General features: G+C 39.0%; 3 protein-coding genes across 4 annotated transcripts in view; all 3 read right to left on the bottom strand.

The window, feature by feature from the left end:
• Positions 1 to 5401, bottom strand: part of LOC307135120 (NLR family CARD domain-containing protein 3-like) — a 108434-nt gene extending 103033 nt beyond the window's left edge. For both annotated transcript variants that reach the window (XM_079831311.1, XM_079831313.1), the window contains exon 1: positions 5290 to 5401. The gene's annotated coding sequence lies outside the window, so the exon portion shown is untranslated. The remainder of the gene's footprint in view (positions 1 to 5289) is intronic.
• Positions 5402 to 24708: 19307 nt separating this feature from the next.
• On the bottom strand, positions 24709 to 63609 carry LOC307135118 (uncharacterized protein). The gene is made up of 10 exons (XM_079831309.1): positions 63498 to 63609; positions 57065 to 57930; positions 53495 to 55441; positions 43286 to 43459; positions 43007 to 43180; positions 42728 to 42901; positions 41062 to 41235; positions 35314 to 35487; positions 35184 to 35230; positions 24709 to 25517 (listed from the first exon to the last, which is right to left on the bottom strand). The coding sequence occupies exons 2-10, from the start codon at positions 57907 to 57909 to the stop codon at positions 24991 to 24993; spliced, it is 4236 nt and encodes a 1411-aa protein (XP_079687435.1). The 5' UTR covers positions 57910 to 57930; positions 63498 to 63609; the 3' UTR covers positions 24709 to 24990.
• A 33879-nt stretch (positions 63610 to 97488) lies between these two features.
• LOC307134796 (stonustoxin subunit alpha-like) overlaps positions 97489 to 105000 on the bottom strand; it is a gene marked incomplete at both ends in the record, with an annotated part of 13059 nt that continues 5547 nt past the window's right edge. The window contains 4 exons of the mRNA XM_079830793.1: positions 97489 to 97534; positions 98786 to 98982; positions 99073 to 99214; positions 100186 to 100245. Coding sequence (XP_079686919.1) covers positions 97489 to 97534; positions 98786 to 98982; positions 99073 to 99214; positions 100186 to 100245 — 445 coding nt within the window. The remainder of the gene's footprint in view (positions 97535 to 98785; positions 98983 to 99072; positions 99215 to 100185; positions 100246 to 105000) is intronic.

Raw genomic sequence — 105000 nt, 5'->3', positions numbered from 1 at the left:
CTAAACCTACCCATCACACACACACACACACACACACACACACACACACACACACTGCCCCTGCCCCTAAACCTACCCATCACACACGCACACACACACACACACACACACACACACACACACACACACACACACACACTGCCCCTGCCCCTAAACCTACCCATCACACACACACACACACACACACACACACTGCCCCTGCCCCTAAACCTACCCATCACACACACACACACACACACACACACACACACACACACACACACACACACTGCCCCTGCCCCTAAACCTACCCATCACACACACACACACACACATACTGCCCCTGCCCCTAAACCTACCCATCACACACACACACTGCCCCTAAACCTACCCATCACACACACACACACACACACACACATCACAGGAGACTGTGCAGTTCACTTTCTGTGAAAAAAACCTTGTTCTGTGTGATTTATAAGCATTTTGAAAAGTGAGGACATGGAGAACGTCCTCATATTTCACCCTCTTTTTGTAATACCCATGTCATTATACACATTTGTGTCCTGATATTTCACAAAAACATGCCCACACACACATTAACTCACTTTACACACACACTAACACACACACTTTACACATACACATTAACACACTTTACACACACATTAACACACTTTACACAGACATATTAATACATTTTACACGCGCACACACACACACTAGGGCTGTCAACGAATATTCTAAATTCGAATATATATTCGAATAGTTTTTAAAAAACGAATTTAGAAGGTGAAAATTAATATTCGAATAAATAAAAAAATGTGGGGAAAAAAACGCCCGCGGTAGTAGAGGCGTGGCTGTCTGCTTTGCGAGTGAAGCCTTGTGTACTTTGGCCCGTCTCCGCCGCGCGAGCCTCCGCTGACTGCGCGCGCTCCTCCCCAAACGGACGAGGTGTTTATATTTGACGCGCTCGCTGTTGTGCTTTTCTTTGAAGCGACAGATGGCGACTCGGAGTAATTGTTCTTTAAACTATCAGGAAAAGCGTCGAGAAAAAGTGGGCTAATGTACACAGGTGACGATATTTATTTTAGCACACTTCACCGAAAACCACACTACAAAAGAATCATGTAAAACAGATCAAAATAAACCTTGATATTACTTGTGACATGAGAACAAAATGTATGTAGAAATGTAACGTTAACTTATACAACTCAATTTATGATATCTAAATGTTTCCTAATTTCACTAAACACTTTAGTGAGTTTTCACTTAGTGTCGTGAACTTTTCTTTATTAAATGGGCTTGTTTATGCTTTTGTAGGCTCGTTTTGTAAATATAAGCAACTACTTTGTATGTGCAAACTGGACCAGCCTTACTTTGCATCGCCCGCCACAAGCTTCTCTGTCTGCAACACGACAAGAGGCCATAACGGAGAAATTAATTTAGTTGATTTGTAAGGACATGAGAGCGATCAGTGTCGTGGATGGGGCGGCTTCAGGGAGTTCTGTCAAACAATGGAACCGAGGTACTGACTGAAGAGATATTGCATGAATAAAGGATAAATGCACTGCTTCCACTGGTTTGATTATTTTCCGTTTCATGTCAAGGAAAAGTTCCATGTTTAGCACAGCACAGCTCGCTCGGAGCGTTCAATAATATGCTGTAAAACTTATATTAATATTTGTTTCAATCACTGAATGAAGCCTGCTATATTTGGGACAAGAGTCGCGACCTTAAATTGCTTGCACAAAACTCTTGATCAGCCTCAAAATGTGTTTGTTCATTTAAACCGTTTTAAGCAGAGAGAGTGAGCGAGAGAGAGTGAGGTCTGCGGTCTTTAGCCATTAGTTGATTTACTTGTTTTTGTGTAGGTAATACGTTGTCAAATATGTTTAAACTTAAATAGACTACCTATATAAGTAGTTATGTGTCTTTGTATTCATTTGTCCTGTTATTGACGTAATGCGCGTCATTGATAAAATGCGCAACCAGATGTTCGAATAGTTCGAATATTAGTGCTTTTTTTAGAGGGAATATTCGAGCGTCATTTTTGAACAATTTTGACAGCCCTAACACACACACACTAACACACATTAACACACTTCACACACTTTACACACACACCCACATTAACACACTTTACACACATTAACACACTTTATACACACACACAAACACACTTTATACATACGCATTACACACTTTACACTCACGCATTAACACACTTTATACACACACACACACACACACACACATTAACACACTTTACACATACGCATTAACACACTTTACACACACACCAAAACACTTTACACACACACACACACACACACACACACATCAACACACTTTACACACACACATTAACACACTTTACACACACACACACACACACACACACACTAACACACACACACACACCAACACACTTTACACACACACATCAACACACTTTACACACACACATCAACACACTTTACACACACACACATTAACACACTTTACACACACACACACACACACACACACACACACACACACACATTAACACACACATTAACACACTTTACACATACGCATTAACACACTTTACATACACACACACACACACACACACACACATCAACACACTTTACACACACACACACATTAACACACACACACACTTTACACACACACACACACACACACACACACACACACATTAACACACTTTACACACATACACACATACACACTAACACACTTTACACACAGACACACACATTAACACACTTTACTCACACACACATTAACAAACTTTGCACACAGACACACACATTAACATACTTTACACACACACACATAAACATACTTTACACACACACATTAACACACTTTACTCACACACACATTAACATACTTTGCACACAGACACACACATTAACATACTTTACACACACACATTAACACACTTTACTCACACACACATTAACATACTTTGCACACAGACACACACATTAACATACTTTACACACACACACACACACACACACACTTTACTCACACACACATTAACATACTTTGCACACAGACACACACATTAACATACTTTACACACACACACACACACACACACACACTTTACACACACACACACACTAACATACTTTACACACACACACACATTAACACACTTTACACACAGAGACACACATTAACACACATTAACACACTTTACACACCCACACATTAACATACTTTACACACACACACACACACACACACACACATTAACACACTTTACACACAAACACACTTTACACATACGCATTAACACACTTTACACACACACACACACACACACACACACATTCACACACTTTACACACACACACACACACACACACACACACACACACACACACACACACACACACACACACACACACACACACACACACACACACACACATTAACACACTTTACACACAGAGACACACATTAACACACTTTACACACACACACATTAACATACTTTACACACACACACACACACACACACACACACACACACACACACACACACACACACACACACACACACACACATCCACACAAATTAAAGTTTGTTCTGCTCATGCAAGAATAAAGCTGAGACTGCACCTGAGACTGCACCACACCTGTCCTATTTCATTTAAATGTTCATATTTCCTCCTTTGAATATTTCAGATGGTAAAGAATCTGTAGATGAATCTGAACTGAAGCAGAAACACTAGAACTGATCTCATTAGGAAATCAAATTGGCAAAGAGGAACTATTCCGAAATACTAAGGAACCAGTTCTATTCCAACGACTCCTCATCAGTGTGGAAAGGTCTGAAAACCATCACCAACTACAAGTCACCATCCCCCAGCACTGTGGTGAATCAACAACTGGCAGACGAACTGAACGAGTTCTATTGCAGGCTTGAAAAAAACACCATTAACACCTCCAACAACCCCCCTCTCCCCCACTCCTCCACTTCAGATCAGTGAAGATGATGTGCGCCAGGTCTTCAGGAAGAACAAAAGGAAAAAAGCACCAGGCCCAGATGGTGTAACACCAGCCTGTCTGAAAACCTGTGCTGATCAGCTGGCCCCCATCTTTTCACAGATCTTCAATAGATCTCTGGAGTTGTGTGAGGTTCCCTCCTGCTTCAAACAATCCACCATCATCCCCGTTCCAAAGAACTCAAGACAACAGGACTTAATGACTACAGACCTGTGGCGCTAACGTCTGTGACCTGAAGTGGGACATTCACATTGCCTCCATTGGGGAAAAAGGCCCAACAGAGGTTGTACTTCCTCCGCCAACTGAGGAAGTTCAATCTGCCACAGGAACTGCTGAAACAGTTTTATTCTGCCATCAATGAATCCATCCTATGCACTTCAATTACCGTCTGGTACAGCTCAGTAACCAGATCTGACCTCAGGAGACTACAGAGGGTAGTGCGGTCTGCTGAGCGAATCACTGGTACAACCCTCTCCAAGATCTGGACTTATCCAGAGTATGTAAAAGGGCTGGCAAAATCACTCTGGACCGCTCTCATCCAGCACACTCCCTCTGTTCCAACTGTTGCCATCCGATCGACGCTTCAGAGCCCTCAGACAATCCATCTCATGAACACTTCACAATAAACGAGAAACTCACACATATACACACACACACACACACACACACACACACACACACACACACAGAATTGTACATTCCTTTTATTCACTTATTTTTAACACACTTATTTACATTTCTAATTTAAACCTAAAATACGTGTACATAGTATGTTGCTTCTATAATTTATTTTTAATTTGTATATTGGGTCTATGCTATTTTGCACATTGTCTGTATATTTGTATATTGTTATTTTTTATTTTTATTATCTGTGTCTTGTCACTGTCATTCTGTGCACTGTGGAGCTTCTGTCACTAAAAAAAATTCCTAGTATGTGAAAACATTCTGATCTCATTATAATCTCTGTCAGAGGCAGAAACTGCTTACACTGGTTTTACAAGTCAGGCCAGTTTTTTCTTCAAGACTGCTCATAACATTTAAGTTTGTTTCATAAAAAGGTGGATTGTCATCATATGAATCCGAGAAGTAAGAAGTGATAGTTGATCTAGTTATTAAAACACAGTCTTCATTGAGCGGCTCTGTTTATAAACTCACTTTACGACACAACTCCCTAAAATGGCCGTTAAACTGTAAAGATTGAGTTTAATATGATCACACACAGAAAACACTGCACAATAATATGACATGATATCAGAAGCTGATGAATGAACTTACCGTAATGTGATATTTATGGCCGTTTTTAACTCCTGGAAATGAGACTTTACATCTCGTCAGAATCGAGTCTTTCCTCTCGGTTTGGACTCTCAGGTGTTTCCTCAGAACGCGCATGCGCAGGAGGACTCAGGTGTCAACAACACATAAACCCCGCCCATCTCTCTTCTTCTGCTCTTAGTGTTCAGTCGCTCGTTAAATGTGTTTAGCGCCTCCTCCTGTACTGGAGATGTCCTTCATTATTTATATTCACTGCACTTCCAGTTTAGTTATCATCAGAGGTGTCAAAAGTATTCGCATTCATTACTCAAGTAGAAGTATAGATAGTAGGGTTTAAAAATACTTTTGTAGAAGTTGAAGTATCAACTCAAGTAAAAGTGTAAAAGTACTGGTTTCAAAACTACTTAAAGTATAAAAGTAAAAGTAATGTAAGGGGAAAAAATGCCATTAAAGGGGTAGTTCACCCAAAAATGAAAATTCTGTCATAATTTACTCACCCTCAAGTACTTCCAACCGGTATGAGTTTCTATGTTCTGAAGATATTTTGAAGAATATTTGTAACCAAGCAGATAGAGCAACCATTGACTGCCATAGAAGGGGAAAAATGCTATGGCAGTCAATGGTTGCTCTATCTGCTTGGTTACAAACATTCTTCAAAATATCTTCAGAACAAAGAAACTCATACAGGTTTGGAACAACTTGAGGGTGAGTAAATGACGACAGAATTTTCATTTTTGGGTGAAGTATCCCTTTAAGGACAAAATATTAGGCCGCGCCACAGTGTATACCCCACCTCCTCAAAAAAAAAAAAAATTCTAAAGGCCATAATGACTATAATGTTATATTAAAAAGTTAATGTTGAAATGTTTTAGATGTATAGGCTACCTGTTTCAGCTGCATATATTCCCATTGAAAATTAACGCATTTTAGGACAATGCAAATACATTAAAGAACCATATGTGTACTGAGCAAAAAATCTAAATTCAGAGACATGTTATCAATAACCATTATTTGAATGTGTGATCAGTGTGGCCAGATTGGGTCGACAATTTCCAGCCCAAAAACTCACCAAATGTACATTTATATGCAAAAAATGGTTATTGATAACATGCCTCTGAATTTTGACTTTTTGCACCTTTACAATACTTATAAGCAACTAGTCACTCCAAGAAAAACCCCAAAACTTTAACTGCCAAAATAATGTGATATTATTATTTTATTGCCATACCAATCAATGTTGATAAGTTACCATTTTATCTCCTTAAAACATAACATTGATGATAAAAAAAATCTATTTCCCAGTAAAACGGATCAAATATGACTTTATGTCCAAGTAGAAACTGTCAAAACAGCATTCCCTCAGAAAAACACAATTTATGTGCAAAAAGTGCCCAATATAGAGATTGGAAAAATTTATGTAATAAACAGGCATTTCACACGTTAATGCTCACACCACTTTCAAAATGCGTAATTCATTGATACTGTACAATAATCCGCCAACAAAAAATAACAATGCGTTTACCATTGTGTTGCACTTTGCGTTCACAAAACTACAGTATGTCTTTCGTGAAGTACATGGCACACGCACAGTCAGAACGGATTAATGGTTGATTTAAACCTCTTTCAACAGCTGTTGGGGTTGAGTTGCAGATGTCCTAAGTGTGTGTATATATAATGATGGACTGGAGTCATGGTTATATTTATAAAGAGTCTTCGAGTCACAGGTGTAATTCACATTTGAGAGTTGAGTCACTCTCCCACTCTTTACTGTAGATACAACTTACTGTATATTTATGCCACTGGCATAGCGATCACTGGAATATACAGCTACGAGTCATCGCGCTGAAAACCCGGCTAAAGCTCGTCTGCCTGCTGATCGCTGATTGGCTGAAAGTGTTAGGCAACATGGTGTGTGATTTGTGCAGGTGCAGGCGTGATTGATCGCGTACAACCCAATAGGGTGTCGGAATGGTTTGAGTTTATCCTTCTCATCCAACCACAATCAAATTCACTCCATCCGGATGGCACGATTTATCTGGATAGTTTTTTTTTTAAGACAAGCCGGAATAGAAAAATGCCGAAATGGAATAGGAGTAACGAGGCTATTATTAAAATCTAAGGAGTAGAAATTACAGATAATTGCTTGAAAATGTAAGGAGTAGAAGTATAAAGTAGGCTGAAAAATAATTGCTCCAGTAAAGTATAGATACTCAAAATTCCTACTTAAGTAAGGTAACGAAGTATTTGTACTTCGTTACTTGACACCTCTGGTTATCATTTGTTTCACTGTAATTCTTTATAAATTTATGTTTTTGTCATTAATATACACTCCATATTTCTTTACATTTCCCTCACAATTATCTGTATTTGTTTTATTAATGAAAAATAGTGTATTACAGCCTCTGATGTCTTTTGTTTCTATTTATGAATGTTTATCTATATTGAATTTAATTTCTCCTATTTAAAGAGGAATCTCTATTCTGTCGTTCATTTGATGGTGTTTGGTATTAACATCTGAATGTTTAGTGATTTTAAGTCACATCTGCTAAATGAATGAATGTATTAAAGCTTTCTGTCCTTTTCCTCCATGTTAGGATTCTTGTGTTTGTTCACATTGCTGAGAGAAATCAATAACATGAACACAATATCATTTCTTTATCGCAGGTCAACAACAAACTGAACTGAACACGAGCCGAGAACTAGTGATGGAGAAACGGAGCTTTTCCAAACTCCGAATCAACTGAACCGATTCACTGACTAAATGATTCACTCTTGTGAAGCGCTCGAGACACGCTGGCGACCCCTGCTGGTCAAAACTGTGCCACTGCAATGAGAACTCAGACCAAACATGTGTGATGAGACTCTTTATAACACAACTTTATTACATTACATATAATCCACTATTAAATATGAGGTGTGTGTATAATTTCTGCTCTTTTATTCATTTGTAGAGCTTGTTGTGTGTGTTTTAGGCCGGGATGGGAAGCGATTCACTTTCACTTTTCCTTTTGGAACCCATGAACCAGTGTCTATATGTTTTTAAAGCTTTATAAATGTGTAGACATCATTTTAATAATAACTTTAATGCCATATTTAATAGTTTCTCATTGACCTGAAGCTCTGCATAAAAAGCCCTACAATTGAATCAAATAACATATTATACAGACACTTCATATTTAATGGTGTCAGATGATTTGTTAATGGCCTTTAATAGATTCGAGGTTTAATATTACATTTTTAATTGGTTTGTAAAAGGTGTTTTTCTGCATGTTTGGGCTCAGTTTCCACTGCATTTCCACTGTTTGACCAGCAGGGGTTCTCAAAGAGTCTCGAGCGCTTCAGTGAATCATTTAGTGAATCAGTTGTTCAATTGAACAGTTTGGGGGAATCACTCCTTCAGGATGATTGTAAAGTCCCAGCAGGCACAGCTGCCTCCATCACCTCCATCTGTGTTGTTTCAGTCACTCTTTACTGGATTCTCTACATTTCCCCCCTTCAGCTTTATGAAGACACCATCTCTCTATATAGCCTGTGCTTTTATCCACACTTGTGTGTTTCCTCTGGGACTACACACTTCTATTATTATACATTCACATTCATTTGGGACATTTACCCTTCTATATGCTAATCTTTAATGAATGAACATCCTCCAGCTTGTGTTGTAATTCTGGCACATCTAACATCACTATAAGCTGCTCACCAAAGTCCAAGTGCGCTCTTAACCATGTTTCTGGAGCACAAATAATATGGGCTATATCATCCAGATCTGCTAGAACTTTCTTCAACTTATTGGCTATTAAACTTCTGTCGTTCCATTGGAGGAAATGAAACGCCATGACAAAGCCAATCAGCTCCAGACAAACCATCATCATTGGTGTTCAGCATCTCATGAATAATTTCAGCTGTAATATCTTGAATCCCCAATAACTCTGTTGCTGCTTCTACAATGGTCTTGCTTTTATACTCGACAGCTCTCGAGGACAACATCGTCCTCCTGTGGACATCAGATCATCTTTAGGGGACAACTTCTAGTTCGTCTCACTCCTTCCCCTTCGGAAAAACTCAATCCTTGTTTTTTAAGGTCCCTCTCTGAGAATCCCCAGAGTTCTTCATCATCATCTCTTCCTTGAATATCTCCAGCCGCTGCTGATGCTGAATCTCATCAGTTGTTGAGCGGTAGGATAACACACTTTAAGTTGAGATGTGTGTAACTGGTGAATCTTCTCCTGGCTCTTCCTGTCCCTCCTGATAGTTTAAAGGGCCCGTCCTACGCTCAGCTCCATAGAGACCCTGCCATTCTGGAGCCAGTTTAGCAGAAATGTTTTCCTCTGCTTTTGAGAGCGGGTGTGAACGCATCCAAACTCTGGCGTTCGTTCTGAAGGAAAGTTCTCTTCTTCTACTGTCATAATGTGGCTTTTGTCTGAGGCGAGCTGGTGGAGATCCTTTAATTCCTGAAGTTGAGCAGCATTGCTATATGTTGGAGAATCTGGAGAAATGTCCTGGGACTGTAACACTACATCCAATGGAGCTCTGAGAGGTGTAACCCGGAGATTCTGGACCAGCTGAATTCAGCCCAAACCAAACTCATGAAGGGCTTTTCCTACATCTGCACACTTTTACTTTTATAAACGGGGACGATCTTTGAATAATGTTTCGGTCGTCACATGAAATATGATAATATGAGAGTTTTGAAGTGCTGGAGAAAGATGTGTAGAGCTATTTCTGCCACAATCCCATGGTTACAGTCAGTGTTCCTGCATTAAATCCATGGGGAATGTTGCTGATTTGAGCACTTAAAGCCTTTTATAACTGGTCCATTCTCAATGTTTGTCCTGGTTTCCCCGTCAGAGCTGTTTGATCTGTGGTTTAGCTCAGAGAATCTGCAGTGCCGAATCTGATGCTTCCTCTAGACCTCCATCGTCCCGAAGGCAATGGGTTTTCTGAAGGGGGTTTGGGTTAAACGGCTGAAATAAGGTCTGTGGTGAACACAAGCTCAAGACACTTTCACGTTTTATTCTCCAGCATAAGCACATCAGTATTAGCCCACTCATGATCTTCTGAAGCTGCTGCGTGTCTTGAGAAAGGCGTTTGCTAACGAGTGTCTAATGGGACGCCAGAGGCAGGCGAGGAGAGGAAACGTCTTCAGCCCAAAAGGGAAACTCAGGGGCTTTTACAGCCTCATTCTGCTCATAATTGTGCTCTTATAAACTATTCTCACTCAAACGCTCTGGGGAAATGTGGAGATCAAAACTGAAAGAGTTGTGGGAAGCTCAGTGATGGTGACGCTGAAGTCATGTGACCGTGGTGTCGCTCGTTTATAGCCTAGCTTTAGCTTTAGCTTCTGCGACTGCATTTAGGCTTCAGAATTCATAAAGTTGTGTTATAATTATCTTGATGGACAAAATGTGCAAGAGTCACAAACTTGTGTTGATCCCAGAGCCTGTTTTTAGCGCTGATCCAAACGCCTGAGGGGAAATCCTATTGGCTAATTCATACTGGCAGGAGCTTTTGGAGGATCCTCATTGGCTGCTGCCGAGCCACTCCATAGCAACCAAACAGAGCACCCTAGCAACCGTTTAACAAGACCTGTATCTCTGCATCAGAGTGTTGTGTAAAGATGGGGGTCGGATCTTTGACTCATGCTAGCAAACTGGACTTTCAACATGCTAGACATGCTAGCAGTGAATAGCTACATGCTAATGGCGATTAGCTAAGGGTTAAAACATGAGAAACACAAGTAAAACTGTTAGCATCATGCTAGCTAAATACTAATCGTGTTAACATCATGCTAGCAGAATGCTAATCATGTTAGCATTAATGCTAGCAACATGCTAATTGTGTTCTGGTCTTGCTAAAAAAATGCTAGCAACATGGTAATTGTGTTAGCATTAATGCTAGCAACATGCTAATTGTGTTCACATCTTGCTAAAAACATGCTAGCAACATGGTTATCGTTTTAGTATTATCCTAGAAAAATGTGAATTGTGTTAGCATCATGTTAGCAGCATGTTAATTGTGTTTTAGCATTAATGCTAGAAACATGCTAATTGTGTTCACGTCTTGCTAAAAAAATCCTAGCAAAATGGTAATTGTGTTAGCATTAATGCTAGCAACATGCTAATTGTGTTCACATCTTGCTAAAAACATGCTAGCAACATGGTTATCGTTTTAGTATTATCCTAGAAAAATGTGAATTGTGTTAGCATCATGTTAGCAGCATGTTAATTGTGTTTTGGCATTAATGCTAGAAACATGCTAATTGTGTTCACGTCTTGCTAAAAAAATCCTAGCAAAATGGTAATTGTGTTAGCATTAATGCTAGCAACATGCTAATTGTGTTTACATCTTGCTAAAAACATGCTAGCAACATGGTTATCGTGTTAGCAATAATGCTAGCAAACATGCTAATTGTGTTCAAATCTTGCTAAAAACATGCTAGCAACATGGTAATTGTGTTAGCATTATCCTAGCAAAATGTGAATTGTGTTAGCATCATGCTAGCAGAATGTTAATTGTGTTAGCATTAAAGCTAGAAACATGCTAATTGTGTTCACATCTTGCTAAAAAAATGCTAGCAACATGGTAATTGTGTTAACATTAATGCTAGAAACATGCTAATTGTGTTTACATCTTGCTAAAAACATGCTAGCAACATGGTAATTTAGTTAACATAATGCTAGCAAATGGCTATTTATGTTAGCATTATGTTTACAACAATGCTAATCATGTTTGCATCATGCTAACAAACATGTCAATAATGTTAGCATTATGTTAACAAAATGTTAATTGTGTTAGCATCTTGTTGAAAACATATACTGGCAACACAGTAAGGATGTTACCATTATGGTAGCAACATGCTAATTGAGGAAGCATAATGCTACCAATATGTTAATCATGCTAGTATCTTGTTAAATTTTTTTTACCAAAAATGGTGATTGTGTTATTATAATTTCAACATGTTAATCGTGTTAGCATAATGTTAAAAACATGCTAACAAAAAAGCTAATTGGGTTAGCATATTACTAAAAAGATGCTAGCATTCTAATTGAGTAAGCTTCAACGACAACAACACGCTAATCATGCTAACATCTTGTTAAACAAATGTTAGTAAAAATGGTTATTTTGTTATCATAATGCTAACAACATGTTAATCGTGTTAACATCATGCTACCAAACTGCTAATTGTGTTATTATTTTGCTAAAAAATGCTAACAACAATGTAATTGGGTTAGCATTATGCTAGCAGTATGTTAATCGTATTAGCATTATGCTAGCAAAAAGCTAATCATGTTAACATCTTAAAAAATGTTAGTAACATGGTAATTGTGTTAGCATTATGGTAGCAACATGCTAATTGAGTAAGCATAATGCCACCAACATGCTAATCATGCTAGCATCTTGTTAAAAATATTAGCAAAAATGGTGATTGTGTTATTATAGTTTCAACATGTTAATTGTGTTAGCATAATGTTAACAACCTGCAAATTGTGTTATCATATTGTTAAAAACATGCTAACAACAAGCTAATTGTGTTACCATATAACTAAAAAAATGCTAGCAGCATGCTAATTGAGTAAGCATCATGCTACCAACATGCTAATCATGCTAGCATCTTGTTAAACAAATGTTAGCAAAAAAAATTATTTTGTTATCATAATGCTAGCAACATGTTAATCGTGTTAGCATCATGCTAGCAACCTGCTAATTGTGTTAACTTATTGCTAAAAAAAATTTAGCATCAAGCAAATTTTGTTAGCATATTATTAAAAAGATGCTAGCAGCATGCTAATTGAGTAAGCATCATGTTACCAACATGCTAATCATGCTAGAATCTTGTTAAACAAATGTTACCAACATGCTAATTGAGTTAGCATCATGCTTCATCATCATTTATTTGTAAGGACCTTCAGCTTAAAGTGTGGTGGAAAATGAAGGTTTTTGCTGCAAACACTGGAAGATGTGAAATCCCGAACTATTTCCCCAAACGTCAGTTCCAGTGAGTCCTAGTGACCATTACAGTTGATTGAGCACAAGTGGGAAACGAATGCTGCCGTTCTCCAGACCAGAGCAATGCATGAGAGCCTGTAGTTGCTCCTGACAGTGAACCAACATGACTTTAGCTGTGGAGCTGACAGGATTCCAGCACAGACGGTGTTTGGCACACACACTGAACCTCACGCCACAGAGCCTTAAAGCTAGCGCTGTAGCTCGACTGCTAGCGCAGATTCAGAGGATTTCTGTGTTCTTCCACAGGAGCAGCACAGCAGCGGGAGCACTGAAGAGGAACCAGACCATGCTGGACCTTCCACAGCTCAAGTTGAGGACAGATGTTGCAGTCCGGTGGACCAGCGCATATGAGATGCTCTCCCGTTTCTTCCAGCAGCATCTGCCATCTGTGCTGACCTCTGACCTCCTGAGGTCAGCTGTTCACTGTCATTACTGACACTACTGAAGGGCCTTCAACAAGATTACACTCATGATTTCAGCTCATTTGTTGATGTGTTGCTGATGTGTTCTGTCCTGTTATTCAAGGTTTAAGAAATGTTCATCTTATTTTCAACTGAAATTATTCAATTCATCTTTTAGTTAATGTTGCTCTGCTGTTTCTAAAGGTGAGAAAGAGAGTCTCTGACATCTGCACCTCGACTGAGATGGAAATCTCAAATGCTGAAGAGGTCAAGCCCTCAAGCCTGTGCTGGTGGAAACAAATGTCCTGTGTGAGGAGAAGAGCCAACAGTTTCTATCATTGCTCCGCTTCACACACAACTGTTGAGTGACATGAGCAGCACTGCTAAAGACTCAAAGAGATGAAGATCTACCAAGAGCTCTCAGAGAGATATAATTCTTCAGAGGAGAAGAGCAACCTCTACATCTCATCAGCCTTAGACCCTCGGTTTAAATCTCTGCCCTTCCCATCACCAGAGGACACGCATCAGACATCTACCAAAGTGTGTCAAAGGCGGATCTTAAGGGAAAGTCCTTTATTAATCCTCTAAATGTTCAGCTCAAGTTTTATACTTCAAACCCATTAATGTGATTAATGTGTCCATGCCTACAGAAAATAAATTGCCCAGTTGTAATATGTGCCTTAAGTTGATTTACAGAAAAGTTTTAGAGGAGGAAATCTGTGCTTGCTGATCCGCTTGGACAGACGCTCAACAGCAGTAGCACCAGTACGTCCACACCTTCAGCTGCTCCAGAGCTGGGTCTGGAAGAGAAACATGCATGTGTGACTCTCACCTTAATCTACTGGGAATGCTTTTGCATTAAAGATAAACCAGCTCTAAGCGCTGAAATGTGTCCATGCTTACAGAAAATAAGTTGCCCAGTTGTAATATGTGCCTTAAGTTGATTTACAGTGGACAGAAACTCTTGTTAGAAAGCACTGCAGTGTGTTCATGTTTACAGAATAGTTCATTGCACCCTTTGGTACTGAAATGTGGCCATATTTTGTTATATAAGGTTTTATACCTGGTGTTTTTCTTTTACCATCACTATTTTTAGTAATGTATGCATTTCACAATTTCTTTTCAGCAATAAATCTGTAGTTTGAGGGGTTTTGTTAAATGTAATTTGCACAAATGTGAGATGTTGCTGCTATGACTGATAAGTTAGAGATGTGAGCTTTCTTTACTACACATGATTTAGTCACAAACTGTTCTCTCTGGCAAATAATCATTGTTCAAGCTTATGGCTGTTTGTCAGCTGTGTGTGCACTTCTGCACTTATTGTACATTGTTGCTGTTCTATAAAATAGATTTACTGTTAATAAATGAAATACATCATGTGCACCAATATACACCAATATGACCTTTCAAGAGGCTCTGTCTGCCTATGATAGCAAGAGGCCTGTGTGAGAGATTTGATCAAAGCCAGCCAATTTTCCCCTGCTGCGTTCTAGAGACTTGTCCTCCTAATATGCTGTGGTGGGGCCCTTAGATGACCAGCACGTGAAGTTTGGGATCCCTCGGGGCCCGAGCGGGGGCAAAGGACACGCACAACCTATACCATTCATTTTCATAGGCTGTTCGTGTACATTGAACGGAAAGGTACGATCGTCTCCGAGACTGACATATGTGTCTCGTCTCGGGCCCCTGGGGCGGTGCCCAGAGTTCTGTGTCCCACGGGACTATTTTCGTGCTTAATTGGCCTAATTGGAAAAGCCGGGGTCAAAAGGTCAGGCACATTAATGCAATGCACACCATCTTGGGACATGAAACGAGGGTCAACTGGAACACGGGGAAGATTCTTCAGTGGGGCGAATTCTTTGTGGGTAAAAAGTCGTGGTGGTCGAGTCATCGGTCTGCACTGGCTGCCAATAGCCGCTCGCATCAAATTCAAGGCACTAGTGCTCGCCTTCAGAGCAACCACTGGCTCTGCACCAATATACCTAAACTCACTCGTTCAGACTTACACACCCTCTAGATTAGATTAGATTAGATTCAACTTTATTGTCATTACACAAGAACAAGTACAAGGCAACGAAATGCAGTTTAGGTCTAACCAGAAGTGCAATAGCAGCAAGTGCAGGATATACAATGGATGCGTAAGTGCAGGACATGGATATGTACTGAATATGTATAAATATGTATAAATAGAGAGACGTTATTACTATAAACAGAACTGAATTTACAGGTGAATATGTACAGTGAATAAATATACAGATGGCTATTAATATAAACAGAATTTACAGGTGAATATGTACTATGAATACAATATACAGATGGCTATTACTATAAACAGAATTTTACAGATAGAGGTATACAATAATATGTTAGGCTAATATGAGGAATAGCAGTGGATTAGGGTAGTGCAATAAATTATGGACAGAGCTATCGGAAAAAAAAAGTGTAAAGTGCAGTGGAAAGTGGTTGCATATTACATTTAGAAGTACAGTGCAAAAATGCAAATGTAAACATTGGTACTATAAATACAGTCGGCAGTGCAAATGAGCATAATCCAGTTAAGATATGGCAGTGCAAGATGCATATGTAAACAGTTGTTACTGTGATAAACAGTCGGTAGTGCAAATAACAAAGTGAAGGAAGATGTAGGAGGTAGGAGAGTTATCAGTTTATGAGGGAAGTGGATCAACGGGGGTTTGAGTTCAGTAAAGAGACAGCTCTGGGGAAAAAACTGTTCTTAAGTCTGCTGGTCCTGGTCCGGTGGATCCTGAAACGCCTGCCGGAGGGCAGGAGAGAAAACAGTCTGTGGGCTGGGTGAGAGGAGTCCTTGAGGATGCTGGAGCTCGATGCAGGTAGCGTTTCCTCTGGATGTGCTCGATGGCAGGCAGTGGAGTTCCTGTGATGCACTGGGCAGTTTTCATCACCCGCTGCAGTGCCTTGCGCTCCGCAACAGAGCAGCTCCCATACCACACTGCCACACAGTTGGTCAGGATGCTTTCTATTGCGCATGCTTTCTCCAGGAGCTTACATTCTGCCAGTGAACGACGCCTTGAGGTGCCATCACAAAGAGGCATGAAATCTCTCTCACAGACCTTTTCCTGGACCGCCCCCACCTGGTGGAATGACCTGCCTTTCTCAATTCGTGCGGCCGAGTCTGTGGCCATTTTCAAAAAACATCTAAAGACACATCTCTTCCAGCAGCACCTGACCAATCAAGAATAGCACTTATCATTCTATTCATTTTCTGTCTGTCTAATTTATTTAAAAAATTAAAAAAAACTGTCCTGTGTGTTCTGTGCTAGATTAACTGAGACTTGTTACAGCACTTGCATACTGTTGCCCTTGACTGTTCTAGTTGCTTCTTTTGGTCTCATTTGTAAGTCGCTTTGGATAAAAGCGTCTGCTAAAGGACTAAATGTAAATGTGATATAGCTGTGCTGATATTGATATAGCTGTGCTGATATTATTCTCAGTCCAGTATAATCCGACTGATGCTGTGCTGATATTGATATTGCTGTGCTGATATTATTCTCAGTCCAGTATAATCAGACTGAAGCTGTGCTGATATTGATATTGCTGTGCTGATATTATTCTCAGTCCAGTATAATCAGACTGAAGCTGTGCTGATATTGATATTACTGTGCTGATATTATTCTCAGTCCAGTATAATCAGACTGATGCTGTGCTGATATTGATGTTGCTGTGCTGATATTATTCTCAGTCCAGTATAATCAGACTGATGCTGTGCTGATATTGATATTGCTGTGCTGATATTATTCTCAGTCCAGTATAATCAGACTGAAGCTGTGCTGATATTGATATTACTGTGCTGATATTATTCTCAGTCCAGTATAATCAGACTGATGCTGTGCTGATATTGATGTTGCTGTGCTGATATTATTCTCAGTCCAGTATAATCAGACTGATGCTGTGCTGATATTGATATTGCTGTGCTGATATTATTCTCAGTCCAGTATAATCTGCTGCTGTGCTGATATGGAGAGGCTCAGTGTCTCACACCTGTGCTGCTGCATCACACTGTCCTGCGGCTGAGCCTTGTTCTCCAGCGCTCTCTGGTACACCATCTCAGCCTGGGACAGCTGCCCTCTCTTCTCAAACTGATGAGCCCAGTCTATATACAGCGCCGCCGCCTGCGTCCCCACGCCTCGGCCGTGAAGATGGCTGTACACCTCCATCGGGTCGCTGTAGAAATTGGCCTGGACAGAGAGAGGCAGGTGTGTGTTCATCTCACAGAGCCAGATCCTGCCTTCAGAAGAGTGTGTGTGAGAGAGCAAGAGTGCACCTACACATCTGACGCAGTGAGCGACGTATCGCGGGTCGTTGTGGTACCGCTCATCTTGAAGGAAGGTCTGAACGATGCGCTCCAGCACCACAGACAAACCCTTCCTCTCCTCCACTGACAGCTTTCTCTCCAGAAACTGAACAAACCTGCCACACACCAGCCATGAGTGACAGACAGAGAGGGGATCATTACATCAGAGCTATAATAAAGACATTAATACGGTGGCCGAGACAGCTCAACGCGCTGCAAATGAAGAAAACACATGCAAATAGAAAAAACATCTTCAGTTTGAAAACACATGTGCTGCAAAAGTCCACAACACATGCAAATAGAGAAACGGATCTACACTGGAGTGTCGTGAAGGATTCGGGAAGCCTATGTGTCTTAGATGAAAGGTTTATTACATCCATAATCAGTGGGGTGAGTAAATCTTTAAATTCCTTATAGAATTCAGGTGGGAAACCATCTTCTCCTGGGGATTTATTAGATTGAAGTGAATTGAGGGCTTTTATTATTTCTACCTGCGTGAAGGGGAGGTCCAAATTTATTTTATCTTCTTCACTAATTTTTTGTAGTTCGATTCTAGATAGAAAATTGTCTATATGGGTCAAATCTTTAGGTAACTCTGACTTGTACAAATTTGAATAAAAGTGTTTAAATGTATCATTAATTTCTGTTGGACTATACGAGATCGATCCTGTTTCAGTTTGAATAGCATTAATATTTCTAGCGTTTTCCTCTGCTTTCAGTTGCCAGGATAATACTTTATGTGCTTTCTCTCCCAATTCATAATACCTCTGCCTAGTTCTTAAAATGGCTCTTTCAATTTTGTAAGTGTCTAATGTGTTGTATTGGAGTTTTTTCTGAACTAAGGATTGATATGTGTCAGAAGAACCATTTCTTTGATAATCTTTTTCTAGGAGTAAGATTTATTTTTCTAATTTGTCAATATCTTCTGTGTGTTGCTTTTTCAGACCTTTTGTAAAGGAGATTATTTGCCCTCTCAGATAGGCTTTCAACGTATCCCATAAAATAAAGCTGTCAGGGGAGGAAGCACAGTTTATTTCACAAAACAATTTAATCTGGTCTCTTATGAATGTGCAAAAATCAGTTCTTTGAAGGAGAGTGGGATTAAGGCGCCACCTATATGGTGTTTTGGGTTTATCTGTGAACAAAATGGACAAAGTCAGTGGTGAATGATCCGATAACGTTCTTGATAAATATTCAGAGTCTAATACTCTATGGAATAATTGGGTGGATATTAAGAATAAATTGATTCTAGTATGAGATTTATGAGGGCAAGAATAAAAGGAATAATCCCGGGTTTGAGGGTGCATCCGCCTCCAAATGTCAATTAAATTTAGATCTTTCATAAATGTTTGAGTGGTCTTGGCTGCTTTTGAGTTTGAGATGGCCTTTGTTGATTTGTCCATTATAGGATCTAAGCAAAAGTTGAAGTCCCCTCCTATAAGTATGTTTTGTTGTCCCCCCGCAGCCTTTAGAAACATATTTTGAATGAATAATTCATCATCATAATTAGGTGCATATAAATTTAGGAGTGACCATTGTTCTGAGAATATTCTACAATTAACAAAAACATAGCGTCCTGTGGAGTCAATATCAGTATCAAGTATTTCCAAAGGTGTATTTTTATTTATTAAAATGGCTACTCCTCTGGCTCTTGAATTGAATGAAGATGACACTACCTGCCCCACCCATTCTCTCTTTAATTTTTTATGTTCCTGCGCAGTGAGGTGAGTTTCTTGTAGGAAAACTAAATCTACTTTTAACTTTTTAAGATATGTCAAAACCCTTTTGCTTTTAATCGGCCCATTCAATCCTTTCACATTAAAACTGACAAATTTCAATACTCTATCCATTATGTTCTTTTCTATTTATGAGCTTTATTCGACCTCTCACAATATTACCATAAGCAGAGAAAATGTAAGCTTGTAAGCAACAAATAAATGGAGCACCCAAACAAAAAAGAAAACTACCCAAAAACGAACTAGAACCCCCTAGTGCCATCTTCAAAAAATGTGGCACACCTCCCTTCATCTATAAAGGTCTTGTATCCGTGAACAACTAATCTATCTTATATCTAAAGTCTTCTGCCCCCCAGGGGCTCTCCGCTATATAATATAGAATATTATATAAAACACTCTAACGTAGAACTGACTATAATAAGGTAACCCTTCAAGAAGGTTAACATAGAACAATGTCATAAAATTGTGGTGTCTTACAGTTTGTACAATGGCTAAGGTTAAGAAGGTGCATCAGGTCACTTATTTGCTCTTCTCTTCAGTTTTCAAGTGTTCTCTCTCACAAAGGCTGCCGCTTCTGTTGGCGTTTTAAATGTTTTCTTTTTCCCATCTGAGAGCGTTACCCTCAGGGTAGCAGGATAAAGCAGCGCAAACTGAATACCTTTGGACTTCAGCTCTTTCTTTACCCGATCATATTCCTTTCGGCGCTTCACCAAGTTGGCACTTAGATCGGGAAAAAACATCACCGGCGAGTTCTCATACAATATGGGGCCGTTGCTTTCCCTAGATAATTTTGCTGCCGTACGGAGTATCTTCTCTCGATCTTGGTATTTCAGTAGGCGTATCAACACAGCCCTGGGTCTTCCCTCCGCAGGTGGTCTTGGCGCGAGCGTTCGATGTGCTCGCTCTATTATTAGCGGCGCGGGAAAGTGTTCTTGACCCAATATCGTCGGAAGCCAATTGGCGAAAAAAGTGACCGGGTCACTCCCCTCACAGCCTTCACGCACGTTAAGAACGCGGATATTATTACGTCTGCTGTAGTTCTCAAGTGACTCAACTTTCTCCATCAAATATTCATTGTCCTTAGTCAACTTGATCACTCGCGAATCCAGTTCGGCTACCTGATCCTCCGCTGCCCCGATGCGATCTTCCGCTTCAGTGGCGCGTGATGTCAGATTATCAAGCATAGACTTTAACCCCGATATGGATTCGTTAATCTCTGCCGTTTTGGTATCCAGCTTGTTGGAAAGGGCCAGGTTCCCACTTCGTATCTCTTGAAGTATAAGAGAGTCCCCAGTAGGCTGTGCTTGTCCGTGCGCCATCTTGCCGATGCTAGCTTCTTGTTGTTGGTCTTCCTTCTCGCGCGAAGAAGTATGTGCACTCGTCGAGTTAGTTTGCTTATTTCTAGATCTCAGAGCCATTACGCGGTAGATCAATCAGAGTAAAAGAATAGTCTTTCTTTTTTTTTTGAAGGGTTAAGAGTGTTTTAAGAATAAAGACTCGGAGAGCATCCAGGAACACGTCCTTCTAGCTCGGCTGCATCACGTGACCTCCTTTTTAAACATTTCAATAATTTTCTCACGTATTTGTTGGCAAACTGGCGATCCTCGGCCCATCTTTGCTCCTAAAGGATTAGACCTTTCTTGGATGCTGCTTCTGTACCAAATCATAATTAAAATCACCTGTTGACATCACCTGTTTCAAATCACATCATTATTTAACCATTTTGCCTCATTACTAGCCCTAAATTGCTCCTGTCCCAACATTTTTTGAAATGTGTTGCAGGTCTGAATGACAGGAAAGGATGCATATTTACAAATGACATGAAGTTGACCAGACAAAACATGAAATATGTTGTGTTCATATTGTCTGCAATGAAATACAAGTCAAAGTAAATTTAGAAATCACTTCTTTTTTCTTTTTTTTGCGTTTTCCATACTGTCCCAACTTTTTCTGATTTGGGGTTGTAGTTAATAACAATTTAGTTAATTTTAGTGGCTTTTAAGTTCATTTTGATGGCAATTTTGTTAATTTTGGTGGCTTTTATTAGTTAATAACAATTTAGTTAATTTTGGTGGCTTTTAAGTTCATTTTGGTAACAATTTTGTTCATTTTAGTGGCAATTTAATAAATTTTGGTGTCTTAAGTTCATTTTGTTATCAATTTTGTTAATTTGAACACTGAAATGCAAACACTGTTAATGTTCAGCCTCATGTTGGACGCATGACTTTCTAATGTACACAGAGAATCTGAGATCAGTGTTGATCCATGAAACTGCAGCACGTCTGAAGCTTTCAAGCTTCAAGAAAAACACAAAAGCACTGAGTGGAACACACACATGATGCATTTTCTGTTAACCAATGAGACTGGAGTTTGAGTTCAACTCAAGAGCCGGTCCGATTCATGAACAGATCAATCAGAACTGAATCAAATGATTTCAAACGAATCAATCAAGCATTGCTGCAGCTCTCACGATCGTGCCAAAGAGAGCTCGACAACAAAACATTCAGTAAATATGGGTCTGATTCTCACACACAGCATCATGTGACTTCAGAAGAGTTGGAGTAAAGTGCATACATGACTACTGGATATGCATATGGCCCGTTATGATAAGAAACGTTTGACAAGAAGCTTGATCAAAATCACTAATGAAATCAAAAGCCTGGTAAAATAAGCCCACGGGCCTCATGAAGTGTTCTGGTGCGGCTGTACCTTGGCCTGTGGCTGAAGCGCTTCTCTCTGTCGAGGGTTCTGATTGACCAGCTGTGAGCTCTGCAGCGGCTGCCGCACAGGATCTGAGAGATGAAGAGGCAGAAGTGTGAGGATTACGGCTCGTGGTACAGCGGTGTAGAGATGTGTAGAGTTACTGTACCTGATGCTGCAGTCGGAGCGCTCATCCGGCCCTGGAAGAGCCTGCAAACACATCACGATGCTGCATTATTCACCACTTCCTGTGATTGTAATCTGTGTCGTTACATTTCTACCGCCTCTACGCATTCAATGTTTGATTTTGTGTTGAATTAAATTATGACCGAACACATGCGTTGAAAACGCTCCCAAAGTGGATACATTTTTGTTGTTGCGTTGTAGTGAGGACTGTGAAAACGAGGGCATTTTAAAACGATGACGCATGTTTAGTCATGTGTGTTTAATGTTCATTGGTTAAAAGGGTCATGAGTTGAGAAATCAACTTTCCCTTGAGCTTTTGATATATAAAAGGCCATGGTAATATCAGAATATGGATATGGAGAGGCTCAGTGTCTCTCACCTGTGCTGCTGCATCACACTGTCCTGCGGCTGAGCCTTGTTCTCCAGCGCTCTCTGGTACACCATCTCAGCCTGGGACAGCTGCCCTCTCTTCTCAAACTGATGAGCCCAGTCTATATACAGCGCCGCCGCCTGCGTCCCCACGCCTCGGCCGTGAAGATGGCTGTACACCTCCATCGGGTCGCTGGAGAAATTGGCCTGGACAGAGAGAGGCAGGTGTGTGTTCATCTCACAGAGCCAGATCCTGCCTTCAGAAGAGTGTGTGTGAGAGAGCAAGAGTGCACCTACACATCTGACGCAGTGAGCGACGTATCGCGGGTCGTTGTGGTACCGCTCATCTTGAAGGAAGGTCTGAACGATGCGCTCCAGCACCACAGACAAACCCTTCCTCTCCTCCACTGACAGCTTGCTCTCCAGAAACTGAACAAACCTGCCACACACCAGCCATGAGTGACAGACAGAGAGGGGATCATTTCATCACAGCTATAATAAAGACATTAAAGATGTTCTTACTTATCCCAGGGGTCTAACGGGTCATCTCCAGCATAGCTGCGCACGCTCAGCTCAAACGCCCTGCAGTGATGAAGAGATCATCAGTGTTATTCACTTCACCGGTCATAATGTTACGCCTGATCGGTGTAAAGTGTCATTTATTCATCTGGAGTGTGTGTGTGTGTGAACAGCTGATCTACACTGGAGTGTGTGTGTGTGTGTGTGTGTGAACAGCTGATCTACACTGGAGTGTGTGTGTGTGTGAACAGCTGATCTACACTGGAGTGTGTGTGTGTGTGTGTGTGTGTGTGTGTGTGTGTGTGTGTGTGTGTGTGTGTGTGTGTGTGTGTGTGTGTGTGTGTGTGTGTGTGTGTGAACAGCTGATCTACACTGGAGGAATATTTCACTGTTTTACTGGAGTTATGATCAGATTCATGAGCACAAGAGACTCAAAGACTGTCATAGATGTATGAAAATGTATTAAAACACACAAGCCCAGAGAAGGGAGGCTCACAGTTGTGTTATCTAGAACAAAACATCATGATATTGTCCCATATTAATAACTGAACTGAATCATAAACATCATCAGGACGAACACACACTCTCGGTCAGATGCTAACACGCTACTCACTGAAAATAAGAATTAATGTCCATCGTTTCTTCTTGTTGAACACAGAAAGTCCGTGGGGGAATGTTTACGGTTAAACGAGACTCATTTAAAACACGTTAATAACAATATTAATCGCTAATATTTCCGTTAAATAGCCCCGCTCTGCTAACTGTATCACTGCAACAACGACATGTTTTCAAATGTACCGCTTAGCCAATCATTAGCCTTCATGTGGCTCAACAGCCAATCAGAGTCCGACTCAACAACGCGTCACGTTTACTCGGTGGCTCCGCCCTCTCTATGGCTCTGGGTGGCGCTGGGCGGAGCTTACATGAATATTCATGAGTTTCCTGTTTGGCGTTAAAGACACTGAAAATATGAACACGTGCTCTCCGGATCATCACAGAAACTGTTTCGAGATTTCCAGCTTCACATCCGACAGTAAATACATCAATAAATAAATAAATAAATAAATAAATAAAGAGAGACTCAGTGATTCTGAGAGAATTAATTCTGCTGATCTCATCACATTCATGATTATTCATACTGTCATCAGTTCACATCAATCATTCATAAACCACTTCATGGTTAAATCAATCAGTCCTTTATTACATCTCATCATCAGTTTACAATATACATATTACAGCAATCTGATAATATATCAATATTATTACAGCCTTATTACAGATTCAGAGCAGTGTGTGTGTGTGTGTGTGTGTGTGTGATGAATCTAGATTCATAACTGCAACATAATGGAGGGAAAAAAAATAAAACTGTAATTAAGTGAGATTTGAGTCTGTGTGCATGTGGACGTTAGAAAGAGGATTTACAAGTCTGTGTGTGTGTGTGTGTGTGTGTGTGTGTTTATTTAATCTGACACAGAGACACTGAAGAATAAACCCTAAATCCAGCACAGAGGGGTTCAGTGAATGTGGTGTAGAATGTGTGTAAGTGTGTGAGTGTGTGTGTGTCAGAGACGCTGTAGAAGGACAGAGTGCCGGCCGACACGTCCACACACACTCCTGCTCTCTGAGAGGATGAACTGATGGCAGGGAGATCAGTGCTGTTCTTATTGTGCCAGACAGAGAAACTGTTATCATAGCAGATCAGACTCCAGGATTTGTCATTGTATCCAAACTCACAGTCACTCTCTCCTTTCCTGCTGATTCCTTTATATGTCACTGATATACCAGCACATCCGCTCCACTCAGCCTCCCAGTAACAGCGTCCAGTCAGACTCTCTCCACACACAACCTGACGAACATCATCAAATCTCTCTGGATGATCAGGATACGGCTGATCCTCTCTCACACACTTCACCTTCCTGTTCCCCTCAGACAGAACGAGACGAGTGTGTGTTGTGTTTGGATCCAGTGTGAGATCACAGGCGTCTGAACACAAGAAGAGAGAAACATCTAGAACAACAGACACTAGACGAGTGTGTGTGTGTGTGTATGTGTGAGAGTGAGTGAGAGAGAGAGTGTGTGTGTGTGTGAGAGAGAGAGAGAGAGAGAGAGAGAGAGAGAGAGAGAGAGTGAGTGAGTGAGTGTGTGTGTGTGTGTGTGTGTGTGTGTGTGTGTGTGTGTGTGTGTGTGTGTGTGTGTGTGTGTGTGTGTGAGTGTGAGTGTGAGTGTGTGTGTGTGTGTGTGTGTGTGTGTGAGTGTGAGTGTGTGTGTGAGTGTGTGTGTGTGTGTGTGTGTGAGTGTGTGTGTGTGTGTGTGTCTGGATCCAGTGTGAGATCACAGACCCCTGAACACAAGAAGAGAGAAACATCTAGAACAACAGTCACTAGACGAGTGTGTGTGTGTGTGTGTGTGTGTGTGTGTGTGTGTGTGTGTGTGTGTGTGTGTGTGTGTGTGTGTGTGTGTGTGTGTGTGTGTGTGTGTGTGTGTGTGTGTGTGTGTGTGTGTGTGAGAGTGAGGGATAGTTAACGGAAATATTAGCGATTAATATTGTTATTAACGTGTTTTAAATGAGTCTCGTTTAGCAGGGCTGGCGACTCTCATTGGCCCTCATTTATCAATCTTGTGTAGAAACGGGCGTATATGTTGGCGTAAGATTATGCTTACACTCCTCTCACCGCCTGATTTATGAAGCTGTGCGCATCTCTGAAATCCAGGTGTACGCAAAACCTGCCCTTGATAAATGCAGCGGCTGAAAACGATCGTCATTAGAATAACACGCCCCTATATATTCAAGTCTCCGCCTCCCCCACGCCCTCATTTTACGCCATGGACACACAGAAGACGGCAAAGAAGCGAAACTTCTCTGACGTGGAGATCGAGACCATCACCAGGGAAGTGGAAAAAAAACTAAATTGTTTTATTTGGGAGTTTAAAGAGTGGGATTAAAGGCGCCCACAAAAAGGTGTACGGTGGAAATCCAGTTTAAAGCTGTTTGGATGAGAAATTACCTCACAATTCATTATTTTACAGCACGTGTTTTGAAATAATTAGCATTTAATTTCGTATCACGTCACATGTATTGGGGTGTACAATAGTGATGATGATGTGATGTGGAGTACCATTCATTCACATTAATAATTGCATGACAATTTGTAAGATTCTTATTATTATTATGATTTGTTTCAACGCTTATTGTTATTTAGAAGAAGAATGTTGTTATTATTATTATTTATTTTATTATTATTTAAAAGAAGAAGAATGTCATTTTTATTATTTTGTCAGTCTGAATTATGTTCAGTCCCAGTGCGTGCGCAGCTGCCGGGTCTAACCAACGTCAGGTAAAGCGCACAGGCTCAACTGGAGGAATACATATGCCTACAAATCAAATGCTTTGGTAAAGTTACACAAATTAAACACTGAAGTCCATGTTGCAGAAAAATAAACACTGAAGTTTATAATTACTATATCCCTATTCGCACGGGATTAGTACCCTATTGTGGGGAGCTCTGGTGATGTGTAATAATTGCAGAGAATGTCTGTGATCTTAATCCCTTGCGAATCGGCCATGTCTGTAATATGTAATGTAAATATTCCCCCGCAAATGACCTTCCATATTTCGCCAAACACCGAGGTCCTGTGATAATATAGTCCCGTGCGAATCGGCATCTCTGTGATTTGGCCTGGATTAGGCGGATCGTATATCATTTTTTCAAGGTTTTTGTGTCCTGTGCGCATTTCTATCTTTATCTTTCACGAAGAATGGAGCTAGGCTGCATATGTGCACTGTTATGAATTCCCGTCCGGCCGCGCGGATTACTTTCACTTTAGAATGAGATTTTTTTAATTGCGTCTGTTCTCTAACTGAACGAAATTATTTTTATTACTATAAAACAATCAAAATGATATCGATACGACTGTTTATAATTTCATACAGCTATATCTATAACGAAAAAACATTTTCAAGTCTTTACATCATATCCGGGAGATAAGTCAGTAAATTCGAGTAAAATCACAGCTTATCTCGTGCGAATGTGCCAAGCAAAATTCAGATGTGGGGGAGTCATTTCTAAATCACTTTCTAAATTATCAGGTCCCCGGATAATAGCCTACTTATCCCGTGCGAATGGGGCTTTAGTTGTTGTTGTTGTTGTTGTTTTTTTTACAGTGGGTCATAATATAGCATATCTTTGTCAGTGCGTTTTGTGGTGTTAGAAATTGTTTTTCTGCGCATTTTCGCTCGAACTCAAAACGTGCGTACACCACCTCCTGAGCTGGCGTAGGATTTGAGCGTGCCGTACGCCAACGGCCATATTGATAAATCTCAAAGTCACTGTGGTTTTGGGTGTACGCTGGAAATTTGGTGTACGCACTTTTGATAAATGAGGGCCATTCAGTGTGAGACTCACACACTCGGCTTCAGTTGGGGACACTAAATGCTCCACTAAATGACTGATCTGCCCATTGTCACTGTATGATAATTGAAATGAGCTGATGACATCACCGTTTTCTCCGGAGCGGCTGTACGGCCCAATCAAATTCTGTTGCATTATTGTCCTGTTTAACACTGTGAAGCTGCTCTGAAACAATCTGCATTGTAAAAAGCGCTATATAAATAAAGTTGACTTGACACACTCGGTCTTTGTCAGTCATGTGTGTTTATTATGTGTGACGTCTCCAGTCAAAGACTGAAAAAACACATCTCAGAGCAAAGAGGACACTGACCACACGCCGACACACAACTCAGAGCAGCTCACTCTCAATATGACAAAACAAAGCCTCAAATTCTGTCCGTTTTATTCTGAAATTCACTCAATAAATGTGTTTTGCTCTGTTTAATGTGGCGTGACAGATCGCTGTAGCGCCTCAGTTCAAGCGGCATCTCTTCCTCTTCACTACGAGTTACAGCAGCAAATAAACATGAATGAACATCAGAAGATACAGAACAACTGACTGACATCAATCCTGTGTCATGTGATCATCCATCAGTGTTTCAACCGCAGAAAGACGTCAAGCTTGAGAACAATATGTCACGCAACATTACATTTACCTCCGGAAAGCCATTCAATGACAATAAACTCCACAGTTAACTATAAAAATAACTCTAGAGAGTTCACTATATTATATATTCATTATATCTCTACTCTTATTAAAGAGTTATGACTATAGTTATTACTATAAAACTGGAGGCTTCTCTATAGTTTAGAGCATTAGTTGAGATATTCAAATATTAACACACTTTATAACAATATTCATTAGTTATAAACATTCAAACGAGTCCTCAAAACATTTTAAAGCCACAATGTACAGAACATCACAAAGATATAGAAGAAAATGTAGAAAAACATTTTGGATAAATAAACCTAAAAAAATACAAAAATGAATAACTGCAGAAAGGCCAAACTGCAGATCTGCAAATTAAATCGGCCTGTGCTAGCACACTCTCAGTAGCGCAACACTGATGCTCTGAAAAACTATCAAACATTCATTTACAGAATTAAATTAGAACAGAATATACCTTTCTAATAAATACAAATTAAAAACGCAATGAGTCGTATGTGTATAAACCGGTGTGTGTAATCAGATTAGCCGCTTTCACACAGCAATCCCGGGAAATTAGCAACGGCGTTCTGACTTTTTACCGGTAAGAGACCGTTCACACATCAGCACCAAAATACGGTAAATTCTTTAAACGCTGCGCCGCTCTTCATCCGCCCGCATGAGAAGAAGTGCTTTAGTTTCACTATCTGTTCAATTTGACAACATATGACGTCTTGTGAAAGGCATAAGGAATGATCAAACAGAACGCGTGTTTGCTCTTAAAAACACAAGACGGGTATAATAGTATCAAACTGCAGAGCCGCAGCGCTGATGAATGGAGAAGAAGGCTGGGTCTCGAGTGTTGAAGCTGCGAGACGTGGCTCAACGGTCAAAGATGATCATTTACCAGTAAAGACTGTGTGTGAAAGGGGCTATTGAGCACCCCATACAGCCACAATGGCATGATCCTCGTTTCATAACACTTCTGCGAAGATTCGACTGTGAGATTGGTAGTGGAATCAGGCTCTTCCTATCCAATCTTCAACTATTCGGGGTCACCCCTACATGTAATATGTTGATTAATCTCATATTTGATGTGTTGGGTTGGGTTTACTCAGTTTCCCAGTGTTCATTCTTCAGCTTCAGCTCAAATGCAATGCCACACATTATGATTGGGTTATTAGAAACAATCTCATTCCTCTTAGATGTAGATTGATGATGCATTATTGATAACTAGCAGTGGAAATAAAACTGCCCATCACTAGTAGCTCTGTCAGAACTTTATATTAATGAATGAATCCTAATGACTTCTTCAAAAGAGAAGATGCTCTCTTCATGATCCACACATAAGAACTCACAGGAGTTCATGAACCTTCCCTGAGAGGCAAGTGATGTTTATACACCATGGTCTGATGTGAGACATATTCATAAATCACCATCACCAGTTAAAGGAAATATTCTGTGTGAGCCTTTACTCCAAAAAGAAGTTTGAATACTCCATTGAGCCTTGGTTTATTCAGAATAATTGTGATATTTTCTTGTTTTCTTGTGGCTTATATGAGTCGAGTTCAGTCTGTAGCCAAACTAAAGATATCTCCAGCTCATCTTCTAATAACAGTGAAGTGATAACTTGAGGCAGTGTGTTCACTTTACAGGTGGAGCATTCGCCCTCTCTGCTCCTCTCTGAGGGAATGAGCTGAGACCATCAGCTGAACACACATCTCTCTCACAAGCACTTAAAGGGTGAGTTCACACACACATTAGAGCTCTGTCATCATTCACTCGCCCTCATGTCGTTTCAAACCCGTAAGACCTTCGTTCATCTTCAGAACACAAATGAAGATCTTCTTGATGAAATCTGAGAGCTCTCTGTCCCTCCATTGACAGCGACACAACTTGTTTAGGTTGCAGATTTAGTTGCACAAGCGGCTCGTGAAGGAACACATTCTGAACGATCTTTGACTATTACCAAGTCTTAATGTGTTTTATGTTTATATTGTTATAGCAGGGCTGTCAACTCTCATTCAGTGTGAGACTCACACACTCGACCCTTAACTGAAATGCATAGAGTGATTTAAATATGGTAAACAGAAGCTCAAACATGCTCACATGACACAGCAGAACAAACCTCATTGGTTCTTGCTCATCATGCAGGCACATTTGAGTTTCTGTTGATTGGACCTGGACTGTCAATGGAGGCACAGAAATATAATTTATAATATTTAATTAAAAATATATTCATTTATGTTTTAAAGATGAACAAAAGTCTTATGGGTTTGCAATGACATGATGAGTAAATGTGGACAGAATTGCATTTTGTGTGTGAACTATCCCACAACATTAATAAACACACACAGAATATTCCTTTGCGTTTCACCTCTGCTCTCGATTCCTAGTCTAGCTTTCTAATAAACCTGCCATTGTACACTATGAATATTGTTGAGTGTGTGACCGATTGCTTTTGGTGCTCCGTTTTTAACTCGCTTTAAATAAATTAAAAAATTTAAAAAAAATTAAGGCCTCAAAACACACAATAGATATGTGTTCACAAGACTTTTGACTCCAGGGTGTATTTGCATTGAGTTTTTGCTTCAAACTGATGTGAGAATCACAAGACAAAAATTACTAAGAACATTTTTTCTACATTTTTTGTGCCATTTTATTTTTTGTTTTTGAAAGTAGTCTCATGGTAAAAAATTAAATAATAAATAATTAAAATGAAGATACAATTTATACAAAACGAAATTCACTTTAAAGAAAGCAATTCACTATCTACAAAAAAAAATCCCTTTCTACAAAATAAAACTATATTAACTCGATAAAACAAACATTGATATTAAATTAAAAAAATAACATTAGGCTATAATATTTAAATATCAATGTGTAGAAAAATACGTTTGACTGGTACTATATTTATAGCATCTGAGCAGACATTTGTGAATAAAAGCTTTATTGCTGTGACACTAGGCTCTTTTACAATAAACACATTATAATCTGTCCAAAACAGGCCAAATAAATCTTGTCTAAACAGTCTTGCATGTATGACATGCAGCAGGATTCATATTTAAACGGTCTTTGTGCGTTTAATATTCACAGATGCTAACAGAATAAACTTAACAGAATAAAGCCTACCTTACAATCAGCCCTTGCTTTAAGAAATGAACAGCTTTTCATTAGGTTTCTTCATGAGCTTTTCTTCGCAACGCGTGTCAAAACGATGTAACTGAAGTAGGCTATAGCAGTACTTGATGTGTTTATTTGAGTTGATGTGTGGACGTCTCAGTATTTGAATCTCAATAAAGCGCGTGTTCCGTGGGCGTGGTTGCATTAGCGGATAATGAACTGGCTCGCGAAAGACTGACATCTATCACTTTTCAACCAGATTACATAAACACAGCATATTTGTTTTCAATTTGGTTTACATTGTTTAAAACCTGACATTTCAACGTTTCTTTAGACATATGTCTCATGTTTGTGAGACAAGTATTCACTAAGCTAGAGGTCCTTTTCTGAAGACTATCTGAATTAATGTCTTTGAGAGAGAGGCTGCAGATTGCGCATCATGTTTGTTTTCTTTATTATGCAAAAAGCAAAACATTTTGTTTTTATTGTGACTGTACACAACAAATTTAAACTTAACAGATTATAATGATGTATAACACTTGCCTGAATGATAAAAACGACAGAGTTATTTGAGTCTCTTTGGCACTGATAAGAAAAAAAGAGCTGATCGCACCGGCGCGACCTTCGACTCGAGAGGGTGAAGCCCTCATGTTTGCCATGTGTCTTTATCTGATATTGATCGTGTAACCACTGATGGTGAGTTTCTGTTGTAAAGTCAAGTCAAGTCTAGTCTAGTCTGTTTTTGTATTGCCAAGTCAAGTCTTCTTTTATGTTTTGAATTTTGATTTTGGAATAAACTGCACTTGGGTTCGTAAACTTGCCTCTCCAGTGGATTCATGTTACACCTATTCCCTAATTCACAGTATCCGATCCTTTATTAACAAGACACCAGTTTTAATTTCATTAAGGGAACAAAATGTTTAAAACCAAATACGTTACATTAGGCTGCAGGTAAGAAACTTTGTTTGAAATATGTTTCCTTATGGTTTGGCTTTCCTTAGGGTCTATGTAACCTGTTCTGAAATGGGTCTATTATAATTTATATATCGCGATATATATCATTATTGCAAGAGGCTGCAATGTATATCGCAAAATGGATTTTAGGCCATATCGCCCATCCCTAGTGCAATGTCTTACGTACGTGAGCTAGAACAGGCATGTTTATTGCTCTGTAGCGCGATCCGTTTAGCTCCACAAGTCGGATCACAAGTTGAGGTTTGAAGTTGATTTCTCAATTCATCACCCCTTTAAAACGCAAGGTGCCCAGGGCGCATAAAGAGCACAACATGCTCACAGCCAATAGAAAACTATTTTAAAAATTTGCAATTACATGATTCTTAATTGTGTGGAAGTATAACCTTAACTTTCTTTTAAAAGTCTTCTCATTCTTGCATGTTGTACTGATGGTACTGTAATATTTAAACAACATTCAATTAATAACAAGAAAACCAGACATTTTAACATTAAAGAAACATTTCAAATCAAAGTTCCCACAACGTTTTGAAAATGGGGTCATTTTGTTAGCTGGGCTCCATTGTGAGGACATTTGGTAGTAAAACCAGAGATCATTGTGGGGACCAGCCAGTGGTTCAAATGAGAAAAATTAATAAATTATGCTTATTTAAAATTGTAAAAAAATTGTAAAAATTGCAAAATATTGATTCTTAGATACATACAGATATAATAAAAAAGATACAGTATCGACATTCTAGCCCTTAGTATCGATACTCCGCCCAGCCTTTAGGGGGCGCAGCGACGCCCGCGATTTTCAAAAAAGTCATGGAAAATGTCGAAGATTTTAGAAGCGCCGTTGTCCCTAAAGGCAGATGTTTGGACACATTTTGGTTTTAAAGCAAAGGAAGGAAACCAAGGGATCGATAAAACAAATGCAATCTGCAAGCATTGCCAGGCTTCTATATGCTACACCGGTAAAACAACTAACCTGCGCGCCCACCTGCAAAGACACCATGCAGACAAGCTAGCTTCGCCGCAGCCCAAAAAAACATGGGACCCCACGCAATCTACTTTAGACAACACAACATCCAAGCTTCAGGTGCATTATATTTGCAAAGGTTTATGTCCCGACAGTGTTGTCGAGAACACAGGCTTTCGCTTTATGATCAACACGTTAGATCCCCGTTATGTGATCCCTACCCGCAGCTACATGACCGACAAAGCAGTACCGAGGATGTATGACAAAGTCAAAGACAATGTTAAGTCAGCCCTGAGTTCTGCCCCACGAGTGGCACTGACTTGTGATGGGTGGACATCGCAAGCCACGGAAGCTTTTGTTACAATCACTTGCCATTACGTTAACGAGGAGTGGGAACTGATGTCGCACGTTTTACAAACGCGAGCCATGCACAAGAGCAATATGGGGTCAAACATTGCAGAGTTACTGAAAGCGGCGCTGGAGGAGTGGGACCTCGTATCCAAAGACCCAGCTATTGTGACTGACAACGACGCAAATATGAGCGTCGCAGCGGAGCGGAAGTCTCTTGTCTCTTGCTGAGGGAAGTCCACTCAGTTGGTGGAAAGAGCACCAGAATGAATATCCACTAATGTCACGCCTTGCCAAAGTGTACCTGTGCATTCCAGGGACTAGTGTCTCCTCCGAGCGCGTTTTCTCTACGGCAGGCGATATTGTAACCGCACAGAGAAGTGTACTAAGCTCAAAGCATGTTGACCAACTTCTGTTTTTGAAAAAAAATCTTAAGTCATAGGATAAAGCTAGCATTACCAAGAGTATCCTCAGGTTATTGTTTTGTTGCTGCAGTGATTTTTGTTCAACCTGCCTTTTTGAGGACAAACCTGGTTTAGCCTTAAGATTTTAAAAATCCATCCTGTTATGAGGTAGATTAGATTTGTTGTTGTGCCAAATGTTAAAGCAAGATGTAGCATTTAAGTGATTTCATAGTGAAATATGTTATGGCAGTACATGGTGTCACAAAAAAAAATAAGAAGATTTAATAAGAATAATAATAATAAGAAGATTGTGTGCTTGTGTGAGCTCAGACTGTACCCTTGGAAAGTTAAATGTTGATTTGTGGTAATTTCCAGATTAATACAATTTGTGTACAATTAATCAGAGCACTTAAAGTTGCAAATATTTAAGCAAAATGCACTTTGTTATAATGCACTTTTGTCTTCAATAAATTGAGTAAATGTGTTCAGCATTAACTAATTGGCTCTGGCCCATGTATTTTTATTGAATCGTATCACATTGTATCAAATCGTATCGAGACAGCTCTGTATCGAGGTACATATCGAATCGTGACCTGTGTATCGAGGTATGTATCGTATCGCCAGGTTCTCCAAGGTATACAGCCCTAGTGAAGGGTAGGTTTAGGGGTATGGGCTTAGGGGACAGAAAATATGTTACATCAATATAATAACAATAGAAGTAAGTCCCCACGAAGATACAAAAATCCAACATGTGTGTGTTTGTGTGTGTGTGTGTGTGTGTGTGTGTGTGTGTTTTTGTAGACATACACTTTCGTGGTCCTGCTGTGATACTTATCTCCCCTCCATGATCAACACTATAAACACACAAACACACATTAATGTAAATATACATCATGCACACATGCGCTCATTATGTCAGTATCAGTGTTTGACACACTTGAGTATCTGTAGTGAGCATTTCAGATCCTCCAGTTTGTCAGAGAGTAGCTTGACTCCTGAATCTCCTGGGTGATTGTAGCTCAGATCCAGCTCTCTCAGATGTGAGGGGTTTGAACTCAGAGCTGAAGACACAAAATCACAGCCGTCCTCTGTCACCATACAGCCAGACAACCTACATATGGATCAAAACAGCCTTGTCATCTATTTAGTTCTCTTTATACGTCTCACCAAAAACATTTTCATATTTGTCTTAACAAATTAAAACACACTGGATTTTCAAACATCAGCAATAATGCTACTCAGTTAAATATATCAGTAGTAATTCAATAAACACACTTAAAAAAATAAATATAATAATACATGCAGTCCTCCAGAAATTCACATTTACATTTCTGTGAATGATGAAGTTTCTGTGTTTAACTGTGATATTTCATTGGCTGAGGTTTTAAACGTGCTTTGATTAATTTACTGTGCGTCTGCGAATGTGTTTGTGAGTGCATGTGTACGTGAATTTGTGTGTGAGTGTACAGGGAGTGCAGAATTATTAGGCACGTTGATTTTCTGATCATATTTTTTTTCCAGGCACATTTGACCAATTCCAAACCACAGTAATCCTAATAACTACTATTAATTTAGTATTTAATAATGTATAAGTGATATATAATTGTTCATGAAGGCTGGAAATGAAAAACACCTTATATTCAGGTGTGCAGAATTATTAGGCATGTTTTCTTTTACAGATAAATTGAGCCAAAAAAGAGATTTAACTCAGACTGAAAAGTCAAAAATTATTAAATGCCCATGAGAAGGATGCAATACTAATGCAATACTAGACATTGCAGTTAAGGCATGACCATTGGACAGTGAAATGCTCGTTGGGTCAGCAGGGTCAGACAAAAACATGTGGCGGAGAAAAGACACCTCTTAACCGCAAAAGAATTAAGAATTAAGGTGAAGAATTAAGGGTGAAACCATCAGGAACCCTTTAGTCTCCAGCGCCACCATTTTCCAGAGCTGCAACCTACCTGGAGTCTCCAGAAGTGCAGGTGTCAGGATCTCAGAGACTTCAGTTAGGTAAAGAATCCTAAAAAATGACCCCCACTAAATAAGAATCATAAGCTGAAGTGTTGTAAAATACATGAAGCCTGCTTTTTTATAGGCTTTATAGGTTGAGAATGACTCTTGAAGGACCAGCACCACATCCTCTAGTACCACTGTTTGAAGAATTCATCTTCCAGAATCTGGCAGTACGTTTTGGGAGTTCATTTTAGTCCATCCTGAAGTCCATTTTGCAGAGATGGACTAAAAATGAACTCCCAAAACGTACTGCCAGATTCTGGAAGATGAATTCTTCAAACAGTGGTACTAGAGGATGTGGTGCTGGTCCTTCAAGGGTCACTCTCAACCTATCTGTCCATAAAGCCTATAAAAAAACCTTCTTCATGTATTTTACAACACTTCAGCTTGTGATTCTTATCTAGTGGGGGTCATTTTTTAGGATTCTTTACCTAACTGAAGTCTCTGAGATCCTGACACCTTGCACTTCTGGAGACTCCAGGTAGGTTGCAGCTCTGGAAAATGGTGGCGCTGGAGACTAAAGGGTTCCTGATGGTTTCACCCTTAATTCTTCACCTTAATTCTTAATTCTTTTGCAGTTAACAGGTGTCTTTTCTTCACCACCTGTTTTTGTCAGATCCTGCTGACCCAACGAGCATTTCACTGTCCAATGGTCATGCCTTAACTGCAATGTCTAGTATTGCATTAGTATTGCATCCTTCTCATGGGCATTTAATACTTTTTGACTTTTCAGTCTGAGTTAAATCTCTTTTTTGGCTCAATTTATCTGTAAAAGAAAACATGCCTAATAATTCTGCACACCTGAATATAAGGTGATTTTCATTTCCAGCCTTCATGAACAATTATATATCACTTATACATTATTAAAGTAGTTATTAGGATTACTGTGGTTTGGAATTGGTCAAATGTGCCTGGAAAAAAAATATGATCAGAAAATCAACGTGCCTAATAATTCTGCACTCCCTGTATGTGTGTGAGTGTGTGTTAGAGGCATGGCCGGACCATTGGTCTGACTGCGAGCTTTGAGGACATAATCAAATTTATTATTGTTTCACATTAATAATGTGAAACAAGGACACACATATTGAATTGCGTCTCCTCACATTTATTTGTGATCACATGGCTACAGTAAACAGCTCCATTAAGGCTTTTAGCCCAAAAGAGCTCACATTTATAAAGATAATGATTTTGAATTCTCATATGTTCACACCTCGTGTCTTTACAGAGAATGATACTTTTCTATAAATTTTCCACTAAGTTCAGCGATCTGAAGAGTTTTGAGCTCTCTTGAGGTCTCATTATATTGGGGCAGAAATGTCATCAAAATGATAAAAAATATCCATTCAATGAGTTCCTGTTTTTTTATATTTATAACATAAGCCTATGATATGAGTTATCACACGATCAAGAATGCTGTTTTTCTGAACATCTTTTAGTTTGACGCGTTAAAAATATGTAACGCATCTGCATTTTCTGTCATTAAAGCCACAACAAGACAAAGAGAATGTGCTTTCTGTGAATGTACCGTCTGTGGCTTTGTTTACACTAGTGTGTTTTTGCTTTAAAATGCATAACTTTTGCTATTTGGGCTACTCTTGTGTGAAAAAGGAACAATATAGAGCAACACGAAGAAAGTCAGAAAAAGGCCTGCACGAGGGAGAGGAAGACGAGTACCAGGACAAGGGAGAGGAGTGGGACAAGGGCAAGGGAGAGGAATGCCTGGAAAAGGGCAAGGTAGATTTAGGGTAACTGATGAAATAAGAGCTACTATCATTGACCATGTCATAAACCACAGGCTATCATACAGAGAGGCTGGTGAACGAGTACAGCCAAAACTCAGCCAGGACACAGTGGCATCCATTATTCAGATTTTTCAAGAAACCAACAGGTAGGACATTGTATAAGGGCTTCTCCTACTGCAAAGTGTAAATTATTTTACCATGTATTACAGTGACTGTATGCCTCTGGTCCCTAACTGTATTTTGTCCATCTAAGAATTCAACGGCTCCCTCAGGGGGCAGAGGAAAGCTCCTAAATGAAGAACAGGCATTTTGCAAGCTACTCTGAGATGGGTCATTCATTTTTTGTATTGAATTTCTGCAGCAAAAGAAACAAAATGCATGCATTTACTAAACCCAACAAAACAAAAATGTGGAGTCTTCAAAAGACACACAATCTATGATCAATAAAATATAATGTCTGTTGTATAAGGGCAGACCTGACACATAAAATAATGCAGTTTCTGTAATTCCATCTAGTGTTAGTGTTTTTATAACATTGTGCTGTGATTGACTAAATGTTCCTGAAGGGAACGTGTGTTAGGGTTTTGGTAGGTATAGTGTGTTAGTGAATTATTGTATTTTGAAAATTAGTTTTGGCGTTAAGTTTACAATGTGTGATTTTGAGCATGAAATGAATCGTTTGGCAATTGCGTGATGTAGGTGTGTTGGTGCATTAAGAGTTTAAGAAATGTGTTAAAAATATTGAAAGAAATTGTCATTGCGATTGTAAAAAACTGTAAATGAGTTAAAGTCTTCAATGAACGTAAAGAGTTGTGAGAAAATGGGATACGTGTCAAATCCGCCACTAAATCTGTCTGTCATTAATATTAGTCAAAGAACAAAGGTAACAAAGAAAATTGTAGCTTTAATAAGGATTAATCTTTATTTAATGTATAATTTATGCAGTGCAGTCTCTTTGATAACTTTATTCAATTTGTATATATTTATCTGTTAGACTGGTAGTAAGGGCACAGGTAAATATGACATTAATTATGGGTTAATGTGAAGATTGTTTTATATTCACTTAACCCTCTAGGGTACTTCATTTATGGGTCACACTCAGGACTTTCAGGTCAAAAATGACCCGGAGGGCGGGACTAAGATAAAAAATGTTTTAAGTAAAATCAATGAAATATATTTTTGTTCAATAATATTTTTTCTTTTCTTTTTTGGTGTTTTGAGATAATTTTATGATTTATAATTAATATTTATGCAATAATTATGACCCATTTTTTCCCATTGAATATAATCGAAAATGTATAATTAATTATTAAAGCTGTATTTTATTTTAGAGTCAAGCCTAGGCCTCATGAAAGCAATTTTTTTAATGAGATCGGTGCCATCCGGTGGACACATTGAGCATTTTTATCACGCAATAGCACATTTTTATCACTATAGTGGATTTACAGCTCTCTGTAGAAAGGCTTGTGAATTCTAGTGATTTTCACACATATTTGCCCATTTTTTTCAGGTTGTTGATTTTAATATATAATAACAGATTCTCAAAGACTATTTTTGTCAAGTTGTTTGTTTGTTTTACGACCACTTTTCAAAACCTGTCCCCAATTTTTTTGGTCATTTTTGACACAAAGTACACCAGAGGGTTAAATAAAAAGTTGTTACATTTTTTAAGCCTAATAAATGTTAAAATTAATAGCTTTCAATCACAGTGTAATGTTGAATGGCTATAATTTTTAAAAGTGAAACAAAAAGTCCATTTTCACTGAGACATCAGTTGCAGTATTAGTATCAGTGATAATGGCCTTAATTCATAAAAAGATGCCATTAAATATACTAAGTATTTAAATATACTGCCTTTATGTTGTTTCTACATTAATTCAGAGATTAATTGTGAAACTATTACATTATAAAATATATTAAAATCTTTACCCCAGTTTCACAGACGAGGCTTAATTTAGTCCCTGACTAAAATGCATGTTTGAGCTGTTTTGACTGAAAGCATATCTTAAAATATGTCAGTGCCATTTTTTTGTCTCAAGACGCACATCAGTAATGTTTTTATCTAAGGCACGTTTATAAAAGCTACTTGTCCTACATGCCCTAATAATTGAACTAATGCCTAATCCTGACTTAATCTAAACCCTGTCTGTGAAACCAGCCCTTAATGTTTTTAATTTTGATTAACCTCTGAAAAATGTGTGATTGATTAATCAGTTTTTTTTTATTGATTGCCAGCATTAATTTATATATTTAAAGTTTATAACTGAGTGGAATATGGAACTGAGTTTTGCAACAAATAACACAACCTTTAACACAGTGTTTTGATTTATTATTATTTATATAAATCATTTTATTAAATTATCTATACATGATATGCTCCATCTTCTTATTCTACTTGAATTTATTGATTCAATTAAAAATAATTGTCATACAAGATGCACACTTCTAATAAGGTTAGAAACGCTGTAAAGGTATAAATGCCTCTGGAAATTTATTTAAGGGGTCAAATATTGTCACTTAATGGAAAAGATTATTTCTGTCACTGCTGCGATAGACCAATGCACAGAATATGAAGAACATGAACATCTTTGGGAGTCAGCTCTCCATGACAGTTCTAAACCAGACAAGATACCAGACCAAAAAACACACACTCAGTAAAATATCATACAATTATAGTTCATCAACAAAATCCCAGAAAATATTGAGGTATTATTTTTTTTCCAATATTACACACCCCCAGTGTATGTGTGCTTAATAGGTGTGTGAATCTGCACTGGTCTCATGGCTCAATTCAATTATGATTACCATGTCAAAAAGAATGACTGAAAGAGAGCAGAACACACACATCAACAGTCAGATCATCTACAAACACACACCAACATTATGACCGGCAGACTGTAAATTATATTTTATATGTTCTTAAATACCTCAGTATCTGCAGATGACAGTTTGGACTCTTCAACCCATCAGAGAGCAGCTTCACACCTGAATCCTGCAGGTCATTGTTAGTCAGGTCCAGCTCTCTCAGGACACAGTTTGAGGATTGAAGAGCTGATGACAAACTCTCACAGCAATGATCAGTGAGATTACAGCCAGCAAGACTGAAAGAGAGCAGAACACACACATCAACAGTCAGATCATCTACAAACACACACCAACATTATGACCGGCTGACTGTAAATTATATTTTATATGTTCTTAACCTCTTAACAAGCGCCCCATTTTTTAGGAATTCTTTGAAAACGATATACCCAAATGAAAATGTCTGCAGCTCTTAAACCCTATGGTCTATATTCATAAACCTGGTCTTATTTTAAACTAGACACTTGAAATATTGCTACCCAAGAGTCATAATAACTCAAAGTAATATGGGAACAGAGTAATATACATGTAAATATACATGTAAGTGACTCACGTTTTTTGTTTTTTGTTTTCACTTAGGGAAAAAAATATTATAATTTAATGTTAAGAGCCTGAAAATAACTTAAATATAAAACTGAATGTCTAATCATGTCATGATTCAAATATGAGGATGATTCTCTCAGTAATGTAGCTTCTGTGAGCTTTTATGTCAAGAAAAGTCTAGGCGTCATTTCAAAAAGGCCATTTATTTCAGAACATTTGCTATTGTAAAGAGTAGTTTTTCATTCAAATAAATCTGCAATAAACTGCAATATACTACTAATTATAATGGATAAACAGTTACTGAAAAACTAAAGCAACTATTTACAGAGATTACAAAGTGTAAAAAACTCATTTAGCTGATGGGAAGCGTCTGTGAGAGACAGCGCGCTCCACTGCAGTTGCGCCATGGAGAACGCGCAGCCAGCGCAAAAACAGTATTCACCAAAGCCTACTTACGCAAACTGCGCAAGATAATGCCTTTTGATTGGTTACTAAGTCCATCAATCAAACCTTTGTTGGAAAGGCATTGGCTGGGCACCGAGTGCCTTTATCCAACGAAAACCATGGGCGCAATGATTGACAGCTCACCAAGCCTGTAAGGCACTTCCTCTATATGATGCATCCCAGAAGAGTCTCTGATTGAAGGAGAGAGACGGGGGAGGGTTTAAAATACGTGGGAGAAGCCATTCTTGCAGGGGGAGTTTGCCAGACACGGAATAGAATCGATATTTCATTGAAAATGGACATGATTGATCACGCTAACTCAAAACTCTCTTGCAAACAACGGAGGATTTTTAGTTTTTTCCCTATTTTTTCGTTGTTTTGGATTAAAAAGTGGGATGCATTTTGAAGAATGGACTCTTACACAGAGATGTATGCGGGTGTTTATTGGATTCGTCCGATCTGATCTGAACGACAGGAGATGAAAGATGAGTAACGCTGATATTATGCTAATGTTTACATGGACGGTCCTTTAGCGTTTCATTTAACCCTTTCCTCTCTGGTGTATTTATTGCAAAAACAAGTTCAGAACATGAATCTTGAGTGTTTTAGCTTTCAAATGATGCATAGTTTGTGATAGTTGATTGAATATTTTGTATAAAACAAAAGTAAATAAAAGTACACACCCCCCCACTTCCGTCAACCCCCCCCCGTCCACGATCCGATGCGGGTTAAGAAGTTAAATACCTCAGTATCTGCAGATGACAGTTTGGACTCTTCAGCCCATCAGAGAGCAGCTTCGCTCTTGAATCCTGCAGGTCATTGTTAGTCAGGTCCAGCTCTCTCAGGGCACAGTTTGAGTATTGAAGAGCTGATGACAAACTCTCACAGCAATGATCAGTGAGATTACAGCCAGCAAGACTGAAAGAGAGCAGAACACACACATCAACAGTCAGATCATCTACAAACACACACCAACATTATGACCGGCAGACTGTAAATTATATTTTATATGTTCTTAAATACCTCAGTATCTGCAGATGACAGTTTGGGCTCTTCAGTCCATCAGAGAGCAGCTTCACACCTGAATCCTGCAGGTCATTGTTAGTCAGGTCCAGCTCTCTCAGGACACAGTTTGAGGATTGAAGAGCTGATGACAAACTCTCACAGCAATGATCAGTGAGATTACAGCCAGCAAGACTGAAAGAGAGCAGAACACACACATCAACAGTCAGATCATCTACAAACACACACCAACATTATGACCGGCTGACTGTAAATTATATTTTATATGTTCTTAAATACCTCAGTATCTGCAGATGACAGTTTGGACTCTTCAGCCCATCAGAGAGCAGCTTCGCTCTTGAATCCTGCAGGTCATTGTTACTCAGGTCCAGCTCTCTCAGGACACAGTTTGAGGATGGAAGAGCTGATGACAAACTCTCACAGCAATGATCAGTGAGATTACAGCCAGCAAAACTATAAAAGATGAAATAATATAACATTAAAACAATTATGAAATAACAATGAGTGTAAAGGAAGTTGCCACTTGTCTGTACTCAGGAACCTGGAACAAAATATTTTAACATTCTAGCCTGGATGAAAGATGAACGATGAACTACTGAGCATGGAAATTCAATCATTTTATCATTCATGTTCATTAAAGTTGCAGTAAGTGATTTTTGAGAAACACTGTTGAAAGTGGATCGGACAAAGCACCATAACACACTTGTAGCCAATCATCAGCAGGGGGCATGTCCACTCATGATGGTGGAGGAAAGAGAGTGAGCAAGAGGGAGAAATAAAGAAAGACTGTAGAAAGAGAGATGGATGAGAGACATTACAAAAGACAAAAGGTTAGAGGAATATCCCCGGAAAAAGAAGGGTTATGATCAGGAAAGAGCTTTATGACACATATTTCCAGCACTGGAGAAACCCAAATGGGAAGGCCTGAAAATAGACGCCAATGTTGTGTTGTCATAATATTGGTAACAAGTAAAACTGGTGACTAACAACAATCTCTTGCTTGTATATACTATGTGTACTGTATGTTCATTTTTTGTTCTTCCTTGTTGTTCGTTTGTCATTATTTTTCATTATTTTCGTCATTGTTCTGGATTATAAAGAAATACTAAACCATAATAATGAGCCTTAAAATATAAATATAAATTAAGCACTCAAGAGCATGCATAAAGCTTGTCACAGAACACCAGCAAAAGTAATGATCATGAATGTGTCAAAAAAAACCCAGTAAGACTGTCTGGACATTTGAATGTTTTACGAGTATAGAATGACAAGTGTGTCCAAAGTCCGGCCCAGGGATGAACTTCAAATGGCCTGCAGCTTGTCTATGGTGTCAACACAAGGCAACAGCCCTAGATTTTTGGTGTAGCAGTAAACCGTGAATGACAACAATTTGATAAATAAGCATTGTCATTTATATTATATTATATATGAAACATTAAACTCGACAAAAGCGCAGAGGTCTTTCATACAAACCTCAAATGTCTCTCTAGTTCAACCCCTAGGAGTCTGAGCTGTTTTGGGGCCCTTTGGAAGTTTTGACATGCTCTTACATTTGTGCTTTTTTCAGTTGCTTATAAACACATTAATGGCAAAGTGTAATTACACTTTTTTCAGCACAAACTGGGCTACCATAATATGTGAGCAACATGTATGTACATGCTTGTATTTTTTGAGAGAAAAATGTTTATGCAAGGTTTTTTAAAAAATCCCTAAAAAATGTTTTAAAATTAAGGCCTCAAAACACACAATAGATATGTGTTCACAAGACTTTTGACCAATGGCAGTTATTGCCTAGAGTTTTTGCTTCAAACTGATGTGAGAATCATTGAGCCTACTCATTCACATAAAACAATATATTAATTTACAATTTGTAAGACAGTTTTTATTCACAAAGCCTGTATGTGAGGAGGCGTGATAGCTAATGAATAATGCTGGAATCTCACCTGAGATGAAAAAAGAACATAATAGCCCACATAATGAGCTGAATAATAAATGAGCTTCTGACAGAGAGAGCAAAAAGATGCTCTTCTTATTTAGTTGAAATTGTCCTTATCTAGTAAATGCATCTTGATTTAAGAATGTTTAAATATTTAGACTAGAAACAAGACAAAAATGACTAAGAAGAGCATTTTTTAAAAACATTTTTTGTACTATTTTTTGTTTTTGAAAGTAGTCTCATGCTAAAAAAATAATAATAATAATAAATAATTAAAATTAAGATACAAATTATTCTGAACAAAATTCACTTTAAAGAAAGCAATTCACTTTCTACAAAACAAAACTCCAGAATAAATTATTTAGAATGTAGTCAACAAAGGCCTATTATATTTTAAATGATCAAAAGATTTGACTACACTTAAAAAATGCTCTTCTTATTTAGTTGAAAATTGTACTTATCTAGTAAATGCATTTTGATTTAAAGGGTTAGTTCACCCAAAAATGAAAATTCTGTCATTAATTACTTACCCTCATGTCGTTGGACACCCGTAAGACCTCTGTTCATCTTCGGAACAGAAATGAAGATATTTTAGTTGAAATCTGATTGCTCTGAAAGGCCTCCATTGACACAATGCACGGTTCACTATCAAGACCCTTTAAGGTACTAAAGACGTCGTTACTAAGTCCATCTCACTACAGTGGTTCTAAAATAACTTTATGAATCGGCGACAATAGTTTTTGTGCGCAAAAAAACCCTAAATAGCGTCTTACATAGTGACAACGATTTAAAAACAAATCATCATGAAGCTTCGAAGCGTTATGAATCACTGAGTCGATTCAGCGGTTTGAATCGCCAAATTTCAGCAGTTTGGCGGTTTGACACGCGATCCGAATCATCATTCGGCTCAGTGATTCATAACGCTTCGAAGCTTCATGATGATTTGTTTTGAAATCGTCGTCACTATGTAAGACGCTATTTAGGGTTTTTTTGCGCACAAAACCTATTGTCGCCGATTCATAAAGTTATTTTAGAACCACTGTAGTGAGATGGACTTAGTAAAGACGTCTTTAGTACCTTAAAGGGTCTTGATAGTGAACCGTGCATTGTGTCAATGGAGGCCTTTCAGAGCGATCAGATTTCAACAAAAATATCTTAATTTCTGTTCCGAAGATGAACGGAGGTCTGACGGGTGTCGAACGACATGAGGGTAAGTAATTAATGACAGAATTTTCATTTTTGGGTGAACTAACCCTTTAAGAATGTTTAAATATTTAGACTAGAAACAAGACAAAAATTACTAAGAAAAGCATTTTTCCAATTTTTTTGTACAATTTTTTTATGTTTTTAAAAGTAGTCTCATGCTAAAAAAATTAAATAATAAATAATTAAAATTAAGATACAATTAATACAAAACGAAATTCACTTTAAAGAAAGCAATTCCCTTTCTACAAAACAAAAAATCACTTTCTACAAAACAAAACTCCAGAATCATTTCTGACAAACTTTGATATTAAAGGGGTGGTAAACCACGATTTCACTATTCTAACTTTAGCTAGCGTGTAATGTTGCTGCTTGAGCATAAACAACATCTGCAAAGTTACAACGTTCAAAGTTTAAAGCAAAGGGAGATATTTGCTTTTAAAGAAATCCATTTCTAAGGACTACAGCAAACGGCCAGTAGGCGACTACACACATTCCTCCAGGGTTGGTGACATCACCAGCCTCAATATTTACATAAACCCCTCTTCCGTGAATATTAAATAAGGGGGGGTGAGGCCATTTTGTATCGCTGTTGTTGTGGTATAGTGGTATAGGCAGGAGTGGTGTTGCTGCAATGCCGACAAAACACTGTTATTTTCATCCGGATTGCAGGTCTGGGGATGGGCGTTTAACATACAGCATGTTATATGCATGTGTTTGAGACAGAGGGGAACATGTCTCAGATATATGCTGCCCATCATAAAGCACGAGACAGACAGGGGTCGGAGGAGAAGACTGGAAAATGTGACATAATGGACAATATTCGTCCGTTGCAATTCATGAGCGGTTCAGTGTGAATGCACGACGGGCACGCCTCCCGCTGCACATTTCACGGAGGAAAACATGCACAATCTTCGCGAGTTCAATGCCGGATTTGCACCTCGGCTTGTCCTGAAAGCTGGATTTACAAACAGAAGCTGTTTACGGGCCACAACCTGTAAGTCTGATTTATTTTTCGTAGATGTGTTTTCCTGTAATAGGTTAATTGTACGTTGTAGCAAGGAAGTAAACAGATGACAACACTGTTCTGCAAACCAGTCTGTTAAATGCTCATTCATACTTAACGTTATCTGACGAACACCTAACGTTACAAACACTAACGTTAAAATCTCAACAGCGAACTTGGCATTAGTGTAAATGATTCTTTGATTAGAGCTTTTATGTATTGTTTATCTACAGGCATGCTAAACATGGTTCTGTGTTTGATTTGGCTACTATAGTAAAGCCAGTGTTTAGTGTTCGTTTTGGGTTAATAGTTCTTGCCACAGATATTTGGCTATAATCGTTCTAAAAATACAAAAGTGCCATTCAGTAGCGATCATTATAGATCCGCTGTCTTTACTCTTGAGGACTGAACAGGTTCTGCTCGATCATCTTCACTAAAATGTTCTGGGTCTGATTTGGGCTCAGATTGGTATGGTTTTATTGACGCCATTGTTTCTAATACTGACCAAAGCACAGTCTACCAGTAAAGGTAAGGGGCGTGGCGTTTCCGACAAACGTGCACTAGGCGGTTAGCGAATCAGAACACACTGGGCCAGCTAACCAATCTGAGCCCATCGCGTATTTTTGAGGGACTGGCTTCATACAACCCGGAAAGCATCAGACCGTTTTACAAGGAGGGACAGAGCAGTGTAGAATAAAGGTCAAATATATGAAAAATAATGCAATTTTTTTAAAAACGAAGCATGAACACATGTTACAGTGCACCCCACAAACACAATCAAGCCTTCAAAAGAATGTGTTTTACCACCCCTTTAAATAAAAAAAAATACCATTAGGCTATAATATTCAAACATCAATATGAAGCAAAATACGTCAGATGGTAACAGAATAAAGTCAAGTCAAATCAACCTTATTTATATAGCACTTTTAACAATGTAGATTGTTTCAAAGCAGCTTTACAGAGTTAAACAGGAAAATAATGCAACATAATTTTATTCAGCCGTATAGCCATTCTTGAGAAAACGGTGATGTCATCAGTTCATTTCAATTATCATACAGTGACAGTGTGGGCTTTAGATCAGTAATTTAGTTTATATGGTTAATTTAGTTTAAAGGGGCTATATGCAACTTTTTCCCCAAAATAAACGTAACAATAGCCTTTTTATTTTACCATTTATGACTCAAACATCTCCTGATGAGCATACTGACACCTTGTCCGCTCACAGTGGGTGCACCTATACACCTATGCATCCTATTTTTCCTATTTTCTGGCGGGTCGTCTTTTCCCGCGCTGTCTGCGGATGTGACGTCACCACCGCTGCGAGAGCGAGCAGAAAATGAGAGCAGTGCTGTTTTTTGGCCACAGGTGTCAGTCGCGAGTTTAAATTTCAGAAAAACACATTTAGCCCCTTTAATAATTAGATTTATTTGGATATTTAGTTGAAAAATTTAGAAAAATTTAGTGTCCCCAACTGAGCACGCCAAGCCAGGGGCAACAAAAACGTACATAACTTACCTGCCTTACAGTCAGTTGCTCTTAGAAATGAATAGCTTTTCATGAGGAGAATAATCCAGGATTACTGCTCAAATGAGTCTCAAAACGATGTAGCTGAAGTAACGTTACAGCGCTTCACTAGATGTGTTTGTATGAGTTGATGTGGGCGTTGATGAGGGATCTTCAGTTTTGAATCTGAAAGAGCGCACTCTGTGTGGGCGTGGTCGCATTAGCGGATAATGAAGTGGCTCGCGGTGGACTGACATCAGTCTCTTTTCACAGATTACATAAACAAAGCATATTTGTTTTCAATTTGGTTTACATTGTTTAAAACCTGACATTTCAGTGTTTCTTTAGACATATGTCTCATGTTTGCGAGACAAGTATTCACTAAGCTAGAGGTCCTTTTCTGAAGACTATCTGAATGAATGTCTTTGAGAGAGAGGCTGCAGATCACGCATCATGTTTGTTTTCTTTATTTTGCAAAAAGCAAAACATTTTGTTTTATGTTTATTGTGCTATGAAGATATAGTATATATAGAAAAATATATAATGGAATTTTGAATGGCTGTATAAGGGGTGGGTACATAACAAGCTTTTGCTTCCGAAGGAAGGAAGGAAGGAGTGTGTGTGTGTGTGTGTGTGTGCACTCTGTGTGAGTGTGTGTGTGTGTGTGCACACTGTGTGAGTGTGAATGTGTGTGAGAGAGAGAGTGTGTGTCTGTGTGTGTGTCTGTGTGTGCACACTGTGTGAGTGTGAGTGTGTGTGAGAGAGAGAGAAAATGTTCTGGGTCTGATTTGGGCTCAGATTGGTATGGTTTTATTGACGCCATTGTTTCTAATACTGACCAAAGCACAGTCTACCAGTAAAGGTAAGGGGCGTGGCGTTTCCGACAAACGTGCACTAGGCGGTTAGCGAATCAGAACACACTGGGCCAGCTAACCAATCTGAGCCCATCGCGTATTTTTGAGGGACTGGCTTCATACAACCCGGAAAGCATCAGACCGTTTTACAAGGAGGGACAGAGCAGTGTAGAATAAAGGTCAAATATATGAAAAATAATGCAATTTTTTTAAAAACGAAGCATGAACACATGTTACAGTGCACCCCACAAACACAATCAAGCCTTCAAAAGAATGTGTTTTACCACCCCTTTAAATAAAAAAAAATACCATTAGGCTATAATATTCAAACATCAATATGAAGCAAAATACGTCAGATGGTAACAGAATAAAGTCAAGTCAAATCAACCTTATTTATATAGCACTTTTAACAATGTAGATTGTTTCAAAGCAGCTTTACAGAGTTAAACAGGAAAATAATGCAACATAATTTTATTCAGCCGTATAGCCATTCTTGAGAAAACGGTGATGTCATCAGTTCATTTCAATTATCATACAGTGACAGTGTGGGCTTTAGATCAGTAATTTAGTTTATATGGTTAATTTAGTTTAAAGGGGCTATATGCAACTTTTTCCCCAAAATAAACGTAACAATAGCCTTTTTATTTTACCATTTATGACTCAAACATCTCCTGATGAGCATACTGACACCTTGTCCGCTCACAGTGGGTGCACCTATAAGCCTGTATCCTATTTTTCCTATTTTCTGGCGGGTCGTCTTTTCCCGCGCTGTCTGCGGATGTGACGTCACCACCGCTGCGAGAGCGAGCAGAAAATAAGAGCAGTGCTGTTTTTTGGCCACAGGTGTCAGTCGCGAGTTTAAATTTCAGAAAAACACATTTAGCCCCTTTAATAATTAGATTTATTTGGATATTTAGTTGAAAAATTTAGAAAAATTTAGTGTCCCCAACTGAGCACGCCAAGCCAGGGGCAACAAAAACGTACATAACTTACCTGCCTTACAGTCAGTTGCTCTTAGAAATGAATAGCTTTTCATGAGGAGAATAATCCAGGATTACTGCTCAAATGAGTCTCAAAACGATGTAGCTGAAGTAACGTTACAGCGCTTCACTAGATGTGTTTGTATGAGTTGATGTGGGCGTTGATGAGGGATCGTCAGTTTTGAATCTGAAAGAGCGCACTCTGTGTGGGCGTGGTCGCATTAGCGGATAATGAAGTGGCTCGCGGGGGACTGACATCAGTCTCTTTTCACAGATTACATAAACAAAGCATATTTGTTTTCAATTTGGTTTACATTGTTTAAAACCTGACATTTCAGTGTTTCTTTAGACATATGTCTCATGTTTGCGAGACAAGTATTCACTAAGCTAGAGGTCCTTTTCTGAAGACTATCTGAATGAATGTCTTTGAGAGAGAGGCTGCAGATCACGCATCATGTTTGTTTTCTTTATTTTGCAAAAAGCAAAACATTTTGTTTTATGTTTATTGTGCTATGAAGATATAGTATATATAGAAAAATATATAATGGAATTTTGAATGGCTGTATAAGGGGTGGGTACATAACAAGCTTTTGCTTCCGAAGGAAGGAAGGAGTGTGTGTGTGTGTGTGTGTGTGCACTCTGTGTGAGTGTGTGTGTGTGTGTGCACACTGTGTGAGTGTGAATGTGTGTGAGAGAGAGAGTGTGTGTCTGTGTGTGTGTCTGTGTGTGCACACTGTGTGAGTGTGAGTGTGTGTGAGAGAGAGAGAGAGTGTGTGTGTGTGGACATTTTTAGGTCCCCATGAGGAAAACATCTTATAAATCAGACTAAGTGATGTTTTTTGAAAATGTAAAAATGCAGAATGTCTCCTGTGACGGGTAGGTTTAGGGGCAGGGGCAGGGGCAGTGTGTGTGTGTGTGTGTGTGTGTGTGTGTGTGTGTGTGTGTGAGATGGGTAGGTTTAGGGGCAGGGGCAGGGGCAGTGTGTGTGTGTGTGTGTGTGTGTGTGTGTGTGTGTGTGTGAGATGGGTAGGTTTAGGGGCAGGGGCAGTGTGTGTGTGTGTGTGTGTGTGTGAGATGGTTAGGTTTAGGGGCAGGGGCAGTGTGTGTGTGTGTGTGTGTGTGTGTGTGTGATGGGTAGGTTTAGGGGCAGGGGCAGTGTAGGGGGATAGAATATACAGTGTGTACGGTATAAAAACCATTACGCCTATGGAAAGTCCCCATTAAACATGAAAACCCAACATGTGTGTGTGTGTGTGCTGTGTGTGTGTACTCTGTGTGTGAGTGTGTGTTGCGTGTGTGAGTGTTGTGTGTGTGTGTGAGTGTGTTTGTGTTGTGTGTGAGTGTGTGTGTGTGAGAGAGAGTGGTGTGTGTGTGTGTGTGTGTGTGTGTGTGTGAGAGGTGTGTGTGTGTGTGTGAGAGAGAGAGAGAGAGAGAGAGAGAGAGTGAGGTGTGTGTGTGTGTGTGTGTGTGTGAGAGAGAGAGAGAGAGAGAGAGAGAGTGAGGTGTGTGTGTGTGTGTGAGAGAGTGTGTGTGTGTGTGTGTATATGTGTGTCTGCGTATGTGAGTGTTGTGTGTGTGTGTGAGTGTGAGAGAGTGTTTGTGCTATGTGTGAGTGTGTGTGTGTGTGTGTGAGAGAGAGTGTGTGTGTATGTGTGTGAGTGTGTATGAGAGTGACAGTGTGTGTGAGAGTGACCGTGTGTGTGTGTGTGTGTGTGTGTGTGTGTGTGTGTGTGTGTGTGTGTGTGTGTGTGTGTGTAGGTTTAGGGGCAGGGGCAGTGTAGGGGGATAGAATATACAGTGTGTACGGTATAAAAACCATTACGCCTATGGAAAGTCCCCATTAAACATGAAAACCCAACATGTGTGTGTGTGCTGTGTGTGTGTACTCTGTGTGTGAGTGTGTGAGTGTGTGTGAGTGTGTGCATGCGAGTGTGAGTGTGTGTTGTGTGTGTGAGTGTTGTGTGTGTGAGTGTGTTTGTGTTGTGTGTGAGTGTGTGTGTGTGAGAGAGAGTGGTGTGTGTGTGTGTGTGTGTGTGTGTGTGTGTGTGTGTGTGTGTGTGTGTGTGAGAGAGAGAGAGAGAGTGAGGTGTGTGTGTGTGTGTGTGTGTGTGTGTGTGTGTGAGAGGTGTGTGTGTGTGAGAGAGAGAGAGAGAGAGTGAGGTGTGTGTGTGTGTGTGTGTGTGTGTGTGTGTGTGTGTGTGTGTGTGTGTGAGAGAGAGAGAGAGAGAGAGAGAGAGAGTGAGGTGTGTGTGTGTGTGTGTGAGAGAGTGTGTGTGTATATGTGTGTCTGCGTATGTGAGTGTTGTGTGTGTGAGTGTGAGAGAGAGTGTTTGTGCTATGTGTGAGTGTGTGTGTGTGTGTGTGTGTGAGAGAGAGAGAGAGTGTGTGTGTGTACGTGTGTGAGAGAGAGTGTGTGTGTGTACGTGTGTGAGAGAGAGTGTGTGTGTACGTGTGTGAGAGAGTGTGTGTGTACGTGTGTGAGAGTGTGTGTGTGTACGTGTGTGTGTGTGTGTGTGTGTGTGTGTGTGTGTGTGTGTTTGCACTAATAAATGCTGCTGCAATCACCAATAACACTTTGTTCCATATATATGTTTTTCTATATCGTCATAAATATCATTATGGCAAATATTCTTGAAATATGGTGATATAACTGAGGCTATATCGCCCACCCCTACCAACAGCGTCAACCAACCCCGTGACGTCACAGGTTATAGTTCTGCAAGATGGCGGCGCCTTTGCTACAAAAGCTCTAACAAAACATGTTTTTTTCTTTTAAATGGTTACATTTATCGTGTTTGTCTATAAGTTTTGATTAGAGTGTAAATCCATTTCCTAAATAATGTTAACTTGACTGACTGCTTCATTTCCACATTAAAATAATGAGAAGGCACGTCATGAGCCCTTTAAGACTCTGAGCTTGTTATTCAGGAGAAAACCTCTCATTTAGCAAATGGTGCTGATTCATTATTAAACATGATTCTTCATTAGTGAATAATTAACACTCACAGAGCTTTTGTGCAGTTGCTCACAGCTGGTATCAGTCTTCTTCTGCCCTCAGCTGATGTGTTGTATTTCCTGAGGTTCAGCTCATCCAGCGGCTCCTCTGAGATCTGAAGCATGTAGGCGATTGTTGAGCAGTGAGACGGAGAGAGTTTCTTCTCTGAGTGTTTGTCTGATTTCACAAACTCCTGAATCTCTCTGGACAGAGTCTGATCTTTCACTTCCAGCAGACAGAGGAACAGATTGATGGACTGATCAGCTGAGAGTTCATATCGTTTTAGATCTTTTTGGCGTATCATATCAATTCCCTCTACATATGGTGCATAATCTTCAGACTTAAGACTCTTGATCTTCTGTTGAATGTACTGTGTGATTCTCCTGATGTCCTCTGAGCTTTTCTCTGTGTGTGTCAGTAGATCCTGTAAGAGTCTCTGATTGGACTCCAGAGAGACGCCCAGCAGGAACCGCAGGAACAGATCCAGCCGTCCATTCTCACTCCTGAGGGCTTTATCTACTGCTGATGTTAGTAGATCATACAGAGAGTCTTCATCAGACCAGTAAGATCTGAGTCTTTGCACAGGGTATTCTCCAGGCCAGTAATATCTGAATTCCTGCAGTAGTTTCTTGTTCTTGATCACATGAGAGTAAAACACATAGAAAGCAGCGAGAAACTCCTGGACGCTCAGATGAATGAAGCTGTAGACTTTCCTCTGATGAATCACAGATTCCTCCTTAAAGATCTCAGTGCAGATCCCAGAATGCACTGCGGCGTCAGTGACGTCTATGCCGCTCTCTCTCAGGTCCTCCTCATAGAACATCACATTGCCCTTCATCAGCTGTTTGAAAGCCACTTCAGCAAGTTTCACAATCACTTCTCTGTTGGACGGCAGGAGTTTCTCTGGATCTCTCTCTTCATACTTCTGATTCCTCATGTTGATCTGAATCAGCAGGAAGTGGATGTACATTTCAGTCAGAGTTTGAGGGATTTCCGCACTCAGATCTTCTTCCAGGAGCTTCTGAAGCACAGTGGATGAGATCCAGCAGAAGACGGGTATGTGGCACATGATGTGGAGGCTTCTTGCTCTTCTGATGAGTGAGATGATTCTGCTGGCTTGATGCTTGTCCCTGATTCTCTTCCTGAAATATTCCTCCTTCTGAGGCTCATTGAATCCCTGAATCTCTGTCAGACGGTTGATGTATTTGGAGGGGATCTGATTGGCTGCTGCTGGTCTGGAGGTGATCCAGATGAGAGCCGAGGGAAGCATCTCTCCTTTCATGAGCTTTGACATCAACACATCCACTGATGAAGTCTCAGTCACACCAGAAACTTCCTGAGCGTCTGAAAACCTCAGTGTGATTCTGCTTTCATCCAGACCATCAAAGATGAACACAACTTTACACTCCTCATAAATCCTTGAGTCCAGATCTTGAAGTTCAGGATGAAAGTCCAGCAGAAGTCTGTGAAGACTGTACTGATGATCTCGGATCAAGTTCAGCTCTCGAAATGGAAGCACAAACATGAAATCTACATCCTGATTGGCTCTTCCCTCGGCCCAGTCCAGAATGAACTTCTGCACAGAGACGGTTTTTCCGATTCCAGCGATGCCTTTAGTAAGAACAGTCTTGATCTGCTCTTTCTCCTCACGTCCTGGTTCAGGTGAGGCTGTAAAGATGTCATTGCAGTAGATTGGAGTGTCTTGTGAGTGTTGTGTTCTGGTTGTTTTCTCCATCTGTAAAACCTCATGTTCTTCATTCACTCCTCCTCTCTCTCCCTCTATGATGTAGAGCTGTGTGTAGATCCTGTTCAGGAGGGCTTCATTCTCCTGGAGTTTCAGTCCCTCAAATAATCTCTCATACTTGTTCTTCATGCTGGTTTTGTGTCGGTCTTTGACTCTCTGGAGCTCATCATTCATTGGTTGAGGAGAATCTCCAGTCGGATCATCTCTATCCACTCTGATCAAACAACAACAAAGAACGATAAATAAATGTAAATGAAATTTAAACTTAAATTATGCAGCAAATCAAAACAGATCAATCTTGTATTTTCTGTGTAATTAATGCATTCATGTCAGTTTCAGTTGAACACTTTCCACAATGCTCATTGATCCAGAGCAGCTTCACAGAAAACAGAGAAGTAGAAAAACACAGAGAAAAGGAAAAGCGTGTCTTTCAATCCTCCAGCGAGCAGCTCAAGGTGACAGAGACCAGGAACAAACTCACTAAGAGTTTTAAGAGATGATGAAGAAACCCAAACCTCATCCTCAATCTGACACCAGAGATTCTGTCAGACAATAAGTGTCTTATATCTGGACATTGGGGTCAAAGTTCATCACTGAATGTTTGTCCACAGATTTGAGGTGAAATCAGAAATAAAAACCGAACTCATCTCTCTGTGTGTTCAGTGTTTCTGAGTCTCATATTAAATGTCATCTCTAAGTTACACTAGAGCAGTTAAAGGGATAAAGGGACCCGTTAAATTCAGCCAAACATGAGAATCCAGTCATTATTTACTCATCCTGATGTTGTTCTAATGGCTTATGATCTTCTTTCTTTTTCAGGCCACAAAAGGAGAAATGTTGATAAATGTCCTGCTCGTGTTCGTCTGTATAATGGCAGTAAATACTGACCAGCTTCAAGCTTTAGAAAAATGATCCCATCAGACTTTCCTGGCCTTGTCTGTTGATCTGCTGTGAGGCAGGAAAAGCATTTTGAGAAATCAAGATGAATTAAGACACAAACACACGTCTAAAACCCTTAAAGTGTGAGTTCTTTCTTCGCTGAGGTGAATATCTCCAGAACGGCTGTCAGATGACAGTCCATAAACACCAGAACTCCACAGAGATATTCACCTCAGAGATCAGCATTCTGGGATACTTTTGCATCTTTTGTGTAAATCTTGAAGCTGGTCACTATTCACTGTCATTATATGAGGAGCATCAGCATCTTTACATTTCACCTTTTGTGGCCAGAAAAAGAAAGAAGGTCATCCGGCATTAAAACAACTAGGGCTGTGCGATATTGATTAAAAATGCGATATTCAATATGCGATACGATATTGCTTTAAGTGTGTAAAATCTATTTAAATTATATATTTTTTTAAATATTTAAAAACAGAATGATATCATTTGTGTGTTGTTTCACATTCTTTCTGGGAAAAGAAAGCATCGGTTCTGGGAAAAGGAAGCATTGACAGTTCGAGTGTGTAACAAAACACGAAAAAAGAACGGCTTGTGCGTATGTTTCGGTGTGTGTGTCAGAGGCACGAGACTTCAAGGAGTTGTTTTTCGCAAGATATTGTGTTCAATAACTATTTTTAACGTCAAGCAAGTCACATAAGTAACAGTCGTGTGCGCAGTGTATTCTCTGCTATATGCGTCGACCTAAAACATACACTTTTCACAATGTTGAAGTAGCCTATTAAAATCATTCAGATATTGTGTGCCCTTGCGATATGAACATTTGCGATATTTCGATATATTGCGTATCCCTAAAAACAACAGTGAGAATAACAGGATAACAGGAGTCAATAATGCCTGAATATTCCCTTTATATCACTGACTACAAGTTTACACTCACACAGGGTCAGAGGTCACGGCTTCACTGAATCCAGGAGGTTTACTCATGGATCCGTCACTCTTCAGAGACACACAGCTGGGGTCAGAGGTCACGGCTTCACTGAATCCAGGAGGTTTACTCATGGATATGTCACTCTTCAGAGACACACAGCTGGGGTCAGAGGTCACGGCTTCACTGAATCCAGGAGGTTTACTCATGGATATGTCACTCTTCAGAGACACACAGCTGGGGTCAGAGGTCACGGCTTCACTGAATCCAGGAGGTTTACTCATGGATATGTCACTCTTCAGAGACACACAGCTGGGGTCAGAGGTCACGGCTTCACTGAATCCAGGAGGTTTACTCATGGATATGTCACTCTTCAGAGACACACAGCTGGGGTCAGAGGTCACGGCTTCACTGAATCCAGGAGGTTTACTCATGGATATGTCACTCTTCAGAGACACACAGCTGGGGTCAGAGGTCACGGCTTCACTGAATCCAGGAGGTTTACTCATGGATATGTCACTCTTCAGAGACACACAGCTGGGGTCAGAGGTCACTGCTTCACTGAATCCAGGAGGTTTACTCATGGATATGTCACTCTTCATAGACACACAGCTGGGGTCAGAGGTCACGGCTTCACTGAATCCAGGAGGTTTACTCATGGATATGTCACTCTTCAGAGACACACAGCTGGGGTCAGAGGTCACGGCTTCACTGAATCCAGGAGGTTTACTCATGGATATGTCACTCTTCAGAGACACACAGCTGGGGTCAGAGGTCACGGCTTCACTGAATCCAGGAGGTTTACTCATGGATATGTCACTCTTCACAGACACACAGCTGCTCCCTCTGTTCTCCATAATGACAAACTGACTTCAGACCTGCATATGGACACACATAGGACAAATCACACATTATTGAATATTTGACAATAATATCCATTGATTTTACTTTACTTATCCTTTAAAGATGCAGAGAATACTGTAGTATGAATAATTGCGATGAGATGATAATAAATAATTCCCTCTACACTTCAACCTCAGTCTGAATGTTTTAGGCAAACAAGGAGTGTGATGTGTCAGTAAAACATGGCTCCTGTTCTCCAAACACACACACACACACATTGTTTGTTTTTGTGAAATGTGAGGACATTCCATAGGCGTAATGGTTTTTATACCGTACAAACTGTATTTTCTATCCCCTTACACTGACCCTAAACCTACCCATCACACACACACACACACACACACACACTGCCCCTGCCCCTAAACCTACCCATCACACACACACACACACACACACACACACACACACACACACACACACACACACACACACACACACACACACACACACACACTGCCCCTAAACCTACCCATCACACACACACACACACACACACACACACACACACACACACACACACACACACACACACACACACACACACACACACACTGCCCCTGCCCCTAAACCTACCCATCACACACACACACACACACACACACACTGCCCCTAAACCTACCCATCACACACACACACACACACACACACACACACACACTGCCCCTAAACCTACCCATCACACACACACACACACACACACACACACACACACACACACACACACACACACACACACACACACACACACACACACACACACACACACACACACACACACACACACACACACACACACACACACACACACACACTGCCCCTAAACCTACCCATCACACACACACACACACACACACACACACACACACACACACACACACACACACACACACACACACACACACACACTGCCCCTGCCCCTAAACCTACCCATCACACACACACACACACACACACACACACACACACACACACACACTGCCCCTAAACCTACCCATCACACACACACACACACACACACACACACACTGCCCCTAAACCTACCCATCACACACACACACACACACACACACACACACACACACACACACACACACACACACACACACACACACACACACACACTGCCCCTAAACCTACCCATCACACACACACACACACACACACACACACTGCCCCTGCCCCTAAACCTACCCATCACAGGAGACTGTGCAGTTCACTTTCTGTGAAAAAAACCTTGTTCTGTGTGATTTATAAGCATTTTGAAAAGTGAGGACATGGGGAACGTCCCCATATTTCACCCTCTTTTTGTAATACCTGTGTCATTATACACATTTGTGTCCTGATATTTCACAAAAAAATGCCCACACACACACACACACACACACACACACACTCCAGTGTAGATCAGCTGTTCTCTATGTGAATATATAGTAAAGTGTAATTTATTCCTGTGATCAAAGCTGAATTTATCATCATTACTCCAGTCTTCAGTGTCACATGACCCTTCAATAATCATTCTCATATGAGGATCTGATGATCAACACACATTTATGATTATTATCAGTGTTGAACACAGATCATGTTCAGGATTCTGTGATGAATAGAAAGTTCAATGAACAGCATTAATAAATGTAAATCTTTTGTAACACTAAATGTTTTCACGGTCACTTTTGATCAATTTCATGCATCCTTGATGAATAAATAAAAGTGTTATTTTATCTATTTTTTTAATCTTACCACAAATATTTGAATGATATCTTATTTTCATAGTTTTTTCATATTATCAGGAAACATTTCCAAATCACTATTTACTTTATACTCTATTTTTTCCCTCTTTTTGAAAGTTGTGAAATAACTATTGTGGAGTTTTTCTTTTGCTATTTGAGCAAATGGGCACACAAAAAATATATAATTAATGTATTCTCTCATTCACCGCTATAAAAGTAAACCTAACTATGACGACTTCCGCTCTGAGAAACCCGAAAATGTGAAAAGGGTAGGAGAAAATACTGAATATAAAAATTACTTCTTTGTCTCCCACAAAGAACTCATTTTACATCCTTCCATCCACATGTTTTTATTTAACTTTTAAAAATCCAGTGTGTGTGTGTATTCTTCGTTTACAGTAGCACTACTGCTTTTACGTAAACAGTAAAATACTGCAAATTCCCATATACAGTAAGTTAATGTAAATTTCATTAAAAATACCCATAATGCAGTGCATATTACAGTAGCTAACCGTAAATAATATAAATGGTATTTTACTGGACTTTTTTTGCAGTGTAACTGTAAAATTGCGGTAATGTCTAACAGTGTACTTGGGTTAGTAAAATAACGGAATTTTAGTGTTTATATTGAGTCTATAAAACACGAAAGAACAACAAATATATCGGTGAGAACACTCGTTTAAACAGCACACACAAATCACATTTTTCACAGTTTTTGCAAATCACATTTTTCAAATTTACACAGTCATATACAATAAACGAGCTTGTACAGCGACAGGAAATAAAAATTAACACAAAAAACCTGCCTAACTTACCAGAGCATGCGAGCAAAGCAAAGCGGAGCTTCACTCATGAACCGCCCGGATTTAATAAATAATAAGCAAATAGCCTATAACAGACAATGACATGGAGGCGGCGGCGCAGCGTGATCAACGGCTTAAATGAACAACTAGGCTACTAGAAAATAAAAAAAACTTTAGTTATGGGCAGCCCTTACTATTTATTTCAGATATTCCTATATTTGATCCAGCATGTCACAAAGGGAGTTCTGGGTTGAGCGTGCGGTGCTGAGCGGAATGAGCTTCAGAAATGACTGAATCTCCAGAAAGGCGCTTGATCTTCACTGGAGGAAATATTACCGCTCTACGCACACACCGAAACAGTCACAATATGACCTCATGTATGTTTTAAAAACATAATTCAACTTATAAATAATACTTTTTAATGGGCCACTTAAAATGTTTATTACAAATAAATTATTAAATTCTAAAAATGAATAAAATGAAAAAAAAATTGCATTGCATTTGCAATCCTTTGAAACCACCCCTGTCCTCTGGAACGATAATTTAAAACAATTATTTTTTTCAAATAGATGGAATTCGAAATACAGGCCTGCCCCTATTAAAGCCTGCCTCAAATAAAAAATGGTGACCTTCTGCAGTTCAGGTAAATAAAGGCCCCGGTTTTTATTTGAGGGAATATGGTAATTGCTCCGCCAGACGCGATAAGATCGTGTATCGCGATCTCACAGGCTGACAATATGGCGATTGGAAAATTCGCCCAACACTACTTTGAACCTCACCTGAAAGAAATTTGTCATACTTTTGAAAAAGAGTTGGTAAGCTTTTTCAAGAACCGTTTATGCTTTTGCGTTTTCTTTACTTGGTGTGTGTAATATTGATGGTCTCTGTGTAATATTGATGGTTTCTGTGTAATATTGATGGTCTCTGTGTAATATTGATGGTTTCTGTGTAATATTGATGGTCTCTGTGTAATATTGATGGTTTCTGTGTAAAATTGATGGTCTCTGTGTAATATTGATGGTTCTGTGTAAAATTGATGGTCTCTGTGTAATATTGATGGTCTCTGTGTAATATTGATGGTTCTGTGTAATATTGATGGTCTCTGTGTAATATTGATGGTTCTGTGTAAAATTGATGGTCTCTGTGTAATATTGATGGTTCTGTGTAATATTGATGGTTCTGTGTAATATTGATGGTCTCTGTGTAATATTGATGGTTCTGTGTAAAATTGATGGTCTCTGTGTAATATTGATGGTCTCTGTGTAATATTGATGGTTCTGTGTAATATTGATGGTTCTGTGTAATATTGATGGTTCTGTGTAATATTGATGGTTCTGTGTAATATTGATGGTCTCTGTGTAATATTGATGGTTCTGTGTAATATTGATGGTTCTGTGTAATATTGATGGTTCTGTGTAATATTGATGGTTCTGTGTAATATTGATGGTCTCTGTGTAATATTGATGGTTCTGTGTAATATTGATGGTTCTGTGTAATATTGATGGTCTCTGTGTAATATTGATGGTTCTGTGTAATATTGATGGTTCTGTGTAATATTGATGGTCTCTGTGTAATATTGATGGTTCTGTGTAATATTGATGGTTCTGTGTAATATTGATGGTTCTGTGTAATATTGATGGTTCTGTGTAATATTGATGGTCTCTGTGTAATATTGATGGTCTCTGTGTAATATTGATGGTTCTGTGTAATATTGATGGTTCTGTGTAATATTGATGGTTCTGTGTAATATTGATGGTCTCTGTGTAATATTGATGGTTCTGTGTAATATTGATGGTTCTGTGTAATATTGATGGTTCTGTGTAATATTGATGGTCTCTGTGTAATATTGATGGTTCTGTGTAAAATTGATGGTCTCTGTGTAATATTGATGGTCTCTGTGTAATATTGATGGTTCTGTGTAATATTGATGGTTCTGTGTAATATTGATGGTTCTGTGTAATATTGATGGTCTCTGTGTAATATTGATGGTTCTGTGTAAAATTGATGGTCTCTGTGTAATATTGATGGTCTCTGTGTAATATTGATGGTTCTGTGTAATATTGATGGTTCTGTGTAATATTGATGGTTCTGTGTAAAATTGATGGTCTCTGTGTAATATTGATGGTTCTGTGTAATATTGATGGTCTCTGTGTAATATTGATGGTCTCTGTGTAATATTGATGGTTCTGTGTAATATTGATGGTTCTGTGTAATATTGATGGTCTCTGTGTAATATTGATGGTTCTGTGTAATATTGATGGTTTCTGTGTAATATTGATGGTTTCTGTGTAATATTGATGGTCTCTGTGTAATATTGATGGTTCTGTGTAAAATTGATGGTCTCTGTGTAATATTGATGGTCTCTGTGTCATATTGATGGTTCTGTGTAATATTGATGGTCTCTGTGTAATATTGATGGTTTCTGTGTAAAATTGATGGTTTCTGTGTAATATTGATGGTCTCTGTGTAATATTGATGGTTTCTGTGTAATATTGATGGTCTCTGTGTAATATTGATGGTTTCTGTGTAATATTGATGGTTTCTGTGTAATATTGATGGTCTCTGTGTAATATTGATGGGTTCTCGTTTCCTATTTCATTTAAATGTCCACATTTCCCCCTTTGTGTACTTCAGACTGTAAAGAATCTGTAGATGAATCTGAACTAAAGCAGAAACACTAGAGCTGATCTCATTATAATCTCTGTCAGGGGCAGAAACTGCTTACACTGGTTTAACAAGTCAGGCCGGTTTTATCTTCAAGACTGCTCACAACATTTAAGTTTGTTTGATAAAAAGGTGGATTGTCCTCATATGAATCCGAGAAGTAAGAAGTGATAGTTGATCTAGTTATTAAAACACAGTCTTTATTGAGCGGCTCTGTTTATAAACTCACTTTACGACACAACTCCTAAAATGGCCGTTAAACTGTAAAGATTGAGTTTAATATAATCACACACAGAAAACACTGCACAATAATATGACATGATATCAGAAGCTGATGAATGAACTTACCGTAATGTGATATTTATGGCCGTTTTTAACTCCTGGAAATGAGACTTTACATCTCGACAGAATCGAGTCTTTCCTCTCGGTTTGGACTCTCAGGTGTTTCCTCAGAACGCGCATGCGCAGGAGGCCTCAGGTGTCAACAACACATAAACCCCGCCCATCTCTCTTCTTCTGCTCTTAGTGTTCAGTCGCTCGTTAAATGTGTTTAGCGCCTCCTCCTGTACTGGAGATGTCATTCATTATTAGGGCTCAAGCCTGAAAGGGCGCAGAGCCCTATTGTTTTCCTTAGGATTCTTATTAGGGCCCAAGCCCAAAGGGCGCAGAGCCCTATTGTTCCCCTAAGGATTATTCTTTGTTTTTTGTTTTGTTTTTTTTTCCGACTTCTCGGGTACTTTTGGGGCACTTAACATGCTCGAAAACTCTTGAAACTTTGCACACACGTCGGAATCCGCGGCCATCAGAGCCGGGCTGAAGCTGGTACCCGGGCGTGGCAGGGGGGCTCGACAGCGCCACCTAAAGTGGGGTCTGAAAACTTGGTCTATATATCAAACACACTTGCACGTACATGTATGAAACTCGGTACACATATAGACCTCATCGGGCCGAACAACTTTCGTGCTCATAGTTATGCGTCAGCCCAACAGGAAGTGAGCTATTATGGGTTGTTCGGAAAACGCATGCTCTGGAATTTAATATACTCCTCCGAGGCCATTGTTTCAATCATTGCCAAACTCGGTCAGCATGAAGAGAACATATCCAGGATGCTAAATTGCGAGCGGATTTTTGATATCTCAAATGGTTTGGCCGTGGCGAAGCAACGAATTTATGGCGAGAAAAGGGAAACAGGAAGTGTGTAATAACTTGTGCAAACATTGACTGATTTGGATGAAACTTCAGCTGTGTGTTCGTTGTAAGAAGCCGATCGCATGGATATGACTTTTGTGAGTCAAAGTTATAGCGCCACCAACTGGCAGCAGGAAGTGTGTCACTTTCAAAAATGCTTTGAATCACCATCTTATTTTCACACAATTGACTTCAAACTTCATCAGTATAATGTGAAAACATGACAGATAGAGACATATGAATGAATTCCTGATATTTCAAATAATGTTGCCATGGCCACATGTCAAAGTTTAATAATGTTTTTGGCTGTGTGTGTGCCCTCCCCTCTATCACCAAAAGGGGGCAGTGTTGTATTATTTTTGAAACTCCCTTTCTCTGTATGTGTGCTTGTTAATGTGATTCATGAGGACACAAATGTGTATGATGACATGGGTATTACACTGGTATTACAACGTAGTGGTTAATGTGGACATGAACTATGACACTATATCACTACTCATACAGGACTAATTTTCTAAATGACATTTGAGTTACAATTCTTTTCACCTGACAGCCGTGATTTCATATACACATTCAGACAGAACTCTTTTTTTAAAACAGAGGAGAGAGAGTGTGTTTTCTATACATGTGCTTTACAGAAGGTCATGTGCTGTGTTTGCAAAGATCACTTTTGACACATTTGTCTTTAAATTCATTATTTACTGACATAGTTCAAATTTATATAAAAAAAAAAATTCACATTATTTTCTACAAGTGTCTGTTTATAAGTGTCTTTTTTCACAGAAAGTTTGTTTGAACGTGAATATTTGTATAATTCAGGGTCTGAGTTTTTACGTTCTCCTCGTAGGCGATTTATTCAATCTCCACCAAACTCGGTCAACGTGAAACGGAAGCTTAACGCATTAAAAATATTTAACGCAAATAACGCAGCGTCCGTTTTTATATCCATTTTTGCTTAGCGTTACATGATCACGCTCCTATTCATGTAAATGCTTCCAAGCGCGACAAGACACAATAGAACACGCTGTATGCCAATGTCCTATGTGTGTGTGTGTGTGTGTGTGTGTGTGTGTGTGTGTGTGTGTGTGTGTGTGTGTGTCAGTGTCCTGTCTGTGTGTGTGTGTGTGTGTGTGTGTGCGGGCCCGTCGCGACAAGGCAGGCAAACCAAGCAATTGCTTGGGGCATCAAGCTGGCCTGGGGCCCCAAGACAGCGACAGGTTAAGAATAAAATGAAACGACAAACTGTGTGAGCGCCCCATTGATAGTCAATGCAGTAAAGTGCAATGACACTGTTATCGGGATCCCCCTTAAGGGGCCCCTCTCAGAAGTCGCTGACAGCAGCCAGCCAACCACGCGATCTCTGCTGCGGCAAAATACAAAATCTTCGGATTTTAAGCGGAATTTTATGCTTCAGGAAGCCAGAAAAGAAAAAAGAGAAAGGAAGAGGAGGATAAGAAAAAACAAGATAGTGGTATGTGATAAATTACACTGGATAAAATAGCTCTACTTGTCTTGTACGAAAAAAGTGTAAGTTTGCAGCAGGTAGGCTAGCAAAAATATGTTTATGTTAGCTATCGTTACCTGCCTGACGGCAAATGCTGCTTGTAACGAACAGTTAGTGCAACTTTTTTTCCGAACAGACGGAATGACATGAGATTGCTATAGCTTTGTAATATGTTTTGATGAAAGTGGCATAGCATGCTATACTAACTATTATTTATGCTATGCATAAATAACCTGGAATAGTTAATATAGCATGCTATATTAACAATTATTATAAACATTATTTAACCAGAAAGAGGCAGAGGAACATGATTTTTTTCATAGCTTATCTTAATGTGCTAGTGTCTGGATATATACGGTAGTGACAGTTTATGCAAATATGACATTATTTTTATGAGTTACCAATAGATCTTGAACAATTACTTTATTCTGTGGCAATTTTTACACTATTACATTTTGAAGTACAGTATCAGGACAACCCAAGTGTCTGTTTATAAGTGTCTTTTTTCACAGAAAGTTTTTGTTTGAACGTGAATATTTGTATAATTCAGGGTCTGAGTTTTTACGTTCTCCTCGTAGGTGATTTATTCAATCTCCACCAAACTCGGTCAACGTGAAACGGAAGCTTAACGCATTAAAAATATTTAACGCAAATAACACAGCGTCCGTTTTTATATCCATTTTTGCTTAGCGTTACATGATCACGCTCCTATTCATGTAAATGCTTCCAAGCGCGACAAGACACAAGAGAGCGCGCTGTATGCCAGTGTCCTGTCTGTCTGTGTGTGTGTGTGTGTGTGTGTGTGTGTGTGTGTGTGTCAGTGTCCTGTCTGTGTGTGTGTGTGTGTGTGTGTGTGTCCTGTCTGTGTGTGTGTGTATGTGTGTGTGTCAGTGTCCTGTCTGTGTGGATGCGTCTCATGTCAGCTAATCAAGGGACACTGACAGACACACACACACACACACACACACACACACACACACACACACACACACACACACACACTCGATGCATAGATAGACTCGCGTCAGTTTCCTGCTCACATCGAGTTCTCTTTTGCTCTTGAACAAACAATAACACAGAGGATTTTGAGTATTCTCATATTAGAGTCTTAAATTAGTTAAATAACGTCTTAAATGAACTTTAAAGAGTTGTGAGGAAATGAGATGCGCGGGACCGCGCGTGAGATCCGCGGTTGTTCTTAAAGTGACAGTAGCACTGATGATGCCTGTCATTAATGTTTCATCAAAGAACAACGGGAACAGAGAAAATTGTAGCTTTAATGATGATTCATCTATATTTCATTTATTATTTATGCAGTTAAGGAAGGTTTGATAACTATTACATTTCTGTATAACAGGGAAGGCCATGGGTAAATATAACATTTATTATTTTGGGTTTATGTAAAGATTTTTTTAAGTTCACTTAAATTAAAAGTTGTTTTTTAAAGCCTAATAAATGTTGAAATTGGGAGCTTTCAGTTATACTGTAATGTAACGTCATTAATGTTTCATAGAGTAAATACTAAAGTAAATAAAGAGTAAATTTCATAGAGTAAAAATAAATACTATCGAGCAAAGATACTAATAAAATAAACTATGCTTTTCAGGTTTTTCAGGTACGTCTAACATTAGTTTTCAGTTACAGAAATTGATCAAATGTAAAATAACATTGCATATATGACTGTATAAATTAAAGATTAATCCTATTAAACTTACAAAAGTTATTCAATCAAGTGCAGTGAGTGATGCCCTTGTCTTTTGTTTGACATTAAACAGACAGCAGTAAAGGCTTTTGCCCCTTTAAGACCTCGGATATGCGTCGACTTTTCTGGACTGTATAAAGCTTACTTAAGCCATATACAGACTATGTCTGCTAGAATACTCATCAATATGTTGACATACTTTTTGCGTGAGTTTGTCCGTTCAAGAGCAAGACTTGAAAGAGAACTCAATATTTGCGAGCTGAGAGACGTGTGCGCGCTCTTGGATGAGTGCACGGAAAATTTTCTCACAGTGCGCGCGACTTCTCATTCGCGTCTTCTGGCACTAAACCAGATAGTTGCATGTTCTGAGTTAACACAATCAGAACGTAAAAATACGGGATATTTTACGGGAAAATACTAAAACGGGAAGACAGCGGGAAAAGAGCTAAAATACGTGAGAAACCCGGAAAAAACGGGAGGGTTGACAGCTATGGTGTGTGTGTGTGTGTGTGTGTGTGTGTGTGTGTGTGCGATATGTAGGCTTAGGGGTAGTGTAGGGGGATAGAATGTACAGTTTGTACAGTATACAAACCATTAAGTCTATGGAATGCCATCTGCCTGTCTTTCCCCTTCCCCCTCTCTATCTGTGTGTGTGTGTGTGTGGGGGGGGGGGGGGGGTCTCTCTCTTACCCTGTGAGTTTGTGTGTGTGCCTTTCTCTCAGTCCTTCCCCTCCCCCTCCCCCTCACTCTCACTCTATCATTGTGTGTGTGTGTGTGTGTGTGTGTGTGTGTGTGTGTGTGTGTGTGTGTGACTTTCTCTCTTGATCATAATTTAACCCTTTCATATAGGCTATCACAAATAACTATCACTTGAAATAAAAACGTCATGTGATGTGTTTGCCAAGATCACGTATGATGCACATGTCTTTAAATTAATTATTTACTGATATAATATAAATGTATTAAAACATAAATTTCACATGATTTTATAAAAGTGGCTATTTATAATAAACTTCCATAAAATGTAGACACGCATCTTACTCTTACCTGACACTGATATTAAAATCATCTTTGCAGTTTCTGTGATTTGGCTCCATTTATAAATTTTTTATTAAAAAAAATTATTGGACCACCCATATTGAAATGAAAGCATGTTTTATGGTGCATAAGATTGGTGCACAAACGGTAGCTAAGGTAGCTCAAAAACACATGAAGAGAAGTGTTAGAATAAAACAACATCAGCATTCGAATGGTATTCTGAACTCATTCCAATTTGACCTTTGACATAATCTGACATGAAATTCATATAAATTTAATTGATCTCATAGATGTGGCTGTTGTGGTTTGTGGTCATAGCAGCACCAACTGCTGCAGTTAATGTGGTGAATTCAGATGACTTTGACATAGTCCTTTTATGTTTTCCCATTTTAAATGCCTATTGCCTGCCGTGCACAGTTAAACTGATGCCACCGGGGTGGCGGTGCCACCGGCTTGGGCCCGACATCGCTGCTCGCAGCTTTATTCTTTGTTTTTTTTTTTTTTTTTTTTTTTTTTTTCGACTTCTCGGGTACTTTTGGGGCACTTAACATGCTCGAAAACTCTTGAAACTTCGCACAGGCGTCGGAATGCGCGGCCATCAGAGCCGGGCTGAAGCTGGTACCCGGGCGTGGCAGGGGGGCTCGACAGCGCCCCCTAAAGTGGGGTCTGAAAACTTGGTCCATATATCAAACACACTTGCACGTACATGTATGAAACTCGGTACACATATAGACCTCATCGGGCTGAACAACTTTCGTGCTCTAAGTTATGCGTCAGCCCTACAGGAAGGGAGCTATTATGGGTTGTTCGGAAAACGCATGCTCTGGAATTTAATATACTCCTCCGAGGCCATTGTTTCGATCATTGCCAAACTCGGTCAGCATTAAGTGAACATATCCAGGATGCTAAATTGCGAGCGGATTTTTGATATCTCGAAAAGTCTGGCCGTGGCGATGCAACGAATTTATGGCGAGAAAAGGGAAACAGGAAGTGTGTTATAACTTGTGCAAACATTGACTGATTTGGATGAAACTTCAGCTGTGTGTTCGTTGTAAGAGGCCGATCACATGGATATGACTTTTGTGAGTCAAAGTTATAGCGCCACCAACTGGCAGCAGGAAGTGTGTCACTTTCAAAAATGCTTTGAATCACCATTTTATTTTCACACGATTGACTTCAAACTTCATCAGTATAATGTGAAAACATGACAGATAGAGACATATGAATGAATTCCTGATATTTCAAATAATGCTGCCATGGCAACATGTCAAAGTTTAATAATGTTTTTGACTGTTTGTGTGCCCTCCCCTCTATCACCAAAAGGGGGCAGTGTTGTATTATTTTTGAAACTCCCTTTCTCTCTCTCTCTCTCTCTGTGCTTGCTTATGTGATTTATGAGGACACAAATGTGTATGATGACATGGCTATTGGTATTACAACGTAGTGGTTAATGTGGACATGAACTATGACACTATATCACTACAGAACTCATTTTCTAAATCACATTTGAGTTACAATTCTTATCATCTGACAGCCGTGATTTCATGTACTCATTCAGACAGAACTCTTTTTTTAAAACAGAGGAGTGTGAGTGTGTTTTCTATACATGTGCTTTACAGAAGGTCATGTGCTGTGTTTGCAAAGATCACTTTTGACACATTTGTCTTTAAATTCATTATTTACTGACATAGTTCAAATTTATTTTTAAAAAAAATTCACATTATTTTCTACAAGTGTCTGTTTATAAGTGTCTTTTTTTCACAGAAAGTTTTTGTTTGAACGTGAATATTTGTATAATTCAGGGTCTGAGTTTTTACGTTCTCCTCGTAGGTGATTTATTCAATCTCCACCAAACTCGGTCAACGTGAAACGGAAGCTTAACGCATTAAAAATATTTAACGCAAATAACACAGCGTCCGTTTTTATATCCATTTTTGCTTAGCGTTACATGATCACGCTCCTATTCATGTAAATGCTTCCAAGCGCGACAAGACACAAGAGAGCGCGCTGTATGCCAGTGTCCTGTCTGTGTGTGTGTTAGTGTCCTGTCTGTGTGTGTGTGTGTGTGTGTGTCCTGTCTGTGTGTGTGTGTATGTGTATGTGTGTGTGTCAGTGTCCTGTCTGTGTGGATGCGTCTCATGTCAGCTATTCAAGGGACACTGACACACACACACACACACACACACACACACACACACACACACACACACACTCGATGCATAGATAGACTCGCGTCAGTTTCCTGCTCACATCGAGTTCTCTTTTGCCTAGGGTTGCCAACTCTCACGCATTTGGCGTGACACTCACGCTTTCAGGCTCTGTCTCACGCTCTCACGCTGCCCAACTTAATCTCACGCCAAATTGCCAAACCTGCTTTTGATATTAAACAATGTCTAAGCTTTTACATTTTTTAAAGTTTTAATGCGAAATTCAAACAATAAATAGCGTTTTGGCGCTAATATGGCATAACAGTTAAAGCCAGAGTGTTGAAAAACCATTCGGAGTTGCGACATGCTCTATCATCTCCCGGCGGCGCGCGCAGTCGTGCTTCACAGAAATCTCAATACTTCTAGCGCTGTGTCAATACATTTGAATGGCTTGATACACAACAGCTCCACTTTACAGGGGTTTGCAGCAAGTTTTGGTAAACAGTACAGCATAGTGTGCATTGATTATTACATCAACCATACAGGATCGTTTTATAATGGAGAGTAATGCAACAATGTTAACATTAATGTTAATGTTTTTTATTGTACTTAGCCTTCAGGTATTCCATACTAATTGGTCATACTCATACTAATTGATGGTCAAATGTGACCATACACCTTAACTATTTTTCAATTAAATAAATGTTCTATATTTTAGTTCAATAATATTTATTGAATATTTTGAGGAGATCTTTTGGTACTAAATACTAGTTGTGCAATATTTATTGTCAATAATGACCACTTAAAATATTTTTCTTCTAATATTTGTATTATTTATATTACAATTAGTATAGTAATAAGGTTAAATTAGAGAATTATTTTTCAAAGAGGCAAATTAGAGTCATTTTGTGGAGTCAGCCTGTCATTAATGTTCATCAAAGAACAACGGGAACAGAGAAAATTGTAGCTTTAATGATGATTCATCTATATTTCATTTATTATTTATACAGTTAAGGAAGGTTTGATAACTATTACATTTCTGTATAACAGGGAAGGCCATGGGTAAATATAACATTTATTATTTTCATTTATTATTTATTTATTCCATTTATTATCATTTATTATTACTATACTCTCCTTGAAGTTTACTTCCCGCTACTTTTTCCCTCTTCCTCCCAACCGCGCGGCTGCAACTGTCTTCTTCTTCTTCGATAGTAGCCTAAGCCAGTGTTTCCCAACCTTTTTTCAGTCATTTTATCATACGTTACGCTAGGGGTGTAACGGTACAGATTGCTCACGGTTCGGTTTGTATCACGGTTTAAGGTTCACCGTTTCGGTACGGTTCAGTATTTGCTATGTTCAGGGAAAAAAGGACTACTGTCAAATAAAACAAAAGAAAATAATAAGAACAAATCATTTAAATACAAGCAGCAGCACAAATAAATACTATTGAGCAAAGATACTAATAAAATAAACTATGCTTTTCAGGTTTTTCAGGTACGTCTAACATTAGTTTTCAGGTAGGCCTACAGAAATTGATCAAATGTAAAATAACATTGCATATATGACTGTATAAATTAAAGATTAATCCTATTAAACTTACAAAAGTTATTCAATCAAGAGCAGTGAGTGATGCCCTTGTCTTTTGTTTGACATTAAACAGACAGCAGTAAAGGCTACTGCCCCTTTAAGACCTCGGATATGCGTTGTCTTTTCTGGACTGTATAAAGCTTACTTAAGCCATTTACAGACTATGTCTGCTAGAATACTCATCAATATGTTGACATACTTTTTGCGTGAGTTTGTCCGTTCAAGAGCAAGACTTGAAAGAGAACTCAATATTTGCGCGCTGAGAGACGTGTGCGCGCTCTCGGATGAGTGCACGGAAAATTTTCTCACAGTGCGCGCGACTTCTCATTCGCGTCTTCTGGCACTAAACCAGATAGTTGTGTGTTCTGAGTTAACACAATCAGAACGTAAAAATACGGGATATTTTACGGGAAAATACTAAAACGGGAAGACAGCGGGAAAAGAGCTAAAATACGTGAGAAACCCGGAAAAAACGGGAGGGTTGACAGCTATGGTGTGTGTGTGTGTGTGTGTGTGTGCGATATGTAGGCTTAGGGGTAGTGTAGGGGGATAGAATGTACAGTTTGTACAGTATACAAACCATTAAGTCTATGGAATGCCATCTGCCTGTCTTTCCCCTTCCCCCTCTCTATCTGTGTGTGTGTGTGGGGAGGGGGGGGGTCTCTCTCTCACCCTGTGAGTTTGTGTGTGTGCCTTTCTCTCAGTCCTTCCCCTCCCCCTCACTCTCACTCTATCATTGTGTGTGTGTGTGTGTGTGTGTGTGTGTGTGTGTGTGTGTGTGTGTGTGTGTGTGTGTGTGTGTGTGTGTGTGTGTGTGTGTGTGTGTGTGTGTGTGTGTGTGTGTGTGTGTGTGTGTGTGTGTGTGTGTGTGTGTGTGTGACTTTCTCTCTTGATCATAATTTAACCCTTTCATATAGGCTATCACAAATAACTATCACTTGAAATAAAAACGTCATGTGATGTGTTTGCCAAGATCACGTATGATGCACATGTCTTTAAATTAATTATTTACTGATATAATATAAATGTATTAAAACATAAATTTCACATGATTTTATAAAAGTGGCTATTTATAATAAACTTCCATAAAATGTAGACACGCATCTTACTCTTACCTGACACTGATATTAAAATCAACTTTGCAGTTTCTGTGATTTGGCTCCATTTATACATTTTTTATTAAAAAAATTTTATTGGACCACCCATATTGAAATTAAAGCATGTTTTATGGTGCATAAGATTGGTGCACAAATGGTAGCTAAGGTAGCTCAAAAACACATGAAGAGAAGTGTTAGAATAAAACAACATCAGCATTCGAATGGTATTCTGAACTCATTCCAATTTGACCTTTGACATAATCTGACATGAAATTCATATAAATTTAATTGATCTCATAGATGTGGCTGTTGTGGTTTGTGGTCATAGCAGCACCAACTGCTGCAGTTAATGTGGTGAATTCAGATGACTTTGACATAGTCCTTTTATGTTTTCCCATTTTAAATGCCTATTGCCTGCCGTGCACAGTTAAACTGATGCCACCGGGGTGGCGGTGCCACCGGCTTGGGCCCGTCATCGCTGCTCGCAGCTTTAATTATTATTTTTCTTATCGACTATTCGGGCACTTTTGGGGCCCTTACCATGCTCGAAAACTCTTGAAACTTTGCAGATACATCGGAATCTGCGGCCATCAGAGCCGGGCTGAAGCTGATACCCGGGCGTGGTAGGGGAGCTCAACAGCGCCCCCTATTAAAATTTGGTCTATATATCAAACACACTTGCACGTATATGTATGAAACTCGGTACACATATAGATCTCATCGGGGCGAACAACTTCCGCACTCATAGTCATAAACTTCGCCCAACAGGAAGTGAGCTATTTTGGGTTGTTCGGAAAACGCATGCTCTGGAATTTAATATACTCCTCCGAGGCAATTGTTTCGATCATTGCCAAACTCGGTCAGCATTAAGACAAGATATTCAGGATGCTAAATTGTGAGCGGATTTTTGATATCTCAATCGGTTTGGCCGTGGCGAAGCAACGAATTTATGGCGAGAAAAGGGAAACAGGAAGTGTGTTATAACTTGTGCAAACATTGACTGATTTGGATGAAACTTCAGCTGTGTGTTTGTTGTAGGAAGCCGATCGCAAGGATATGACGTTTGTGAGTCAAAGTTATAGCGCCACCAACTGGCAGCAGGAAGTGTGTCACTTTTTTAAAAAAATGCTTTAAATCACAGTCTTATTTTGACCCGATTGACTTCAAACTTCATCAGTATAATGTGAAAACATGGCAGATATAGACATATGAATGGATTTCTGAAATTTCCAATACTGTTGCCATGGCAACGTGTCAAAGTTTAATAATGTCTTTGGCTGTTTTTGAGACTCTTAGCATGCTTGAAATTGCATGAAACTTAACACACACATCAGAGATGTTAGTCAGTACACATGGGCAAAGCCTCAGAAACGGGTGGGGATGAGGGGCTCTATAGCGCCACCTTTTGACAAAAGTGGGGGGGTTAGTTTTATCTTCAGTCACCAAACTCGGTAGATATATTGTTCTCTTCGAGCCGGACAACTTTCTAATTTACAGTCATTAGCTCCGACCAACAGGAAGTCAGATATTTTGGTTTGAAGGTGAAAATTTATATAATTCAGGGTCTGAGTTTTTACGTTCTCCTCGTAGGCGATTTATTCAATCTCCACCAAACTTGGTCAACATGAAACAAAGATATGGAAGATGCTAAAATGCGAACGAATATTGGATATCTCAAACGGTGTTGCCATGGTGAGGGATTAAATAAGGACAAAATAAGGGGAACAGAAATTGTCTCATATCTTGTAAAATCATATTTTGATTTCAATTAAATTAAGATTGTATGTTTGGTAATTGAACTTAGATTAATTTAAAATGACTGTACTATTTTTCAGATGAATATATACATATTTTATAAATATTTCTTTGAATCTATTGTGCCTGTCTGTGCTGCCCTTCCCTCAATGAACACAAGATGGCAGCATTGTGTTAGTTTTGAAGCAGGATTAAAAAAAACCTTGTTTCTCTCTCTCTCTCTCTCTCTCTCTCTCTGTGTGTGCTTCTGTGATTTCTGAGAACCTACATTTGTAGACATTTCATGTGTACCCGTACATATATTGTTCTCTTCGAGCCGGACAACTTTATAATTTACAGTCATTAGCTCCGACCAACAGGAAGTCAGATATTTTGGTTTGAAGATGAATATTTGTATAATTCAGGGTCTGAGTTTTTACGTTCTCCTCGTAGGCGATTTATTCAATCTCCACCAAACTCGGTCAACATGAAACGGAATGACTATACTATTTTTCAGATGAATATATATATATATATATATATATATATATATATATATATATATATATATATATATATATATATATATATATATATATGAACTCAATGTACACAAGATGGCAGCATTGTGTTAGTTTTGAAACAGGATAAAAAAATCCCATCTCTCTTTCTCTCTAAGGGGTTTGTCTGTGTGAGTGTGAGTGTGAGTGTGAGTGTGTGTGTGTGTGTGTGTGTGTGTGTGTGTGTGTGTGTGTGTGTGTGTGTGTGTGTGTGTGTGTGTGTGTGTGGCCACCAACTGGCAGCAGGAAGTGTGTCACTTTCAAAAATGCTTTAATTCACTGTCTAGCTTTCTAAACAATGTTTTATTCAAAATGTAAAAATGCAGAATGTTTTCTATGATGGTAGGTTTAGGAGTAGGGGTAGTGTAGGGGGATAGAATGTACAGTTTGTACAGTATAAAAACCATTAAGTCTATGCAATGTCCTCTGCCTTTCCTTCCCCTCCCCCCCTCACTCTCACTTTCTCACTGTGTGTGTTTGAAGGGGGGTGGGGGTTGGCCGCTTAAGCATGCATCTCTGCCTGTGTCTCCTGTGAGGGTTAGGTTTAGGGACAGGGGCAGTGTGTGTGTGTGTGTGTGTGTGTGTGTGTGTGTGTGTGTGTGTGTGTGTGTGTGTGTGTGTGTGTGTGTGTGTGTGTGTGTGATGGGTAGGTTTAGGGGCAGTGTAAGGGGATAGCAAATACGGTTTGTACGGTATAAAAACCATTACGCCTATGGAATGTCCTCACATTTCACAAAAACAAACGTGTGTGTGTGTGTGTGTGTGTGTGTGTGTGTGTGTGTGTGTGTGTGTGTGTGTGTGTGTGTGTGTGTGTGTGTGTGTGTGTGTGTGTGTGTGTGTGTGTGTGTGTGTGTGTGTGACTTTCTCTCTTGATGATCATAATTTAACACTTTCATATAGGCTATCACAAATAACTATCACTTGAAATAAAAACGTCATGTGATGTGTTTGCCAAGATCACGTATCATGCACATATCTTTAAATTAATTATTTACTGATATAATATAAATGTATTAAAACATAAATTTCACATGATTTTATAAAAGTGGCTATTTATAATAAACTTCCAATAAATGTAGACACGCATCATACATTTTTTATTAAAAAAAATTTATTGGACCACCCATATTGAAATGAAAGCATGTTTTATGGTCATAAGATTGGTGCACAAACGGTAGCTAAGGTAGCTCAAAAACACATGAAGAGAAGTGTTAGAATAAAACAACATCAGCATTCGAATGGTATTCTGAACTCATTCCAATTTGACCTTTGACATAATCTGACATGAAATTCATATAAATTTAATTGATCTCATAGATGTGGCTGTTGTGGTTTGTGGTCATAGCAGCACCAACAGCTGCAGTTAATGTGGTGAATTCAGATGACTTTGACATAGTCCTTTTATGTTTTCCCATTTTAAATGCCTATTGCCTGCCGTGCACAGTTAAACTGATGCCACCGGGGTGGCGGTGCCACCGGCTTGGGCCCGTCATCGCTGCTCGCAGCTTTAATTTATATTCACTGCTCTTCCAGTTTAGTTATCATTTGTTTCACTGTAATTCTTTATACATTAATGTTTTTGTCATTAATATACACTCCACATTTCTTTACATTTCCTCACAATTATCTGTATTTGTTTTATTAATGAAAAATTGTTTATTACAGTCTCTGATGTCTTTTGTTTCTATTTATGAATGTTTATCTATATTGAATTTAATTTCTCCAAGAGGAATCTCTATTCTGTCGTTCATTTGATGGTGTTTGGTATTAACATCTGAATGTTTAGTGATTTTAAGTCACATCTGCTAAATGAATGATTGTATTAAAGCTTTCTGTCCTTTTCCTCCATGTTAGGATTCTTGTGTTTGTTCACATTGCTGAGAGAAATCAATAACATCAACACAATATCATTTCTTTATCGCAGGTCAACAACAAACTGAACTGAACACGAGCCGAGAACTAGTGATGGAGAAACGGAGCTTTTCCAAACTCCGAATCAACTGAACCGATTCATTGACTAAATGATTCACTCTTGTGAAGCGCTCGAGACACGCTGGCGACCCCTGCTGGTAAAAACTGTGCCACTGCAATGAGAACTCAGACCAAACATGTGTGATGAGACTCTTTACAACACAACTTTATGACATTAAATATAATCCACCATTAAATATGAAGTGTCTGGTTAATTTGTGTTATTTTATTCATTTGTAGAGCTTGTTGTGTGTGTTTTAGGGCTTGGAAGCGATTCACTTTCAATATTTCTATGAGAACCCATGATCCAGTGTCTTTCGAAGTTGTGAAAATCTACCAATTGCTTGTGGAAATTGCACCAAAGCTATTAAAAACCCAAGTGAGCTGATATTTGCCCTTAACCCTTGAACCCATAACATGTCTCATGACTGTTGTGTTTGCTCCAAGGTGTGTTTTATTGACATGGGATTGATCAGAAACCCAGTAAACACTGAGACATTTTCTGAAGCCCAGATCCACTTGTGCTTTGTGAGTAGCATATAGACTCGATCCCCTTTCTCCAACAGCAGCGTTAAGCCGTTTCCTCCGTTCTCTGGAGGAGAAGCTTCACTCTTGTGATGAACTGCTGTTGCTTCTTGCTTTCCATTCCTCATCAAGACCAGCCTTGTTCATGTGTAACTCCACAATGGTAGAAGAAACTGAAATAGTGAACTCCTCGTAGCGCTGCTGTGAATATCCCTGTTAAAGCGTGACACAGATCTCCATGGAACAGCTGGACATGCATTATACACGTGTGTTGATATTGTTTTCAGCGCTGTGGATGAACAATACCTGTGGCCTGGTTGTAGGCATCACCAACATTAGTGTAGACATTCTTGTAAACCAGTGTCGTATCTTTGTCAACTGGTCCAAAGAAACCCTTGGATCCTAATGAAGCTGAAAACACCAGCTTTGGCTTGTCTGAAGAGAACATACGCCTTCTTAAAATGAGCACAATCGGCTCAGTAGCAATGCAAACAAATGATATCGGCCTAGAACACTTTTTCAAACACATTTCTGTACAAAACAAAGATTATTGGAGCGTTTTATAGGGGAAAAAACTAAACACTATTTCAGTCTGTCTACTTCAAAACTCATATTTAATTCAATGGGATTCATGACATTTCTTTGTGATTATTTTTGAAAACTGTAAATCCTCCAGCAATAGTTTTTCCCCAATAGATATTCTAGCACACAGGTCTTCAAACACATCAGTCTCACCTCGGCTTTCCTTCTTGAGTTCCTCAATCTGAGCTTCACTGTCAGCCAGTCTGAGCTCCAGAGCTTTGAGTCGCGTCTCCATTCCTCCAAGATCCTTCAGTAGTTCTGCACATATTCCCAGAGGACAAGTACGCGGGTCGTTTTCATCTTTAGTGCTCAATTCAGAGGCCACCAGTTCAAATATAAGACATTTGCACAGAAGCAGAAGAACTGCTGTTGTTAAGCTCATTCTTAATGCTAAAGTGTGTTAGAGATGTGTGTGCTGTATTCATCAGAATGCCACAAATCTGACGCTTTTATACCGTCATCTGCAATAATTCACATGTGATGGACAATTTAGCCAATGCCAGGCAAACACAGCATATGACTGCTTCTCAAAAACACTGCTGCTCTACATTTGTGCTTAATGTTTCACAAATGGATGCAATATTGACAGACTAAAGCTGTGGATGTTTTCTTTGGCAGCTTCATCTGTAAAAACACTGAACTCTGGACGTTCACTAATGCTCACAAATCTGTGTTTTAGAACAGCACTTGTGATATGGATGAACACATCTATATTATTATCATGTAAAGCTGTTTATTTGTAATGTTTTTAGAATATCATGTGTAATATTATAGCCAGTAAAAGGGGGGATTATGAACAGAACAAATCTCTGGAAATCCCCTTTGAATCAAACCTTTGACTTGTGCACTATGGGATGGCAGAAACTGTAAAGTGCTTGATGTCCCACTGACACCTGTTGTCTTGATCATGCTCATGTGTTTGATGATAGTCATTAGTTTGGTCTTTATAGCTCTCGTGTTCCCATTGGTCTGTGTTTAGCTTTGCCCGTGTAAGCACTGTTCCGTAAGTTGACGTGAGCTGAGCCGTGTCTTTGTTTGCTTTTTGTTTGCTCATGTTTGGGAAATAAAGCTGCACTGGTTCTCCAACATGCCTGCAGTGACTCATGACAGAACGCTGGACTGTCCAATATGAGCAGCAGTTTGAGTATTTCACCTTCATCAAGACAAACATCAGGAGAACATCAAGCACAAAGAACATCACAGGGACGCTCAGAGAATGCTGGGAGAAGTTAGAGAATGTTGTTTTCTCTCAATGTTACGAGAATGTGTTTGAACTAGGAAAACATTACAAGACATTATTTCAGGAGCGTTTATTACTAACATTTCCACAACTATTACATAACGTTAGTGAAAGTTCTCGTTCCTCTTTTCCTGTTAGCTGGGTATAAACAGAACACACACACTTTTTCTGTTGTGTTGTTTTCCACACGTCTTGTTAGATTTGACATGTGTGATGTTTTTTGGGTGATCAAGCTTTTCATGCTTACTTATTTATTTTACTATCATTATTGTATTATTTTACTATTATTTGTTGTTTATAGTTGCTGTTCTTCAGTTTATTGTATGTACTTCTGCTGTTATTTTATTTTCTCCCTTTATTTGTAGTTCATATATGAATGCTGCTTCAACACAATTCACATCATATGACAGATTCATAATTGTATTTCTCTTTTTATTTATTTTTTATACTTAGAACTATCCTTGTTCTGTTTCCATGGTCCTTTTTATGAGCGAGAGACGGACTATAATACATATATGGGATATTTCAGTGGCATCTGTAATTGTTTGATGTTTTCTGTTTATGTGGAGGAAAAGAGAAAAAGATTTGACTTGTGCTGTCTAGTTATGTTTGAGTTTGTGTTCTTGCTGTAGAAAATGTAAGCTTTGCTCTTTATGATTCCATGTTTTGGACGGTGGACCTCCAGAGACTCTCACACAGTTTAGTGGAACTACTACTACTACAGTCAAATGGGAATCTTAAAGTAAAGTTTGATCTGTTATTTGTGTGTTCAAATATTTAATGTTCTTACTTTACTGTGAAATCCAGACCTGTGGCTGTAAGAAATGAATGGCTTACATTTGACTTTCAGACGTTTTCATAACATTTCCAGAATTATAGAATGGACTGTTCCTCTAACGTTCACATTAACCAGAAAAAACATTGAGAAATATCGTTTTCATAACTCAATGTGAATGTTAATCATAGAGCATATTTCTGTCCGCTGGGGAGGAGTGTGTTGAGGAGTGGCTAAAGTTATCTCAGGGGGATTTTAATGATCTGGCCTTGAAGGACATTTCTTAAGGCTATCGCTGGTCTCTGGAGCTCTGGGCCTGGTTTATCAATCTAACGCAGAAACCAGCGCAGAAATCATCTCACCACAGGGTTCACGTGTGATTCATCAATCGCTCGTTTCCACCAATCCCATCGTACGAATGATAAATGTGGCGCTAAAAACAATCGGCATTCATATCTCCTCATCTTCCAGAACGCTTTGCTATATTTCCTGCACTTCTGCATCATCTTGTTGAGATCTCCATACACTGGAAAAATGTGCCGTAGAATTCATACTGGCAGGAGCTTTTGGAGGATCCTCATTGGCTGCTGCCAAGCCACTCCATAGCAACCAAACAGAGCACCCTAGCAACCGTTTAACAAGACCTGTATCTCTGCATCAGAACGTTGTGTAAAGATGGGGGTCGGATCTTTGACTCATGCTAGCAAACTGGACTTTCAACATGCTAGACATGCTAGCAGTGAATAGCTACATGCTAATGGCGAATAGCTTAGGGTTAAAACATGAGAAACACAAGTAAAAGTGTTAGCATCATGCTAGCTAAATACTAATCGTGTTAACATCATGCTAGCAGCATGCTAATCGTGTTAGTATTAATGCTAGCAACATGCTAATTGTGTTCACGTCTTGTTAAAAACATGATAACAACATGGTAATTGTGTTAGCATTAATGCTAGCAACATGCTAATTGTGTTCACATCTTGTTAAAAACATGCTAGAAACATGGTAATTGTGTTAGCATCATCCTAGCGAAATGCAAATTTTGTTAGCATTATGCTAGCAGCATGCAAATTGTGTTACCATTAATGCTAGAAACATGCTAATTGTGTTCACATCTTGCTAAAAAAATGCTAGCAAAACATGGTAATTGTGTTAGCATTATGGTAGCAACATGCTAATTGTGTTAACATATTGCTAAAACATGCTAGCAAAAAGCTAATTGTGTTAAAATATTATTAAAAAGATGCTAGCAGCATTGCTAATTGAGTAAGCCTCATCCTACCAACATGCTAATCATGCTAGCATCTTGTTAAACAAATGTTAGCAAAAATTGTAATTGTTATCATAATGTTAATCATGTTAACATCATGCTAGCAAACCTGCTATTTGTGTTATTATTTTGCTAAAAACAATGCTAACAACAAGATAATTGTGTTAACATAATGTTAGCAGCATTTTAATTGTATAAGCATTAATGCCAGCAAAATGCTAATTGTGTTCACGTCTTGTTAAAAAATGTTAACAACATTCTAATTGTGTTAGCATTAATGCTAGAAACATGCTAATTGTGTTCACGTCTTGCTAAAAAAATGCTAGCAACATGGTAATCGTTTTAGCATTAATGCTAGAAACATGCTAATTTTGTTTACATCTTGCTAAAAACATGCTAGCAACATGGTAATTGTGTTATCATTATCCTAGCAAAATGTGAACTCTGTTAGCATCATGCTAGCAGCATGCTAATTTTGTTAGCATTAATGCTATAAACATGGTAATTGTGTTCACGTCTTGCTAAAAAAAGATAGCAACATGGTAATTGTGTTAGCATTATTGCTAGCAAAACATGCTAATTGTGTTTACATCTTGCTAAAAACATGCTAGCAACACGGTAATTTAGTTAACATAATGCTAACAAAAGGCTAATTATGTTAGCATTATGTTAACAATAATGTTAATCATGTTTGCATCATGCTAACAAACATGTCAATAGTGTTAGCATTATGTTAACAAAATGTTAATTGTGTTAGCATCTTGTTGAAAACAGTAATGATGTTATAATTATGGTAGCAACATGTTAATTGAGTAAGTATCATGCTATCAACATGCTAATCATGTTAGCATCTTGTTAAAAAAATATTAACAAAAATGGTGATTGTGTTATTATAATATCAACATGTTAATCGTGTTAGCATAGTTCTAACAACCTGCTAATTGTGTTAACATATTGTTAAAAACAATGCCAGCAACAAGCTAATTGTGTTATCATATTACTAAAAAGATGTTAACAGCATGCTAATTGAGTAAGCATCATGCCACCAACATGCTAATCATGTTAGCATTTGGTTAAACAAATGTTAACAAAAATGGTAATTTTGTTATCATAATGCTAACAACATGTTAATCATATAAGCATCATGCTAGCAACCTGCTAACTGTGTCATTATTTTGTTAAAAACATGTTAACAACAAGGTAATTGTGTTAGCATTATGGTAGCAGCGTGTTAATTGTATTAGCATAATGCTACCAACATGCCAATCATGCTAGCATCTTGTTAAACAAATGCTAGCAAAAATGTTAATTGTGTTATTATAATGCTAGCAACATGTTAATCATGTTAGCATCATGCTAGCAAAACCTGCTAATTGTGTTATTGTTTTGCTTAAAAAATGTTAGCAAACAAGGTAATTGTGTTAGCATTATGCTAGCAACAAGCTAATCATGTTAACATCTTGTTAAAAAATGTTAGCAACATGTTAATCGTATTAGCATTATGCTAGTAACAAGCTAATCATGTTAACATCTTGTTAAAAAATGTTAGCAACATGTTAATCGTATTAGCATTATGTTAGCACCATGCTAATTGAGTTAGCATAATGCTTCATCATCATCATGACACATTTATTTGTAAGGACCTTCGGCTTAAAGTGTGGTGGAAATGAAGGTTTTTGCTGCAAACACTGGAAGATGTGAAATCCCGAACTATTTCCCCAAACGTCAGTTCCAGTGAGTCCTAGTGACCATTACAGTTGATTGAGCACAAGTGGGAAACGAATGCTGCCGTTCTCCAGACCAGAGCAATGCATGAGAGCCTGTAGTTGCTCCTGACAGTGAACCAACATGACTTTAGCTGTGGAGCTGACAGGATTCCAGCACAGACGGTGTTTGGCACACACACTGAACCTCACGCCACAGAGCCTTAAAGCTAGCGCTGTAGCTCGACTGCTAGCGCAGATTCAGAGGATTTCTGTGTTCTTCCACAGGAGCAGCACAGCAGCGGCAGCACTGAAGAGGAACCAGACCATGCTGGACCTTCCACAGCTCAAGTTGAGGACAGATGTTGCAGTCCGGTGGACCAGCGCATATGAGATGCTCTCCCGTTTCCTCCAGCAGCATCTGCCATCTGTGCTGACCTCTGACCTCCTGAGGTCAGCTGTTCACTGTCATTACTGACACTACTGAAGGGCCTTAAACAAGATCACACTCATGATTTCAGCTCATTTGCTGATGTGTTGCTGATGTGTTCTGTCCTGTTATTCAAGGTTCAGGAAACGTTCATCTTATTTTCAACTGAAATGATTAAATTCCTCTTTTAGTTAATGTTGCTCTGCTGTTTCTAAAGCTGAGAAAGAGAGTCTCTGACATCTGCACCTCGACTGAGATGGAAATCTCAAATGCTGAAGAGGTCAAGCCCTCAAGCCTGTGCTGGTGGAAACAAATGTCCTGTGTGAGGAGAAGAGCCAACAGTTTCTATCATTGCTCCGCTTCACACACAACTGTTGAGTGACATGAGCAGCACTGCTAAAGACTCAAAGAGATGAAGATCTACCAAGAGCTCTCAGAGAGATATAATTCTTCAGAGGAGAAGAGCAACCTCTACATCTCATCAGCCTTAGACCCTCGGTTTAAATCTCTGCCCTTCCCATCACCAGAGGACACGCATCAGACATCTACCAAAGTGTGTCAAAGGCGGATCTTAAGGGAAAGTCCTTTATTAATCCTCTAAATGTTCAGCTCAAGTTTTATACTTTAAACCCATTCAATTACTGCTCAAATATACACCATCTAGTAAATATCTTCAGTCAGTATTTATAAGCTATTTAGATGTAAAACTGTATGATTGTATTTGACTACTGAGCCTTTTCTTCAGTAATAATGCAGCAGGTCAACAGGTGTCCACTGTTTTCTTCCAGGAGGCGGCAGACTTAATGGCCAGCAGATTTCAGATCTCTCCTCCTCCTGAGCAGGAAGAAGCACCAGGTACTGTTTGCTGCTGAGGGGATGATAGACTACAGTGAGCCAGGAAAAGATCTTTCACTTTCCAAAGAGGAGGAAATCTGTGCTTGCTGATCCGCTTGGACAGACGCTCAACAGCAGTAGCACCAGTACGTCCACACCTTCAGCTGCTCCAGAGCTGGGTCTGGAAGAGAAACATGCATATGTGACTCTCACCTTAATCTACTGGGAATGCTTTTGCATTAAAGATAAACCAGCTCTAAGCACTGAAATGTGTCCATGCTTACAGAAAATAAGTTGCCCAGTTGTAATATGTGCCTTAAGTTGATTTACAGAAGAGTTTACAGTGGACAGAAACTCTTGTTAGAAAGCACTGCAGTGTGTTCATGTTCACAGAATAGCTCATTGCACACTTTGGTTCTGAAATGTGGCCATATTTTGTTATATAAGGTTTTATACCTGGTGTTTGTCTTTTACCATCACTATTTTTAGTAATATATGCATTTCTCAATTTCTTTTCAGCAATAAATCTGTAGTTTGAGGGGTTTTGTTAAATGTAATTTGCACAAATGTGAGATGTTGCTGCTATGACTGATAAGTTAGAGATGTGAAGCTTTCTTTACTACACATGATTTAGTCACAAACTGTTCTCTCTGGCAAATAATCATTGTTCAAGCTTATGGCTGTTTGTCAGCTGTGTGTGCACTTCTGCACTTATTGTACATTGTTGCTGTTCTATAAAATAGATGTACTGTTAATAAATGAAATACATCATGTGACTTTTTGATCATTATCATGATATATTGTGGATGATTTTCTCCCAATATATCGTCTGTCTCAGAATCGCTGGTGTTGTGATATATATCGTTATCATGGCCAAAATATCGTGACAGTGTCGTATCGTGCGGTAAACTGTGATTCCCACCCTTAGTAAGGCGGCTTATGTGTGTGTGCTGCGAAATGGACTGACTTGCACTTTATATTTTAGGCTTCGTGTGCGTCTAAACCATCAAATAAACAACAAATAGCCGGTGTCAAAATGACTAGATTGGAGAGTAGTTATTTTAACAGTTTATATCTTAAATGGGTGTAAATAGTTTGGAGAAATAGGAGAATATTTATTATTAGTTCTACATTGATCGGTCTTAAAGGGGCAGCGTCTAATAAACCTGCTGACGATTGAGCCATTCATTCGAATCAAACAAAAGGCAAATAGAAAATATTCACATCTCTTGAATTAATAACTTTAGCTTTTATAAGCATTAATCTATCAATTTATACAGTGAAAACTATGCAGTGTTATTTTACATTTCATTACTTTATTAGATTTCTTTGTAGGTTTGTTCTTTACTGTAATATTAATGTTAGCAGATCTTCCGAATGCCTGCACACTGGTCCACTTACACACAGATGTTTTATATTTTTGTTCAAACTTTGCAGTTTCTTTTGCTATAGATATTTAACTTTTCAGATTATAAAGCCATTAGGGCTGTCACGATATCAGATTTTTCACACCACGGTTATTGTGGCCAAAAAAAAATCACGATATCGATATATCGCGATATCTATAGACCCTTGGGGGAGAAAGTTAAATGAATTGGTAACACTTTACAATAAGGTTGTATTAGTTGACATTAGTTAATGAACTAACCATGAACAACAGCTGTTCAGCATTAGTAAATCTTTGTTAATGGTAGTTAATATAGAGTTGTTCATGGTTTGTTCATGTTAGTTCACAGTGTATTCTAGCAAGATTGTAATAATGCATTAGTAAATGTAAATTAAACATTAACAAAGATTAATAAGTGCAGTTCATTATTAGTTCATGTTAACTAATGTAACTAATGTTAATTAAGGAACCTTATTGTAAAGTGTTGCCAATTAATTTTTACTTTGTTTATTTAGTTTTATTTTTTACCCAACAAACATAATTGGATAATGATAAACACAGGGTAAAACTCTGACCGAGTATTAAAAATATCCCTATGAAATAACAAGAGAGAAAATACTGTCAAGTTCAACAGCATGATGATGAATAAATATAAACATAAATGTTATTGGCCATGACTAGATTGCAAATACAAATACAAGAACAGACATTATTCATTAATTAAAAGAAACTGAGACCGCGACTGTCGACTGGCTCTGACTGGTGTTTAGAGTCCGTTCCTTCAGCGCAGCTGCGAGAGTTATGGCCTTTTTACACCTGCACAGCAAATTTCAGGAGTTGAAAAATCATGAGTTAAACAAAAAAGTGTGAAAGAGTTAAATTTTTGGAGTTATTTTTTAAATTTTGACTACCGCGTGTGTTATTGGATACTCCCTGGCTGTGTTGTATTTTGGCGTTCATTCATTGGTGTTCAGGAGCGTGTTTTAACACTACATCTGGAGTTACATTTTGAGAAGTGCGTCACGACACTGGTTCTGCAGCACAAATGGACTGATGTGCTTCGTCGTGAGGTAGGTAAAAGTCTATATATATATATATACCAAAAAATGTCAACATGTTCTATATTTTCTGACAAACACGTTCTGTCGTAGATGTTACGTTTTATACTGTGTTCTAATGGCAACGACCGCAACGTATGAACGTATAACTTGTTTCAAAATTTGAAATGGCTATTTTTTGTCGATGTAAACGAGCTAACCGTCTTTCCATTCACCGTGTGGAAAGTGTTTCTGAAAATGAGTGTTTTGCCGTCAAAATTGAAGTGGACACTCAGCTTAAGAAGCCTGTTCAGCTTCCACAAACTAACGTTAACTTTAATGTCGACGAGGTAACGTAATGCAGCCCTTGTCTGTCAGATAGCCTAATGTTTTACAGACGTACTAAACTGCAGCGTCTAAATTACGTTACCTGGATAATAAGATAATTGAGCCGTGATGTGTTGGCCTGCAATTATTTGAATTGTAGCGTATATCATAGCTGTTACAATTCAAATCATTGCAGGCCAACGTGTATCATACGTTTTAGTCGTGATGCATGAGTGCGTGATTTTCAGCTTAAACATATCTTTGCATTCTCAATCACAAACATTAGCTGTTATCATAAATTACATGTTTTTTTTTTCTTTAATGTCAGGTCACGATGTTAATAAAAGTGCATTTTCAAGGGAAGAAAAAGTATGTAAAACTGGAAGAAATATGTTTCTCAGATTTTCTCAGTGGAGGTGAGTTGTATGTTTAGTATTCAGTTAATAAAGAGTAAGTAACAGTAATTTTGTAATTTCTTTTGTAAAAAACGTTGATATTATGGTGTAGTCCAGCAGAAGTTTCTGATACCTGAGAATACAACACTAAAAGTCACAGATGACCAGGGCATAGAGGTGGATGAGGATGTCTTTCCAGAACTTGCAACAACGAAAGAAATTAGTTTTTTCGTCCACACTGATGATGGTAGGATATTTAAGAACGTTTTGTTTTATATATATTTTGAGAGTTTGTATCTTGACTCAGAAACAAAATGTGTGCATTTCAGAACTCCCAAATACTGGAACATCCAGGAACTCTGCTGACTTCTCAGACCTGACAGAGCTTGGTGCCTCCTCAAATCTGAGTCTGACAGAAGAATATGTTACTCTCACTACTTGTGGTAAGCAGAGTTTTATGCAATGTGATTATTTTGTCTGACCCTGGGAATATCCACCCTGGTACATAGTTTTGCTAGATTATATACCTTGTATGTGTTTTTGTGATCTTCAGATTTGACTGTCCTGCAGCAAGGGGTTGAAGGTTCCTCCTCCCTAAGTCTGACAGATACATTGTCTCAAGCAGCTTAAACAGCAGTGATTCTGGATCTCAAATGATTCAACCTTTAATGGACAGTGTCCATGCAAGAAAGGTTTTTTTTTTAACTTGTGCACAAATAGATCTTTGTTATTAGATTAAAGGGTTAGTTCACCCAAAAATTAAAATGATGTCATTAATTACTCACCCTCATGTCGTTGGACACCCGTAAGACCTCTGTTCATCTTCAGAACACAAATGAAGATATTTTAGTGTAAAGCTGATGCTGAGAAAGGCTTCAGAAAGGCCTCCATTGGCATTCAGTACATTCACACTCACAAGACTCATAAAAGACACTAAAGACGTTGTTACAAAGTCCATCTCACTACAGTGGCTCTACAATATTTTTACGAAGCGACGACAATAGTTTTTGTGCGCAAAAAAATAAATAAAAATAACGACTTTATTCAACACGTCCTTGTTTTCCGTTTTGGCCTCTGCCGTGAACTCACGAAGCACCACGACGCATGCGCGAGAATATGACGTAGCGCCGGCGTTCGGGAATCCATGAAATGCACACTTTAGTCCCATTTTGAGAACTACGCTGAGACCTAAAGCACGATCAATGTGGAATTCAACAGATTAGATACGCGCGTCTTCCTCTGCTTGTAAACAAATCTCCTCCTCGCTTCTGGGTCATGTGTCCGAAACGCCGGATCTGCGTCATATTCTCGCGCATGCGTCGTGGTGTTTCATGAGTTCACGTCCGAGACCTACACGGAAGACAAGAACTTGTGGAATGAAGTCGCTATTTTGATTTTTTTTTTGCGCACAAAAACTATTGTCGTCGCTTCGTAAAATTATTGTAGAGCCACTGTAGTGAGATGGACTTTGTAACAATGTTTTTAGTGCCTGTTATGGGTCTTGGGAGTGTAAATGTACTGAATGCCAATGGAGGCCTATCTGAAGCCTTTCTCAGCCATCAGCTTTCAACTAAAATATCTTCATTTGTGTTCCGAATATGAACGGAGGACTGACGTGTGTCGAACGACATGAGGGTGAGTAATTAATGACAGAATTTCATTTTTGGGTGAACTAACCCTTTAAGATTAAATGTATTTCTTTGAAAAACAGGTCCAAGTTTCGTTGTAATTTTTCTAAATAATGTTTTCTTTGTTTTAGAATGTCGAACAAATTCTGACTTCAAAGCCAGCGGGGTTGACTGTGATTAAAGAGTATCAAGAGACTGGGAGTTTGAAAGATTCCACAAGGCGGTTAATGGTGAACATTATTGTTGCTCACATGCATGAAAAAGAAGGGTAAGAAGCTTAAAGGGTTAGTTCACCCAAAAATGAAAATTCTGTCATTAATTACTTACCCTCATGTCGTTCGACACCCGTAAGACCTCCGTTCATCTTCGGAACAGAAATGAAGATATTTTAGTGTAAATCTGATGGCTCTGAAAGGCCTCTATTGGCACAATGGCACGGTTCATTCTCAAGACCCTTAAAAGGTACTAAAGATGGCGTTACAAAGTCCATCTCACTACAGTGGTTCTAAAATAACTTTATGAATCGCGATAATAGTTTTTGTGCGCAAAAAACCCCTAAATAACGACTTACATAGTGATGACGATTTCAAAACACGGCATCATGAAGCTTCGAAGCGTTATGAATCAGTGAGTCGATTCAGCAGTTTGAATCTGCAAATTTCAGCAGTTTGGCGGTTTGACACGCGATCCGAATCATGATTCGCCTCGTCATCACTTTATAAGTCGTTATTTAGGGTTTTTTTGCGCACAAAAACTATTATCGCGATTCATAAAGTTATTTTAGAACCACTGTAGTGAGATGGACTTTGTAACGACGTCTTTAGTGTCTTTTAAGGGTCTTGATAGTGTACCGTGCATTTGTGCCAATGGAGGCCTTTCAGAGCCATCAGATTTCAACTAAAATATCTTAATTTCTGTTCCGAAGACGAACGGAAGTCTTTCGGCTGTCGAACGACATGAGGGTAAGTAATTAATGACAGAATTTTCATTTTTGGGTGAACTAACCCTTTAAAGAAGGCATGACTTTATTTTTCCCCTTAAAAATCTGACAAGAATCTAAATACAAATGTTTTCCCTTTTGCAGGAGAGCTGTTAGTAAAGCAACAAAGGAGTTCCATGCCCTTGGGATTGTGTCACTGTTCCCATCTTTGAAAGACCCATACTCTAAAAAAGGATATGTAAGTTTTTTTTCAAAAATATTTTTCTTATATGCTTTTGAGCCACTGCAATGGTATTATTTTGTTCAACATAACATACTGCTTCCCCCCCAGGAACATTTCTTTGACATTCAGAGCAACAAAGGCTTTCTTGAGTGGCGCATAAAGACCGTGCAACGTAAATCCAGAACCTCCTCTACATCACAGAACAGAGTGGAGCTAAAAGGAGGTCCCACATCATCAAGAACGATTGGAACCATAGATGACCAGCGAATGGGAGATGAATGTATGGAAGCCATATCCTCTCCTCCACCACACAACTGACCGTGACTTAGTGTTCCAGAAGATGAGAGAAACTTTCCACTACCGTCAGCAGATTCTCCACGACCCACAGCGCTCTGCTGATGTACTACAAATGTTTCCTCGTTTCTTGGACATCAAAGGACTGGTAAGTATTAAATAAGAATGTCAGATGCAAAATTTTAATACAAACATGTTACTTTAGGTGTCTGAATGTTTATCTTTCCTTTTTTAATTAGATTTTGCAAGACTTCTCAGTGATGTTTGGAGCAGAGGTTGCTTCAAGGTTCCTGGAAAAATGGAACACCAGTTTTAAAGAAAAAGTCATTCAGGAGGCCAGGAACCTTAAAGAGACTTCTCTCCTAAAACAGCATCTGAAAGCTGCACTGAATGAAGAATCTGACACTACTGATGATCCAGGTACAGTTATCATCAAAATAGTAATGTTGTTACTTGAGTAAATCAATCTTCTGGTTAAAAGTTTTTATTGATTATTTCCCAAAAGTATTTTCCCCTAAAAGTCTGCTAAAAACACTTAATACACAGTTAATTCTTAATTTAGTTTATTACAAAAGCTCATCTTTAAATTCATGTTTTGTGAATGCTGTTCATAACTATTTAATAAAAAAAAATCATGCTGCTTGTAAGAACATTGTAATTACCCAACGAATAGTTTGTAATTTTAAGATATTATGATACACAATACAGAGGGGTAATTTAGAGATGCCATAAACACACTAGTTTGAACTACTGTTATTTTCTGTCTTCAGAATGGGACAGCGACATGGCTTCTCTACTTGTCCTGCTGCATCTTCTCACTCCGCAACCAGCTGGAAGAAAGCGGCCCAAGAAGATCAGTGTTGGAGAGGCCACAGATCATCTGGTGAAATTTTTGAAGGTTTGTTAAGACAACACTATCCTATTCCAAATAATGCCTATTTTAAACAAATTATTTATAAAGGGACATTTATGTTGTGTTTTAGTCATGCCAAAGCCTTGAGGATCATCTCCTGACCACTGAAGGAAACCCTCAGCCATACCTTCTTGCTTCAGGGACTTCAAAAGCACAGGTTTTCACCTTTTACATTGTCTTGGACAAAAAACTTCTGCCTTGTCAGTCATGTACATCCTTGGGTGCTTTTGACGAGCTGTTCAAGTGCCATTTTGTTTTCAGTGTGAAGTATGATGATGCTCTGTCCAGCCTGTACACATTTTTGCAGACTACTGTGTACAATATTGATATAGGTACAACTGAAGAAACTCCAAAAGTCAAAGAACTGAGAGCAAAGCTGTTGAACAAGCAGTAATTGTCTTATTCAACCAAAATGTTAAAGGTCCCATGGCATGAAATTTTCATTTTATGAGGTTTTTCAACATTAATATGAGTTCCCCTAGCCTGAATATTGTCCCCAAGTGGATAGAAATGTTGATCGGTGTAAACCCGAGTTCTGGCTGTCTTTCTCTGCCTTTGTGAAAATGACAGGCCAGACTAGCCAATCCTGAAGTCTCCTGGTTTGACGTCCAAGCAGGAACGGTTTCCTCCCTTTCCTCCGCCCAGAGAATCTGGCACGCCCATGCAAACGCTCGTCGAGAGATCATTGCATCATTGCTTGTGAACGAGTGAACGCTGGCAGTTTCTCAGTGTTTGGATGTACAAATGAAAACAGAAGTCTTTTTTCAGTTCCTTCTGATCTGTGATCAGTGATTTCTGATGTGTAGCTAATTATTTATTATTCGTGCACACAATGCGGCTTCTCTCTCTCCCGACAGAACAGTGTTTTCGTGTTTTATATCTTGTGAGTCAGTGTTTTTGTACGTCCTCGTCGCGTCTATCGGTTCTAAAATGTGCATACAGTCGGGAGTTTCTGCTCAACATCAGCAGAGATAAACCTCACACACGCTGAAGCTCGGCCTTCAACATCCCCGACCCACAGTACTGCATCTGGCCCACAGCGGAGGCACCAAACGCGGCGTGAGATTAAGCAGAAGGGGGGTAAGCTTGAGCATATCCGGGCTAGCCAGCCTAGCCCCACAATAAACTGGATTACATCCGATTACTGCTGTTGTGTCTTTGTTTGCGCGGTGTACTCAACGCGCGTCACTGACGCTTTTATTTTATTTTAAAAATAATGCCATTATCAACACTTACTTTTAACTCGTTCATCTCGACAGCTGTAATGGTACTTTGCATGTGTTACAAAGTTGGTAGAATAATGATGAAGAGGACTCGGTGTGACTGGGACTCGTGTTTATTCAGAACTCTCAGATACAAACACAATAAACTCGCGCTGACTGACAGCGCTCTCATAACTCAGTAGTTACTATAAATAACTTTGTTAGCAATCGCTGAGCTCCATCTCTGGTACATTAGTGATGTCCGGTTCGCGAACGATCTTTCTTTTGAACCAGTTCTTTTTAGTGAACCGAATCAGTTCACCAAATCGGACTGAATCGTTCTAAACGGTTCGCGTCTCCAGTCAGCGCTGATCCATAATTTACTAAAGTTACTAACTTTCTGACATGAGTGACAGTCCCTCCGACTAGAAATAGACTAATAACCTAAAGTATATGCTGTAACTAAAACAGTTCAGACATGCTGAGAACTGATGTGAAGTGAACTCAGGTCCATCCGTCTCTCTGGCAGCAGCTCGTGCCTCGTAGACCTCGTTAAACCCCGCCCCCTCCGCTCATATAAAATGCAAAAATGTCAGCCAATCACAACAGTGGGTGTTTTTACTGAAGTCTCACAGCAGACACGCCTCTTGAAGCAGGGCATTCAAGCCACAGGGCAAACAGCAGTATAGAAAAAATGCCTTTTATTTCTAAATTATGACATTTTATGATGTAAAAGTCATACTAACAATATAAGTACAGCTCAGGAAACATTATAAAATAATAGAAAAATGCCATGCCATGGGACCTTTAAGTTGTTTCCTCTGCACATCATCGTTTGGTTCAGCTTTGCTTTTATTCAGGCACCTCAAACTAATTCATGGAATGTATCCTGGGAAAAATCTAAGACTGAAATGTGCTCAAGCAGGTTGTTGCTTGCAATTCTCTAGTTATTCTGGATTTAGGAGACATCTCGTTAAGATACATTCTTCAATTGGTGACAGATGTGTTCCTAACGAGACCCCTTCCAGTTATGAAAATGAAGAACACAATTCTCATTCCTTAAATGATGAAATTCCCTCTACTTCATCTCAGTGCCAAAATGTTGAAGCAGGGCCTTCAGTATCCACTCACAAGAAAGATATGTGTGCATCTATAATAGCAAAGCTTTTGGGTAGTGGTGTACCAAATACTGTAGTTCTTTCCACAATTGAGAATTTGGAGGAATTTGTGGAAGATCTGCAGTCTAATATTAAGGACCATGTTTTAAACTTACTCCCAGATAACAATCCATCCAGACCAGACATAGAAGAGTTATTTAAAAGTTTGGACAACCCTTTCAGCCAATTGAACACTGATACCAAATGGAAGAAGTATTTCAGAGACAAATGGGGAGTAGTGGAGCCAGTGGAACTGCGCCTTGGTGTTAGGTATGATACTAGACGAAATAACAAAACTGGAACTTATGAACAAGTTCCTATTAATGATAAATTCATATATATTCCAATTTTGAAAACACTCCAGTTCATTTTCAGAAACGAAAACATTTGTGAGATGATGCAAACATGTACTCAGTCTGATATATATGAAGACTTCTGTGACGGTAGCTACTTTAAAAATCATCCATTATTTTCGACTAATAAGTTTGCTCTCCAAATTCAATTGTACTTTGATGAGTTTGAATGTGCAAATCCTCTTGGCTCCAAAAAAGGTATTCATAAAGTTGGTTGCCTTTACTTTATTCTCAGAAATCTTGCTCCAAAGGTGAATTCTGCCCTCATGAACATCCATTTGGTATCTTTGTTTCATGCTCAAGATGTTAAGAAATATGGGATTGATGAAATGCTGAAACCTTTAATAAGGGACTTGAAAATATTAGAAACTGTTGGGGTTGCTGTTCCATTTTCTGAACAACCTGTACATGGCACACTTGCTCAAATTACTGGTGATAACTTGGGTATGCATAGCATTCTTGGGTTCTTGGAATCATTTAATGCAAATTATTTCTGTCGATTTTGCTTAATTGATAAATCTTCAGCTCAGACCGTTTTCTCAGAGGATGACCCAAGTTTGACTTTAAGATCACCAGTACTGAATGATCAGCATTATGCTAGTTTGGTAGATGATCCAACACTAACCTCTTCTTTTGGCATCAAGAGGAAAAGCATGCTCAATACTTTGCAGTATTTCAATACAGGGGAAAACTATGCTGTTGACATAATGCACGATATTTTGGAAGGGGTTGGTCAATATGAGATCAAACTACTTTTTGACTATCTAATTGAAAATTTCATCTCGAAAGAAAGCTTGTTAAACAGGATGTATGCTTTTAATTATGGCTATCTGGAAACTAAAAACAAGCCAACAAATATTAATCTTGACACTGGAGGACATGGATTAGGCTTAAATGCATCGCAAACACTGTGTTTAGTCACAAACATACCTTTGATATTTGGTGACCTGGTACCAGAGGATGATTTGCACTGGCGCTTGTTGCTCTTATTGTTGAACATCATAAACATTGTGTTCTCTTACTCAATCACTGAGGGGATGACAGTGTATTTAAAGCACCTTATTATAGAACATCATCAGCTCTTCAAAGAACTGTACCCATCAAGAAACTTGCTTCCAAAACATCATTTCATGGTCCACTACCCAAGGTGCATTAGAAAGATTGGACCACTCATTCATATCTGGACCATGAGATTCGAAGCAAAGCACAAATTTTTTAAAGATTCTGTGAAGAACTTCAAAAATTTGACTGTGTCGCTCGCAAATAAACACCAATTTGCAGTAGCATATCATTGGGAATGCTTGTCTTTAAAAGCAGTTGAGTCTGGTCCAGTCAAAATGTGTTCACTTGAGACGCTTGAATTTTCAGAAAATGTAACTGCATCTCTCCATGTTGATTCACAAGCCACTGTCAATCTCACTAAGTGGGTAAAATGTTGTGGTGTTGAGTATCGTGTTGGACTTTTTGTTTGCACAGGTACTGATGAAAACATGCCATTTTTCAGCAAAATAACCTCCATTATTTTACACAATGGTAAAGTGTTTTTTGTTTTGATTGAGCATGAAACATGTTTCCATGACCACTTCCATGCATTTCAAGTTACTGAAAACTTACCAAGGAAGATATTGGTTATCGAACAGGAAAGATTAAGACATTTCAAATCTTTTGATGCCCAAATGTCATACGGTTGTGGTTCACAATTTTATGTTGTATCAGAGAGTTGCATTATCTGATTTTTGATTTAAATGAATTTACTGTGATGTTGATTTTTGATTTAAATGAATTTACTGTGATGTTGATTTCTGATTTAAATGAATTTACTGTGAAGTTTATTTCTTATCTAAATGAATTTACTGTGAAGTTGTTCCTTGTTACTATAAGTATCTACCTCAGGCTACACAATCCTACTGCACTATTTTAAATAATCCTGCAGGCTTGATTTTATAAAAAACATTGTGTTGTTGACAATGTTTCAACTTTACTAATTCACTCTGTTAGCTGCTATGTTTTGCTGTAAAGATTTTAAAGTATTTTATGACAGCAATTGTTTTAAAAGTGTGTCCATGCATTGCATTTCTGAAACAATGTATGAATTCGCTCAAATAAAGGCAGTAAATCAAGAGTATGGTGTTCAATGTAATCATTTCCACATATAAATGTTAACTCTAAGAAGTGTTAATAAAAATATGTTTTAAGTGTTAATTTTTAACACTGGTAAGGAGTTTATATTATAATTAACTACATTTCAGAGTTACAGTTACTCTCTGTAGGATTAGTATTTTAACTCCAGAAATAGTAAATTTTAACTCTGAAAAAGTGTTAAAAAAATCAACTCCAAGAGCAGAGTTATTTTAACTCTGCGCTGGAGTTAATTTGATGGTCACGCATGTACACTCAGATTGAGTTGATTTTAACTAACAGGGAGTTTATTCCAAAAACCAGAATTTGCTGTGTGCTCACTTCATTCGTGTTCTCTGATCATATATCTATCATATTGTGAAGAGATCAGGAGTAAATGTCTTCCGAAATTCTTTCGAGGCGGATTTAAATCCGATCACTCAGATCCACCGCTCCCACACGCGCTACTGAGGGGTCACTCCAAGAAGATGAAGAAAAGACGCAAACGGCCGCCAGTGAAACTGAAAGTAGCCCAAGGCTCAGAATCAGATGCTCAAAAACACAATAATCACCATTAAAACGAATGAGACTAAATGCTCTTACCAGTGCTTAGGTCGCTCGTTCTCCTATTACAGCCTTTGATCTTGAAATGAGCCGATAAATAAAATAGCCTACAACTCTGTTGCTTTCATTGTCGTGAACTGAATTTGCACAGCCAATAGAGTGGAAATTGAAGATTGGATTTATATTCATTTTGCGGAGAGGTATAAGGTAAGACAATGCATGTTTTTATTTTTATAGTTTAGATTGTGTAGCCCGTTTCGTTTGCAGGCGCCGTTGCGTGAGAGCCTGCCTCAACTTGTCAAAAATGCGTTTTTACTGTGGTGGTGATAGTAAACATATAAACTTACATTGTGATATGCTTGAAGTGTTTTATATATATGGATTTTATTATAGGCAAGACAAGTCAAGTGTTGATTTGAGAGGATAAATTGATCAAACATGCGGTTAACTCACTGTCTGCCGCTGGCCACTTGGTCATTAGGAAAAGAACTAAAACTTTAATTTAACTAACGAAAATTGCCCCAAACATTTTTTCTAAATTAACTTAATAAAGAAACTAAACGAAATATAACAAATTTGACATTTTAAACAAAGCTGAAGTATTTTTATGGCTGCAACAGTGTGTAATAGAGAGGGAGGAAAAAACACGGCTCAGTCGGACTCGAGACACCGGAGTATTTACGCATCATGTTATCATACCAGTCCTGTTCATTTTCAATACTGTGGTTATCGCCAATACCGGTATATTGCCACACCCAAAATTAACACGATGTCGATATTTTGTGCTTTGAATATCACGGTTATCGTCAATACCGGTATATTGCCACACCCCTAAAAGCCATGTTAATTATGTTCTTAATTATGTTTTTTTTTTTTTTTTAATAAAAAAAATATATAAAGTATAATAAAAAGAACTGATAAGAATACTGTTAAAGTACCGGATCGATAAGCAGTATGGGTAAGAGTAGTAATACCATTAAAACCTTAACGATACCGATTCCTATTAGTAATAGAGTGGACATTAGTAGATTTGGTTAGCATGTTTTTGGTTACTGTTGACTTGATTTACAGTGTGCGCCCCTAAAATTTTTTGGTTGTGCCCCTAAAATTTTCAGTTGAGGGCCACTGTGCTCCTAGTGAAAAAAGTTAGTCTGGAGCCCTGCTATCAGAATATGAATATGGATATGGAGAGGCTCAGTGTCTCTCACCTGTGCTGCTGCATCACACTGTCCTGCGGCTGAGCCTTGTTCTCCAGCGCTCTCTGGTACACCATCTCAGCCTGGGACAGCTGCCCTCTCTTCTCAAACTGATGAGCCCAGTCTATATACAGCGCCGCCGCCTGCGTCCCCACGCCTCGGCCGTGAAGATGGCTGTACACCTCCATCGGGTCGCTGGAGAAATTGGCCTGGACAGAGAGAGGCAGGTGTGTGTTCATCTCACAGAGCCAGATCCTGCCTTCAGAAGAGTGTGTGTGAGAGAGCAAGAGTGCACCTACACATCTGACGCAGTGAGCGACGTATCGCGGGTCGTTGTGGTACCGCTCATCTTGAAGGAAGGTCTGAACGATGCGCTCCAGCACCACAGACAAACCCTTCCTCTCCTCCACTGACAGCTTGCTCTCCAGAAACTGAACAAACCTGCCACACACCAGCCATGAGTGACAGACAGAGAGGGGATCATTTCATCACAGCTATAATAAAGACATTAATACGGTGGCTGAGACAGCTCAACGCGCTGCAAATGAAGAAAACACATGCAAATAGAAAAAACATCTTCTTCAGTTTGACAACACATGTGCTGCAAAAAGTCCACAACACATGCAAATAGAGAAACGCTGCAAAAGTTCACAACATGCAAATAGAGAAACGCGCTGCAAAAGTTCACAACATGCAAATACAAAAACGCAGCTGCAAATAGGCCTGCTCATAATGCACATACGATCAGAATGTTCAAATAAACAATCAAACACTTTCAGCTGCACCCCACCGAAGACTAATGTTCGTCAATTGTTGGTGTTCCCTTAACACTTTCGGTTTGGTCTGCCAGTCCAGGACGCCAGGACAAACGATTCGGGGTATTATTTTGTGTTAAAAAATATTATTAATAATAAATAATATATATTTTTTATAATTTACTTGATTTTATGACTCAAATCCCAATTACTTATTCACTGCAGAAAGTGAAACTAAAAGTCAGCGATGAGAGCTCTTCTTCAACATGTTCTGATAACACTATTTAACCTAAATTTATGTATTAATATTTCCCTTGTGGCCTGTAGTTAAAAGAAATGAGAACAGATAGGTGTTATACAAGTTTTTTTTTGTTAGCTAATCTTATTACAGCGTGTCAGTTGTGTGACGCACTATAAATTATTGTAGTGCAAATTAAAATATTAATTTACCTCTAAAAGTAGCCTAATCATCATCATCATCATCGCAGAAAGGGCCAGTTCGCCGGGCCTGGAATGTTTTGCAGCGCGTATTTGCATGTGTTGTGGACTTTTGCAGCACGTGTTGTCAAACTGAAGATGTTTTTTCTATTTGCATGTGTTTTCTTCATTTGCACGCGTTGAGCTGTCTCGGCCACCGTACATTAAAGATGTTCTTACTTATCCCAGGGGTCTAACGGGTCATCTCCAGCATAGCTGCGCACGCTCAGCTCAAACGCCCTGCAGTGATGAAGAGATCATCAGTGTTATTCACTTCACCGGTCATAATGTTACGCCTGATCGGTGTAGAGGAAAGTGTTCACCGGTCATAATGTTACGCCTGATCGGTGTAGAGGAAAGTGTTCACCGGTCATAATGTTACGCCTGATCGGTGTAGAGGAAAGTGTTCACCGGTCATAATGTTACGCCTGATCGGTGTAGAGGAAAGTGTTCACCGGTCATAATGTTACGCCTGATCGGTGTAGAGGAAAGTGTTCACCGGTCATAATGTTACGCCTGATCGGTGTAGAGGAAAGTGTTCACCGGTCATAATGTTACGCCTGATCGGTGTAGAGGAAAGTGTTCACTGGTCATAATGTTACGCCTGATCGGTGTAGAGGAAAGTGTTCACCGGTCATAATGTTACGCCTGATCGGTGTAGAGGAAAGTGTTCACTGGTCATAATGTTACGCCTGATCGGTGTAGAGGAAAGTGTTCACTGGTCATAATGTTACGCCTGATCGGTGTAGAGGAAAGTGTTCACCGGTCATAATGTTACGCCTGATCGGTGTAGAGGAAAGTGTTCACTGGTCATAATGTTACGCCTGATCGGTGTAGAGGAAAGTGTTCACTGGTCATAATGTTACGCCTGATCGGTGTAGAGGAAAGTGTTCACCGGTCATAATGTTACGCCTGATCGGTGTAGAGGAAAGTGTTCACCGGTCATAATGTTACGCCTGATCGGTGTAGAGGAAAGTGTTCACCGGTCATAATGTTACGCCTGATCGGTGTAGAGGAAAGTGCTCACTGGTCATAATGTTACGCCTGATCGGTGTAGAGGAAAGTGTTCACCGGTCATAATGTTACGCCTGATCGGTGTAGAGGAAAGTGTTCACCGGTCATAATGTTACGCCTGATCGGTGTAGAGGAAAGTGTTCACCGGTCATAATGTTACGCCTGATCGGTGTAGAGGAAAGTGTTCACCGGTCATAATGTTACGCCTGATCGGTGTAGAGGAAAGTGTTCACCGGTCATAATGTTACGCCTGATCGGTGTAGAGGAAAGTGTTCACCGGTCATAATGTTACGCCTGATCGGTGTAGAGGAAAGTGTTCACCGGTCATAATGTTACGCCTGATCGGTGTAGAGGAAAGTGTTCACCGGTCATCGTTTATTCAGGATTCTTTGAATACTTTCAGTATTTATCTGAAATCTTTTTATAGATTTATTCAGCAAGGATGCATTAAATTGATCAAAAGTGACATTTATAATGTTACAAAAGATTGTTTAAAATAAATGCCATTTTTTAACTTTCTTTTCATCACAGAATCCTGAAATAAACTATAATAATCATAAATGTGTTGATCATCAGATCCTCATATGAGAATGATTAGTGAAGGTCATGTGACACTGAAGACTGGAGTAATGATGATAAATTCAGCTTTGATCACAGGAATAAATCACACTTTACTATATGTGTGTGTGTGTGTGTGTGTGTGTGAACAGCTGATCTACACTGGAGTGTGTGTGTGTGTGTGTGTGTGTGTGTGTGTGTGTGTGTGTGTGTGTGTGTGTGTGTGTGTGTGTGTGTGTGTGTGTGTGTGTGGGCATGTTTTTGTGAAATATCAGGACACAAATGTGTATAATGACATGGGTATTACAAAAAGAGGGTGAAATATGAGGACGTTCCCCATGTCCTCACTTTTCAAAATGCTTATAAATCACACAGAACAAGTTTTTTTTCACAGAAAGTGAACTGCACAGTCTCCTGTGAGGGCTAGGTTTAGGGGCAGGGGCAGTGTGTGTGTGTGTGTGTGTGTGTGTGTGTGTGTGTGTGTGTGTGTGTGTGTGTGTGTGTGTGTGTGTGTGTGTGTGTGATGGGTAGGTTTAGGGGCAGTGTAAGGGGATAGAAAATACGGTTTGTACAGTATAAAAACCATTACGCCTATGGAATGTCCTCACATTTCACAAAAACAAACGTGTGTGTGTGTGTGTGTGTGAACAGCTGATCTACACTGGAGTGTGTGTGTGTGTGTGTGTGTATGTGTGTGTGTGTGTGTGTGAACAGCTGATCTACACTGGAGTGTGTGTGTGTGTGTGTGTGTGTGTGTGTGTGTGTGTGTGTGTGTGTGTGTGTGTGTGTGTGTGTGTGTGTGAACAGCTGATCTACACTGGAGGAATATTTCCCTGTTTTACTGGAGTTATGATCAGATTCATGAGCACAAGAGACTCAAAGACTGTCATAGATGTATGAAAATGTATTAAAACTGTGGGATAATTATGTTTTATGGGACAATTATGTGTTATCTAAAAAGGTTAACTATGTTTGGTATATTACAATATGTTTGGAATCTTTTAATATGCTTGTGTAACCACTTACAGCAGAGGCCTATGGTGACTAAAGCCAGTCACCATATGAATTAACTAGAGGCACGCTCTGATAGCGAAAGTATTTGAAACCATGAACTGGCAGTGGGGGAGCGGCTATGCTTGGTATGATTTTGTGTGCAGATGCCAAATAGGGGAGGTCGAGAGGAGCAAAGGCCATTGGAAGGTGTTCATCGAACCAGGAGAAAAGGCGTCACCAACACAAGAATAAAAACTGCATACTTAGCCTTGAGAGACATTACGGACGGCCCGTATGTCATTATTGATATTGCTGTTCTGTAATCCTGAGCTCAGAAGCTGATCTGATTTTGCTTTATTAAACTTTCAAGTTACTTTTATACTTTTACTGAATCTCTTGCGTCTACTTATTGACAAACCAAAGAACTGGGGAGGAAACGGCGATTTTCAACAAAACACACAAGCCCAGAGAAGGGAGGCACACAGTTGTGTTATATAGAACAAAACATCATGATATTGTGCCATATTAATAACCGAACTGAATCATAAACATCATCAGGACGAACACACACTCTCGGTCAGATGCTAACACGCTACTTACTGAAAATAAGAATTAATGTCCATCGTTTCTTCTTGTTGAACACAGAAAGTCCGTGGGGGAATGTTTACGGTTAAACGAGACTCATTTAAAACACGTTAATAACAATATTAATCGCTAATATTTCCGTTAACTAGCCCCGCTCTGCTAACTGTATCACTGCAACAACGACATGTTTTCAAATGTAGCGCTTAGCCAATCATTAGCCTTCATGTGGCTCAACAGCCAATCAGAGTCCGACACAACAACGCGTCACGTTTACTCTGTGGCTCCGCCCTCTCTATGGCTCTGGGTGGCGCTGGGCGGAGCTTACATGAATATTCATGAGTTTCCTGTTTGGCGTTAAAGACACTCTGAAAATATGAACACGTGCTCTCCGGATCATCCCAGAAACTGTTTTGAGATTTCCAGCTTCACACGAAAGAGCAGAGGCCCGTTCTTCGTACCTCGCTTAATACATCTAAGATGATTTGACAGATCCCAGATCTTTTAATCGTGATAACTGATCTCTGGCTAATTTGGTTCTTCAAACGAATTTGCGGATTGGATTAAAATATCTGCATTAAATTATCTAAGATCACTGCGCGTTCTTGTGTTCCCTGAAGAGGGCAGATGCATCGATACTCGAAACCACGATCAGCAATGCAGCGATTGGCTGGCGTCAAGACAGCAACGTAATGACATCATATAATTAAAAAGCCACCTGGCAAAAAACTTGACAAAATTTGTTCTTATATCTGTTCAATAAAAAAAAAAAAAAAAAAAAAAAAACTTGACAAATTACACAAAAAAACCCCCACGAATTTCTGAACCTTTATAAGGAAACAGCCAAACCACCAAACCAACATAAAAGTTATAATAGATAAATGATAAATGTTTTTTTTTTTAAACATGATTACCAATTATTTATATTCACGATTTTATACAGTATTTGTACACCCTTTACATTTTTATTTCAATGTTGTAATTTAATTTTTAATTTAATTTGAAGCAGATTTGTAACGTGACAGTTTCTTATGGGTCAAGATAAAATTATCCTCTCTTGCGCTGCATCAAGCCATCCCATAATATCCGTGATCACTTAATGCACGGCTCAGATTAACTGTACAACATGGGCCCGTTCTTCGTACCTTGCTTAATACATCTGAGATGATTTGACAGATCCCAGATCTTTTAATCGTGATAACTGATCTCAGGCTAATTTGGTTCTTCAAACGAATTTGCGGATTGGATTAAAATATCTGAATTAAATGATCTAAGATTACTGAGCGTTCTTGTGTTCCCTGAAGAGGGTAGATGCATCGATACTCGAAACCACGATCAGCAATGCAGCGATTGGCTGGCGTCAAGACAGCAACGTAATGACATCATATAATTAAATAATCCATGCAAAAATCTTGACAAGTTATACAATAAAAACCCCACGAATGTCTGGACCTTTATAAGGAAACAGCCAAACCACACCAACATAAAAGTTATAATAGATAAATGATAAATGTTTTTTGTTTTTTTAACATGATTACCAATTATTTATATTCACAATTTTATACAGTATTTGTACACCCTTTACATTTTTATTTCAATGTTGTAATTTAATTTTTAATTCAATTTGGAGCAGATTTGTAACGTGACAGTATTAAAGTTTCTTAAGGGTCAAGATCAAATTATCTGCATCTCCTGCGCTGCATCAAGCCATCCCATAATATCCGTGATCACTTAAATTAATGCACGGCTCAGATTAACTATACAACATGTGTGTAAACCTCCAATAAAATTATAAAGTAATTATTCCATCAAAAATAAATCGCTCAATCAAGTGGCTGTGTCTATATT

The sequence above is a fragment of the Gobio gobio genome (assembly GCF_949357685.1).
Source record: "Gobio gobio genome assembly, chromosome: 12".
Lineage (NCBI taxonomy): Eukaryota > Metazoa > Chordata > Actinopteri > Cypriniformes > Gobionidae > Gobio > Gobio gobio.
This window is presented reverse-complemented; position numbering and strand designations above follow the sequence as displayed.

Excerpts from the sequence above, each read along its gene's own strand:
- LOC307135118 (XM_079831309.1), bottom strand. The coding sequence starts at position 57,909 with ATGGAGAACAGAGGGAGCAGCTGTGTGTCTGTGAAGAGTGACATATCC. Across the intron at positions 55,442-57,064 it reads GCCGTGACCTCTGACCCTGT|AGTGGATAGAGATGATCCGA; the intron begins GTGAGTGTAAAC and ends TTGTTTGATCAG. Across the intron at positions 43,460-53,494 it reads AGCAACTGCACAAAAGCTCT|TTTTGCTGGCTGTAATCTCA; the intron begins GTGAGTGTTAAT and ends CATCTTTTATAG.